At 38.7% G+C, this 144,179-nt stretch overlaps 2 protein-coding genes across 2 annotated transcripts; one reads left to right on the forward strand and one right to left on the reverse strand.

The window, feature by feature from the left end:
• Nucleotides 1–51,798: 51,798 nt before the first annotated feature.
• TTC14 (tetratricopeptide repeat domain 14) lies at nucleotides 51,799–70,096 on the forward strand. The gene is made up of 12 exons (XM_044670948.1): nucleotides 51,799–51,950; nucleotides 53,981–54,105; nucleotides 54,239–54,438; nucleotides 59,718–59,802; nucleotides 59,934–60,063; nucleotides 60,965–61,120; nucleotides 61,787–61,858; nucleotides 62,980–63,099; nucleotides 63,211–63,333; nucleotides 66,598–66,715; nucleotides 67,747–67,856; nucleotides 68,638–70,096. Exons 1-12 carry the CDS (start codon nucleotides 51,799–51,801, stop codon nucleotides 69,542–69,544), a joined length of 2,298 nt encoding a protein of 765 aa, XP_044526883.1. The 3' UTR covers nucleotides 69,545–70,096.
• A 1,763-nt stretch (nucleotides 70,097–71,859) lies between these two features.
• On the reverse strand, nucleotides 71,860–112,582 carry CCDC39 (coiled-coil domain containing 39). Its single transcript, XM_044667778.1, has 20 exons — nucleotides 112,493–112,582; nucleotides 110,320–110,439; nucleotides 108,344–108,490; nucleotides 106,490–106,648; nucleotides 104,590–104,682; nucleotides 104,066–104,194; nucleotides 96,846–97,037; nucleotides 95,340–95,443; nucleotides 94,711–94,843; nucleotides 90,870–91,064; nucleotides 89,353–89,517; nucleotides 86,259–86,396; nucleotides 85,662–85,870; nucleotides 82,981–83,104; nucleotides 81,447–81,606; nucleotides 80,109–80,215; nucleotides 79,604–79,744; nucleotides 79,253–79,432; nucleotides 78,861–78,943; nucleotides 71,860–72,024 (listed from the first exon to the last, which is right to left on the reverse strand). Exons 1-20 carry the CDS (start codon nucleotides 112,580–112,582, stop codon nucleotides 71,886–71,888), a joined length of 2,808 nt encoding a protein of 935 aa, XP_044523713.1. The 3' UTR covers nucleotides 71,860–71,885.
• Nucleotides 112,583–144,179: the final 31,597 nt, after the last annotated feature.

Raw genomic sequence — 144,179 nt, forward strand, 5'->3', positions numbered from 1 at the left:
ACTATAATATCTTAATAAATGCTTTTGCTAAAAGCTAATTAAGTCTACAGACTGTTAATGGGGAGTACACTGGTGGGAGCTCATGCGTTAAAACAGTAAGACTGGCTAGTTATTTCTAAAACTCAAAATAACAGATATCCTCCAGGAACACAACCTGCAAATACACTTCCTGTCAAGATTCAATATAAATAATTGCTAAGTTTTAACCTTATGCTCCACAAAATGCCAAATGTACTTGTAATAAAGTTTTTACACCTAAAGAACACTTGAAAATTTGTTTAAGTTGCCAAAGAGTCTGAAAGTTTAGTTTTCTGCCATGCTTCTGCTTTATCTTGTGTATGCTGAATGAGTCATTTGGTCTTCTTGAGATTCAGTTTCTTTATCTGTAAAATGACTTAAGTTGACTTAGATGATTGTGACATTGAAATTGCAGAGTAGAATTCCAGTTGCAAGAGAGTGGGTGGAGCCTCAGATGAGAATTGCAGGGGGCCCACCCAAGAACTCTAGGTGAGGGGGCATTTTTTTTTAAACCCTTGTATTTTCCGTGTATTGTCTCATAGGTGGAAGATTGGTAAGGGTGGGCAATGGGGGTCAAGTGACCTGCCCAGGGTCACACAGCTAGGAAGTGGCTGAGGCCAGGTTTGAACCCAGGACCTCCTGTCTCTAGGCCTGACTCTCACTCCACTGAGCTACCCAGCTGCCCTGTGAGGGGGCATTTTAAGGCAGTTAAGGGCAGTTGATTCTTGGGGGTTGAAGTGAGTAGTTCACTCTGTTTGCTGTGCCCAGATCTCGGTGCTCTTGAGAGCTGCCAACCTGCTTTAGCTTGACTAGACCTTCAATCAACATTCATAGTTACCTCTAATTATTTATTTAGACCATAGGAGAAGATTATCTATTAGGTTAGAGAGCTAATTAGCTCACCAAGATATCTTTCCCCTCTGGGGGGAGGGGCTGCTTGGACCTAGCATTTTAGGGCTTTCCAGACCTTTCCTATCCTTGTTAAAACTCCCTTCCTTCCCTTTCCCATATATCATTAAACCCTTCCTATTATTTAGGGAAATACTTACACCTCCTCAAGCTGAGCTCCTCTTGCCGTGTGATCACAAGCCTGACCCTTCCTCTGTCCCTGAAAGCTTCAAGACATCAAGCTTCTCCTATTTTCCCCTACTCAAACCTGTGGGAAATAGTTTAGAGAAAGTTAACATCTTGGGAGATCAGCCTTACCTAGTTTCCTGACTGAGATCAGAAGATAACAGATCAACCTCCATTTTGCAACTGATTCCTAACTGCTTGGTGGGAGGGGGGAAGTAAAGGAGTACTCCGGAGATTGTGCCCCTCCTTTTTCACTCAAGCCTGCTGAGAGCCTGTGTGTGTGCTCTCCATATATCAAGGGACAACTAATTCCTGATTGCTACAGACCACTAGCATTTTTACACCTTCTCATGAATATCACTGTTAAAACAAATATAACATGATCTCTAAGGTTCCTTCCAAGTATAAGACTTTGGCAGTTCTCTGCTTGCACTTTTCTTGTCAGTTTTAACAAATGCTGTTTTCCCTGCTTTGATTAGAGTAGTTACTGCCTATCAGCAAATTATAATGCATTTAAATGCCCACAAGCATGTTTCAATTTTGCACATGTTCTATTTTCAACAGGGATGCAGGATAAGTCAACATTTTTATATCTTGACAGCTGTGCTAAAGTAATGGTTTCTTCCTTTTGTAATAGAAGTCTAAATTAATTTCTGTTTCATTATTTTTTGAATTATTCTCTCTTCTGTGAAAGCCCTGTTTGAATCTTAACTACAATGCAGTCATAACAATGATGACAGATTTATAGGGCTGAAATTAACCTTAAGAGATGATCTGTTTGAACACAAACTTTAGGCAACTGAATGATGACACAACACAGGACAGAAGTTTTCTAGTCTTTTACCAAAGTCCTCCATGGATCATAACATAAAGGAAGGAGAGGTCAATGGGGATTCAGTCCTTAGAGAATGAGCAATATACCCAGGCTGGTTCCAACCCAAATGAAGACTTGATGGTTCTGCTTCTGGGCATTTATAATAGAGGAGAACATTCTCCTCATTTCATACTATGCACAGGTATCCTCTGACTGTGTCTTTAAAATCCTTTAGATGGCTGCTGAATAAGAACTGTATGTGCATACAAAATGTCTAAGCATATGATCTCTGCTTTTCCCTTGCAACACCAAAACAGATGTGCTATGAGCTGAAGGGGAGGGAATATCTTCCCCTTCCTGGTGGCTATGTGCCCATGAATACATGGGCTATCTACCACTTCTGTCTATTGCATTTATACTTTCTGGATCTTAAATGCATGAATATCTAGAAACAGAACAAATCAGGTTATGACCTTGTGAGCTTTCAAAGGATGGGAAAGCTACTAGACATCCAGCAACTGGAGCTGGTAACAGAGTCTGCCAGTCAGCAGCCAAGACCAGTGAGGAGTCAGCCTTTAAGAATTACCAGTTTGATCCCAGTTGAACCAGGAGAGGAAGGAACTCCTGTATCTGCTCTGCCATACCCAAGAGAACTTGGAGGTTCTACCAAGGAATAAAAAGACTCCTGTGGCCAGAGGAGGATTGTTTTGCTGCATTCATTCTAATTTTGGGTCATTTCTCCCCTTGGGACCAAGGGAGTTGCTAGAGAGGACAGTGAACTTTTCCTATTTGGGAAGACATGCTTCATTCACTCATACTTTCTCAGTAAAAATTCCTTTTTAAATACTAATTAGTGTATCACGTGAAATTAAAAAGCTTTTGCACAAATAAAGCTAAGTAACCAAAATTATTAAAGATAGAAAATTGGGGGGAAATTTTAATAAAGGCCTCATTTTTCAAGTATATAGGGAACTGAGTTAAATTTATAAAAATAAGAGTCATTTCCCAGTTGAGAAATGGTCAGAGGATATAAACAGATATTTTTCAAAAGAAGAAATCAAAGCTATCAATAGTGACATGAAAAATGTTCTAAATTACTACTAATTAGAAGAAATGCAAATGAAGAGAATTATGAGATACTACCTCAAATCTATTAGATTGACTAACATGACAAAAAGAAAATGACAGATGTTGGAAGGATATGGAAAAATTGGACACTAATACACTGTTGGTGGATGCATAAACTAGTCCAATCATTCTAGAGAATAATTTGGAACTGTACCCAAAGGGCTACAAAACTGTACATACCCTTTGATCTACCAATAACCACTACTTGGACTGTACTCTAAATCAATTAAAGAAAAGAGAAAGGGATTTTTTGTACAATAAACATTTAGAGCAGCTCTTTTTCTGATGGTAAAGAATTTGGAAATCAAGGGGAAGTGTATCAATTGGGGAATGACTGAACAAATTGTGATATATGATTGTGATGGAATACCGTTGTTCTCAAAGAAATCATGAGCAGGATGGATTTAGAAAAACCTGGAAAGACTTACATGAACTCATGGAAAGTTAATGAGTAGAACCAGGGGAAACTTGTACACAAGAAGAGCAGTATTGTAAGGATAATCAACTGTGAAACACATTACTCTGATCAAGACAAGAGCCCAAGACTATTCCAAAGGACTCATAATGAAAAATGCTCTCCATCTCAAGAGAGAGAATTGATGAACTCTAAGGATATATTGAAGCATATTTTTCTCTTTTTATTGTTTTTATTATGCTTGTGTTTTCTTTTGCAATGTGACAAGTATGGAAATATGGCTTCCATAACTTCATATGTATAATGGAAATCAAATTACTTGCTTTTTCAAAGAGAGTGGAGGGGATGGAGGGAGAAAATTTGAAACTCAAACTTTTTAAAATCATTGTTAAAAATTTTACTTGTAATTAAGAAGTATTTAATCAAATAAATAATTTCTAAAAGCTAATTGATGTTAATCGGTTAATTGACATTACTAAGGACTAACTTCTTAAATGACTTTGGGGAAAACACTAGAGAGAAGCTCATAATTAGAAACCCAAACCCCTAATAGGTAAAACAATGTTTAAGGGGAGTGATAGAAAATAGAAGGGAAGATAACCCAGAGAGCAGGCTGGGAAGTAATATGAAGACTGGAGCTCTGGCAAATATATGGCAAAGGCCTACATATCAGAACTGAGGGACCTAGGAATGGAGGCCAAGTTTCTGGTGGGGTGGAGATGCAAGGAACATGATGAGAAGATGGCTGGGAAATGTCATAGATCTAGAGCTATCTAGTAGTATGATGTCTGGGTCAAAGAGAGTGGACATTTTATTCCTTTGTTTTTCCAGATTCTAAAAATTTTTTCCATCATAACTGTACCTCTTTTCAAAAAACTGGAAAATGAGGGGATGTCCTTCAGTTGGGGAATGGCTGAACAAACTGTGGTATCTGGTGGTAGTGGAATACTATTGTGCTGAAAGGAATAATGAACCAGAGGAATTCCATGTGAACTGGAAAGACCTCCAGGAATTGATGCAGAGTGGAAGGAGCAGAGCCAGGAGAACCTTATACACAGAGACTGATACACTGTGGTAAAATCGAATGTAATGGACTTCTGTACTAGCAGCAATGCAATGACCCAGGACAATTCTGAGGGACTTATGAAAAAGAATATCCACAATCAGAGGAAGAACTGTGGGAGTAGAAACACAGAAAAAAAACAACTGCTTGATCACATGGGTTGATGGGGATATTATTGGGGATGCAGACTCTAAACAACCACCTCAGTGCAACTATCAATAATATGGAAATAGGTCTTGATCAATGATACATGTAAAAACCAGTGGAAATTCACATCAGCAATGGAGAGGGGCTGGAGGGGAGGGAAAGAACATGAATCATGGGACCATGGAAAAATATTCTAAAAAATTAAAAATTTGAAATTGAAAAAAATAACTGCACGACTCATCGAATCTTAAGAGTCTGAAGGGACTTTCAAAGACACTTAGTCATAGAATTATGGACTTAGAACAGGAAAGAATGTTAGAAGTCAGCTAGTTCATTTTACAGATGAAGAAACTGTGGTCCAGAGAAAGGATGTGAGTTGCCGAAGTTCACTTTGGTAGTGACAGATACAGCATTCAAAGCAATGTCTTCTGACTCCAAAGCCACTCCTTTGCATCAGTTTTCTGTAAGTTACATAATTTTGTAGAATCTAGTTTATTTCAAACACAGTTCCAGTGTTCCCTTCTAGAAGAGACCTTTCCTGATCCTCACCTACCCCCTAAAAAGTCATCAGTGTTCTTCCCCTTGATATTACTTTGTATTACTTGGTGATCTCCCTCTAACCCCACACATACATCATGTGATTGTGTTACTGTCTTTTTGAAATGACTTTGTATTTTGTGGCAATTACTTATCTGAGTTCATATTGTCCTGGTAATAAATATGCTCTTTGAAGACTTGGTCTATTCTGGGGATTTTGTTGACCCTCCAGTCTCTCCTTTGTCTGATAGTAGATGCTTAACCAGTGTTTATAGGGATGGTAGGACAGGATGGGAGAGGAGAGGAGGTGAGAGGGGAGGGGAGTATTGAAGAGGAGAGGAAAAGAGAGGAGAGGGGAGGGGAGGACAGGGGAGGGCAGGGGAGGGGAGGATTTCCTCAGTGACCTTTGATACAATAATACATGTTTGTATATAAATGGAGATTTTAGACCTTGGACTTCATCCCCCATAAGTCCTTAATTTTCCCAAAATTCCCTTTAATCTCTCCTGCACCTCCACGTTTGCATGGTCACATTATTGTTTTATAGTTGGCTGTAACTCTTCCCTCTTTCTTTTTTGCTCCTGGGAGTAGGCTGGGTGAGTTTAGCACCTTTTCCCTCTAGTTTTTTTATGTTAGTTTATTATTAATAAAACTTTATAAAATATAATGTTTAGTTATTGAATATTAATTTTAAAATTCACATATGTATAAGGGAAAGGAAGGCACAAATGAACTGATTGAAGGAGGTGGAATGATGTGTGATGATGGTAGAAGAAAGAGAATAAGGAAGAGGAAGCATGATCCTCTTTCCTCCCAAAAAAAACTGTAGGTGCTGCAAGTATTGAATCATCTTCCCTCCTCCCCCTTTACCCCTTACTCTGCTTAGGACAGACAGTTTGAAATTGGCTGCCTGTGAAATGACAAGCTAAACACCTCCTCCTTCAAGATATAGCTGGCCTCTCTCACCTTTCCTTGGCTTTGCCTCCTCCTCTTCTCTGGCTTTTTCCTCTTCCTTCCCCCCAAGATATGCCAAAAAGAAAATTTTTCTCTGACTCCTTTTGTCAGGGGGGTAAGCAAATTCTCTCATAGCTCAATTTTTTTTCCATCAGCTTATTTTTTTTCTTTTTAGAAGGTTTCTTTTCAAATAAGAATAAAACTTCTTCAAGTCCAGGAACTTTGCTTATAGTGTTCTAGATGTTCTTTTTTCCCTTCTCAAAAATATAGCTGCTCTGTGTAGGCCTGATGACTTATCTCATTAGCAAGAAATACTGACATAATTGCTACATTAAAATACTATGCCATGTGGTGATATATAAATTAAAACTGACCTCAGCCCCCACTTCTCAAATTCAGTGAGCTTTTTAGGGGGCAACGAGAACTATTTCTTTCAAATCAACAGTCACCTTCTCAAGAGTCCTTTATTTTCAAGGTATTGACTGTTCACTTGCAATTGCAAATGAGATGATGCCAACTCATATGGAAGTTATATAGTTCAAATATAAACTTTGGAAAAGTTGATTATTTATACTTTGTACACTTCATATACAAAATATGTAAAAGATGACCATTCTTTTTGTCAAGCTCTGACAATGTTCTTGAATAGATTATTCAAAATATAGTTTGTATATAGTTAGAAAAGGAGTCATGAGCATGGCAAACTAGTATGGATTTACAAAAAAAGTTATATCTGACCAACCTCATTTCCATTTTTTATAAGGTGACAAGATTGGATGAGAAGAATACTGTAGAAAAGTGAGGACATGAAAAAAGTTTAAAAAGGAGACACTAATACATGGAACTGTAAACTGATCCAACCATTTAGGAGAACAGTCTAGAATTATGCCCAAAGAGTTATAAAACTATATTTTGACCTAGCAATACCAGCATTAAGTGTATTTCCTAACAGGGAAAAAAGTAAAGAATCTATATGTTCTAAAATATTTATAGCAGCTCTCTTTGTGGTGACAAAGAACTGGAAATTGAATGGATGCTCATCAATTGGGAAATGGATAAACAAATTGTGGAATATGACTATGATGGGATACTACTGCTCTATAAGAAATGATGAACATGTTTATTTTGGAAAATATGGAAAGATGAAATTATGAAGAGCAAAGCAAGTACAACCAAGAAAACATTATATACAGCAATAGAAATATTATTTGAAGAATGACTTGTGTGTGTCCACCTCCAGAGAAAGAACTGGTATATAGAAATAAGGAAGACATAGTTTTATGTATACATACATATTTTCGTCAAATGATGTCTTTTCTAATGAGGGAAAGGAGAAGGAGAGGGAATTATGAGGGAATATTAATGTAACAAATAAGTAAAACTGTAAAAAACATGTTTTGACAAAATGTTCATAACATTATTGGAGACAACATGGATAAAGGTAGGCTGAATGATAAAACACTCCCCTCCCCAAAAGACATTAATTAGTGGATATATGTCCACCTAGAAGAAGGTCTCTAATATTCACTTATGAATTCTGCCTTTGCCTTATTTAGTTCAATTTTTGTTTTGTTTTGTTTTGTTTTGTTTTCCAATCAGAGAGGTGCATGAAAACAGAGATAGGCATATTTATAAAAATTTGTGATTGGAACAAAACTGAGACAAACAACTGAGATGCTAAATGATGAAATCAAGATACAAAAAAGATTTGGACAAGCTGAAAACAGGGCTTAAGTTAAACAAAATAAAATTTAATAGTGGCAAATTTTAGGACTATACTTGAGTTCAATGAATCATCTAGGCAAGTACAGGATAAGGGAAGCCTATCTAGATAACAAGTCTTGTAAAAAATAATTATTTTAGCTAACTACAAGTTTAAAACAAGCAAAAAGTATGATATGATCAATCAAATAATAGGGGGAAGGGAAAGGAATAAGCATTTATATAGCATCTATTATGTTTCAGGAACTGTGCTAAGTGTTTTACAAATATAGGTGAAATTAGTTGACATGTAATGTCTAAAACCATCTATAATAAAGAAACAAAGTGATTGAAAAATGTATAATGCTTAGATCACATCATACAGTTGAATGAGTTCCATCCAAAGGGTACCATCAGTAGATATATTTAAAGATAGATGATATAGGGGAGGAGGGGAGGAGACAGAAAGACAGACAAAGACAAACAGACAGAAAGACAGACAAACAGAAAGACAAAGAAAGACAGAAAAAAGAAAGAGAAAGAGTAGAGACAGACAGACAGAGACAGAGAGTCAGAGAGAGAGAGAGAGAGAAATTAAGTATATTAAGTGTGTCCTCTCCAAATATTTACTGAAAAACATTGATGAGTTGTCCAAAATGGAAAGGTATTAAAGGCTGGATTTCTGCATAGTGAAGGGAGGATCCATACCCCTGAGATCCCAGAAAATGAATAAAGAGTCCAAATCAAAGATAACAATGTATCAGTTTATTCTTGATATATTTTCTTCAACTCTTTACCCCACATTTTCAAGGGGGAACATGAACATTTTGTAATAGGGTTAGAATAAGCTGATCTATTCAGCCCTCTTCCTGGAACTCCCTACAAACTAGAAGTGTTTAGCTTGGAGAAGAGAAGACTTGGTGGCTATCGTCAAGTACTTTAAAAGTTATTATGTGGACGAGGGTGAGACTTATTCAGAACGGCTTCAGATGGCAGGACTGGGAACAAAGGTAGAAGTTTCAGGGAGTCAGATTTCACCTTCCCAGGAGGAAGATTTTCCTAATAACCAGAACTATACAAAAAGGAAATAGGCTTTCCCATGAATTCTTCATCACTGCTTGTGCTTTGTTACAATGTCATAAGAAGATTTCTGCATATTGTATAATAGATTAGGCTCTCAGTAAGAGACACTATGAAAGATGTAAAGATGGAAATAGGATTCTTGAAGATAGATCACAGAAGTATGAGACATGAGTATCAACAGATTAGAAAAGATAGCAGAAAGCCTTAATAAAGCAGTAGTTTCTGAAGAGTAAAATGGTATAAGCAGAACATCCCAGTCCTTTCAAAGATCCTCGTGAGACTTGGTTTTTAATTTCTAGGCCATTTTTGTGAGCATAGGAAAAAATTACTGCATCACATAGAATAGTAGCATAGGAATGGGCTTAAAGACCTTACAGTCTAACCTCTTTGTTTTACAAATGAATAAAGTAGCATTCAGGGGATTTAAAGATTTTGCTTAAGGTTACTCTGAGATTCCTTCCAATAATAAAATTTTGTGAAACTGTGAAACAGGGATAAACATGTTCTATTAATAGCATATGGAGGAGGGGTGAGAACAAGGTGGCTCAGTGGATTGAGGGCCAGACCTAAAGAAGAGAGGTCTTGGGTTCAAATGTGACCTCAGACACTTCTTAGCTGTGTTACTCTGGGCAAGTCATTTAATTCCAACTGCCTGGCCCTTACCACTTTTCTGCCTTGGAACCAATACACAGTTTTGATTCTAAAGGGGAAAGTAAGGATTTTTTAAAAATAAAATATGTGGGATGGAATATGAAGAAAAACAGAAATTTGTATATAATTAAGTAAATTGTGCATAAATTTAAACAATTGCATATCATTATTCTTTATGAAAATTATAATTAATTCTAAAATGAACAGCCCCACCCCGAAATCATTTTCCCCCAGTGAAATTTTTACTAACATTCTATCTTACTGTCTCCAAAGATCTAGCTCTATTATTCCACCTAGCCCTCTCCTTTCCAAAACTAAAAAGGCTGCCTGGTCCTTTAACATGCAGAGATAGAGAGGATATTTGAGGACCATCAGAACCCTCTTCTAATCATGCAACAACAGCAGGTACTTGGCATCCATCTGCATGTCCGTGGAAGAGATGATTATCAGCAGCTCACCATCAAGCAATTCAAAGAAAATGAAATGAATATTCTGTACCACTTTGACATACTTTCCCCTCAATATCTCACTGTAAGAACCAGTCTCTGACCTTCCAATGCATACACTATATCTGAAGTTATATTCTTTATGCTGCCTAATTTCTAGGTTCTGTTATTAAAATGAAATGCATTAGCAGCCCAATTTCTAAACAGAATGAAGGACAATGGTCTCTTTTTACTTGTTAACAAGGTCTTATGCATTGAATTCCCAAAGAACTGACTTTTCTGCCCTTCTGAAGAAATTAAATCATAAAAAATATATAAATTTTAAAACACGTACTAGAAGATGGATGACATTTCCTGTGACTCTGACAAGGAAATGAATAACCCGAGAAGATGGGCTCATCATTGATCTTACACCTTGAGAAATAAAATACCAGGTCATTCCTTTTAACTGCGATTGAATAGAATTAGTCCTGGATCTGGAGTCAGGACATGTGGGTGGAGGTCCCACTTCTGGCATTCAGTAATTCTGTGACTTTGGACTTTGGATTTCACCTCTGTGTCTTGGTTTTTTTGTGTGTAAAATAAAAGTACATTACATTCTCAGAAGATTGCATGAGGATTAAATGAAATAAAAATATAAAATGCTATTCAGATATTAAAGTATAGCATGTATAACCCTGGTCAAATTGCTTGCTAGCTCTGGGAAGAGGGAGGGAAGAAGAGGGAGGCAGTGTGGATCATATAACTGGGGAAATTTATGTAGAAATTTGTTATTACATGTAATTGTTAAAATAAAATTTTAAAAATTAAATATAACGTGAGAAGTAATGTTAAGTAATAGAAATAGGACTTTGGAGCAGGGAGACCTGGATTCAACTCCTGCCCTTTGACATAAAATTAACATGTTACTCTGAGTAAATCTCTTAATCTCAGTGCAATTCTATAAGATTAAAATTTGTATTATTATCTGTTCCCATCATCATTATTATAATTCCTTCAGAAAATGATCTCTTATAATCCTTGTTTTTTCTAACAAATCAAAAATTGGTTCAAATAATGCAAAGAATGTTAACTTTTCCCCAAAAACCAATACCTCCTCTTAATTTTTATATATGTATGTGTGTGTGTGTATTGAGGGCACTTCTATCCTTACAGTCAACAAGGACCCCAACCCAAATCTTGTCAAATGTGGCATCATTGAGAGGTAACTTTAGAGTACAAAAGACCGGAGTTCAAATCCTGCCTCTTATTTATACTCTAGCTATGTGACTCTATTTAACATCTCTTAAATTTGTCTCTTTCTCTCCATTGATATAGTCACCACCCATCTTCAGGTCCTCATTCCTTCTCACCTGGAATATTATAACAGCCTCCTGATTAGTTTCCCCTCTATAATTCTCTCTTTAATCCATCCTCCACAGTATATTGCCATACTAAAGATTGCAAGAAAGGGAGTAGAATTTAATAAACCTGGGAAGGCAAGCTAACATCTGAGTGTGAAGGACTTAAATGACATAAGAGTTTGTATTTAATCCTAGGAGTAGTAGGAAGTCACTTAAGTTTTTAAAGCTGGGGGAGTAACATGGACAGAATAGTCCTTTAAGAAAATCAGTTGGTTACTGAGTGGAGGATGATTTGAAGTGATTGGAGTCTGGAGAAAGAGAGATCAATTAGAAGACTTACAAAATTACAATCAAGAGAGAAGGACCTTGATTTTAGTTAAGACCAAAAGCCGTTGGACAAAACTCTTGTTTGTAATTTGAAACACATCATATAAGCTGATCTGCCTTAACAAATGTTTTCTCTTCTTACCATTTTTCTATATCAGAAAATTTTGTATTTTAAAGGATGTCTCTTGGGGGAAAGAAGTGAGAGAAATATAGATGAAATCTCTAAGATTTTTTTTAAAATCACAATAACAATTTTTACTTTGTTAATAAAATTTATCATAATGTGGCTCTAGATGCCCTTTCAGGGTAATTATATTTGACTCCTCTTTCGCAAACATAACATTATGACCATAATGTCCTAACTTTGTAACTTTTCTCCTTACTCTATGGCAATGCATTACTGTAACAATCTATCTAGTAACATCTAATATTTCCCTATAAACAGCAATTTATCTCATGGAATCATAGAGCTGGAAGGGAACTTGGAAGTCATCTAGACCAATTCCCCTCACTTTACAGATAAGGAAACTAAGACCCTGGAGTGGGGAGGGGACGAGGAGATAACGTTTCCAATAATATACATAAAGGAGCCAGTAGAGCCAGGATTTGACCCTCAGTCCTTGGACTTCACATATACCACTCTTTCCATTCTTGTTTCCACAACAGTTGCTTGCAGATCATCTCTCCCCAACATGTATGGAAGTCTCAAGTATTCAGTCTTTTATCAGTTGTGTCTAGCCCTTTGTGACCCAATTGGGTTTTGTGGGGTTTTTTTACAAAGATACTGATATAGTTTGTCATTTCCTTCTCCAGCTCATTTTATAGATGAGGAAACTGAAGTAAACAGGGTAAAGTTACTTACCAAGAGTCACACAGCTACTAAGTGTCTGAAGCCAGATTTGAACTCAGGAAAATGAATCTTTCTGCTGCCAAGCCCAGCACTCTATTCAGCGCACCACCTAGTTGCTCTCATCAAGAAGTCCTTCGTATTTATTTTCCCAAGTCTAGTGTAACTTCTATGCAAACATATTGTATTCTTGCCACTGCCAACAGAATATAAATTTCTTGAGAGCAGAAACTGTTTCACTTTGTCTTTGTTTCCTCAAGACCTAGTAGTGCTTGGCACATGATAGGCTCTTAATAAGCGCATATAGTTTTAATGATTAGCTGGTTGAATCATAATCAATTTAACTATAAGAAGATTCAGAGTAGGGGGAAGGCTGGAAGGGAATTCATGAAATTGATTTTGCTAACTATAACTTCTTCCATCAAACCTTATTCATTTGGATCAACTGGTCAAAACAAGCCTGAATTAGTTACAAATGTAGATTATAGAACACTGTAAAGTAAGAGAGTGTTATCACTTTCAAGTAAGAGTGGGAAAAGTCCTAAAACAATGGGCTCCTGTGGAACCATCTTCATTAAAGGCTCTTATGATTGGGCACAGTTTATTTGGGGAATATGCTAAAAGGTGCTTCCAGACTCTCAAAAGGATGTGATCTCAAAGGAGTCTAAACATTCTCCTTGTTTGCATTGTTCCTAGGGCATATATATAGAAAAGATATTAGAAGTTATCTAGTCCAGTTTCTTCACTTTACGAATGAGGAAACCGAGCCTTAAAGAGGAAAGGGACTTGCCCAAGATCACCCAGGTCATGAGTAGAGAATTTTAATTTGAACTTCATCCCAGCTCTTGTACAAATTATCATAAACTCTGAATTAATTCGTGAGGTTCTCTGGCATGAAATGGGTTGCTAGGCTCAGTCTCACTCTCAGGAAGGTATTTCAAATCACTAAATTGTCCCAAATTAATACAGTTTGAAACAGTCACAGCTGGAAGAGCTAGGTCTGAGTGGGTCACCTTTCTCAGAGATCTGGGACAGGCGATACTTTCATGGCAGATGACAAAGCTTGAACTAGAGTGACTCTGATGTAAGCATAGCACCAGGGGGAAATGGTGAAAGAGACAAGGTTTGTGCTTCCTCTCACCCATGACCCTTTCAAGTATTTTTCCCTCCCTTGTAGGCACTTAGTATTTACTTAGATATATGTTGGATCTCCCCAGTGGAATATGAGTTCCTGTAGGGAAGACATTGGCTCATCTTTATCTTTGCATCTTGACACACAATAGATGCTTAATATTATACTTAGTAAACTGATTTGGGATTGAACTCAGGATCACTCTCCTCTCTTCCCCACTGCTTTCCCAATGTTGTTACCCCAACTCTAGTCAATGACTTCCCCCAAACCTCAACTTCACTAAAAAGTACCTCTCCTGTATCCTATTTATAAGATCACTAACTTAAATACTCGGAAATTCCAATGAATCTATAATTTTATTAATCCAGTGCGTTCCTCCCCCATAATAATGCTGAAAGACATATAATAGAAAGACATGTCTATATAGTATATAGACATATAATAATCCAGACATCCTTGCCCCTATGTCTCACCATGAGTTTGCCTCAGGGCAAACAAAATCATATTTATTTGGTTGGTTTTTTTAGGTCCCAAAGTTCATTTACTGTATTGAGGTTGGTGAGTCACTTTGGGGATATGGATGGAAGAGTGGGGTCCTTGCCTTTCCCCCTAGGAACCAGTAGAGTCTTGGAAGTCTTTAGATTTTTCTAGAATGGCCCTCTGTTATTAGACAAGATGGAGGTTGGCATGTACATGCTCACACAGATATAAGCATTCCTGAACTCTATACCCCAGACCCAGAAGGATTTGGGAAAGAATGCGAGGCTGTTTCTGTCCTTCAAGATTAGTGCTTCTTGAAGGATACCACACCGGTTCCATTGCCTCAGAAGCAGTGACCATTAGCACTGACAATTTCCTATTGTCTAATGTAACTTCTTCCTTCTTTTTGTTGCTCTGTTGACTGGTCATTTTGGAAAGTGGCTGGCCTGATTACTGGAAGAGGAATAAAATTTGAGGGAAAATGTAGCATGACCACGAGGAGAAAGTTTTCTTTGCTCTTTGGTTTTGCTGGGCTCAAATCAATCAATGGAAGGCTCTTGGCTTTTGTGTGTCTTTCAGGGGCCTTGATGAGCCAGAGGAAATAGATTTTTAGTTTGATTTGGTGTTTTAGATCCCATACTTCATTTAGTGATTTCAGGTGGGTGAGTCAACAGCAAGTTTTGGGGATGGCTGGCAAAATAAGGTCCTCAACTTCCCTCCCAGGAACCAGCAAAGACATGAAAGCTCAATCAAAATGATGAAAACCTTTCTCTCTTCCTCTATACATGATAAAAATGCCAGTAGTGCCTATATGCTCTCCATTGCCTTTAGTTTACTCCCACCGTCTTCTTTTCTATCATTTCCACGATGATATCTTCTACTCTGATTCTTCTTTGAAATTCCATAATTGTTAAGTGTTGAAGACTGTTCACTCCCAACATGCACCTCTTTGTTGCCCTCTGGATGATACTTAGTTCCATTTTTTTAGAAACTAAAAATCATGAGGAGCAATGGGGTAGCTCAATTGATTGAGAGCCGGGCCTAGAGATGGGAGATCCTGGGTTCAAATCTTACCTCAGACACTTCCTAGCTGTGTGACCCTGGACAAGTCACTTAACCCCCATTGCCTAGCCCTTACTACTCTTCTGCCTTGGAACCAATACATAGTATTGATTCTAATGTGGAAGGTAAGGACTTAAAAAAAGAAACTAAAAATCATGGAAGACAGTTTTTAGTCTCAAAACTCTGTGATTCTGTAAATAGTGAGGCATCATGGTTGACCATCCTTTCTTTGCTCCTCAAAACTCAGCGACTGACTTGAGCTACCTAGGGTTAGTCCTGCCCATGTGTTGATCTCTGGTTCTCTAGTCAAATTGATGATTAGGTAGAATAAGAATATTGGGCTAAGAGCCCAAGGAGTTATCCCAGGATTTGATTTTGAAATTGGTTAGTTGTATGACCAATAATGTAATGAGAGCTCACATTTCTTTTGTATTTTACAATTTATGAAACATTTTACATATATTAGCTCATTTGAGACTCATGACAATTCTAGGAGTTAAGCACTATTATTATCCCCATTTCACAGATGAGAAAACTGAGGCTTAGAGAGATGAAATGACTTGCCTAGTGTTATATAACAAGTATCTTAAGAAGGATTTGAACATCCACCATCATGACTTCAAGTCTAACTCTCTATCCAATACATCATGCTACCATAGCTTCATCCATCCATATGTTTGTATGTAACCCTCTGGTCTCTGTTTTTTGCTATAGGCAATAATGATGATGATGATGATGATGATGATGATGATGATGATGATGACAATAACAATAATAAAGTGATTATCTCAAAAGATTAGAATGTTAGTCTCTGTTTTGTTTTACTTTTTCCAACTCTTAGAACAGTGTCTGGCTCTGAGTAGGAGTCTAATAAAAATTGGTTTGACTTGACCTTGTTTAATTTTTTATTCGGATATTTTATTTTCCCAATAACATGTAATAACAATTTTCACATACATTTTCCAAAATTATAAGATCCATATTGTCTCCCTCCCTCCCTTACCTCCCCACCTCAGAGATGGCAAGTATTTTGATTTGGGTTATACATGTATTCTCGTGCAAAACACATTTTCATGTTGTTGATCTTATTTAATTAAAGAAGTTGTCCTGGAGAAACAACACTGGCTCTGGTATCAGAGGACCTTGGTTTAAATTCTACATTTTTCACTTCCTACCTGTGTGACCTTGGACAAGTCACTTAACATCTCTAGTCCTAAGTTTCCTCATTTGTAAAATAAGACAGTTGGATTATATGGCTTCTGAAGTCCCTTCTAGCTCTAGCTCTATGACCCTCTAGGAGTTTGTGATTGAATCTAAAAAGTGATCAGAGACACATTATGAAGCATTAATCATCAATTTGGTACTGATTAAAAAATTAAAATTAAAAATTAAAAAATAGAAAACCATTTCCATCTCCAACTCATTTTGCAGATGAGGAAACTGAGGCAAACAGAGTTAACTGACTTGTCCAGGGTCACATAGCTAGTAAGTGTCTGAAGCCAGATTTGAACTCTGAAAGAGGAGTATTCCTGATTCCAGGCCTGGCCCTCTATCCACTGTGCCACCTAGCTACACAGCTAATATTACTATTATATAGTTTATTCCCTAAAATACAATAATCTCAAAATGAATGGAGAATACCCCAAATGATTAGAAGAGAATTGAGCCAGTTACCTTTCACAACTATGGAGAATTCTTTATCAAATGAAGGGTAGAATTCATTAAAGATAAAGAGACAATTTGGGTTATGAACAATGGAAAATTTTTTACAAAAAGTCAACACAACTAGAATAAGGGAACCCCAGAGAAAAAGTTGGCACCAAATATCTCTGAGGAGTGTCAGATATCCAAGATATCTAGAGAATTAACACAAATATATAAAAACAAACGCTCTTGTTGTCCAGTAGATAAGGGTTCAGAAGATCCGAATAAGTAGTTCTCAAAAGGAGAGCTGTAAACTATTAATAATCATAGTAAAGACTCTTATGCATCACTAGTAATAAAAGAAATGTACATCAAAGCAATTCTGAGGTTTTGCTTTACAACCAGGAATTAGATAACAATGACAAAAGAGGGGACTAGTCAGTGTTAAAGAGGCTTTGAAGAGTCAATTAAACTAGCCCACTGTTGGTAACCCTGAATTGTCCTCTCCATTCAGAAAAGCATTTGAGAATTATTCTAAGAAAAAAATTACTAAAATTCCCAAACCCTTTGACTAAGATTTCCCACTACTAAGCATGTAACCCAAGGAACCAAAAGACAGAAAAATCCCCAAAACAGCAAATTTTATAGCAATACTTTTGTGGTAACAAAGAATTGGAAACAAAGTAGATGTTCACCAGTTGGAGAATGTCAAGACAAATTGTGATTCATGAATATAACAAAATATATTGCTGCACCATAACAATTGACAAATCAGAAGAATTCATAAGAGAAATATTTTATTATGTACTGATCCATAGTGGAATGAGCAAAATCATAACCAAATAATATTTGTAACAACGGCAATGGAAATGGAAGGAAAAACAAAATAAAACTGAATACTGGGTAATTACAATGACCAATATTGGTCCCAAAGAAAAGATGAGAAAATAAAAGCATTGCAAAGGTGGGGGTCTATGAATGAATAATACTGCACGTACTATCAGAAGTAGCTAATGCGCTGATTGGTCTTACTGAATTCTTCCTTTCTCTTCTTTTTTTTTTAATTTTTATGCCAAGAGATGGCTAGCATGGGGAGCTCACATGGTAGAGGTAGTAAAAAAAGAAACATGATGTGATATTCTGAGATTGCTACTCACACCCAGCAAAGTGACAAAGTTGACAAAAAAAAGCAGCCTTCAAATTGTGTGGGGGAGGCTCTATGGGGAAAAGGGCACATGAGTGCACCATCCATTGGTGAACATATGAAAAATGGAAATAAAGACCTAAATAATTGAAAAAAATATTAATTATTCATGGATAGGCATAGCCAGTATAATTAAAATTACAATACTACCTAAGTTAATTTACTTATTCAGTACCATACCAATCAAACTCCCAATGGATTCTTTATAGAATTTTTTTAAGAATTAAACTCATCTCGAGGAACAAAATGTCATGAATCTCAAGGGAAAATAATGAAAAAAGAGGGAAGGAAGGGGGTCTAGAAATACCATATCTTACATTATATTGCAAAATATCAATTATCAAAACAATCTGGCTCTGTTTTGTTTTGTTTTGTTTTGTTTTGTTTTGTTTTGTTTTAAAGAGAGCTCCCATCATTGGTACAGATTAGATACAAAATAGAGAAGAAAATTGACCTAATAATCTAGTTTTCAATCAATTCAAAATCCTTAGAAAAAGGCACCAGGATTTGCTACTTGACAAAAACTGCTAGGAAAACTGAACACTAGTATGGATGAAATTAAGTTTAGAGCAATATCTCTCACTATATACTAAGATAAGTTTCAAATGGATATATGGCATAAATGTAAAAGAGGAGTTGTAAAATAATGAAGTCAGAAGCCAGAGAAAAATGATTTGAAGAGTTAGAGGAGAGGGAACAGAGGGAACAGACTATGGATGGTTTTTTCTAGGAATTTGCCTGTGAACAGGTGAGATATAGGGCAACTAGGTTAAAATGAGAACTTCCAGATATATACAACTATAGATTACAAAGGAAGTAGCCAAAAAGAAGTTGACTCTCCTGTCTGCCCCAGACAGCTCATCAGTTTCCCTTTCTTCTCCCTTCCCTTCTCAGGTCACTAAACTCTACTTATATACATTTATAGAATATCAGAGTTCCATGGAATGTCAGAGCCATATGGTCCAACCTGTTTCCCAAAGAACTATTGCTTTACAGCCTCTGTGACACTTGAAGGCTTCCATTGATGGACAGCTCCCAAGGCAGCCCCTTATACTTTGGCACAACTCTAGATCCTAGAAATTCTCACTTCTGACTTGGCTCACAGGCCACACAAAGCCCTACTTCTCTAGGTATCTGATAGAGAGTCTGCACCTTGTATTACCAGGTCTCTTAGGGAGAAAAGGGAAGGAATGATGTTCATTTCCCAGAAATTCTCCCAAAGTTTCTATCATTTTCTGATAATATGGTGTTTTCACTATATTTCAGTATTTTAGGTTGCCAAGTTTATTTGGCATTCTCACTCTGGCAAACAAAAATGGATATAATAGGTCCTGCTATATCTTTTTTGTTTGTTTTTACATCACCATTTCTAAATATATAGCCTTCCCTCTTCTCCTTTTCTTTTTTTTAAACCCTTGTACTTTCGGTGTATTGTCTCATAGGTAGAAGATTGGTAAGGGTAGGCAATGGGGGTCAAGTGACTTGCCCAGGGTCACACAGCTGGGAAGTGGCTGAGGCCGGGTTTGAACCTAGGACCTACTGTCTCTAGGCCTGACTCTCACTCCACTGAGCTACCCAGCTGCCCCTCTCTTCTCCTTTTCTGAAAGAACTATCCCTTATAAGAAAGGGGAGAAAACAGTTTAGCAAAACTAACATAATCTAATAATATTGTTCCCTTCTCATATTACTCCACTTCTTCAAAGAAGGGAAGAAAGTCATTTTTATCTCTTCTTTCTGACCAAGTTTACTCATTATAATTTCATAGCATTTAGTTTTGAGTTTTGTTCCTGTCCATCCCACTTCCTTAATTATTGCTACTTTGTATATTGTTATGTCTTACTTTATTTTGCATTCATTCGTAGAAGTCTTCTGGTGCTTCTCTTTATTCATTATATTCATCATTTCTTAAATTTCTGCAACATTCATATACTTGGTTAGTTATTCTCCAAGTGGTGAGCATCTACTTCATTTCTAATTTTTTTCTCTACAAAAAGTGCTGATATAAATATTTTGGAAAACGCCAACCTTTCTTTTCATCATTAACCTCCTTTTGATAAATACCTAGCACCAGGATCTCAAGGTCAAAGGGTATGAATATTTTATTCATATCCTTAGCATCATTCCAAATTGATTTTCATAATGGTAGGATCAATTTACAACTCCACTCCAGACATCTTAATATCTAACTGTATTATAAGAAAAGCTTCTAAAAAAAAACAGAAAACTCTTGGTTCACTGCTCAGTAGTCAAAAGCAGCTGAAAAATCTTTGTCTAATTAACCTCCACATTTCTAGCATTTTCTCTAGAGGAAAAAGCATTCCAATGAGTCTTGTTTTAGATTGTTTTACTAAGGATAGCTTTAAAGTAATTTTGGCAAAAAACAAAATTTAAGCAAAACAAGGAGATGGAATGGTAATTGCCTCAGGGAGATATATCTATTCCCCCCTCCACCGAATGTTCAGTAGTTGTTCAGTTCTAATTGCTCTTTAGTGACTATTTATTGAGTACATTACAAGAGCTGCGTTTTAGGACTGCTGACTCAAAGAGAAGCAAAAAACAACAAAACCACCAAGAAGGAAGTTCACCAGGCCAAGAGTACCCTGAAACCCTTAATTACTTTGAATGTATCTCTGAGAAGTTGGTAGCATGAATCTGGGTCCGGGTATGTTCCATTCCTCCTTGGACTTCAGAAATGTATTCAGGGGTCAAAAATATAAGGTCTTTTATATTCAATTCAATGACATTCATTAAGTGCCCACTATGTCACTAGCACCTAATATATTGCCTGGTACATAGGAGAATCTTAATATTTACTTGCTTGATTGCAAGGTGCTATGTTAAGGGATAAGTATGCAAAACAATAATAACATTAATTAATAATAGTCCCTAACATCAAGAAGCTTATGTCATATTAAAGGTATAGAAGAGGAGCAAATTTAAATTAATTTTGAAAGGGGGAGAACAGTAACAAAGTGGAGGTAGGGGAGCAGTCAAGAAAGACATTGTATAGAAAGTAGCCCCTGAACTGTTCCAGTTTAGGGCTTCCAGGAATCTTGGCTATCATTTAATTCAACCCTTTCATTTTACAGAGGAGGAAACTGGGACCCAGAAAAGGGAAGGAGTTTGCCCAGGTCAAAGAGATAGTAAGCAGCAAAGCTGAGGTTGCAGTTCAGACCTTCCCAACCCAAGTCTATTGTTTTCTTCCACTATAAAATGCTGGCTCCGCAAATTTGCAAAATTAGAATCAAAGGTAAGATTTTTTTTGAAAGATTGAAACAAATCCCTAAGAAAGTGATCTTATATTTTTGAGTACCTAACAGAGTCCTTTGCAACTTAAATCAAATCAGCAAGCATTTATTAGCACTATGCAAATTGCTGAGGATACAGAGAAAGGGGGAAAAACTCTTCATCTTCGAGGAGCTCAGAATCTAATGGGTGGATGTGCAATAATGCAAGCAAAAATAAACATGATAAATGAGAGATTATCTTGAGGGGAAGGAACTAACAACATTAAGGAGGAACACAAAGGGCTTATTGTAGAAGATACGATTTTAGCTGAGCCTGGAAGGAAGCTATATAGAATTATAGAAGGCAGGAGTGAGGAAGGAAAGAACCCAGCCATGGGAGAAAGTCAGCAAAAATACATGAAGTTGAGAGATGGCATTTCTTGTGTGAGAAACAACAAGGAGGCCAGTATCACTGAATCATAAATTACGTGTAATGTATAAGAAGTTTGCAAAGACTGGAAGGAGCCAGATGATAAAGGGCTTTAAAAGCCAATTGGAGGATTTTATATTTGATCCTGACAAACCTCTAGAGTTTATTGGAGGGGAGAGTGACATGACCAGACTGATGCTATGGATGAATACTTTGATAGTTGAATGGAGAATGGACTGGAATGGGGAAATAGTTGAGACAGGAAGACTAACCAGGAGGTTATTGCAACAACGCAGGGATGAAATGATGAGGACCTGTACCAGGGCAGATAGCAATATCAGAGAAGAGAAGGGGGCAAATAAAATATACAGAACATAGTTAATTTATTTTTGGTGAACTAAATTCACTGAAAAGTTTGATGCCTGTTGTCATAAAGAAAATATATGTCTGTATTTGTGTGTTTGCTTGCAGTTTGGAATGAGGAAGAGGGGAGAGAATATGAATTATAAGAGGAAAAAAAGTTAAAACTATAGATATAGATATATACATATATGTGTAATATGTATATATGGGATGTGCCAAAACTACATTTTTAATCTTTGTTTATGTATGTATTATGTATGTGTGTGTGTGTGTTCTCCTGACAAAGAAAAGCAGTTTGGTGCTTGAAAAACTTAACTAATTCTCTCCCAACTCTGGTACTCTGGCCAGCTCCTTCTCCAAGATATCATCTCTCAAAAAGCTGGCCTTGTCCCCTGACATCCAAAGAAGGCAATGAACAGGAAGTGATTCTCTTCTAACCTAGATTCATAGTAGGATATACCAGGGTAGTTAATTAACTATTCCTTGTCTTATTTCAATACGTAGAAAAGAAAACCAATTATTTATCCCCTCAACGGCTCATTGGGATAATCAAATACTCAAATCAGTCTGGCAATGAAGTGTTCAGAGAGGAAAAGCGGCCACAGTAGGCCAAGTGTATAGACAGGAAATGTGGGCTTAAAAGGACATAATTGAAAGGGTGCTGAGGTATCAATATACAAAGTTTTGGAAAGAAGGAAAGACATAAAAGATATGAAAAATGAAACCTTGCTGCAAAATAAAAAGCTGACCAAGGAAACATCAATATTTACTGACCTCAAGTGACTACAGATTCCTTACACAAGTCAGAGCTGTCTAGACACAATTGGCCAAGTCACCTTTCACAATCCATATTCAATCATGGACCACATTTTTACCATTTCACAATTCATCAAAAAATGTAGACAATAGAAAAATCTTTCTGTGCTTATTAGTTTTTGAAAAGGTATTTTAATTTGTGACACAAAATGCTAGTTTAAAGACTCTTCTCCAACATGTTAATGTTAAGATTTCTTTCTATGTACATGTTAAAAATACACAATAAATGGGTAGCTATGTAACTCAGGGTAATGAGAGCTATGCCTAGAGACAGGAAGTCCTGGGTTCAAATGCGGCCTTAGACACTTCCTGGGCAAATCCATTAATCTCTCCCTCACCCCCATTTTCTAGTTTACTCCTCTTCTGCCTTGGTATAGCCATTTACACAGGGGAAAAACAAATGGATGAAGAATGCCTTTAGATTAGTCTATGAAATATATATAGTTGGATAGTCCTTAGAGTTGATTCATCAGGATCTGTGAATTCAATGAATAGAGAACTCCCTATGAGGAAACCCATCTAATAGTGTAGAATATCTTCTACCCTGCAACTGATCATTAAAAAGAGTTCCCTTGGGCACTGAGAAATGGGGTACTTTGTCCAGGATCACACAGCCTAGATGTTTCAGAGCCTGGACTTGAACTCATGTCTTTCTGGCTCTAAAGCCAGATCTCTATCCAATATAGCATGCTTCCTTACTGAAGGGTTTCAGTTATAACAAATCATGAAGATTTTAAAGATGTATTCAAAAGTTTACTCTAATGAGCAAAGTGCTCATGGACCAGATTTGTGGATATATTTCCAATATTTCACATGATTGATTTCTGAATCCTTAAATTGATTAGGACTTAAATTCTGTGGAACTTAAAAATCAAGCCTCTACTATTATCTACAGTCTGGAAGGCTAGCAAGCAATTTCTACAGATTCTTTGTTATGTCAAAGACATACATTTAGCATCTGGATAGCTTGGTGCCAGTGTTCTGGAGGAAGAAGTTTTGATAAGTCAGCTTCTTTCTGGGGCACTCTGCTCTTGCTATCATTCCTTTATCTTGCAATTGGTTGTCAATATTATGTTAATATTTCTGTTGTTTCACTTGTTTGACATCCCATAAACCCCTCATCCTTGAAACTTATAATAAACAGTGCAGCTTGTTTAGCCTGCTCTCTGACTCCAGCGCTGACCTGCTGACACCACTCTAAAATCTTGTCCCTGTATTTCTTGTCTCTCTGCATTTTCTATGGCTCTCTCTCTCTAATTCTTCATCTTCGCTCCATAGGTGATTCAAACCCACAGAAGAAATCTATGTAGAGCTGGACTCTACAGTTACTTGGATACACATATTTTTTAAAAACAAAGCTTAAATATATTTGCATAAGATTTTTCATTAGTAGAGAATGATTACAGGATGTTCTGTGACTACATGAGAGAGATTGGAAAAAAGAGATCTTTGGTATTCTAGTTTCCAACTTCAAGAGAGGACACATGTGTTTCAGGTTCTTTTTAGGAAGATCCTTGGTGAAAGAGAAAGACTGAGAAGCCAAAATGTAAAGGAGTTGGTACCTCAATCATATCTCTTTCCCTAGCTTACCATGCTAGGAACTTCAGGAAATTTCTCCTTGGGTAAGAAATAGGGAATATCTCTCTTAGGTGAGGTGAAATATCTCACTCCCAGCTGTAGGACTCACTTCATTTTTTGTATGGTTAATTTATTCTAATTTATATAACTTCTATATCAGCTTGGATAGATAAATTTATTTGCTATTCACTATATTTGATGGTCTTTGTGTAAATGTTATTTAATGGGAAAGAATTCAGATACCTGCATGTATAGATAGATATAACATATACTTTCAGACATAATGGCATTCCTTCCTTATGAAAAGATAATGATCAAGATAGAGCTTTAAAAAAACATTTATTTGACCTAAAATAACAATAGTAAGTGGAGATAGACATGTTTCTTGGCCAGTGCCCCATCTCTAAGGAGAACAGAGTGATTATCCTCATGATGCCAGGCTTCTTCTTCCCTCCCTGCAGGAATCAAGTCTCCCTTGGAGAAAAGTAGGCAGAGAAGACCCTAAAGATACATATTTTTGCTTTCCAGTGAGCCACATCTATGCAGTCATGTTTATATTTTTCTCTCTCTCTTTCTGTCTGTCTCTGTCTCTGTCTCTATCTCTCTGCCTCCATCCATCCCTCCCTCTCCAATTCAAATCAATTAAAGTATTTGTGGTGCAGTTAGATGGCTTAGTGGACAGAGAAGCTGGAAATGGGAGGTCTTAGGTTCAAATCTGACCTCAGACACTTCCTAGCTGTGTAACCCTGGGCAAGTAATTTAAGCCCAATTGCCTAGCCCTTACCACTCTGCCTTGGAATCAATACTTAGGTTTTGATTCTAAGACAAAAGGTAAATTTTTTAAAAAATTGAAAATCCCTGGGCTAGACACTGGAAATATAAGGAGAAAAATGAAATCATTTGTTCCCTTAGGAAGTTCATTCTGTAGGAAAGATACATAGATACAGAAAAATAAATTCAGACCTAATGCAAAGTAATCCTAGGGGGATGGGGACAGGAAAGACCTTATATAGCATCTAGACTTCAAGCTGAGCCTTGAAGAGAGCTAGGGATTGATTCTGAGAGTTAGAATTGAAAGGGCAGAGTATTCCATGCATGGTTGGTGGTCTAATCTATTGAAAGGCATAGAGAAAAGATGAAATGGTGTATATAGGAAAAAGTAAGAAGGCCCTTAGGACTGTTATATAGTACATGAAGATGGATAAGGTGAAATGTCCAGAAAGGCATGCTGATGCTAGATTGAGATGGTCCAAGTAGAAACAATAGGGAGCAACTTAAGCTTCTTAAGTAAGAGAATACATCTTGACCAGACAATTCAGATAAACAATAAAAGGGGTCAAGAACTGAATAGAAGTAAAGTTTCTTTGTCAATACCTGTATATGTAGTGTTATCCACATGGCAAGAGCTCCTTAAATATTTGTGGAATGAATGAATAAATCTTTAGATATATAGAAAAGTTTTAGAGTGTTTTATTGTTGTTGTTCAGTCATTTCGATCATATCTGACTCTTCATGACCCCATTTGGGGCTTTCTTGGCAAAGATACTAGAGTATTTTCCTTCTCCAGATCATTTTACTGATGAGGAAACTGAGATAAATAGGCAAGTTGAGTGACTTGCCCAGGATCACACAACTAGTAAGCGTTGGAAGTCTGATTTGAACTCAGGAAAGTATAAGTCCTCCTGACTAGCTATCCACTGCACCACCTAGCTGCTCTTTCTGGAGAGTTTAGACTGCAACCTCAATATGAATCAGCAGTGTGAATGACTCAAAAAAGGCTAATGGAATAAGAGACTTCATTAAGGGAGTGGCATGAGAGTGCTGTAATAGAAGAGAGGTGATGGTCTCAGTTTACACTGCCTTCGTCAGACCATACCCAGATTACTGTATTCAGTTCTGGATCCCATGTTTAAGGAAGAATGATGACCAGTTAAAGGGGGTTCAGAAGAAGACAATCAGGATCAAAAGAGGACTAGAGGCCACTCTACATAATGTCAGTTAGAGGCTCATGGGCCTAGTTGTATTGTCTCACTTGGTGGTATTCTTTCTTCCCTCCTCAAATAATTTTTAATTTACTAATCTATAGAATGTAAACTCCTCAAAGGCAGAAACTTATTTTTGTCTATTGCTTAGCAGAGATTCTTACACATTATTAGTGTGGAATAAACTCTTATGGAATAGAATTGAGTCAATGAAGGAACAGGGAGTTTAGCCAGAAGAAGAAAAGACTTTGGTGGGAAGAGGGAGACCATCATAGATGTCTTCAAGTGTGTTAAAAGCTGTCACATTAAAGAGGAATTACCCTTGTTCTGTTCTGTCTCCCCGACAAAGGACCAAACTAGAAACTTCTTATGGATAGAAGTTTCAGAGAGGCAAATTTGGCTTGATGTAGAACAATTGGAGCTGTTCCCAGATATAATAGGCGGTCTTCATCATATCATCATTATCATCATTATCATCATCACCATCATCACTATCATCACCATTATCAACGTTACCATCATCATCACCATCAGCACTATCATCACTATCGGCATCAGCAGCAGCATCGTGAGATTCCTTCACATTACAGTCTTCAGGCCAAGGCCAGACAACCACTTGTCAGATATATCATAAGGGAATTTCTGTTCAGTTAAGATTTAGACTAGATGTGCTCTGAAGTCCTTCTAAATCTGATGCTGTGGATGAATGAAGTAATAGATGAGTCAATGAATGAATGAGAAAGATGAATGACTTACTAAAAGGTCATATGAGAAAAAAAGCTATAGTCCTCTACTTCCAAACCTCCGCACAGTTCAAAGTCTTCTTCTAATTATCTCAGGGCTTCTGGTTATTTGCACTTTCCTTTTGTTCCCATGTGACTCATGTCAAAAGTCCCCCTAAGCCCTTGTGAACAAACACTATCTCTACTGTTTTGAGTTACTTTAGTCCTTTCCTATCTTTTCCCTTCATAGAGGTGGAGAAAGCTGAGCTGAAAATCCTTCATCCTCAAAGCTTAATGAGATATTTGCTGTCTTTTTCTTTCTCTCTCATCCCTTTCTATTATGCATGCTGGTGTCCTATTGCATATGGATTGGTTCCAGGTCACTGGTTGTCAAGCCTGTACTCCTGGGTTCCAGAGTGATATTTCACTTGCAGACTTCACTGTCTGTTGAACAACTGCATTATTTGTGTGGGCACAGAAGAGGAATAAATATCAATTCCACAGAACTTTCACCTTGGAATTTTTATGTGCTGCAAGAAAACCATATCATTAGACCCGTTTTACAAGTAGATGACTGAGGACAGTAAACTTTATGTTTTCGAATTGTTGAAATGAAAAGGCAGCTGCAGTGGGAATAACCCAGCAACTATTATTCTCCAAATTAAAATCCAGGCTTCTTTAGCTCAAAGCCACATAGTTGTAGTATTAGTGCTAAAGCAGTTTTCCCCTACTCATCTCACCGGCCATGGCTGATGGCACCAAGAAGACAGAAAAACAGAGAAAATTAGCTTAGCCTGTTTTAGCTATGTGTACCTCTGGTCCAGCAATGGGGTCAAGGAGGGCAGTGAGGAGGAAGAGGAAATGCTAGGTCTAGTAGAGAGTGCTTCTTACAAGAAAATAAATATCCTTCAACAAAAGTTCCCAGATTTTGTCTAAATTCTCACTGCTTTATAAATATTTATAACCAATTTTTAAAAATAAATTTGTATTGATCACTCTTGTTTTTATGTCACCTAGGCAGCAATATTTATTAAATAAAGGGAAGAAAAGAAAACAGTTCAGCAAAACTAACCAACTTATCAAAAAAGTATGACATTATATGTGTGATCCAAATGTTTCAAATACTCAGAGAAATTCTCAATGGGAGTTGAAGTGCCCTAATTTGGAACAGAAGCTCTGCATTTTCGATCATGAGATTCTGTTTCAGAGATTCTGTTCTAAAATCCAGAAATTCTCATCATTCATTTTATCTTATTCCACTTGAGTTATATATGCAATGATTTGTACCCGCAATACCCAGACCCCTGCAAAGAGGTGGGGGGGAAGTGCCTTTTCACATCTTTTCTTGGGACTAAGATTGATGATCACAATTTCTTAATGTTTAGTTTCAATTGTTTATTATTATTTTCTCCATTTACATTATTATAGTTAAAATTGTAAATATAAATTTCTTGCTTCTGCATACTTCCTTTTGTATCAGTTCCTATATCTTCCCATGCTTCTCTTTATTCATCTCATTCATCAATTCTGGCAACATAGAAATATTCCATTACTTGAATGACCGCAATTTGTTTAACTGTGCTCCCATTAATGGACACCTGCTTTGTTTCCAGTTCTTTGCCTCCACAGGAAAAAGCCATTATAAATAATTTGGTTTATATGGGGCCTTTTTTTGTCATTTATCTTCTTGGTTAGATTCCTTTCAAGAGAATCTCTAATTCAAATGGTATGAACATTTTAGTCCAAGTAATTCCAATTTGCTTTCTTGAATGACTGGGACCAACTCATGTTACAGGTAATGCATTAGTGTTTCTGACTTTCCACAAAACCTCCAGCATTAACCATTCTTGATAATTTGTCAACCATACCAATTTCCTGAGTTTAAGATCCAATTTTATTAGTTGAGGTTTATACAGGATTCTAAGTTCACTGGAGGGAGAGGATAGAGTAGACATATTATTTTTATTAGTCAGTGTTGTTACAAGTGCTTTATATTTATTTTCTTTGGACTTTTCTCAGAAAATATTGTATTTCTCCCACATGACCAACTTTATTTGTAGATGGAGCTGGCTATAGCCCAAGTGAAGTTGTTTCTGGGGATCCAAGAAGGCAAAATGCCAGCCCTCATCCGCCAAACACATCCCTTTTTACATTGGGGACACAGATTCTATTTGACTATCAGAGATGAAGTATAAGATTAAGAGGCTATATAGTGTAGTGGTTAAAGTGCTGGATTTGGAATAAGAAGACTGAGTTTCAAATTTTGTCTCTGGCACTCATTAACTGTATGAGTGTTGGCAAGTCACTTGATTGTTTAAGTTTCCTTTCTTCCTCTGTAAAAAGGTGAGATAGCTCCTCCCATCCCTTTTAGCCATAAATCTATGATCCTATAATCCTTGAAAAAGGTGGCAGTCACTTAAATTCATACTAAGGAGTAAATGGCTCATGTCAGTATTTATTAGCTATAAAGAGGATGATCTAGAGGTCCCAGTGGGATGGAGGACAAGGGAAGCTGTAGACTACAGGAGGCTAAGGTTGACCTGAATAGGGAAGAGAGTATAGGGGAAGGTAGCAAGAGGAAAGAGTTTTGACTTAAGCAGAGACTAAGAATCATAGGATTGAGGAGTAGAATGTGGCATTTGGTGGCAGGACCAGTTGACTGGGGCTATAAGTGGAGACTTTGGTTCCTCATTGTAAATGTCAGCATCTTTAGGCTATCATTCCAAACACTGGAAAACTGGGAGTGGAATTGAAAGTGACTTCTGCTTCAGTATCCAGATCAGTAAATAGAGTCCCCAGGAGGTGGATAGAACACAAAGTGAGTGCTTCCACTGAAACCACCCCAAATGTCAGGGGTTGAAGTTACACTCCAACAATTCCTTACAGAAGGATTGAGTCCTTGGCTCCCAGACTCTCCTAGGCATTACTGGGAGCCTCTGACTCTGTTGCCTCGGACTACTTCTATTTTAATCAATCAACAATAAATATTGCTTAAGCTCCTACTATGTGTCAAATACTGCTGAGGAAATAAGTATAAAGAATGAAGCAATCCCTATCCATAATGAATTTATATTCATTGAGAGAAGAAATACTTAATATGTCTGTCAGGAAAATAGTAGACACCTAATGAATATTTGTTGTTGGACTGCTGGAACATGGTATTGCCTCCATTGCCTTAAGATCATGAGACCACTAGGTTTAATAAGATCTTGTGGTCTTAGAAGGAAATGTTCATCATGGAAGTTACTATAAATATGAGTTTATGGCAATCTCCCCTGGACAAATTAGTCATTCCCCAATCTCATCTATATTCTCCTGACTCTCCATTCATTAGCCCTAACTCCCATTCATGGAATGCATACTCTCCCCATCTCTCCCTACTTAAATCTCTTTCCTTCAAGTTTGATTCAGATACAATTGCATTTATCTATTTTTCTCCAGTCCTCCCAGCTTTGAAAGTATTCTATGTCTCAAATTCTCTTAGAGCTTTTGGAGTCTCTCCTTGCCCTATATCTTATTCTATTTTGTCAACAGGAATTTATTAATTCCACCATACCTCAGCTATTTTCTTACCTGGGAAGATCCCTTTGCCATTGAGATCCCCTTCTCCCACAGGTGAGTTCTTCCTTGAAGCAACTCATAAAACAAGCTTTTCAGCTCTTGTTTTATGTGTTGCTTCTTCCATTAGAAAATAAACTCCTTGAGGTCAAGGACTGTTTCTTTTTGCTTGTATTTGTACTTCCAGTCTCAGCACAGTGTCTAGCACTTGGAAACCACTTAAATCATGCCTGATGATTTGGTTATACTTTTCAGCTTATTTATTGTTCCTGCTTCCTGAGTATAAAATTCCAAAGGACTAACACAAAATATTGGCCACCAAAAGATGAATTGTTCAACCACAAAAGTTCATTAAATCAAACTAAAGAATGGAGAGGTTGCAATCTGCTCTATGGAGATAATTTACATACTGATAAAGTCAAAAACCTTCTAAAGACTGCTGGACTCTCCAAGAGGTCTTATATCTAAATTATATAAAGAGAACTTTGTAAAATTCATATATCTAAGAATAAGAGATACTCCCCAATGGATTAATGGAGAGACAATTTTTGGATGAAAAAATCAGTCATACATAGGTATATGAAAAAAATGCTCTAAATCACTATTGATTAGAGAAATGCAAACCAAACAATTCTGAGATCATCTCTCATCCATAAAATTGGTTAAAATGAAAGAAAGGCAAAATGACAAATGTTAGAGGGGATGTGGGAAAATGGGGACACTAACTGCTGGTGGAGCTGTAAACTGATCCAACTATTTTGGAGAACAATTTGGAATTACAACCATAGAGTTATAAAATTGTGCATTCCCTTGCTGAGTCTGTTTCCCAAGGAAATTAGGGGAAAAGGAAAATAACTTATATGTTCCAAAATATTTATAGCAGCTCTCTTTGTGGTAGCAAAAAACTAGAAATTGAGGAATGCCCATCAATTGGGGAATGGCTAAATAAACTGGTATATGATCATGATGGAATACTACTGTGCCATAAGAAATAACAAGCAGGCTAATTTTAATAAAACTTGGAAAAACTACATGGGATAATGGACAGTGAAATGAGTAGAAGCAAAAGAACATAATTCAAAGCTACAGATTTAATTCTTGATGAATAAATTGTGAATGTTACCTCCAGAGAGTAAACTTTAAGGTGAAAGCATGAAAGACTTAATTTGTATGAAGATGTTTGTCTCCTGAGATACAGGAAGAGTGGAGGGCCTGGGACATTTATAAATAAATTATATTAATAATAAAAGGGGGGAAAGAGTACTGGAGATCTGGACATACAATCAGGGATTCATCCTCCCATTCTTTAAAATCTGAATAAAGCCAAAGCTGGCAACAGGGTATAATAATAATAATAGGTTTATTACTGATGCTAGTTAACATTAATATAGTACCTGGGGTCTCCTCACACATGAATCCCCAGCAAGTTACCAGATTCCAGTCCCCAAAAACCATGGCTTACTAGCCCCCACCAACATGTTTACTTTTACTGGGTCTAGAGAACATTTTATTTTGAAGCATATCAATCAGTCATGTTCCAGTATGCATGTACCAGGCACTGTGCTAACAAAGACATTTAATCTAACAGCACAGCAAGAGAAGTGACAAGAAAACATTCGTGAGTACGCATTGGGTACATTGTAGAAAAGATTCTTGTTCAGATACTCTATCCAAATGAGATTCTCACTCCCAAAGATCGCCATTCCACTAGCTGGGGAGGAGGGAAGGCAGCACACATAGGAGGGCAAATACATATGGAACATGAGTAGCACAAAACAAATTTATATCCATATAACATACACAGGCAACCTGTGAAGCCAGGCGTCAGCTCAATGAGCCTCTGATAGAAGCAGAACCACTGTTGTCCTCTGGTGATGTCTATTCTTCCTTTTGGGTACCTCCTGGAAGCCTGGCAGCTACAATATAGTCTTTTCTCTTTAGGAGGTAGGATCCATCAGTTTGTTTGCTTGTTTGTTTGTTTTTTAATTATAGCCCAGAGCTATCTTTAGATCTATTGTGATCAAGACTCTAACCAACTACATCCCATCAGTAGGGTAGAGAACCACTTAAGTCTTTTCAATCTAGTATGTAGTTTGAATTCCTTTTCTTCTTAGTCAGAAAGACCAGAATTAAAATATTCCTCAGATTCTTACTATATGATCCTAGGCAAGTTAATTAACCTGTGTCTGCCTCATTTTCCTCCCCTAAAATGGGCATAATAATAATAGCACTATATAACCTAGCTTCCAGAGTTATTATGAAGATCAAATGAGATAATATTTGGAAAACACTTAGTACAGTGCCTGGCACACAGTGGCACTTTACAATGCTTGTTTTCACTTCCTAGCTGTGTGACCCTGGGCAAGTCACTTAACCCCAATTGCCTAGCCCTTACCACTCTTCTGCCTTGGAACCAATTCTTCATTGTTGCTGTTTTTTAATGTAATAATAATGCTTGTTTCCTTGTTTCCTTCCTTTATTCCTACTGATGCTTAAATAATTTCTTTTTTTAACCCTTACCTTCTGTCTTAGAATCAATATAGTTGTAGTGCAGAAGACTGATAAGAGCTTGGCAGCTGGGGTTAAGTGACTTTCCCAGGCACATACAATGAAGTGCTTGAGGCTAGATATGAACTGAGGGCCTCCCATCTCTAAGCCTAGCTCTTTATCTACTGAACCATCTAGCAGCCCCAAGGCTTAGAGAATTTCAGTCTAAATTTCAATAATACATGTAGTAATAGCTAGCATCTACATAGTGATTTTTAAATTTAATTTTAATTTTTGGGGGCTACACATGTATTATCATGCAAAACATTTCCATATTATTCATTTTTGTAAATGAATAATCTTATAAAACCAAAACCCTAAAACATATACCCAAATAAACAAGTGATAAATCAAATGTTTTCATCTGCATTCCTACTCCAACTGTACATAGTGTTTTAAGGTTTGCAAAAGGTTTTAGAAATACTTTCTAATTTCATCCTTACAAAAACCCTGAGTGGAAGATGTCATTATTATTATTCCCATTTTACAAATGAGGAAATTGAGGCAGATTGATGTTAAATGATTCCGTGTAATCACACAGCTATTAAATGTCTAAGGCTGGACCTATCTGCCTTTTATCCAAGTTATGATACAAAATTCCTTTTAATTATTATCATTTCCTTAGTTCTCTTCTCTTTCCCCTTCAAATCATGCCAGGCACTCTGTTTAGCAAGACTAAAACTCAGCTAGATGGAATAGGGGGTCTGGAGATTACTATATTCCACTACAAACACATTCATAATGCCACCTGGTTACCATGCAAATCAGCTTAGGACCAAGACTAAAGAGAGCCAAACAGAGCTTGGGAACGTTGCCCTATTTTCCCCTCACAAACAAAATTGTGTACTGCCTACTTAACAAGTCTGCTTAGTGATATTGATGTGGGGAAGTCATTTAAAGGCACTGAATCTGAAAGTTTTGTTAACATCATTTGTGTCCTGACTAAACTCAGGAAAACATCAATGCTTCATATAAGCTCACCTGACACACATCAACAGCAGAAGGATGAACAGGAAATTGGGTCCCTTGGCATCCTGGTACCTCAGTCAGTCTACCAGACAAGCTTGATATACAACTCTTGCTATTATATTGAACTCTGCAAAAATTCCTCTATCAAAAGCCACTTCATGGCCCTGGAAAATGGCTAGACATTTACTTAGTTCTTCATACCACTTGGATCACCTATAGATTTCTGTCTTTCGTCTTTCAAGAGGGAGAGAGAAGGAAAGAGGGAGAGAAAGAGGGGGAAGAGACTTGACTTTCTCATGAGATTTTGAGGTATTTTTCTCTGAAATGCGAAGTTCTATCTTGTTCAGGGCAAATTGATATGAATCCCAAGAAGATGGTAATCATCTTAGAGCTTTATACAGGCTTTAAAACTAATCAGGATGGAACTTATACAGTTCATATCCATAGGCTAGTCATTATGGTCTTAGAGGTACTGATGAGACAGAGTAAAGATGGCTGATATTTAATCATCCTATCTCCTCTAAGCTGAGAGAGTACACAATTTATTTTTAGCTGTTCTTTTCTACTTTCTCTCTCCATATCATACCTGTGTATTCAGTTGGAAAACTGCTTGCCTAAGCAAAGCACATTAACATTTCGCAGATCTTCTGGTTGCTTCTGTGTTTACTACTCTATAGAAATGAGCAGGTCTCCAAAATTAGCCAGTACCAAATCAGCCATAAGATAAGTTGACTGCTTTGGAGGAATGGCTAGAGGAAAGATTACTTTCTTCTCCTTTTCCATATCTATCCATGCTTGGAAATGAAGGACCCTTCTATTATGTGCAGGCAAATTCTATTATAACTAACACTTAGGTTTGGTGATCCTGCCATGGAGCTATATTGGACTGAACACTGGCTAGACCTGAGAAAATCTACTGGATAGCAAACAGGCATTGGGATTAAGATGACCTGGATCTAAATCCTGACTTTCACACTTGGGAACTTTTTGATGCTTGGCAAATCAGTTTACCTCGCTTTACCTAGTTCCCTCATATAAAATGGGAAACAGAGTCAGTGGCTTCTTAGGTTCCTTTCAACTATAACCCTTTGACTATTAACAAGTTATTTCAACTCTGAGCCTCAGTGTCCTATTGTGAATGAAGCTCAGATGAAATCATATATAGAAAACACTTTGCAAACATTAAAGTATTATGCAAGAATCAGTTACTACTATTTTCTGTAACATTATATGTTATGATATCAGTCTATAAGTACCAAGGGATGTGATTTTGCAGCAGTCACAAATTGTATCAAGCACACTCTCCCGTTGGATCTCTAATACTGAAAGAACAAATATAAAATGAATCCTGGGATCAAAGGACTGAGCCAGAGGAAGTTTCAGTCAATAGTCTTCTACTCCAATCTCACATTACAGAAGAGAAAACTGAGGTTCAGAGAGTTTAAGGGACTACCCAAGATCACAACACAATGAAAAACAAGCATAATTCAACCCTCGTCATCTTTCTGGCTCTAAATCAAACATTCTTCCCACTACTTCATATAACTTGGTGCTCATGTTGCTATGAGAATTTTCCTGTAACTAAGCTGTGAATTCTAAGAACTTAATGACTAATTATGTGTGCATGTATCTTCTATGACATATTGTTTGCGTATTTTCTTCTTTAGAATATAAGCTCCTTGAGGCCAGGGATTGTTTTTGTCTTTCTTTGCATGCTAATCACACTTAGTAGGCTCTTACATACATACATGTACACATGTGTTATGTGTACATATTGTAGGTGGGTGGTTAGATACATAAGATTTTTTCTAATGCTTACCAGCCAACTCATGAATGCTTCAGGAAAATATTTAGCATTGCAAGATTGCCAGAAAGACATCCAGCTCCTAGAAAATACCATTTTTATTCTCACCAAACTAAAGGAAAATAAGTGAAATGCCCATTTTGGAATAATAGGATCTCAATCTACAAACTAGTGACAGGCAAGAACTGAGTCATCTGCTGGGGGCTGGGAAGCAAGAGATCATTCACCCAGATGTCTGCATCAAAAACTCTCTTTTATGATGTCATCTCATGACTCAGTGTTGCCTCATTTAGCAGCCCTCCTGCTGGGGCTAGTCTGCAAGATTTCAGTAGAAATGATATATAGTCAATCAGCAAAGCTCAGCTTAAACTTGGTGTATAGCATAGTTTTCCCCCTTTGCCTTTCTTTCAAAAACAAAACAAAATATTACCTTCTGTCGTAGAATCAATACTTAGTATAAGTTCCAAGGTAGAAAAACAGACTAAGAAATTAGGTTGAGGCTAGTTTTGAACTCTGAACTTCCTATCTCCAGGCCAGACTGTCTCTAACCATTAAGAAATCTAGCTACCCCACTCTTTACCTCTCACAGAACTTAACACAGTGCCTGGAACATAGTAGAAGCTAATTGATTGAATGACTGACTATGGTGCAGTGCAAAAATTGTGGAAATTGGCTAGAGACAGAGTTGCCGTCATGGGGAGCAAGAGAAAAGTACTCCCTTTGGGTAAAGTAAATGAATTGATATTGTCCCTCCGTAAAATAATTACACATTCAGAGCCATTTATAGGTAAATTCAAATTAATGCTTCTTATCATATGCCATCCCCATCCACAATGTAATTCAGACCCATGTTTTCGTCAGTGTAAAGATTCGCTCCACTGAGGCAATTTTGCAATTCATTTGCGATTAATAATCCTGGAAAGCTGCCCTGAAAGATTATATCTTGGCAATAGTCACAGAGCTAGTATAAACCAAAGATAGGACTTCAACCTAGGCTTCCTTTCTCAAAAGCCAAATTTCTACCTTCTGATATATACCTATTCCATCTATCTATTTCAAGGTGTTTGTATGTGTATATATATATATGTATGTTTTATATATTTGTGTGTACATGTATATGTACATATGCATGTATATGAATTCCCATGTATATATGCAAATAAATTTATGTGCAGAGGAGTTCTGTGGGTATTACTTATTTAATATAAATATGGATAAATAAATTTATGGATAGCCCATAAATGGCATATATTGATATTTGATCTGGATATGGACAACCCTGTCTGCAAGGACAATTGCAATTTTTGCCTTTATGTGGAACAAGAGAAAAGCCATGATTGAATATTCACTCCTACACTCTCCTCTTCAAGAGGGGCTATAATTATAGTTATCTATAGCACATCAAATATTGGTAATCTAGGGTATGATTCTTTTGGAAAACCCATTTTATCTGAGCAAGTAGTAAAGAGAAATCAGAGAAGTCATACAGAATATACCTGAATGAATGGGTTCTTCAATTTAGGAATGAGATTGAATTTCAGCTTCATCAAGGAAAGAATAATCTCCTTTAGTAAATCTGTGCTTAGTAGTCTCTAAGGTTTAACTGAAACTCAGAAACAATACCTTATTGGCAGACCAGGAAAAAGAACATGCCTTTTAAAAGTAAAACATTTAATCTCTCATTCTTTGCATGGGTAAAGAGCTATGATATGGAATGTTACCTATTTTGTGAGATAGTTAATGTGGGGGTTGATTTTGCTGAATTGCTTTTCTTATCTTTCTAAATAAGGGATGGCTTGCTGAGTAGGGCAAAGTAAAATGTATTCAGAAATTAAGATGATGTAACTATAACCATTCCAGAATCTTTGCCAAGAAAACCCCAAATGAGCTCATAAAGAGTCAGACACAACTGAAATGACTAAACAACAATAAAAAGTACAGATGATAGCAAAGATTTTTTAAATAAAGCATTTAATTGAGATCAAAACAATTAGTTAAAAAATAGAAAAAAATTATTTCATATGCTACTCAAAAGATTAAAGTCCAAATTTCAAGCAAATAATAAAGAGTTTGAGGGGATTAATATCTCTTGAAAATTATGATCTAAGAGGAAGAAGATATTGAAAAGTTTTTGTCATGTGCCCAAGTCAAAGATGAGTAGGTTCATTGATTTCGTCATTGCCTGCTGGTTTTTCACTACCTCAGATATAGTATGTAAGTGTTAAATTAGGAGTTTTGATAAAATAAGAGAGCAACTTTTAATAATTTAAGTTTCAATGAGAATATAGTATAGTTGTAAATTAATTTTATCCCTTCAAGCCAGAGAAAAGAAAACTTCTAGTGGCTTGTAACAACAATTTAGTTTAATTAAAATAGAGATAGTAAAAGAATAGAGTAAAATGAATAGAGTAAAGGAGAGAAATATAGGAAAGAGGTAGAGCAAGAAAATTTCTTAATGTCTATACTAGTTATCCCATAACTACCTATAACTGCCTATAACTACTGCTAATAACAACCACTCCACAAAGTTCCAACCCAATCAGTGTTTAATCCAACCCCAATTAGGTCTAACAAAGACCAGCTAATTCCCAAAAAGCTCAAGAAAGAAAAAAAAAAACCTAACAGCCTGAACCAAAAGCCAAAAGCCCCAAAGCCAAAAAAAGCCTCCTAAAGGCTAAAGCCAAAAGCCCTCTCAGTAAGCTCAGGCCCACCTTTATATTCCAGCAACTAAACACCAACTACCAATTCATGCCCAAAAGCCAACTTCCCTGCAACTGCCAGCCCTAACTGTCAGCAACTGACCACCTAACCAGCTGATGCTGCCCCCCCCCTTTTATAGCCTTTTTCAACCTCACTTCCTGTCTCTATGTTTCCTCCTTCCTGTCTCTATGGCTTCTACTTCCTGTCACTGTGGACTGGTTAATCCCTACACCTCTATGGAAAGAGGACCTCTACATTCCCCATTAAATTAAAAAAGGAATAAAGAATCCCTTTTTACGAGTAAAAGTGTTCTCTTTCTCTCTGCTTCTGTATACCTAATCTTGCTGCCCAAAAAAGTTGTACTATAGAGCAGAATTCACTCCAGCACCACTTTTTTCCCTTCCAAATCTCCCTGGGTCCTTTCTGCTCTAACTCCTAAGAATAGAACACATTGAACATAGCCCACAATACAACCATCCCCACTCATTAGAACCAAATCCCATAAACTGCTATTCAATTCTATAACAAGCACCCTAGAAAAAAAAAATCAAGACTCCTTGAATACCCTTTAAGTCCATTTCCCATGCTTTTTCTCTTCTTCTATCTCCTATGCCAATGATAAAAGTTCCCTTCACCCAGGCATAAGGATTTCATTCCTAGAAGCTTCAAACAAATACAAAGCTCATAAGAAATGTCCTTTCAATCACATGGGCCTTCTATTATATCTATATTGAGACAAAATATACCACCCAGAATAAACTTCTCTTCCTTAGCTCTAGTTCTACTCTCTAGACTAGAGCAACATAAACTAAGTGTAGGTGAGTCTCAGAGAGAATTTATGGACACCAAAGAACAATTTCAAATGGCACGATATCTGCATTCTTCTGGAAAACAGCAACAGTAGGGCAGCATTGCATATAGCAATTATACTCAAAGGCATCCTTTGAAGGAAAGCTTGCAGACACAGTCAGATTTAAGTGGTGGCAGGAACTCTCCGTGGTGCTGTATCTTAAACTATATGTGCATAAGGAAATGACTTGATAACTGACTTTATTTTTCTTCCCTTTATTTTCCTTCATGGGTGCCATAATATCATCAATAGTGTTATCATCTTGGAAAACAAAGGACAATAATCAGGTAAATTATTTGTCAGAATATTAAAGGTATGGGGTTTTTTCCCCTGGGTAGAAGTGACTCAGATTTGTCCAGCCTTAATGGTCAGCCTTCTCTCTCTAGGACCATAAAATGACACTACTGTTCATCATACAAGGTTCATCATTGAGAACCCAAGAAGTCCATATCTTCACTCTTTTCTCATGAAGTCATAGATTCCCAGCTGGGAGGGACCTTTGAAGCCAGCTAATCCAAACCCTTCATTTTACAAATAAGAAAACGGAGACATCTAGTGACATTGCAACTTCCCAAAGTCACCCAACTGGTAAATTATAAAAACCAGAATTCAAACCATTTCCCCTGATTCCAAAGCTACTTTGATTGAGACTGAAGGGACTAGAGTACATAACTTGATAATATCCCAAAAGGTTTTAGAAGTAAATACTTTTCTTAAGGTATTTCAATCCAAAACTTTGGAGCAATTTAACATCTGGGAAAATTAATCTTAAAATTCTGGGACTTGGAAGCCTGACATCTACAGAGATATCAGCAAGAAAACCATGACACTGGCAAAAGTTGGGATGGAAATGAGGCATGGAAAACCCATTTTATAATATCTTGGCAAAACTAAGGAGAAAGTAAGTAAATACAATTATCATTTAGTTGATGTAATGAATAGAGTTCCAGACTTGTACTAGAAAAACCTGAGTTTAAATACTGATTTAGGTACTTACTACCTATTTAATCCTGAACAAGACATTTTACCTCTTTCTGAACCTCAGTTTCTTTATTTGCAAAATGGAAATAACAATCTTAACTGCTACATAGGTCAGTGTAAGGATTCAGTGTGAGAATCAAATAAAAGAATATATATAGAGGGGTTTAAAACCTCAAGATGCTCTAAATTTTAGTTAGGATCATTATTATTGTTTTGCCTCAGTCCTTGCTGCAATAAATATCGCTCTGCTATACCCAACAGGAGGAGCATCTCACAATGCATGAAGGAATAAAAGCCACTTTTAGAACATTCTGCAGAAGATTCCTGTTCCTTCCCAAAGTTTCTTACCTCTGCTTTAATTGTATTCCCCAAGCCACCCTGTGAATATTTAGACTTTTCTTTTCTCCTCTTGGTCCCTTTGTGCTCCTCCTAGGCTTTTTTTTTAGCAACTAGTTTGGGTTTCAGTAAGAAATGAGAATCTATCCAAAAAGGATGTCAGAAGCTTCAAGGAGCTTTGCTTTACAGTTTTAACTTTAACCCCTTCCAGCCTGAAAACTTCCACACTTCAGCTTAGATCTGGCCTATTGTCATGGCAAGGAACAAAAGTCATATCAGTAATGAATAAATCAGGAAAGAAGTGCTCTTATTTTTTAAAAATGCCATCTGTGGCAATTAAATGGTCTGTGGCCCAAATTTCCAGATATCTAAATGAAAATTCATTTCAACAAGCACTTATTAATGCCACTTTGTGCCAGATACTGTCCTAAGTACTAGGGATACAAAGCCAAAAATGAAATAATTGCTGCCCACCAGGAGTTTACATTCTATAGGTATAATGTATATGGATAAGTAAATGCAAAGTCATTTTAGGAGGAAGAGAGGATGGCAACTAAAAGAATGGGAAAAGGTTTTTTAGAAAAAGTGACACTTGAGGGGGCAGCTGGGTAGCTCAGTGGATTGAGAGCCAGGCCTAGAGACGGGAGGTCCTGGGTTCAAATCCAGTCTCAGGCACTTCTCAGCTGTGTGACCCTGGGCAAGTCACTTGACCCCCATTGCCCATCCTTACCACTCTTCCACCTAGGAGCCAATACACAGAAGTTAAGGGTTTAAAAAAAAAAGGTGGCACTTATGTGCGTTGGATATGGGGGGGTGTAGGGGGGTGAAGGGGAAAGTAAAAACGGGAATCATGTAACCATGGAAAATGTTTCTAAAAAAAGAAAATATTTTAAAAAAAGAAAAGGTGGCACTTGGACTGAGGTTATAATGAAAACAAAGAGTAGAAGACAGGAACAAATGCAATGCTGGGATAAGGAACTTTTTGTACAAAGGCATGGATTTGGGAGATAGCACAAGTTCTAAGAACTTAGTAGAAAAGTTTGGTTGAAATGTAGAATGCATGAGGAGGAGTCATAGTAAATAAATCTGGAAAGGTAAATAGTAGTCAAAATGGGGAGCACTTTAAATGCCACACACTGAGAAATGTGTACTTTATCCTAGAAATAATAGGGAGACACTGATGGGTTTCAAGGAGATGAGTGATATGGTCAGACCTTTATTTAGGAATCTCATCTTGGCATATGTGTAAAGGATAGATTAGAGAGGAGAAACATTCAAGGAAGGGAGATCAATTTAAAAATCTATTGTAAGCTAAATGGCTCAGCGGATAGCAAGCCAGGCCTTGAGGTGAAGAGTCTGAGTTCAAATGGAACTCAGACTCTTCTTAGCCTGGTGACCCTAGGCAAATCACTTAACTCCAGGTACCTAGTATTTACTGCTCTTTTGCCTTGGAACCAATATTTAGTATCAATTCTAAGATAGAAGGTAAGGATTTAATAGGAAAAAAATCTATTATAATAGTCCAGAGAAGAGGCAGTATCCAAGCAACTGTCAAGGTTCTCTCCCTTCTGAAAGTATTTGATATTTACTTATTTTTGTAAACATGATATCTGCTTAGTAGAATATAAGCTCCTAAAGGGTAGGAAATATTTTCATTTTTGTCTCGAAATCCCCAGCGTTTGGCACAAAATATTTATCAGATAAATATTTGTTGAATTGAATTCTCATTTGTATATCTTGTCATTTATGTATCAAAAAATTTTAAGGTCTTAGGTAGGATAATGATGTCATGATTAGAGAAGAAAACTAATGTACGAGACACCGACATCCACATATGTCTCAAATGTTCTATCTCTCTTTACAAACATCAGTGAAACTTCATGCTTTGCTTATAGCACAATATCCCTTGACTCCTAGTCTTTTTACATCTGCCAATATTGTATGTAATCTTCCCTTAGTAAGGACCTTATCTAAGTCACAACCATCAGGGGCCCCAGTTTACTCATTTGCAAAATGGGTGTTGGACTAGAGCAGTGGTTCCCAAACTTTTGGAGCCTTCTGCCCCCTTTCCGGAAAAAATATTACTTAGCCCCCTGGAAATTAATTTTTTTAAATTTTAATAGCAATTATAGGAAAGATTAATGCACCTATGGCCATCACTGCCCCCCTGGATCCTGCAGCACCCACCCGGGGGCGGTGGCACCCACCAGGGGGCGGTAGCACCCACTTTGGGAATCATTAGACTAGATCAATGGTATCAAACTCAAATAGAAACATAGCTCCATGAGCTGCATGTTGACTTAGAAAAACACAAATTAAGACTTTTCTATGTTTTATTCTGACTTTATTTATTTTGCAATTACATTTTAATCTGGTTCTGTCTATACAGCATGTAGCCCACAGGTCATGAGTTTGAAAGCTCTGGTCTAGATTGTGAACATATCCTTGATGAAATCTGATGGTGTCATTTCCTTCAGGACAATTTCCCCAAATCCTTTTCTTACTCTTACTGTAAACTCACTCAATCTATTGATTATATTGATTATAAATAATCTATTAATTATCTATCAATTGAAGTGAGGGGTGTCAAACACCTTATACTACCATTAACTCTTACTTCACATTCACACATGTGGGAAGCCAATAAGAGAATAGATAAAAATCTGAGACCCCTCTTTTGATACCTCTTATGATCCATACCTTTTCTTATTGGAAAAACATTATAGACTTGTTGAAAAGCTTTGAGTCCTTAGCAGACCAACAACTTCTGAGTTAAAAACTTATCTCCTTGATAATTAAGAAGCCTGAACCCTAACAAACATTACTTAGATAAGACTGCATACTTAGATAAGAATGGAGTCTTTAGTCTGGACTTTATTTGACCAGGTGTCTATAATCCAGGAGGACAGGACTCAATTAGTGAGCATCTCCATAAAATATTTCTGCTCCCAGAATTATCCCCTACTAATTGATGGTTGGAATTTGGCCATTGTCTTTGTACTTATACCTTTACTCTTTAGACTTTAATGGGTTATGTATGATTTGTTACCCCTTCACAGCTGTGACTCTTTCTTTGTGTTCTTTGTTTGAAATCAGTATATAATAAACTCCAAAGCCCACAGAGTTCAGGACAGCATGGGCTAACCACTAGTCTGGTTGTTCTTATTTTCTTTCTCCTGCCTTAACAATCCTATGCCACCATACGCCACTCAGGACCCCAAAACCATATAGAGGCTGCCTCTCTACACACACGCACACACACGCACACACACACACACACACACACACACACACACACACACACCTCTTCATTCTTCAAATAATCATTCCCATTAGGTATTTTTCAAGCCTCCACCAATTATCTTCCCCTTAATCTCTATGCTCCTTTTTAAATTTTCTCACATTTACCCCTCTTTTCTGGTCAGCTCAAGCTTTATGCTGACATCTGCATCCTTTCTCAGAATAGTCTCCCTTCTCCTGCCCACTATCCTACATAAAAAGTAATATCTTCTTGCCTTTTTTAAACCCTTACCTTCTGTCTTAGTATTACTTCAAAGATTCTACCTGCCCCATAAAGTAGCATCTTCTTTCTCAGCTGTCTCCCTTTGACAACAAAGTCAGAAAATCTCAAAGTCAAAGTTTCGGACAAGCGCTGATTAGGAAATTTTCCTTGTATTGACCTAAAATATGTCTCTGTGGAGCAGCTAGGTAGCACAGTGGATAGAGTGCCAGGTCTGGAGTCAAAAGGACCAGATTTCAAATTTGGTCTCAGACACCTAGCTATGGTGACCCGGGGCAAGCCATTAAACCTACTTACCTAGACTTTGCCTTTCCGTCTTAGAGTTGTCACTAAGAGAAAGTAAGGTTTAAAAAAAATAAAATCTGAGGTCTTATAATCATGCAATTTATAATAATAATAATAGAAGACAGAAATAGTAAAGTTTGGAGGGGCTGTTTGAAGATAGGCAGTTTGATATGCTGTTGAAAGAGCTCTGAATTGACCCAAACATTCTAGAAAAAAAGATGAGTTATTAAATATCACTAAACTGTTCATATATCTTGGCAAAGAAATCCTGCTATTGGACATACTACCCAGAGAAGTCCCCCGTATAACAAATTCATAGTAGCAATCTTTGCAGTAGTAAAAAAAAAATGGGAAAAAAGTGAATGCCCATCAATTGAAGCATGGTTAAACAGTGTCTGTGAACAGAATAGTATTTTTTTAATACAAACACAAATGAGGAATTCAAAGAAACCAGATGCCTTGGTGTCATTTTTCTGAGTCTTTGGTGATGATCAAGTTTCTCAACCTTTTCCTAATAAACTGAAACTTGTCTTGGATGGAAATGCACTAAGCCCAGTATTTCATTCACAGTGCCCAAAGTAGTTCATCTTTGGTTTCTCTACCTATGAAGTCAAAAACAATTATTCAAAGGCAATTGGGAGCTGTTCATAGTCATTTGAACAACAATGAATCCAGAATTGTTGGTAGAGATGGGAGACAACAAAGTATAGTGGAAGAATTTGGGCTCTGAAGTCAGAAAACCTGGAATGAAGTAGTACTCCTGGCACCTACTTCCTGTATGACTGAGCAAGTCACTTGCCCCAGTTTCTTCATCTGTAAAATGAGAGGGTTAAACTAGAATATCTTTTAAGTCCCTTTCAGTTCTAAATTGATGTTATGAATTTATTTGTATTTAGGTTAATCTGACCTATAATAATATCCCCTACCATATGCCTATCATATATATATATGTATATATACATGTATATACATATATATAAACTTGGTTTGAAGTTCTGAGTTATTATCAATAAACTGTTCATCTAAGAAATGTGGATGCATATGGTTGAATGTAACTTTATTGCTGTTCAGGACTTGTGATGTCATTGTATTGAACCCCCAGTAAAAAAACTATGTTAATAATACTAACAAGCAATTTTTAGTCTTAGAACTATATGAGTCACTGAAAGAAGTTAAACAATTTACCCAAAATCCACGTTTACTTTGTCAGAGACAGAATTTGAAACCGGGATTTCCTGACTAAGGCCAGATTTCTATCTCCTGCCTCTCTGTGTGTGATCATGATTTTTAAATATGAAAATGATGACATTGGTTCATTCTTTATCAGTAGGACATCTGCTTTCTATTGTTTTTCAAAGAATGATAATTAGGTTTGCTCTTAACCATTCCACATCCCCTTACTGAATCATCCTTGTAAACTAATGGCAACCACATGAAAGATGTCTGAAAATTGGAATGCTGTCTAATAATCATGGCTCATTGACCCATTCTAGTATTGGAGCTGGTAATCACAGAATCACAGAATCACAGGAATAGAAAAAAACCTCAGAGATCATCCAATTCAACCTATGTCTGGACAAAAATGTCTGACAAATCTCTGGTATCTAGTTTGTCTGAATTCCTCATTTATGTTTGTTCTGAAAAAATAGTATTCCATTGCCTTCATAATTCAATCTCTTTTAAAAGATCTTCCTAACAGGAAAATCATCACTCAAACTAGTTTATTCCATTTTTGGACAGTACTCTGTAAAGAAGCTTTTTTTCCCAAATTTCAAGTCTACATTTGTCTCTTTCTAATCTCTACCCATTTTTCCTTGTTCTGCTTTTTTATCAAGCAAAACAAGTCTAATCCCTCTTCTAGATGCTAGCTATTGCATATTATCACAGCCTTCTATCAGGGTATCCTGGAGCCAGCTCTTGCCAGTTTATAAGAGAGCCAGTTAAATTAAATTGTTAAATTATCAGTTTGAGCATTTATACCTTAGAAAAGGGGAAACACTACAAACTGGGGGCTGATTTATTATTTTGTTGATTGTCCAGATTTAAGAAAATAATAGAAAAAATGTTAATGATGTGGATTAAATTTAAAAGTATGTAAGGTATACATTTTTCCAGACCTATTTTATAAATATTTAACAGCACAACACAGACCCTAATCCACTGAACTAAACCTCCTAAATTAAAATATTGTGAAACTAAACATGTCATACTCACACACCCACAGGGAAAGAGAGAAGGCAGGATGTAAAAATAGTTATTTCTTTTCACTTATCAAAGTATTATATTACCACTGTTCTAGGTTGGTTAGCTAAAGAAATCAGAGCATTGTATTAATGATGCAATATCTAGTCTATATCTAGAGGGAATAAACTTGTTCTGCTTGGTCCCAGAGAGCAGAACTAAGAAGAATGAATAGAAATTTACAATAGGAAATACTTCCTAATAATTATAGTTGTCCAAAAGTGAAATGAGTTCTTTCAGGAGATAATGATTTCCCCATCACTAAAAGTCTTCAAGTAGAGATTAGATGACCATTTATCAAGAGAGGAATTTCTTTTAGATATGTCTAAGTGGGACAAATGACCTCTGAGTTCTCCTTTACCACTGAGATTCTGAGAGTCTGAAATTACTGGCTCTTGTCCTTGTGTGGCCCAATTAGCTTTGAATAAACAGTAGAACAGTTCTAAAAATATACATGCCCCCAGGATCTCTAGAATTAAAAGGTAAAGAAAGTTTTCAGAGACAAACCTTTTTTCTAAAAGGGCTCCACATTACACGTAAGTAAATTAACCACTATTAGCTATTCCCAACTTATTCCAAAAAACTGAAGAATTATTTTTTGTCTGCTTGATGGTAAAGAGAAAACTGTGGTTTACAATGATCTTAGAGCACCCTCTAATGGACTAAGAGTCTTCTGAAGGGAGCCAAGTAAACCTTTCGTTTTGAGGGAAGAGAAGGGTTTCATTTAATACTATAATTAAAACTGGCCTTCCAAGTCATCTAGTCTAATCTGCACCTGGGTCAGGAACCTTCTCTACAACATCCCTGACAAACGGAACAATGAAAGGTACTACAGATTAGGACGAAGACCTAGATTTCAATCCTAACTTTAACATTATAAACAGCTGAGACCTCAGGAAAGTCATTCTGAATAGACAGAAAGACCCTTTAGAGAACAAGAGGCCCCAGGAATTCCACCTTGGGTTAAAATGTAGAGAAGATCTCAGGGACAAACTTATGGGTCTCAATTTCATTCTGTAAAATGAGGTGGTTTGTTTAGATTATCTTCAGGTCTTACTCCAAATCCTAAGTGGCCATCCAGTCTCTATTTGAAGACCTCGAAAGAGAAGGAACAAACCATCTCTTAAGGCCATCCTTGTCCAATTGTTATGGAAACCAAACCCTTATGTGAAACCAAAATCTGCCTTCCTATAGATTTTATCCATCAGTTCTGGTTCTAACCTCTTGGGTTATAAAGAAAGCTAATTCCCTCTTTTACATGAAATCTTTACAAATTCTTAGAAAGATTATCTTATACTTCATAAGTCTTCTCAGGTTTAGTAAAATAGCCCTAGACCCTTTAATTGATCTTTATATGACATGAATTTAAATCTCCCCATCATCTTGGTTATCTATGCTAGAACTACTTAAGTGGAGTAGTGTACAGGGGTTAAGGATCTCTTAAAAGAAGGGTAAAAAGAAAGTCCCAGAGTACAAATAATAAAATACATTTTCTCCCTTTTGATGAAGGTGGGAAGGAGCTACTGATAAAGAATATTATATACGCATCAAGTAAAATATTTGTGTCCCTTACTTTTACTTGTTTATTTTTGTCATGAAAGAAGCTTTATTCTGGAAGGTGAAATGGAAATGTCCTGCCTAAAGATATAAATACATCGAGATCCCTTTTTGTTGTTGTTGTTAATATAAATGGATTTTGAGGAAACCAAGGCTTCTGCAGCTTTCTGACGTAGAAAAGTTGGAGAGATGGACAGACATATAGAGCCAGAGATGTAAAAAGACAGAGAGCTCAAGAAATGGAGACAGAGCCAGTTTTTGTATGATACTTTAAGACTAAGAATCTAGCATTGTGCGATGGGAATTTTTGTATTTCTTCATGTACTTGTTTTGTTCTCAAAAATTTTTTTTCTTTTTTTTTTTTCCTTTGGTCCCTTTCAGCAACCAAACTGCTCACAAAGGGGATAGAACCTTAGATTTATGAGAACCTATAAAGAGATTTTGTTCAAGTGGCTCAGTTCCTCAGATGGATGTAGGAAAAATCATTCTCTGGTCTCTCTGCAATCCAGAAAAAGTGTTTGTTTTCTGCCTCTCTTTCTCTGTATCAATATCACAAGCCAGTTACTAGCTTGCTCTGTTAGAGCTTAATTGTTTGCAGTTACATTCAAACTCAATTCACATAGAAATTATAAATGATAGTAGTTTTATATCAAGGATGATATATTATTAGATTTTTTTATATCTTTTTTTTTTAATTTTAAACCCTTAACTTCTGTGTATTGACTTATAGGTGGAAGATTGGTAAGGGTAGGCAATGGGGGTCAAGTGACTTGCCCAGGGTCACACAGCTGGGAAGTGTCTGAGGCCGGATTTGAACCTAGGACCTCCTGTCTAGGCCTGGCTCTCAATCCACTGAGCTACCCAGCTGCCCCTATATTATTAGATTTTAAAGTAACTACAAAAAATAAAAAATTAGAAACAACTTTTGGAAACAGAAAAAAAAAAAACAACAACCTTAGTAAATTCCAGCTATCCAAGCCCAGAGTGGGAAGAGGAGGAATTAAACATTCTATCCCTTCTAAGACCTTAACTCCAAGCTCTCTCAGTCACCTCACTATCTTTGGGGCTTGAATTAGGTAGAGGTGGTCATCTGGAATTTTCCCTCAGATTTAAATGTTGAAGAGAGACATAAATCATTCTGAGGACCAGATAAAGAATGTCCCTCAAATAAATATGCTGAGAGAATCCGTTTGAAGGCAGAACAATGACTGAGATGATGGCTATTGGGTATTGTGGTCCATCAGTTTGTTTACATGTGGCTGTTTTTAGAGATTCAAAGAATATTATAACTGGCAAAATCATAAATCAAATAACTTGTTTGAGGGCTGTGGGGAAATTACTTAGGGACTATTGAGTTTATCACTGGCAGAAAGGTAGATTTCTCAAATTTTACCTCACAGAATAAATGTCACTGACTACAAGTAGACTGATTTGAGATACTGGAAGAGATACAAAGCCAAAAAGAAACTATTTGAAGAAGAAAATAAAGAAAGATGGAGGAAAAAATAGAGGAAGAGATAGGGAGGGGAAAGTAATGTAAATTGAGCACAGATGAAGTCCCAAGCACAGGTGAGCTTGGGACATAAGACATACATAAACACAAAAAAATTGCCTGATTCTTCAGCTGGTGTTGGGATGCTTGCTGAATTGGAAAAGAAATACTGCTTTGTTCATTGGGTGGGACAGCTAATAGACCTCTTCAGGGAATTGGAGGAAAACTGAATCTGGCTGCTGAATACAGAGATGTTTGAGTTTATCCTCTCTAGTTCCATGGATAGCATTAGAGAAGGGGGAACTTTGCCCTTTACTACCTTCTATAGAGAAAGGGTAAAAAGAAGGGGAAAGGCAGGCTCTGCATTTGATATGAGCTATGCTTATTAGGGAAAATTTGTTTTTTGCTTTGATACAAGTTGTTTGGAGATTTAAGAATCCTATTGAGTAAAGAAAAGAATAAAACTTGTCATCATTGCCCAGAAAATCAAGCTCAGCTTTCAGTTCTCTGGCTTAAGGGAACTGCTTATCACTGGATAAGTAAAGTGTTAACATATTTTTGCTAAGAGAGCATAACATTTTCTTAGCACCATGTTAAGAGTAATTATGGACTAAAAGAGCCTATCACTGCTTCATCTACTCAAAAACCAAAGTGGTTTTTACCTGGTGAAAGAACAGTGAGGTCAATGTGAGTGTATGATATACATGTTCCTGAGGGGACCAAGAACACCAACATCTACAGTGAACAGCCCCTGGCATATTGTTGTCCCATCATATGTATCTACCCACTAGGCTTCTTTCTATAAATTTTCATTCACTCTTCTTCTCTGGAACCACATACTGCAGGTTTATGGACAGAGTGTGATTTTTAAATTATTCCTATTCTATTGATTATTCTTGCTTTTACCTTTTTCTGAAGTAAATGCTTTATATTTAAGTCACTGGCATTAAAAAATGGCATCAATGATGCCACTGTGGCTGATTTTGTGCAAATGGGAAGCACACCAGTGGGGGCTCAAGAGCTATAATAGTCAATGTCAAGAAGCAGTTATTAAACTTTTACTAAGTACATTTCTAATATTATCTCGTTTCATCCTCACAACCACTCTAGCAGATAGGTTCTATTATTAACCTGTTTTACAGTGAAGGAAACTGAGGCAGAAAGCGGCTAGGTAATTGGCACAGAGTCACAAAGCTAGGAAGTGTTTGAGGCTAGATTTAAATTGGATCTTCCTAACTCTCTCCTTTCTTTCTCCATTTCTCCTCATTCTTCCCTCTCCTTCTTTCTTCCTCCTTAATTTCCCTCTCCCCCTCCTCCCTTCTTCACTTCTATTTCCATTAACCTCTCTTCCTTTCCTCTCCTTTCTATTTCCCTCTTCTTCCTTCCCCCTCTTTTCTTCACCCCTCCCCATTAGAATTCTCCTCCCACCATCTTTTCTCCCCACCCCTGCCAAGACTCAAGACCTGCCCCGCCTCGCCCCACCTCACCCCAGGCCCCTCCCTCCTGAGCAGCCTCCGGAGCACTTCTGGAGGACCCTCGCGGGATTCCGTTGCTTCCCGTGAGACGTAAAGAAGGGGAGGGGAATGCTGCAAGGGGCGGAGTCTCCGCTCTCTCGGGAGGAAGCGAGGCGTCTCCTACACTTCCGGCGGGCTCCCGGCCACTTCCGCTGTTCGCGGGCCCTCGGGGCCGAGGCGACGAAGGAAGAGGAGGAGGAGGCGGAAGAGGTCGGTGGGCCGGGACCGGATCCGCAGCCTGAGCCCAGGACGCACCATGGACCGCGACCTGCTGCGGCAGTCCCTGAGTTGCCATGGGCCCACGCTCCTGTCCCTGCTCCGCAGCGAGCAGCAGGACAACCCGCACTTCCGGGGTCTCCTAGGCCCGGCTGCCGACTCGGCCCGCGGGGCGCCCCAGCTGCTGGCTAGGTAATGGCGGCGCCGGTGGGGGAGGGGGCCCCGCTACCCTCCGCCCCCACAGAGTAGGGATGGGAGACCCTGGACATCCGCACTGGTGGGGAAGGAAATCTCCTGTCTTCTCTGCTGTGGAAGGTCTCACTGAGGGAGGGTTCAGGAAACTAATCTCTTCCCCCACCCCCATCCCGACGGGATGGGCCCGGAGTGACCTTGGGCCAGTCATTGGACTCAGGCTCTAGTAAGAGCAAGGTCACTGCTGGACTTCCTCGTGCTGCTCTGTGGCTCACCGGACTCCAGTTCACATCCAGGAATCCCAGGAAAGGATAGCCTATGGCGGGTGGCAGCCGGTTCGTCTCTCACTTCCCGGGAGGAGACGCTCCGAGGAGAACTGGGCCCACGTGAACCACATTTTATTAACTTGCCCGGCTCAAACCCATCGACGGTACACACAGCAGTCCACGGCCTTAACTTAAGGGTTGGTTCATGTTAAGAGTGTGTTGTCAGGTTCAGTGGATGAAGAGCCAGGCTTGAGACAGGAGGTCTTGGGTTCGAATATGACCTCAGATATTTCTAGCTGTGTGACTCTGGGCAAGTCACTTAACCCCCATTATCTAGTCCTTACTTCTCTTCTGCCTTAGAACCAATAAACAGTATTAATTCTAAGACAGAAGGTAAGGGTTTGAAAATATTCTTACTGGCAGTTTTGAAAAACACTTCATATACATAATCTCATTTTCATTGTTGTTACTCCCATTTTACCAAGGCCTTTAAAGTAGATCTATTGACATTTAGGGGCTTTGGTTTCCTCATTTGTGAAGTAGGGAGGTAGGAATGGATAGCCTTTAAAGAGCCTTCAGTTCTAAAGCTAGCTTGAGTCAACTAGGTGGCACATTGGAAAGAACTCTGAACTTGGATTCAGGAAGATCTGAGTTCAAATAGTGCCTCAGACTCTTACTAGCCAAGTGGCCCTAGACAGGCCACTTAAATTGCTATTTGCTTCAGTATGCCTTTCTATAAAACAAGAATTATAAATTTTACCTATTTCCTTAGGGTTGTTGTGTTAATAAAATAATTTTTACAAATAATTGTAAAATGCTTTATAAACCTTAAATTCTCTATTAATGCTGTTTTTAAATCTATGGGCTACATCAATGATGGGCAAACTACAGGCCCATGGGCCATGGGGGAGGGGAGGGCCTGAAATGTTCTATCCAGCTGCACATTATTCCTAATCTGAAGAATACAATGAAACTTCTAAAGAGTTGCCTTAGAAACAGACTGACAGATGAGTATTTCCTTTCCTTTGGCCCCATCTTTAAAAAGTTTGCCCATCACTGGTCTACATAGATTCCATATTCCACAGATATTTCCATGCTTTCCCAGCTGCTTCTATTTGCTCATTTTGCCTAGAATGCTCTTTTCCCTCTTCAAAATACCACTTTCTCAAAGTAGCCTTCTCTTTCCCCTTTCTCCCATCTTTGGAACTCTTAGAACCCCTTACCCCTGGATCCCATGCACATACCCTAAGATGAGGTAAGAGACTAATACAGTGGAAGGAGTACCAAACTTAGAATTAAGAGTACTTGTACTACCTTCTTCCCTACAATGTTGTACTGTGTTTTGTAAGCATTGAAATGTTTGCAAAAATCATATTATATTCTGTGGCCAAGCTATTTACATCTTGTCGTTTCTACCAGATTATACATCCTTGATGTCAGCAACCGTCTTTACCTTTGTTTCAGCATAGGACTCTGCACATTGAATCAATGTTTGCTGTGTGTTGAATATGTTAATATTTATATAGTCTTTAAGGTTTGTAAAACTTTATGTAGATTAACTTACTAAAAACAACCCTTTTAAGGTAGGTTGTGCTTTCATTCCCATTTTTACAGGTGAAGACATTGAGGTTCAGAGTTTAAGTCCAGGGTCATACAGCTGTTAAATGTCCAGAGGCAGCGCATTCTGGCCTCTGTGCCAAAGGATGTAGGGATCATTGTAATAAAGATTTCAAGGAACTTGATTTGTTTTGTTTTTTCTCTTAGGAAGGAGAGGAGAGGTGACAACATTGAAATTCAAAAATTCATTTCCAGAAAAGCTGATCTTCTTTTTGCTCTTTCCTGGAAACAAAATGCACCCACAGTTTCTGAAATCAATGAAGAAAATGAAGGTAATTTCTCCAGCAGTATATATGCCCCATAAAGGCATACTGTTTTTACTACTTTGGGGGTGAGGGGAGTGGGAGATTGTCAGGAAGCAAAACTACTGCTAATCAGTTTTACTTCTTTAATTCTTGAATTTAGACTATTATGCTATTATGCCTCCTTTGGAGCAGTTCATGGATGTCCCTAGTGTTGACAGAAGAGAGCTCTTTTTCCGAGATGTTGAACGTGGTGATGTTGTAATTGGTCGAATAAGTTCCATACGTGAATTTGGATTTTTTATGGTGTTAATCTGCTTAGGCAGCGGCATCATTCGAGATATATCCCACTTAGAAATTACAGTAAGTCTTTTACTTCTTTCTAATTTCATCTCATTTTCCCTCCCAGGGCTTAAAATTAAAAGTTAGTGAAACTCAAGCAGTTTCTAGGTTACCTCCTTTAACCCAAAATTAGGGAATAGAATTTGAGTATAAACTTGAATTCCATTAATTGGAACACTTGTAACTTCTTAAAGTTTGTGAGTCATCTGAATGCTAAATTTGTGTCTTTGTTATATAGTCCTACCTTATGGTTGTAAGAAGGGAATTAGATATTTAAGGTATGGTTGCCAGGAATCAGATTAACTTGATTCCGTATTTTAAAATAGACCCAAGTCAGGATGGCTTTTATGGAAGTTTATTTACAATTAGGAAGGTTGAAGGTAGGGAAATAGAAAAACTCTGGCCCGGACCAGATGAGAGGAGCACAGAGGTTAATTAAACAAGGCCAAGAGAGGCAAAAGGAAGTCCGCGTAACTTACCCATGTGACAATTCAGAGGGAAGCAATCTGAGGTCTCAGCAGAGATCCTTCAACACCAAGTTCAAAGCGCCAACTGCCTCCACAGGAAGTTACCATCATATTTGAAAAATAGCATCTTCTATCACTTCCTGCATCCACTTCTAATTTCAAGCGGACAAATGGCAGCCTCAACACTGTTTTGGACTGCCCAAAGGGCAGTCCCTTGTTCTTGATTTGTTACTTATTGTCACGTGTGGGTAACTGATCTTCCCCTCCCCACTAAGTTGGGTGGGATGACATTATTTCTGATGGCTAGAGTCTAACAATGAATGAGGATGAGCTAATTCCATTTACACATGGTGCACAATGCACTGACAAACATCTTATGTTTAGTGCTAATTGGTTGCACAACTAAATAACTAGTTATCAGTGAATTAGTACTGTGTATGCTAGGGCCACTTGATAAAAGTTTATTAAATAAAAAAAAAAACCTAAAGTCCTTTTTTTGTCTACAAGAATCCTTGCCAAGATAACATTCCTTTATAATGATGTAAGAAATTGTCTTCAAAGTATATGTAGGATGAAAATATCAAAAACTGTTGTAAGTCTGTCCTTTGACTATGAGAAGGTAATATAGAATTTCAGGCTTGTGTTATAGCAGCCCTGCTTTGTGTGATGATATGAAACTTGGTGGCCAGTTTGATATGTCATAGATGTTAAAGAGAGTAGAACTCAAAGTATGATAATCATCTAGCATTTCGCAACCCAGATTATATTGTGGGGCCAGTATAACATCTAAATTATTCACCTTGAACCCCTCTGTCTTTTTTGGCCTCAGCAGAATAGCTTGTTTTGAGCACAGAGTTTTGGGTGTCTAGAAGCAAGAGGAACAGAATGCAAAGGAAAAGAAGTCAGGTTTTTTCTTTTGGGTTATAAGAAGTAAGAATTTCTAATAGTAAAAATTGAGTGAATCAAATGAAATATATGTAAAGCATTTTGAAACTTATGTGCTTTATCAATATCAGCTATTAATTTGTGCCCCCGTTGAACATTTACCATGGACCAGTGCTTAAGAAACACTGACCTACATGTAGAATAGATACATGATTTAGACATAAAGGATGGCATCACAAAATAAAGGAACATGCAAGAAATTGCTGATCAAAGCTATGGATAGGGGAAGTATTGAAAGAAAAAATGAGAGAGGTTCATTTTTGCTCGTACAAAACCAATGCAGCTAAAATTGAAAGTAGGAGGCTGGGTGGGAGAAATCTTTGCAGTTACTGCAAAGTTCTCCGATAAAGGTCTAATTTCTAAGATAGAGAATCAAGTCATTTCTAATAGGAGCCGTTCTCCAAAGAATATGAATAGGCTTGACAAGCCCTGACCCACAAAGTCTTCCTCCAACCTAGATGTTTCAGTATTCTTTGGGTGTAGTTCTTCCAACTACAATCTACCTATCTGAACTATCTCCTAGCCTGTATTTTCCCCTTTCTAAACACAGATTTTGTCATATACTTTGCTGAAATCTGGTTCCTTTGTGGCATTTCCTTGATCTACTGCTTAGTTGCAGTAGAAATGACTAATTTGGCATGGCTTAAACCCTAGTATCATTACTTCTTCAAATACTCACAGTCTTACCAATTAGGACTTTCCAAGTTAGGTGATCTGCATGGCAAAAAAGTTTTTTGTGGGAAATGAGTGTGATGTATTAGTTGAACAGTGAGTTTACAGAAGGATAAATTGGGGAGATTAGAATGAGACCAGCTTACAGAGAGCCTTAAATGTTAACATTGATCCTACAGGCAGGTTCTCTAGTATGGAGTGATATTGTAACAATGAATAATATGTATTAGCAGGCAAGAAAGTTAAGACAGACTAGTTATAAGAGGCTGTTCTGACAAACTGAGCTTGTGTTAAGGAGAACTGAGACTCTGAGGTATTAGCAGTTGAAATAAAAAGAAAGGGACTTCCAGGGGTGGAGCCAAGATGGTGGAGTAAGCTAGAGCAGCTCTGTGCCACCATGAGAATCCTCTCTGACCAAAATTTAAATAGCACCACAAAACGAATACAGGAGTGAAAGAACCAACAAGGAGACAGAGTGAAATGACTTTCAAGAAAAGAAAAACCCAAAAGTTAGACAAAGAACATCTGGAACATGGGGGTGAGAGTAGAGCTGAGCCAACAAGAAGCTGTGGCAAGGAAGAACAAGCAAGCCACATACTCCTACCCCACATCTGCTGACCAAGGTTTGGGAAACTGTTCAAGTCAACATCTAAACTCTTAATAGAGTCCTGTCTGAGCAAATAATGATACAAGCGAGCCCATGCCTCTTGAAATTCCAAGCCTGTGGAGAAGTCTGGAGCCCTAGCTCCAGGGAATTCTAGTCTGGGCTTGAGATAAGGACTTAGTTCACACTTTGGGGTGGTTGATAGTACTAAGTACTGATCTTTTTGCCCAAATCTCAGGGCAAAGCTCCAAGACAGGACAATCAAGGATGTGCCTGATTGGATCAAGATCAGAATGAGAACATAAGCTTACACCTAATCCTGAGGCAAGTCTTTGTTATTTTTAAAAATGATGAAGGCTGAATTTATGAGGGAAATTAGTATTTTAATTAAAGCCATGTTGCTAGAGATAAATGGACCACGGGCCTGTAAAAAAATCTATTCAGAATGCCCGCCAGTACCTATCTCCTTCCATCTTGTCTCGTATGCCAGTGAGCCCGCTCAGGTAGCCAAGAGGAAGTTCAAAGCCCCTTCCCAATATTTAAAGCCGTCCCTCACCTTGAAAAGTCATCTAAAACAGGAAACCCGTTGGACCACGGGAAATGTAGTTCCAAGATCCCCCACATGTCCACAGGAAGTTTGTCAAACACTACATATCTTGAGGCTCAATACTTCCAAATAGAACTCCAGTAATTTTAAATAACACATCTTTAAGCTATCAGCATCTCAAGGGTCAATTGAATCTGCAAGAAGAGGGAGTTCTCAGAGCTGTCAGCCCTCAGACCATCTAGTAAACTAGTAACAACCCAGAAAATAAGTTTAAAATAGGATCTAGGAATGACTGAAGTTTAAAAGGGTACCCCAACTTCCCAGAAAACAATTAGATAGGAAAAATGAGCAAACAACAAAAAAAGCACCTAACTAAAGAATTTTTATGGAGACAAAGAGCAAGGTACAGACACAGGGGGACAGTGAAAACAAAGGAAACACACACAAAGTCCAAAAGAAAAATATGGATTGGACACAGATTCTGGAAGAACTCAAAAAAAAAAAGACTTCAAAAACCAATTAAGAGAAGCAGAAGAGAAGAAAAGTGGGAAAGAGAAATGAGTGATGCAAGAAGTAGTGGGCCAGTTGAAAAGGGGGAACCAAAAACTGACAAAGGAAAATTAGATCTTAAAAATCAGAATTAACAATCTAAAAACTAATGATTATGTGAGAAATCAAGAATCAGTAAAGCAGAATCAAAAGAATGATAAAACAGAAAAACAGGAAATATCTTATTGATAAAAACAATTGACCTAGAAACTAGATCTAGGAGAGACAATTTGAGAATTATTGGACTACCTGAAAGCCATGATCAAGAAAGACCTTGGCTGTCATGTTACAAGAAATTACCAAAAATAACTGCCTAGAGATCCTTGAACAAGAAAATAAAATTGAAATTGAAAGAATTCACAGATCACTTCCAGAAAGAAATCCTCAATGACAACTTCCAGGAATATAATAGCTAAATTCAAGAACCACCAAGCCAACAAAAAAAAAATACTTCAAGCAGCCAGAAAGAAACCATTCAAATACCATAGAGCTATAATCTGATCATTTAGGATCTAGCAGCTTCTACATTAAAGTATCAAAAGACATGGAATATTATATTCAGGAAGGCAGAAGTTTTGGGTTTACAATCCAGAGTCACCTATCAAGCAAAGCTGAGTATACTTCTTTGGGGGGGGGGGGGTGTCAACATTCAATAATATAGATTTCCAAGCATTCCTAAGGAATAAACCAGACCTAAACAAAAAGATTTTAATTCCAAAAACAAGACACAAGAAAAGCCAAAAGGGTAAATAAGAGAAAATTTAAGGGACTCATTAAGGTCACAATTGAATGTAATAGACTTATACTAGCAGCAATGCAATAACCCAGGACAATCTAGAGGAACTTATGAGAAAGATGCTGTCCAAGTCCAGAGAAAGAACTTTGGGAGCAGAAACACAGAAACAAAACATGATCAGTCATGTCATTCCATGGGGATACGATTGGGGGTTTGAAGTTAAAAGATCACTGTTGCAAATATTAATAACATGGAAATAGGTTTTGAAAATAATGCATGTATAACCCAGTGGAATTGCTTGTCAACTGGGGGGTGTCATGAATCATGTAACCATAGAAAATATTCTAAATTTAAAAAAAAAAAAAAAGGAAGGGACAAATAATTTGAGTAGATCAGTAGGACTCAGAGTAAAATGTTGTTAAAAGATGTGTGGCAAGAGAAAGAAGAAAAACTGAAGGCATTCCCAGCCTGAATTGGCCTGAAGTTTGGGGACTTGCTGCTTTAATTTTTTTTTGCCTATTTTTAACAATTCTCTCTAAATTTTAATCATTACAAAGCATTTTCCTCATGACTATAAATACTTTATTGCTCTAGACAAATGGAAAACTGTTTTATGTTTGAATTTAATAATCATATTCTTTATTTTAAAATTAGAATTATTTACTTCTTAAGTGCTTTATCAACTTTTAGCAACTATATATTAAACAACTGGATAGAGAAATAATACTGATTTTTCAAGTGACCAAATTTGTCCAATTTTTTATATCTTTTACTATATAGGCTCTTTGTCCATTAAGAGATGTGCCTTCTCACAGTAACCATGGTGATCCTTTGTCTTATTATCAAACTGGTGACCTCATACGAGGTAATCATTTTTACTTAGTAGAGATGAAAGTAATTTTTAAAACAAATTTATGAAAAATTATATTTCTACATGATTTTTCACAGTTGCTTTTCCTCTGACATTTTCAGTTTCTATTTTCCATATTTATTTAGCTGGAATTAAAGATATTGATCGTTACCACGAGAAGCTTGTAGTGTCTTTGTACAGCTCTTCTCTTCCACCTCACCTATCTGAAATGAAATTAGGTGTAATTAGCTCTGAAGATCTTCCTTTACACTACAGGTAATAAATGCATTCTCTTTGTGCTAGAGATCATTCATTATCATTAACAATTTGTAATATATTACTATTGATTAATAGTTTTGGGGGGTGGAGAGGTTTAATCCATACTATGTGGTTCCAAGGCAGAAGAGTGGTAAAGGCTAGGCAATGGGAGTTAAGTGACTTACCCAGCATCACACAGCTAGGAAGTATCCGAGACCAGATTTGAACTAAGGACCTCCTTTCTCTAGACCTGGCTCTCAATCCACTGAGTCACTTAACTGCCCCTGACTAATAGTTTTCTTGAGTAATGTCAATAGATTTCCTCAAAAAAGCTGTCCAATATTTTAATAATTCATTTCACGTATTACACAGCATGGAAGTATTATCTTTTTGTAAATGTAGAAAAAAAATAAAGTTATTGTTATTTTATATATAAAGAACAGAATCTCACCTAAGACCTTCATCCTCATGTATATAGCAAGGAAGCTATTTTAAAGTTTAGGCTTCATATTTCACTTCTTTGGACAATAGGGAGAATTCTAAGTCTTCCTATGAACAGTAACTTGAATTATAAGGTTATGAAATATTTTCTGTTATCTCATTTTATCCATTCAGCAAACCTGTTGAATATAAAGGTTGTCACTCTCTCCTTATAAATGAGAAAACTGGGGCCCAGAAACATTCAGCCCCTAACCCCAGTCACACAGCCCGGGATCATCAGAGACAAGACTGCACCATGGGTCTTGACACTCAAATCCAGGGCCCTTGGCACATATTGTACTGTTTCTCTATATTTAAATTTTTATTTTAAACATATAGGAGATGCATACTAGACTTTGAGAAATACATATAAGATGAGCATATAATATTTAAAATGGTTATGTAAAGACTCATCTGTTCTTATTTTGCTTTCTTTAAGGAGGAGTGTCGAATTAAATAGTAATTCTTTGGAGTCTTATGAAAATGTTCTGCAGCATTCCATGGGATTTATGAATCCAGGAGGAGTTGAATTTCTTCTAGGAAAACTAGGAATAAGTGAATCCAATCCACCATCCCTAATGAGAGGCCTTCAGAGGTATTGGCGCAGCTACCTATTGTTGAGTAGGGAGGGGAGCAGGGCCAAAAAGGCTAACATATGAGAATATGTGTGATCACAGATTTGGAGGGTACCTGCATGTCACAGGGTCTTCAACTCCCACAGGTTTAGACAAGAATAAATAGGATTAGGAAAGGGGACCTGGATGGGTACTTAGTGTAAGAGGAATAAGGAATAAGAGAACCATTTAATGTAAATGTGAGACGAACTTCATATCATTTTTACTCTTGATTTCTTTTTTCCCTGATATTTTTTGCTGCTCTAAGGCAGGCAGCAGAAACAGTTCCATAAGGGAGGAGTTGAGATCATTCCCTAATCAGCTCCAGGCTATCCTTGTTTTTTGCCATGGAGAAATAGGGAGAGGGGAACTTCAACTCAGTGGGAGAAATAAGAGTTTCACTGGAAGATTTTAAAGAGGTTTGTAAAATAGAGAAGGTGGAAAAGGTTTTCTTTGGATGTGTGGTAGCATTTAGTAACATGATTATTTTTATATAATTAATGATCAGTTAGTGAATACAAAGTTTCCTTATCCAATTTTCAGTATTGGGGGCAGCAAACATATGTGTGCAATGTCTAAGGTGCAAATTTTATGCAAATGTAAAATGTTTAAGGTTCTAATGGTATATTTTGTTTCCTATTTTATAGGACAAATTTCTCCGAAGAAGATTTTGCTTTCACATTAAGGAAGAAACAATCTGCTTCCTGGGCTTTAAAATGGTATGGTAATTTGGCTTTTCTCAAAAGCCCCATAAAATATAAAGTAAAAAAGACTGAAATTTATAAGTTGGCAGGCTTTTTTCTAATAGCATTGAAACTGATTTGCCCATTCTGGGCTGTAAAATCTTTAACAGATATTTGTTTATAGATGGAACCCAAGGGTAAGGAATGATATATAGTAAAAATGTCACGATTTTTTTCTATCATATTAATCTAAATGTTTCTAAACAGAAAAAATTCTTAACAAGAATGCTACTTGCAAAAGAGCTGGATAAGAATTCTGAATTACTATGTTATTGTTGTGAATGTTTGGTGTTTTCAAGGCAACTGGGTTTGAAGGGATGATACATTCTGTATTTTTAGCTGTATAGCTTCATGAAGTTCACCGAGTTATGTGCCCTATCCTGTCCTATATAGGTCACACAACTGTCTCACCTTTATGTGCTTAAGGATAGTTTTATCAGTAGATGAGAAGAGTGAAGGAAAATGTGTTTTGATCGATCCACATTTGCCTGAGTCCCTGTTGTGATTAGTGGCATATATTGGCAAAACTTGAATTTGTAGCTCTGGGAACTTAACTTCATCCATGACCATAGGTTTGGTATTAACTATGCTCTGACCTAAGCTGACGTCTGCCACCTGTTTTTGTATAATTAGCAAGGTGAGAATGATTTTTACATTTTAAAGCCATATACCAACAGGCAATTGTGGTTTGCTAACCCCTGCTAAAACCAACAAAGTTCATGAGAAAGAACAGTTGTTATTTTATTACTCTTCACTGACACACCTCTGTTCAAGCCCATTCTCTGATGTTGCTGCCAAACTGGAAAGTCTTCAAATCAGGACCAAGTGGATTAAACTGTGGGTCAGTTGATCAAATTCATTGAAGGATCACCAGCTTGTCCACTGGCTAAAGAATTAAGTTTTGGGACATAGCAACTCTTAATGACCATCTCCTAAAATTGGAGACATTGCAGTTCAGAGTAACAACCATACCAGTGAGTCTCCAGAAGTACTGAAAAGTATTTGTTGATAATATACATATTTTTAATTTGAGAAATTATTTATTATAATAAATTTGGCTTTCTACTATGTATGGAAACTGGCCTGTCTTTTTTCAGTGTGAAGATTGGAGTTGATTATTTTAAAGTTGGCCGCCATGTGGATGCTATGAATGAATATAACAAGGCTCTGGAAATAGATAAACAGAATGTGGAAGCTTTGGTAGCTCGTGGAGCATTGTAAGTGACCTTACTATGGTCTGTAGTGTTTAAAAAACATTACAGCATAAATGGCATTTTGCTTGTAGTATGTGAACTATTTGGTATATTTTTGTATATTTGCATCTCTAGATATGCCACAAAGGGAAGTTTAAACAAAGCCATCGAAGATTTTGAAGTAGCATTGGAAACCTGTCCAACCCACAGAAATGCAAGGAAGTACCTCTGCCAGACCCTCGTAGAAAGAGGTGGCCAGTAAGTAGCCTACTCCTGTGTGTAGTTAGAAATCAAAGATGTACCCTTTGCAATGAAAGCTCAGTAACAAGAGTGAATCGGGAATAGTGTTCCAGTAAGCTCAGAGTTGGCCAACAAATCTTTTTAGTCTTCAACTTTTCAGAAAATATTTTTGAAGCTATTTTAGAATCCACCACCTTGCCATTAAAAAGACAGTGTACTGAGCATAATTAATATATAGTTGATGATTCGGGGCATCATAGTTCCGCAGGATTATCATTCTGAACATTATATACTGAGGAGTTGGACTTGATATTCTAAAAGTTGTGGGGTTTGTTTGGTTTTTAAAAATCTATCTTAGGGAGTGAGGGGGGCACAGCTGGGTGGCTCAGTGGATTGAGAGCCATGCCTAGAATTGGGTCCTGGGTTCAAATCTGGCCTCAGACACTTCCCAGCTATGTGACCCTGGGCAAGTCACTTGACCCCCATTGCCTAGCCCTTACCACTCACTTACACAGTATTGACTTCAAGACGGAAGGTAAGGGTTTTGTTGTGTTTTTTTTTTTTTAATCTATCCCTGATAAAAAAAAAAACTTCTTATGCTCCTGCCATTTTTCACCTTTCTCACAAAAATAATTGAACATTCTGGGTAAATTCTTAATTGAAGTTTACTGTAATCTTTTAACCTCCATGATATAGCTACACTATATAGTAAAAATTCACTAATTCAGACTAACTGGCAAAAAGGCCAGCTTAAGTTGGAAAGTGACCCAAGAGAAGAGAGACAAAGGAATAGAGGATAAAGAGCTGGCCTCAGGCTTAAACTCTGTGTTCTAGGACTGTCTCTGGCACATCCTGGCCATGTGACCCTGGACAAGTCATTTAACTTCTTTTAGGGATCTAGGCTACTCTTTTAGGACAATACATTGCAATCAAAGTACTCACCTCCAGTGGGGGAATGAGTGTCAGTGAAATTGTAAGGCCAGTCCCTATCGCCTATCGAAATACAAATAGAAATAGAATACACTTGACAAAGTCTCTCATACTCTTATGGGGTGGTAAAAGATAGACTGAATACAGCTATGTGAGTCTAGGAGGTCCCTAATGGAGTGCCCCAGTGGCTAGTTGGCCCTCCCCAAAGCCTGTTCCTTTGCCAAACCCAAATCCAGTATGGTTTGCACCATCTGCTTCCTCTACTGGTATTCATGAGTTGCTGGATAGAGCTGGAGTAAGTCCTCCAACCCTGTAGACTGTTTACATCATAAATTCACACAATCCCACCTAACCAGGCCTGCTCTGACCAGGCTGACCTTTTATCTCTTCCGAGAGAGTTCCCCATCTCTTTCCCAAGAAGCTATTCCAAATCTTCTCTCCTGAAGCTTCTCCCACCCCACCCCACCCCATCCCCAAACCCTGCCTCTTTGTTGAGAAATTGAAGTCATCCATCATGAACTCCCCATTTGATTTCTCCTTCACCTCAGACCCCACTGATGATGACGTGGCTTTTGTCCTTGCCAAAACTAGATGTGCCCTAATCCTTCCCCTCATCGAATGATTGCGCCTTCCATCGTCCTCTCTCTGACCTTCCATTTCTCTCTGTCATCTGGCTCCTTCCCTCTTAACTTCAGACGTACCCGAGTCTCCTTTCTCCTTAAAGGACTTTCTCTAGACCTCTTGGGCAGGCAGCAAACATTTAAGCACCTTGTGCTGGGCTCTGCATTAAGTGCTGGGGGTAGAGCAAAGAAACAGTCCCTGCTGCCAAAGACCTCACAAGTCTGAGGCAAGAGACAGCATGAAGACAACTACAAGCAAGCTAGAGACAGGATAAATCCAGGGTAACAGGCATCAGGGAGGCCCCATCACGGCCTCCAGGCATCTCTCCTTAGCCTTTGCACCCATCTTTCTGTGCCACTCAATACCCTTTTCAAAGAATCCTCATAGAGCTTCTCTCAGTCCTCTTTCTTGGCCTCTCCACTGGGCTTCCCTTCTTCGCAGGCACCCTTCTCTCTCCTTTTTTCTAACGCCACTCCCTTCAGGTTCCTCTGGTCGCCCCAGCTATTCCTGCTCAGTCTCCTTGGCTGGATCGTTTTCTTTAATGCCTCCTCACTGGGTTTGCCCCAAGACTGTCCCCATTCTTCTCTACTCTGCAGTTAAGGAGCTCGTAGGTCTCTACCACAGCCCAAGCTCTCTGTTAGACTTTTCAGTCTGTGTCCCAGACACAGCTCAAGTTCAGCATGTCCAGAACAAGCCATTCATTTCTTTCCATCAAAACCCCACCCACGTCCCACTTCTCTATTTCTGACCCTGCTGTGTGCTTCCAGGCTCCAAAGTTCAGAATCTCCACATTGTCCTTGATTCATGCTCACTCACCCTGTACACCCTTTCAGTTGCTGCCTCTTTCCATTTCCACCTTCACAGCTCAAATCTGACCTCTGTCCTTTGCTAGCCACTATCTTAAAGCCCAAACTGTTTCTGGCTTCAGCTATCAGAGTGGCTTCCTAAGTGGTCTCTCCCACTGCCAGCTCCAAAGGAATTTTGTTCCCTTAAGTGTGAATCTTACCATGCCTCTCCTCTATTCAACCATTTCCTCTGTCTGGTTTTTACAGACCTTCACAACCTTTACTTGGCCTATTTTCCCAGCCTCCTTCTATCTTCTTCCTCTTTCCACTTTCTGTAACAGTCACTGGCCACCTTTTTTCCTCACACTTCCCACTCTATATCTTGCCTGTGGGCCTTTGTACTAGTCAGGCCCTGTGTCTGCACTACACTCCCCTCCTGGCCTCCCCCTCTCTCTTCCATTAAAAGGCAGCTCAAGCACCATTTTCTACATGATGCCTTTCTTAAACACTCCCACTGCTACTGGCTTCCTTCCCTAACTACCTTCTTGAGTATTTGGTGTTGTCTTGGGGGAGGCACCTTCTTAATTGTTTACCAGATCCCATCACAGAAGCTTCAAGGGCTTTCTGTCACCAGGCAGTCTGAGTCCTTGATTCTGTAGAGCAATTCCCATATTCAGTGATGCCAGTACTGTCCATATTTGCATTGTAAGTATGGATGAATTGTCGCAGCATAATTTGAGTTCTTTTCAAATCTGCCTCCTCCCTGTGCCCCCCCCCCAAAAAAAAAATGAATAGGATTTCAGGGTCAGTTTTCTTTATTTGCTCCCGTTCTAAATACTAAGCAAGAGTTCACCCCACAAAAGATTTCTGGCAGAACCCTCCACAATTTCCATGCTTCTCTTTATAGGGGAAAATGTCCCTTTTTACAAACCTTTTTTAAACTTAGGCTAGAAGAAGAAGAAAAACTATTAAATGCTGAAAGTTACTACAAGAAAGCTTTGGCTTTGGATGAAACTTTTAAAGAAGCAGAGGATGCATTATCGAAACTTCACAAGCATATGCAGGTGATTCTTTATTTTCCCTTAAACAATTACTAACCATTATAAACTTTTAACAAAATATTCCTTTTAGGAAAAACAAATAAATTTAGATAATGAGACCATTCCCAAAACTTACTTCTTTCTTACAGATGTTATTTTAGGCCCTGACTCTTTTTATAGTTGAACTTAAATTGATATTGACTTGCGTTTGCCTAATCTTCAGTACCCAGAAACAGAAACTATTTTAAATAGGCATTTTCAGATTGAAATATCAGATTGCCTAAATGTACTGTAGAATTTTGAAAACTAGTGACTTGTTTACAAAATAAATTGACGAATAGCTGAGCCCTCCCTGTTCTAGTGGTGCTATTATTATTTTAATTACTTTAATGATTCTAAAATACTTATAAATCATAAATTTAAATAAGTAGTTGAGGCTGCATTTTCCTGTAATACTGATGATGATGTTTTCTCATATGCATTTTCTTCTGAATTGGACCGTTGCTGCTGTGTCTGTGACATCTGGTGCTGCTCATCCCCAACCACAAACTGGAAAATGATTTCTTATGTAAATCATGTGTCCAACTGGGCTGCGATATTTTAAAAAATGGTTTGTATCCAAACATGGCAAATCCACCTTATATTTTTAATGGAATCTCTTTATTTGGATTAATTATAAAATGCATGTGACCCAATTTAATCCACCCTCTTTTCTTTTTTTGATCATTTTTCTTGTCTTTTTTATCTATTTGGACTCCCTGTTTCACTGCCCTGGGTCATGGGTACCAATGCAATGGTTTCCCTTTTTTAATGGAATACCAACTGCAATATGGTCTTCAATCCTCTACTGGTCATTCTAATGATTAATGCCAAATACCTCTTTGATAAATTTTTCATATGTTTTAAAAAAAATACTTATTTGATGTTGGAAATATGGTGATGTTGGTATGTTACTTTTGGTAATGGTAATGGGGGGCTGATCTTGTGAAACACTGGGGTTCATATATTCTGCTATGTTTAATGTGTGGTTTTTTTTGATATCTGGGTTCTAAAAGAAATCTTTGGAATTAAGAGAAAAACAAGCTGAAAAAGAAGAAAAGCAGAAATCAAAGAAAATAGAAACAAGTGCAGAAAAATTGCGTAAGCTCTTAAAAGAGGAAAAAAGGTAACCCCATAATATTCCTTTTATTTTAATTAAAGTGTCTACTCAATTGAAGGCAAACACCATATAGAGATAAAGTAAGTAATCAAATGCTGCCTTCAGGAACTAATAGGAGTTATAGGGTTTTTTTTTTAAGGTTATTGAAGAAATATGTTGTGTTAATCCATTGCCTTTCCTCAAGTGTGGTGACATCATGCCCAAATTGTAGCATGAATAAAATAATAATCATAATTAATATTCACCTACCTCAATTTTACTAAGATAAATAAGTTACTTAATCATTAGGAATATGAATAAATTATATGTGTGTGTGTATGTATATATATATATATATATATATATGGTAAGCCTATATATATATATATATATAGGCTTACCATATGTAAGGTGCTTGCTTAAGAGCTCGTCTGATTGCACCTAGTAGTACACAATCATTTTAACAGATTGCCTGTTTGGTGGGGGTGGTGATAATAAAGTCTTAAGATTAAGCTAAATATACTTATATTTTTGTTCCAGAGTAGAATGCAGAACTGAAAGTTATTTGCAAAACTGAAGAAGAGTCCAGTTATATTAACTCTTAATTTATTTTAGGCAAAAAAAAAAATTCTAGTCTTACTATTTTCCAGAACATTCTCTTGAGTGCCCTGACAGCATGAAATGTCAAGGGTGGTTGAGTGTGCTTAGCTTTTGTGCATCTACCTGAAGGGACAGTTTTGTGCCAAGAGTTAAAATGTAGGTTCTCTGACCAAGAATGGGGCTTCATGAATTAACTATGTTTTTTTAGGTTAAAGAAGAAAAGAAAAAGATCTACTTCCTCCTCTTCAAGTGCTTCTTCAGCTGACCAGGTGGTTTCTTCTTCATCATCCTCTTCCTCTTCTGGTCACAAAAAGCACAAGAAAAGGAAGAGGAACCGTTCAGAGTCCTCTCGAAATTCCAAGAGGCATTCCTCCAAGGCTTCTTCACATCCTCCAGATCAGAATAGGAAAGAGGAGAGTTACCCACTTCCAGCTAATACCTCAGCATCCTTTCTTAACCAAAAACAGGAGATGGAAAAACTGCTAGAAAATCAGGGTAGAGTAAAAGAAAGAGAAAAAAGTAACATTCAGTCTTCATCTTCAGCTGAAATTCCGGATAATTTTGGAGGTAGGTCTGAAGATTCAAGGGATTTTTATAATAGTTCTAGAATTCAGGCAAGTAGTAGCAAAATTGAAAAGCCATTTAAACCAGACAGATACTTTTCCAGTAGACGAGATTTCTCTGGCTCATTCAGTAGAAATTCAGATGAAAAAATAAAAAATTTTAATAGAAAATTTGAAAAGGGAGTAGAGGGAAGAAAAGAACATTATAGAAAGTGGGAGCCAGGTTCAATGAGATATTCTACTTCTCCAGCAGGATTGGACTGTTCATGGAAGTCCGTTGAAAAAAGCAAAAAATATGCAAATACTGGATTACATGATTTTAATAGAAATGATGAAGAGCAAAGATCTCAATTAAATACAAATCAAAAGAAAGAATCTGAAAATAGGGAAGAAAATTATGGGGATGAGATAGAGGATCTTGAAGAAGATGCATTAAATGGTAAAGAGCAATCAGAAAGCAATGTTAAGAAAAATCTGCCTCAAAATTTGCTCACTATATTTAATCAGATTGCTGAATTTGAAAAAGAAAAAGGAAATAAGCAGAAAAACTGAGTAGGTGCCAAAGAAATAGGCTCATGGTACTAAAAGGCCATTAAGGTGTTTTTATCTCCACTGTCCTTTGGACATTTATGCAGACTTGAGAGAACAAACACTTGCATTTTTCTGTTTAAATTGTACTGACTTCTCTGTAGCACCCTTTTCCTAGCCAGGTTATTGATCATAAGCAGGATTTTCATCTGTAATAGATGTACAAACATCATTTTTAAAAAAAGAACAAGGGGATTCAGTTAAATTTGTTTACTTGAGGATGTTCCCGTATGATCAGAATTATCTTTTTGTATGACATTTTATCACATTTCTTTGCTAACCTTCTAACAGAAGTAGCCTTTTGGTTAGGTTGAGAGAAAATTAGATTTGCACTTTAAAGATTCAGGCCATGTTTACTAAAACTGATGATTCCATTGTCATTTTTCAATTGTTAAATGGAATTGAGCCTTGAGCTTCTGAAAGGGTTTACAGAATGGAATGTTCTGGATGTGCCATTTTGTATCTGTAAAGCATTGTTTTAAATATTAAATTTTATTAAAAACACAAATAACTTCATTTGTATTGGCATGGCTTTGGTTTCTTGTTTCTGTCTCCATTTGAGTACTTACTGGAAAAGGTTTCACCTTTATGAACAAAAGGCAAGTGAGTTTATGGGCTACACCAGAACATGATTCTTGTTACTTTTAGCCATCATATTTCAGAGCCTGATAATCAGCTTGTTCATCCAACTTATTGACCAGACTTGGCTCTGGGTGACTTGTCTAATTTACTCTTAAAGTACAAAGATTTTCTGCCTTTGAGTGGAAAAAAGATTATACATATTATACATAAAATATTTCCACATTTAGTGAAATAAAACTGCTCCTTCAAGGCCTCCTTTGAAAATTGGAAAGCCATCATTTCCTGCCTATTCATTGGAATGTGTTGTCATAATGGATTTTTAGGTTAAGAAGGGCTTTTTGTATTGTACCTCATTTGATTTTTAAAAAAAATTTTTTAACCCATAACCTTCCATCTTAGAATCAGTACAAGGCAGAAGAGCAGTAATGGCTAGACTTGCCCACTAGGAAGTAGCCGAGATCACATTTGAACCCAGGACCTGTCATCTCTAGGCCTGACTAAAATCAACTGAGCCACCTAGCTGCCTCACATCTTATACTCTTCCAAAAGTTCAGAGAGACAAAATTCTCACATATAATAAAGATAATATGCCATAGTAAGTCTTAACCAAGAAAAACTTTATTGATGCTAACATTCTTCTCCCATCACAAAATCCAAGGTCTTAAGTGTTTTTTCATCACAGCTTGCTTTAAAAGTATTTTACTCTTGAAAAATGTAAGACTTCACAAGTATAGAGCAAATTAAATTATGCATATTTGCCAGAATAGTCTGATATGTCATCACTAATACTACACTTTTTTTTTAGTGGAAGATACAGCTAATTCTTTTCATTGCGTGTTTTCTTCTCATCACAAAGCAATATGAATCCTCTTACTCATATATTAGGCAAATTCTTGTTTTGTCTCCTGTTAAGATTGCTAAAAATAGCAAAATTAAAGGCAACTTATTTGCACATAGATAAAATATCTATTAGGGTGCAAAGATTTGTCTATAAAATAAATTTTAAAATTAGGATTAATTTAAAACACTTTAGTTTGGATTCTCCAATTAATATCAATATTAAAAGTTGAATACTTTTAAGAGTTAAAAATAAATTTAAAATGGATGCCTCTGAAGATAGTAGTATGGTGTGCCAATTGCCTATGATTGAGAAGTTCCTATAACAAGAAGCATACATTACCACTTGCTACAGAATAGAAGAGAGAAATTCATGAATGGGGCGCCCCAGAAGTCTTAGCCCAGTTTTAAGCTACTGAGCCTTAGAAATTACACTAAGACTTGGGGACTCCTTTTGCACTATCCTCTTTTAGAGTTTGAGGAGTTTTTCAAATTCCTAATACATTGAATGACTAGTCTTAAAAATACATCATCTTCCTGGTGGTAGAATTTTTTTCATGGTTTGCATCATAAAGCACAATTATTTTACAATTCTTCTAATGCAACTCTTACAATATTTAGGTTTATATTTATGCTATACTATATATTCCTTAGGAAGTACAACCTTACTGAAAAAAAAGAGAAAATACTAATAGGAAAATGATCTGGTTTTTACTTTAGTGATTTTCATTTGTCATTTTTATATTTTTTTTCTTAAAGAAAACTTGGTCACTTCTAATTTCTAACAGTATCATAATATAATTTTTTCTTCCAAAAAATACCTAGATACTAATTTCATCTACATTTAACATCCAAAAAAACATTCATCTTGGAGCAAAAAAAAATATCACTTTGAGCTTTTTCCCCCTTTCTCACTACTGGAAGTACTTGGACTATCTGCAAGTGAACTCGTTGTTGGAGAAACTGGCAAATCTAACTTCACAACTTTGGGTGAAACTGTTGAACCATGTGCAGTCCTCGGTGACCTACAAAAATAAGTCAGAATTAGTGAAAAATAATTCATTTTTAGTACAAATTCCTTAAGATCTAAGAGCAGTCATCTGGATATAAAGTCTTCATTTATCTAGAAGTCATGCTCCTGACAACTTCAATCACAGAAACAGCTGGCCGTAATAAATAATCCTCTGGGAAATGAGGGAAATGATACATGCAGGATACTGTGGCCTAAAAATATACAAAAATGAGTGTAGAATGGATGGATTTGGGAAAGCAAGAGTGATCCCTGGTCAGTCAGAGCAGGGAATGTCTCAAGGAAGAAGCAGGGAGAATGGGTAGAAAATGCAAGTCAGCAGATTTGTAGGCCCATTCCAAAGTCAAATGGGCAAACTCGTAAGGCTGGGATGTTCTAATCCAAGAGGTAATGCCCAAGCGATGGGTCACGGTGACCCCTGTGATGTAGCGAAGTGAAGAGACCCGAGAGGGAGGCACTGTGATCAGGGAGGTCCACGTGGATAGAGGAGCCAGAGCAGAGGCGAGAGCAGAAGGAAAGACCTCAAATGGGTGACAAGCATCCAGACTGGGTGACAAAAGGAGATGAGCATGCTTCAAAGGAAGAAAAACTGCAAAGTGATCATGTTAGAGGAAGAGAGGACAAAGTCTCCAGAAGGAGGATGATTTTCCCTACAAAAATCCAACCCAACAACAAGATGGAGCCACAGGCCTCCTGCTGAACACAACTTGAAAGGTAGGTAGGCGAGAGAAAGCCGATTTCCACAGTAGGGACAGCCTGGAAATGAGCCTGGGCTGCCCCAACAGCTCCCCCCGCCTACTGCACAGAGGCCTGAGATTAGATGTGGGCTAACTAGAATTCCCAGGCGGGGGCTGCAACCTCTATGTTAGGGAGAGGTGAAGGCCTTGTGCCACGTGCCAGAGATAAGATTTTTAAACTAGTTAGTTGTTTCTCAGTGAACTTCTATCCTAATGGAAGAAATCAAAATATAGAGAAGAACTGGAACACGGGAAAGGGAAAGGGGAGGAGTCAAAGATATCGGGGAGTTGGGGGGCGTTCTTTGAGCTTTTTTAAAGCCAGAAGCTTTAAGCTTTAAAATAAAACAAATTTTTATAACATGATTACATTCTTCAAGTGGCAGTTTTGTTAAATAACAAATATGAACAAGGAATGAGAGTGCCTTAACACAGGAAACAGCTGGTTATGTGGAAAATGTTTCCAAATCCATTGTCTTATCTCTATGCAGTAAAACCAATGAAGAATCAGTCAAGTTGCAGTAGAATTCAAAGGGCAATTACAAGTCCCCACCTGACATTCAACTAAGCTCCTCGAAGGGTTAAATGTTGGGGGGCAGAAGTCTGATCAAAAGCCAGTGCGCAGTTTATTAAACGCAAAACAATTTATTATGAGGAAATATGGATGGAAATAGGAAGGAGGAAAGTGAAAGTGACCCTCTAATAGATTGTAACTCTACCGAACATCCCAATCCTAAGTACATCTACCTGCCTTGGAGGGCGTATCTTCTGCTGGGCCTCAGTCCTCGCCTGCTCTCACTACTGTCTGCTCATATAACCATCTCTAGCTACCTTATCGACCCAAGTTCCTCGATCGTCTTTACGGCCTTAATTCAGTTCTCTGTCTCCAACCAGAGAGACTGCCAGCAGCACAACCTCCCCCAACGCTCTGCAACACCCTTCTGACTGTCACCAACTGCCAAGCGGCACCGCAGGGGTCTCTCGCTGAAAAATATTATTGCTCCTTTTCCTCTTAAAATATAAAAAAAGGAAAAATTAATAAGAACTCTCTTAACACTACTAATTAATTTCTCCTTTTTTTTTTATATTAACTCTCTTAACACTACTAATATTCCGCCAAGGACGGTCCCAAGCCCGGCTGAAAAAGGAGGAGGGTTGGGCGTGAGGCTAGCAACCTCACCCCGTAAAAATCTCACTTGCTACAGAAACTGCAACCTCATTAAACCAACAAAACCGTCAATCGCCTAGTCTGGAAGATTGCTCTCCAACAGAGTCCATGACGCGTGCTGGCAAAAGCCAACAAACTCCAGGTCTTTGTTGACGGGTGCCTGCGTCACATCTTGGACATCGGATGGCATGAGGGGATCTCCAATGCCACACTCTGGGGGGGAACAGTTCGGTGTCCCATCAGTCAGAACGCTATGAAAATCTGAGGACAGCGTTGCCGGACAGGCACTGCCAAAGCAGACCTGGCGGAGATATGCCAAGAATGAGACAGGGACCGTCGGAGTGACATGGGCCCAGTTGGGGGAAGTTGCCCAGAACAGAGTCCGTTGGCATGAGATGGCTGCGGCCCTATGCTCCTCTGGGAGTCAATAGGAATAATAAAAAATAATAATAACACTACTAATGCTGAAAAGTGAAAAACTGATAAAGGTAAAGACCTTAATTCCCTGCCACCATTTCCTACTGAAATGTAGTCGATATACGGGATCACTGAGACAAGCCAAAGGAGCTCAGAAACTGCCTCAGAAAAGGCTCCTTTCCCAGACACACACTAATCGGAACGGGAAGGGGAGCAACATTTAAACCACATTCATTTACAGAAGAGTACAAGCCATGTTGTCTCAAAAATCAGGACATCTGCCAACAGCTGGGCATCAGACCCCCTAAGCTCGAGTGTCCCCTCCTGGAAGCACTGCTCGGTGAAAATGAAAGCTTCACCCAGAAACAGGAACCGGTACTCAGGTGTCTATCTGGAACTCGGCACAGATTCCCAGGAAACTAGCATTTGGACATGAACCCGAGAAGAAGGAAATGGCATTCAGGACATAAAAAGGGTAAAGTAGCCCATCCGTACCTCCCCTGCCCTGCAGAGAATCCACAGAGACCTGGAATTATTTCTAAAAGACAGACATTGACCAGTGCGGGTTCTACTGGTTCAAGAAGGGCCGTGATATTCATTTCAGAGAAAGCTGAATGAAAGGGATGGAAGCGTAGCATGTGGATCTCGGACATTTGTCTTTGGTATGAAATAGAGACACGAGTGGTTTTAAATTGAAAGTTATCATTAGAAATACAGGTATTGTTAGAAAAAGCACAGAGGAATTTCCAGAACCAAGATGGTGGACCAAGGAAAGAATCCATAGTGGTCTCCCAAATTCACCTCCAGACTATAAAAAACACCCCGAAATAAATTCTAGAGTAGCAGAACTGGAAAAAAAAAACAGGGTGAAACAATTCTGTAGCCCAAGACAATGTAGAGGGTCACCAGGAAGGATCCATCTCACTAGGGTAAAAGAACATAATCCAGTGTAGGTGATGTTCTGGCAAGCCAGTAACAGATCTCTCCCCAGCAAGCCATCAGTGAGGCTCCTACAATGCAGTCAAGCACCCCTCACTCAACCAGGCAATTGGGCATGTGCAGCCCCTGCACCCAGCACTCTTTTCAGGCAGCCAGACCTTCATGTCTGAATGCCTAGCAGAGAAGCACAGGACTACAGGCAGAAAAGCCATCCCCATGCCACGGTGCACAGATCCTCAAGGCAGCCAGGCTATCCCCCATAGCACAAGAAATTTAGAGCAGGATTGAAAGATTAGGAGAAGAGAAAAAAATCTTATCATGAAAAGATTTTATGGGGGCAACTGGGTGGCTCAGTGGATTGAGAGCCAGGCTCAGAGATGGGAGGTCCTGGGTTCAAATTTGACCTCAGACACTTCCTAGCTTGTGACCCTGGGCAAGTCACTTGACCCCCATATTGCCTAGCTCCTACCACTCTTCTGCCTTAGAACCAATTGGTTCTAAGATGAAAAGTAAGGGTTTTATGTATAAATCAATTTTTTAAAAAGTTTTTATGATGACAGTGAAGATCAAAACAAACCCAGAAGAGAAGAACAATGTCAAAATAAATACAACCTCACAGGAAAATATAAAATGGTGACAGGCCCAATAAGAACTTTTTCAGGAACTCAAAAAGGATTTTTCAAATCAGAGAGATAGAAGAAAAATTGTGAAAAGAAATGAGAATGATGAAATAGAATCATGAAAAAAAAAAAAGTGTCAACAACTTGCCAAAGGAAGCACCAAAAAATGGGAGAAAATAAAAATTTACTGAAGAAAACAACTCCCTAAAGAATAGAATTGCCAAATGGAAAGGGAGGGACAAAAATTCACAGAAGAAAACAACTTCAAAAATTAGAATTGGCCAAGTGGAAAAAGAGATACAAAAGCTCAAAAAAGAATAATTTCTAAAAAACAAATTGGACAATGGAAACTAATGATTCCATGAAACATCGAGAAATAATAAAACAAAATCAAAAGAATGAAAAAATAGAAGAAAATGTGAGCTATTTCATTGGAAAAACAATTGACCTATAAAATAGATCAAGGAATTATTGGACTACCTTGAAGTCTCATAATAAAAAAAAAAAAAAAGAAAAGAAACTAGACATCATATTACGAGAAATTATCAAGGAAAACTGCCTTGATATTCTTGAGCAACAGGGAAAAAAGAAATTGAAAGATTTCACCAAGCACCTCTTGAAAGAGACCCCAAAATAAAAACTCCCAGGAATATTATAGCCAAATTCTGGAGTTCTCAGACCAAGGGAAAAAATACTGTAAAGCATCCAGAAAGAAAAAATTCAAATATTATGAAACCACAATCAGGATTACACAGGACCTGTCAGGTTCTACATTAAGGATTGGGAGGCTTAGAATATAAAATTCTGGAAGGCAAAGGAACTAGGGCTACAATCAAGCATCACTTACCCAAAAAAACTGAGTATATTCCTTTGGGGGTGTGGGGGAATGTATATTTAATGAAATAGAAAACTTTCAAGCATTTCTGTTGAAAAGACTAGAGCTGAACAGAAAATAATGTCCAATTACAAGGCAAAAGAGAAACATAAAGCATACAGTAACCTATATTAGACTACCACCTTGAGAAAGGGGCAGGGGAAGGGAGAGGAGAAAATCTGAATCCTAAAATGTCAAAAAACAATTATTGAAAATTGTTTCTACATGTGACTGAAAAAATAAAATTTTAAAAACAACAACAGCCAAAAAAAAGCGTACAGTAAAGAAAAAAATGTAAGAGATTCAAGAAGATTAAACTATTTACATTCTTACATGGGAAGATGATACTTGTAAATTAAGAACTTTACCATTAATTAGGAGGAGTATACATAAACAGAGCATGGGAGTGAGTGGAATAAGATGGAAAGATATTAAAAAAAAAAACAAAATTAAGGGATGAGGAGAAAAGCACTGGGATAAAAAGAAAGGAGGGGTACAATAAATTATCTCATATGAGGAGTTATGAGAGAGTTATTACAGTTGAAGATGTGGGGAGAGCAATATTCAAAGACAGAATAACATCCATGCTCAACTGTGCATAGAAATCGATCTACAGGGGAGCTGATAGGAGGGTGAATTTGGGGAGGTGATGGTCAGATGGTCTCACATTTGTGAGAAGAGAAAGGGTAAAAGGAGAGAGAAAAGGATAAAAAGGCAAAATAGAATGGAGGGAAATATACAGTCATTATAACTATGAGAGTGAATGAGACAAACTCACCCATAAAATAGAAGCTGACAGCAAAGTGGTTAAGAACCAGAATTCTACAATATACTATTTACAAAAAACACATCTGAAGCAGGTAGGGAGACACACAGAATAAAGTAAGGGGCTAGAGCAGAATCTATTATGCTTCAGATGAAGTGAAAATAGCAAAAATAGCCATCATGATCTCAGACAAAGCAAAAGCTAAATTAGATTTAATTGAAAGAGGCCCTAACTGTGTGATCCTGGGAAGTCACTTAACCCCCATTACCTAGCCTTTCTTGCTTTCTGCCTTAGAACCAATACACAGTACTGAAATTCTAAGGTGTAAGGGAAGGGTTTAAAAAAGAAACAAACTCCACTGTGATAAAAAGTACCAAGAAAATGAAGAAATACCAACAGTAAACACACACGCACCAAACTCGTAAAGAAGTTAAATGAGTTCAATGGGGAACTAGAAAAACCACGGTACCGGCTGCAGGCCCCCCGCCCCGAGCACCGGCCCCTTTCTCTGCAGTGCTGTGCACGTGTTCACACGTACGTTGGTCCTCTGAGAGCATGTATGAGAATTGAGCAGCTAGAATTCAATCTGGGCTTTACTTTCATATCACGTGGGCTGTCCTACTTTCTGAAGTTGCGACAAACTTGGATAAAATAATTTTGGGGATCTCTTTCCCAACTCCTCCACCTCGGCATGGCCAGCAGCCATGCAGCTCCTCCCTCCCTTTGCCGGCTGCCCTTCGGGGTCTTCCTTCTCCTGTTAGAAGGTCCTCTTACTCGCCTGCTTCGTCTTCCAGTGCTAGTACCGCCTGGCATGCAATGCGTGCTGGAGAAATGCTTTTGCTGGCCTATATATGTGTCCGTAGATACATACACAGCCTGATTTTCATCATTTAAACCTTTTTGCTCTTCTGGCAGATTCTTTTTCCTGAGTCCGTGAGGCTGAGCCTCCATTGGCCATCAGAAGACCATCCATTGGGACCCAACCCTGCTGCCGTGCTTTCTAAAAGGTGATTTTAAAAGATGCCATCGTGGAGCCTTTCACAGAAAGAAAATAAAGCCCAGAAGCTGACGTGGCCATGCAGTGCTCGTGCCGTGGGATGTGCCTTTAGCATCCCGGCTTCTCCCATAGCCCTGGCTCCCTTCTGCAGGAAAGAACGGGACGGTCCCGGGCCTGGGACTTCTCGGCATCTCCCCCCTCACCAATGGGCTGCCCCAGGGACACGCAGGGAAGCCTCGCCTGGCCCCCGTCGAAGCACAGCTTCAGAGGCTTTGAGAACCTAATAAAGTGTCGGCTGTGGAGCGTCACCACTCACCTTGTGGAGACGGAACTCTGAGAAGACGACCTGGACGCACGGTGGCTGCTTAGAGTGCTCGTGGACGGGAGCTCCAAACCCACCTGGAAGAAGACGGCGCATCACTCAGGAGTGCCTGGGCTCATGGAGATGTCTGATGCTATGGGGCGCTCTGGCATTCGCTCACTATTCTTCCTATCCATTAGAGGTAGGACGGAACTCAGGATCATGTCCTCCAGCCCCATCACTTAACAGCTCCTGAGGTTAAGGCTCACTTGCTGCAGCCCTGAAATTAGAACTCAGGCCTCCCCACTCTAAAGCAAATGTTCTTTCCAACTCACCCATTAATGCACTTGTTGCGAATCTACTCATTAAAATTCCATATAAATGAAATGCATAACAGATGGCATTACCTGCTGAAAGTATGTTTGGAAGATGCCATATAAATCAGGATTATCTTCCATAACGTCAATTAACAATCTGTCAATGGATTTGTTATAGTCTTTGATTTCTCGAAGACTGATATCATACTCTTCTAAGATCGGTTCATCTGTATTCTTCGCAAGACGGAGTTCTTTGCTGAGTTTAAAATACTGTTTGGGGGAAAGACACCATTACTATTTGACATAAGTGGACAGATGAGATTTTTAAGATGTCATTTCAATTGTCAAATGCATTTTCCCAAAAAATAGTGATATGGTTACTCTTTGTAATTTCAGAAAATATAAATTATACTAAAGATAAGCTGTAAAAGATGCCAATACCTGTCTCTTAGCTCTCTCTATTTTGGGCTTCTGCTCTTCAGTTTCACTGTTTAATTCAATTGCATAAACTTGCTTCTCTGCAAATCTTTCTTTGGAATTATTTATTAGATTTTTCAAGACTTCTAAAGTGTTTTCCATGCTCTATAGGATACAAAGAATTAATTAATATGTCTTATAAATGCAGGTAAATCTGTTCAGTTCTGTAAATTGACCCTTGATAAGTATCGCTTGATTTCACTCATTTTAGGTGTTATTATGCACATTATGAGAAAAGTAAAGTTTCCCTGACTTCCTTCCAGACTCGGGTCAAATCCCACTTTCTGAAGGAGACCTTCCCTCTAAAATCACCTTATACTTATACCGTGTCTATCTTGCTTGTTTAAGCCTTGGTTTCCTCTTCTGTAAAACGGGATGAAAATGCTCAGAGTACATGGAAAATGGGAGCGCCGAATACTGGATTACCTTAAAGCACTCCGCATGTGAATCACCATTGGCCATCCTTTACCTGGATATCCTCCTGGAGCTCCCTGATTTGTCTTCTCTTGTATCTGTATTTTTCATCCACGTTTCTTTTTTGTTCTTCTAGCTTAATTTTTATTTCATATTCAGAACCTATAATTCAAAGGACGTTAGATAAGGTCACACCTTCCGCCACCTCACCTCAGACTCTTCTTTCTGTAAGGCGGAGCTCACGACTCCTCCGGAGAGGAACCTGCCCCGATGGCCAGGGATGGAGCTTTTCCCGCCTCTCCTTATCTGGCCTTTAGCCTATCTTATCCGCTTAGTCCTAGGATTAGAGGATCCTTGAGGGCCATCTGGGAACCGAAGGGAACTCCTAAAAGAGCCCTCGGCCCAGAGCCCAAGACTGCGAGATGCTGAATGAAGACCAGACCTAGGAAAGCGCCGACGCCGAGGCCGGAGTGCCGGATCTGGTCTCTGAAACACCAGCAGCCCCAGCGCGGCTCTAAAATAACGGGAGAATCTCACCCAGACAAATGGCAGCCGCTGCCTTTGTCCTTCCCAAGGGATGTGCCCAGGAGGGCGGCCAGCGAGGGTGGATGCTTTTTCGTGGGTCAATGCGATGGGAAACTACTTGGGAGCAGTAAGTCTCCCCCCCCCCCAAGCCAGCCCTACTCAGAATGGGCTCTAAAATGGCTCTCAGTCCGCAGGGAGGGAGAGGAGGATCCCGGCGAGCTCGGAATCCGCCATAACCTTTATGGCTTCGCTCGCCCTCAGCTTTTCCTGACTGGAACCTCCGTTCTGAAGGATTCAAACATGATCTTATTTTAAAATCCACCAGCAAGCCATGGCTTCCCGAGGCAGTTATCGGAAGTAGGGCAGTGTGGATCGGAACCAATAGAGGAATGGACCGCGGGAGGCCGCAGAAGGGCTGGGTCTTTACACAACAGTCTTACTAGAAATAAAGTCAGGGAGTAGCTAGATGGCCGAGTGGAGAGAGGGCCAAGCCAGGAGACGGCCGCAAAACAGTTCCTAGTTGTGTGACCCTGGGCAAGTCACTTAACCCCCAACGAGTAGCCCATACCATACTGCGCTTCCGTCTTAGAAGCGATGTAAGACTGACTCTAAGACAGAACAGAGGGAGGGAGGGAGGAAGAAAGAAAGGAAGGCTGGGAGAGAGGCAGGACACCTTCCATTCATTATTCCGGTCCCACCAAGTAGTGCCCGTGGATGAAATGACGCGGCCCGTTAATGAGGCCGTGCCTCGTCCCGGCGACCCTTTCTGCGGCGTGCCCGCAGCTCTCCCTCCTCGGCCTCCCCAGTGTGCCGCAGGCAGCCGCCCCCGCGGGTCCCGCCTCCCCGGACCAGAAGCCTTTGCACGTACTGGCCGGCGTGATCTTCTTGAAGGACTGCTTGTAGTTGGAGTTGCAGGTTTTGAGCACCCGCAGCGTGTTCTCGAGGGCGTAGATCTCCTTCTCGGCCTTGTGGATCTTCATGTCCAGACTATCGCCTTCCCGCTGCAGCTCCTCCTTGGTCTGGGCCGCCTGCGGGGTACAGAGAGCCCGCGTGAGCGAGCGAGGGGGAGGGGCAGAGCCCTCGGAAGGCGTCGCCACACCGACCCAAAGCGAGCCGAGGCTAAGCCTCACCCCTCTAAAGGCCGACCTTTTCCGGGGAGTCAGGTGCCCCCGCCGGCTTGGTTCCTAGCCGAACTCCATCCCTACCCCGGGAGCGGGCCGAGGGGCGCTCGGAGCGCGACAAGGCTAGCACCAGAGCCACGCCCGGGTCTGCTCGGAACGTGCCGGCTACCGGCTACCGCTTCCCCAGACCGTGGAGGCCGCGCACAAAGCAGCGGAAATCCAGCCAGCCCAGACCCGAGATGGAGCCGCGAGCCCAAGTCTAGGACTGCGACCCCGGACCGGGCTTAGAAACTGGGGATGAAATGAAATTGTGACGAGTGTTATAGCAGCGCCAACAGGCCCAGGAACTTCCAAATATAACCATTCACTAAAAGCAGTCCTTCTTCTGCGGGCAAGTCATCGTGGAACTGAGGCCTGACGACTGTGTTTTGTTTTTTTTAAAGACCAAGATGGGAAAAAGAAGGATAATGGCCAGAGTTTCTCGTCCTTATTTCCCCTTCCCCTTTGGGTCCTAAGAAATCCGTGTCCCGGCTCCCTTCCTAAACGAGCATTTAGACAGAAAAGGACAGTTGAGTAGCAAATATAAAGTTAAACATACTAAGAAGAAGAGATGGGATTGTGGGTTCTATTGTGTCTATATATTACTTTTATAGATTTTTTAAAAACCCTTAACCTTCTGCCTTAGAGTCAGTACTAAGAATTGGTTCTAAGCAGAAGAACTGTAAGAACTGGGTAATAGGGATTAAGTGACTTGCCCAGGATCACACAGCTGGGAAGTGTCTGAGGCCACTTTTGAACCCAGGACTTCCCGTCTCTAGGCCTGGCTCTCAATCCCCTGAGCCACCCAGCTGCCCTCTCACTTATCTGTTGATATATTGTTCCGCTCTCTACCCCAGCTGGGTCTGTTGAGAGCAGGGCCTGTTGCATTTTTGTCTTTGCGCACCCATGGCAAACTTGGAGAAGAAATGTTGGAGACCCGTTGGCTGGGCAGCATCCTACATGTTTAGAAGGGACAGCCCCATCATTGTAATGAGGAGTTTAATAAGTACTGAATAGTCCTCAGGATCCATTTCCTAAAGGAGCTACCTGGAGTACTTTGACAGAAGAAAGTAAGTCAAAAGAATTGGATTTGAAACCTGGTTCTGCCAGGACCCTGGGCAAATCTCTGGACCCCAATTTCCTCCTCTCTAAAAAGAGGGGTTTAGATGCATTGATTTCCAAGGCCCCTTCTAGAACTGGACATACTGCCAAATCACAATTGTAACCCATATAAAACAATACCCTTATCACGTAGTAGGCCTGTGTTTTTTCTTCTTCTCCTTCAGGAGGCATCATGACCACTGTAAGAAGTTCATATCTGTTCTTCAGTTTTTCTATCTGACTTAGTCGGTCGTGAAATTCAGCACTGATTTGAAGAGATAAAAAAAATGGTGGTGCTGAAAATGATCTTAAACATTTGTTTTATCTACAAAAGTACTGTGATTTACTAAGAAAAGCACAGAGGATCAGCATTTAATTGTGACAATCAATAGCTCTAATAAAATAGCAAGGTACAGAAGAGATACATTAAAATTTTCAATATTCTACATACATAATAAAATTCAAAAGGAAAGTGGTTAAAATGAATACAGAATGCTCAAAACATTTAAGAGTCAATCTATCAAGACACACTCAAAACTTTTTAACACAATTATAAAAATATTCTTTGAAGAAATAATGGCAAATCAATGAAGGAATATCCATTGCTCATGGTTGTGCTATACCAATATAATAAAAATGGTTTTATTACCTAAAATAATTACAGATTTATTGCTATACCAATCAAACTACCTCTAAGAGGGTCCTTTGTAGAGCTAGACAAAATTATAACAAAATTCATTTCAAGAGAAAAAGGCCTAGACTCTCAAGGAAAATATTTTTAAGGTAGGAATAAAAAAGGCATACTTTCAATCCTCAGATTATATTCCATAACTGTAATCATCAAAATTATTGATAAACAAGCTTTGGAAACAATCCATTTCAATAACTCATTTGATAAGTCAGATAAAATAAACCAATAATAATGCTAGTTAACATATTATAGCACTTTAAGGTTTGCAAAGTATTTATATATATATATATATATATATATATATATATATGCTTTGTTTCTTATAACAATCCTGTGAAAGAAGTACTATTATTGTCCCTGTTTTACAAATGAGGGAACAGGTTAAGACAGATAAAGTCCAAGGTGACACAGCTGGAGAGTATTACAGGAACTCCTGTCTTCTAAGTCTCCCTCTAGTACGATAGCCACCACTCTGCTTAGTTTCCTGGAAGAGAAGAACTTCCTATTTGACAAGAATTACTGAGAAAACTGCAAAGTAGTTTGGCAAAATTAAGTTTAGACAAGCATCTCACATTCTATGATAAATCTGCTCAAACTAGAGGTGCAAGCTGAATATTTGTGTACACACATGTGCATGTATCTGCACAGAACAAATTCAGAAGAGAACAAGATTAGGTACCTTTCACTACTATTGTTCAGAGAATTCTTAACCAATGACTGACAGCACGCAGATCAGAAAGGATTAAACAGATTGTTTCAGTTCCATGAAACTGAAGAGTTTGTATACAACTAGAACAAGAAAGGAAATTGTTGAATGGGAAAATATTTTTGCATCCAATATTGCTGATGAGATGTATGTTGTGCTTCAAAAGTGTTTACAAGAGAACTGAGAAACAGGAAGCTAGATAGAAAGCCAGTATATGTGGGGCTCCACCCGGTCAAAAAGAAATGGCATATGGCATCCACTTACCTGGGGGAACAGTTTTATCCCCCTGGAAGTTGCTGAAGTCTGAACCAGTGAAAAGTTAATTCCCCAACTTGGAAGAATGCTGAGACAAGTTCATTTGGTACCTGCTGAACATCTCAAACAGGATGTTGCCTTAACCTCAACATGCCCCAAAATGAACTCATTTTCTTCCTCCTAATCCTACCTCTCTTTCTATTTTCCCTATTATCATGAAGGGCATCATTCTCCTTAGATCCCCCAGGTTTGAGACCTAACTGTCGTCTTCATGTCCTTGCTCATTCTCAGCCCACCCCCATATCTGCATAGCCAGTGTGTGGCTAAGGACTGCTATTTCTGTATCTTTCCTCTAGATGCCCATGTCTCCTCTGATACTGCTATCCCACTAGCACAGGCTTTTGTCACCTGGACCATTGCAAGAGCTTCTTGTTCAGTCTTCTCATCTTCCCCTACCCTAGTCCATCATATATTCAGGTCTCAAAATGCTCTTCCTGGAGATGAGTCTGACCACTTCACCCCACTATTCAAAAAACTGAAGTGGTTTCCTATTGCCTCCAAAATCAAATAATAAAACCTCTGGTATTAAAAGCCTTTGGAATCTGTCACCTCCCTACTTTTTCAGTCTTCTTATACCTCCCTCCCTTTCACATATCCTGTGTCCCAGTAACACTGGGCTCCTGTTCCTCAGTCAAAAATTCCATCCCCCAATTCCTGACATTTTCACTGGCCATCACATATCCCTGGAATTCCCTCCCTCATCTCTGATTCTTAGTTTCCTGGTTACCTGCAAATCTCAGGTAAAATCTCACCTTCTGCAAAAAGATTTTCCTGACCCCCATTAATACAAGTGCCTTCTTCATTTAGCCCGAGGGTTGTAGTTGTCTATAAATAAGGGGTGCTTCTGTAAGCTGGGGCTTTTTGTCTTTGGGACTTTTTGTCTGGGGCTTTTTGGCTTTTTTACTTTGGGAACTTGTAACTTTGGGGCCCTGCTTTTTCCTTTCTCTCTGCCACTCAATAAGCATTTCATTTTGGAAATGGCTTCCCGGGTTTCTTGAATAGTGGCTAGAGAGGGTAAACCTTGAAATCCTCAAGGTCCTCTCAATTTCCACCCCATACAACACTGATATCTAACAAGCAGAATTATGATGCAGAGACATGAGTGATTACCTGATGCTCTGTCGTTCTTGGTCAACATATCTGATCTGTGATAAAAGCATCGCCTTGTGAACCTTGATTTCTTCAGTTCGCTCTTCCATCGCAGTATATAATTGCTGCTTTCGTTTCTCCAGGGAAAGGACTTCATCTGCTTTGGCGTGAAGCAGTTCTCGGATCCTTTTCACTTCTAGCTTCTGAAGATTGTCTTCAATCAACAAGTCCTACCCAAAGAGCAGTATTGAAAATTAAAGTCATTGAACATCAAAGACATTTTCCCCCCTTTGTCTTGCCCAGAAAAGTAGAACAAGGGATGATCTCTTCAAGAAAATGTTATTGCTACAATGAATATAAATTTCAGTCTTTCCTAATACACAAAAGTAGGAAAATAATCTTCCTAAAAACATTTTGTAGCTGTACCATTTTGCTAGTCTAACAAACACCTTATAGGAACTTCTACTTAACAAAAAATGATTAGTAAAAATCAGCCAAAAAGCGCAGAGAAGAGGACATAAGGAAGTTCAGGAAGAAACACAGACAAGCAAGACAGCTTTGAAAGTTATATGTTAAACAACCAAAACCTTACTTCTACTGTAGCATTTGGATTGTTACCCGTTTTGTGACTTTGGCTTTCTGTAATTCTTTTTCTGATCGTTCAATGAAAAGGTTGAGTTCACTTATTTTGTTCAAAAGATCATCTTTTTCTCCTCCAGTTTTATATGCTGACTTCTTGAGAAAATAGAGGTCATTCTAATAAGAGAAAGGAAAGAAAAAGAGATTCCAATGACTTCTCTGTTGTGGAAAAAAAATTAATCTCATATATATTACAAATTTCTAATTATCATTTTCTCAGATCTTATCAATAGTCTGTCTTCCCTTTATTGTTCCAAAGAGAAAAATGACTGCTACTGCTCTCATCTAGATTAACAAATGTTTACCCTTCCTACTCAATGATGATAGGGAAGTCTTAAATTTATTTTCAGCCTGGATTTCCTTATTAGTAAACGGAGAGAATTGGACTAGATGACTAAGATAAATCTCTTTGAGCTTTAAAAGTCTTTCATTAGAACTCTTATCCAGGGAGAAGCTAGGTGGCTCAGTGGTTTGAGTGCCAGGCCAAGAGAGAGGAGGTTCTGAATACAAATCTGGCCTCACACACTTCGTAGCTGTGTGATCCTGGGCAAATTACCTAACCTCTCCATTGCCTAGCCCTTACCACTCTTCTGCCTTGGAACCAATACACAGATTTGATTAAAAGATAGAAGGTAAATGTTTAAAAAAAAAAAAAAGAGCTCTCATCCATAAATTTGCCAACCAATTCTGGAACTAAATGAAATTACTGTTCAACTCAGAGAACATATTGACATTCAAGTTGAATGTAAGATCAATAGTTTGTTATGGTAGTGGTTTAATATCTAGGATCACCTCTAATTTAAACTGTTTAGTTGATTTAAAATCAAACACCACCCTCCTCCTAAAAATGGGCTTTAGGGGGAAGGGGGCAGGAACACAATTTATTCAGAATAATGCTTAGATTCATTTAATGAGAAAATAAGTATAATTTATTCCAACTTTTGGCTCTCTGAGTGGTTTACTTCAAGCTGCTCCTGTTGCAAGCCATCTGGCATTTAAGCTACTAACATATACACTGACCCTATGACTGGTGAGAAAAAAAAATACTAGGAAATGACCCTTTTTTCCAAGATTTCACAAAAAGTTCCTTCTTGCCCCATCTGTCCCATGTATTCTAATTTGGGCAATCCATCTCACTTGCTTCATTCCACACCTTTTTAGACTCAAGGCCCACTTCTGTGAGTTTTTTCCAGCTTCATCTTGTGCCCACTCTGACCACTGTTGGCTCCCATTCAACCCTCCATATCTGTTCTCCATTTTCTATTTAATTGGTTAGGATTCAGGGACTGTGACAATAAGTGATTCCAGCTCTGCCTTGCCTCCACTGTCTTCTTTCTGCCTTGAACTGATCTCCTGCATCTCTTTTATTGAGAATCTGCATCTCCCAGGGCTGATTCTCCAAGTCTGTGTTCTTCATTTCTTTCTTTTTCCTAGCAGCAGGACCAAAGGCTTCGGCACAAGACAGAGGGGACCATGACTTTTCTCCATAAGGGTCTGATTCTACGTGCGTCTCTACTAATTGAAGTTCTTTGACCTTCTTTGTTGGTCTGGTAAAACCTATGGCCCATTCTCAGAATAATGTTTTTAAATGCCTAAAATACATAGGTTTACAAAGGAAACCAATGATGCCAAAATACAATTATAAAAAAAAATTTAATATATTCACCATGGAGCAGCTAGATGACTCAGTAGATTGAGAGGTAGGCCTAGAGATGGGCAGTTTGGTGTTCAAATCTGGCCTCAGACACTTCCTAGCTGTGTGGCCTTAAGCAAATCACTTAACCCCTAATCCCTAGACCTTATTACTCTTCTGCCTTGGAACAAATACACAATATTGATTCTAAGATGGAAGATAAGGGTTTAAATTTTTAAAAAGATATTCATAGGGGCCACTGGTGGCTCAATGGATAGAAAGTCAGGTCTGGAGATGGGAGATCCTGGGTTTAAATCTGGTCTCAGACACTTCCTAGCTGTGTCACCCTGGGCAAGTCACTTGACCCATTTCCCTAGTCCTTACTACCCTTCTGCCTTGGAACCAATAGTTAGGATAGATTCTAAGGCAGAAGGTAAGGGTTTAAAAAGATTTTTAATATATTCACAGACTTTAGGTTAAAAATCTCTTCCTCTAATTTTTTTCCAGTTCAGAAAAAGAGATAATTCTCTACTCTAAGACATGAATTTTTAGTATGATGACAAATCTAAACATATCAATGAATATTTTTTATGAAATATTAGCTCCTCCTTAAGGATAAGACGTTTATCAGTGAGGAGAGAACTTAATTTTAGGTTAACTCACAATCTTTTTTTAAAGTGCTGGTTCTTTTCTTTGACTCTACTACATTTTGATTGGCAGGAGAAGGGATAGAACTACCACAAGTCCTGTGAGAGATGAAAATGTACAAGAAAGCCAAAGGGGCAAAAATGGTTTGGTCAGAACCAGTTTTGTTCCTTAGAAGGATCACCAGGAATGAGCAGCTGAGATCAGGATCAGAAACCCCTTATGTGTAAAAGAGTGCCATCTCATTTATTGTCCCCCAGGCTAGCTTCACCCACCCATTTGGGGTCACGCAAGTTATTTAGCAGCAAGATGTCCACAAAAAATGCTCCAAGATTTTGGAACCTTTAGGAAAAGATTTTTCATTTCTAAACTATTGTATCTTCAAAAACATCTAAAAGGGCAGCCCTATTCTGCCTTCTGCGATGATGCTCCGAAGGTTCTGTGGATCTTGCTGTTCAAGCCAACTGAATATCCCAATATCAATCCCTCACTCAACAGTATTCTTTCTAAGCAATTCTTGATTTCTCTGCCAGAGAAAGAGCTACAAGTAGATTTAAAGAAGGACAATCTCTAATATATATGTGAGTGAATCAGAAAATAGTTTTTATCATATTCTTCTAGCAGCAATAGAAGAGAATCATAAGTGCTAATCACTAAAAGTATTGTCAGTCACAACTGGCACTATATTTCACAAGTGAATGAGTCAGTTGCTTAATCTGAGGCTTAAAATAAACTAGTAATTCGCTACAATTTATCATAAACTTTTCATAACATAAAAGCAGTTTTGGTTATTACATCAAGTTTCTTGATTTGGCTTTCCAACAGCTCCGATGTTTCCTTTTTCTCATCAAAAATGATTTTAAGGTCAGCAAGTCTCGTTTCAAGGTCTAGCTTTTCTTCCACGTTAAGTTCTCCCTGGAGTCGTGACATTCGCCTCTCTATTTGTTGAATATAAAAATCCTGTTTGGAATAGTAAAAATCAATAAATAAACAATTACAACTACTTATTTGAAGTTTAGAAAAACTGTAAACATTCTGGGGGTTTGGGCTTCGGGGAGGTCATTTAATCCTGATATGCTAGTGTAAAAGCTGGTTCCATGATCTTTCTCTTGGGGCAAGTATTAATGAGCTGCCTTCAGGGATGAGGCTGTGTTCTAGGGAGTAATTGTCTCCCAGCAAGATGAAGCACTAAGCAGAGACTGGGACCGGCAGGAGACACTGATAAAAAGGGAGGACACTTACAAGGGGAAGGAGCCAAAGGATGCTCACAAAAGCCCCATGAGTAGTACAGGGATTGGTGCATGTCCTTTTCTAGCACTACCTGAGGGATCAAATACATCCAAAAGCTGAAGGAAAGGATGGGTATTCGATATTAACATAGAGCACATAAACATAATTAAGAAAAGTTACATACATAGAATATAAATGAAAAAATGATTATATTTAACCTCCAGCCCTAGAAAATATAGCTACCTCACCATAGTCTCATGATGAAAAAAGAAAACACACGAGACTTAAAGAAGTCTTTTGAACCTCTGACCCAGCATATATCATGCAAAGAAATATACATGTATATGTACATATATGTATGTGCACATACATATAAAATAAATCTCTAAATGGCAATAAGGTGAAAGGGACCCAGGAAGCCTTGGCCGAAGTAGGAAAGGGATAACTCTTGACTAGTTGCTTGACTAGGCCTCCTTTACTACCACTCTCTAGGCCCAGACTTAGTTTCTGGCTTATTTAGAGCCATGAACCCTGCTTTGGTTTTGGGGATAGACAGGTGATGTAGACAAGCTACCTATGATCATTTATTGCTCTCAAGAGGGTTCAGGGATAGACAAAGAAAAGGAGCTCACTGCGATTAAATGCAAGTATAAAGAGATTACTAGTTACTGTCACACTACAGAGAAGGCACTTGTTAATATACATTAATGTAAATAATGGATGCAAATGAGAGACATCTTGGCATACTTGACAGAGCCAGCCTTGAGGACAGAAAGACCTGGATTCAAGGTCTACCCCCGCTGCCTTTGAAAAAGAGATCTTACTCTTTGACTAGAAAAAGCTGAATCTCCTCTCTCCTCTTCTGTGAATAGTTGAGTTTGAGGGGAACTAGACTTCTTCAGAATCCTTGATCTTACCTGAAATTGTGCTTCCAGCATCTGTCTGCTCCACTGATGAGTGGGGACCTTCAGTGCCCTGAATCCACAATTGGTGCTTTCTTGATGTAAAGAATGTTCTGACTATCACCACTCTCATAAAAACTAGCATGGTTGATGTTTGCAGGGGTTGCATGGTACACGTACCTGATTATACATGATCTCTTGCTGCTTCAGGGTTTCTAAATCAAGTTTGTATAACCTGCGGTTGAGGTTCTTTATGGTGGAACGGGTTCCATCGATTTCTGATAAAACAGATCTCTCCTCTTGTGCGGCAATTTGTAATTTCTTAACAGTCTTGAAAAGCACTTCCTTTATTCGACTCAAATGATCTTCCACATCCTGGGGATCAAAATCAAGTTAATTCACTGAATAATAGCAGCCTGAAATTCTTTATTTATAGAGATTCAGAGTCTCAAAATGGAGGCCAACTTCAGAAGCCCTTCTTAAGTGACTCAGTGTGACCCAATCCTATGACCTGCCAAGGTGGTCTACAATGCCTAAATTCCTTGTGAGGCTGACTGTTTGAAATAGAGACGAAATGCTTCCTCTTGAATACAAAGGATCATAAGATTGGAGTCCAACTCCCTCCTTTTGCAATTTTAAAAAATGAGGCATCCTTATCAGATTTCCAAGTGTCACAAAGCTAGGAGGGATGGCTAACTTTGGATAACCAAGTTAGGAGCCAAAAAAGATCTTGATATATTACAGCGTTGGGCTCAAACTAGTACAGTAAAACTCAATGGAGTAAAATGTAAGTCTTACACTTGGGTCCAAAAAAATAACTTCTCAAGAACAAGGAGGAAGATATAGGCTAGAAAGCAGTTTATATGAAAAAGATCTAGTGGTTTGAGTACATTGCAAGCAGATGAATCGTGAATGTGATCCAATCACCAAAAAAGAGATTAAAAAATTCAATTATGATAAAAGGATGGTCCAGCACAGTGTTCAGCACAGGGCCTGGTACACAGCAGTGTTAGTGCTGATGGTTAATGCTTATGGGTTGGTTGGTTGACTAGGAAAGTGCGAGTTGGTCCTTCCCAGACTGGGCCACACCTGAAGTATCGGATTCAGCCATGAATACCACATTTTCAGAAGGATACCGAAAAATCAGATAGTTTTCAGTGGAGGGCAGCTAGGGCAGTAAAGAGCCTTGAGTTTATGTACTAATTGTTGGTCAAAGGAATTGGAAATATTTAGCCTGGAGAAGAGATAATGTAGGAAGGACATGATGATCCCGTTTAACTTCATGAAGGGTTGTCACAGAAGGGCTAGATCTGTGCTGTTTGGGCCTGGAACAAAGAATTAGAAGCAATGTCTAGAAGCTGCAAAAATAAAATAAAAAATTAGAGCTGATGTAAGAAAGAACTTCCCAATGAAACCATCACCTCTCCAGAAGTGGGATGGCTCTTCCTTTGGGTAGTGGAGTCCCTCACTTTAGCTCTTAAGCAAAGGCTATACCATTATTTGTAGGATCTGCTGGAGTAGGGGTGTGGAGTGTCTTGGATGATGAAGCCAACAGCTTAGATGGACAGGAGAGTAAAAGGCGGGACCAAGGGAAGATGGCCAGAGAAATGCCAGTGTGACGCACATAGTCTACAGCTCCCTAAAGAGGTCACCTTGGGAACCACTTGAGAAGCATGAGGTCTCAGAGATAACAACAGGGCAAAGCCATAGTCAAGTGACACAGGGATGAATTCTGGCCCAGAGAAGGAGCTCCTGGACTCCCCTGGAGTTGAATTCTAGGTTCTGTAACTAAGAATTAATTAGACCTCAAAGACCTAATTCAACTGTCTCAGTTCAAAGACAAAGAGACACTAAGTCTAGATGCTTTCCGGCTCACTCTCATAATGCCCTCACTTCCCAATCCTATGCAGTCTGGCTTCTGACCTAGCCATAAGCCTGAAACTTTTTCTCAAAGGTAAGATCTCTTCCCTGCTAAACAAAATTACAAAATCAATATAATTCCTTTTTGCCATCCTAGTCTCCTTGAAATATCTACAGTTTCTGACCCCTCCTGACCATTTTCCTCCCACTTCTTCCTTGTGGAGAGTCTCTCCTTTGCCTTCCATAAAACTACCCTCCTATGGTGATTCTCTTCCCTGTGTCTGGTCACTCCTCAGTGTCTGTCATTCATCTTCCACTCCCTAAATGGGTGTCCACCACCGCTCATTCCTGATAAGTCATCAAAGGATATGAACAAATTTTTCTCAAAGAAAAATTTCAGACTATTAGCTCTATGAAAGATGCTCCAGATCACTGAGAAAATTTTATCAAGACCATCTTGCAGCCTACACATAAAATGAAACAAAAGTAAACATTGCAAGATTTCAAAGAACCAGCATGGCTGTGCTCTGATGAGAAGACCTCCGGCCCATCCTCTGCAGAAGTATTATAAACAATTGCACATATTTTCAGGCTTCTTAATGCTGATCTTTTTATCTTCATTTTTCTTTTCTTTGTCTTTAAAAATAATATGTATTGGGACAACTATGTGGTTCAGTGGATAGAGAGCCAGGTCTGGAGATGGGAAGTCCTGGGTACAAATCTGACCTCAGACATTTCCTAGCTGTGTGACCCAAGCAAGTCACTTAACCCTAATTACTCAGGCCTTGTCACTCTACTGCCTTAGAACCAATAAAGAAGATAAGGGTTTAAAGGAAAAAAAAGTAGCATTTGTTGTATGATATGGCTTTCTGGGAAGGATAATGGAGGGGACACTGGGAGAAACTATAGCAGGTATTTAAAAAAAAAAAAGGTTAAAAAAAGATGCTAGGCTAGAAAACTGTCTAAAGGGGTTTCCTAGGAATCGAGAAGAAAACCTAGCACACAGCTAAACAGTTTGACTCAATTAGGAAGCACAGTCCTTTCTCTGAGACTGAAGGAAAGTCAAGAGCATAATTTAAGACAAAACAAAGACCCAGAACAGTCAAAGTGGAGGATGATTAGGACCCAGCATCAAGCCCAGGAGGGCTCAAGGAAGGACTCTTTGTCACATGATTTTTGCAAAACAAATGAACATATTCTGGATGCCAGAGAATTCTGTTTTCCATGGTATAGAGGTCTGTATTTCGTGTTAAGTCAAGTCACATGATTAAAGTCAGTGGTTTGCTGGTAAATATATACCGACTGCCTCTAAAAAACAATTAATAATAAATGCATATGCAATACACTTTCAAGATTAATCAACAATGTTAACATTCCCCATCACCAAACAATCAATTAAACCCTCATTTCTACAATTTGCTGATTTCTGAGATCCAGAAACTCACATTGAAAATCTCAAAGTTGGCTTGAGCTCACCCTGTTGGGAAGATCCAAAGTATCCAAGTAGAAATACCACACTAAGAGTTGGTTCCATTTTCCAACCCAGGAGGATGCCATTTTCTGCCTTTGCTGAAGGTTCGCAAATGCCTTGTCCCATGATGAAGAGACAGGGTTAGGGGAAGTGTTCATCAAAGATTATCTGCCAAGAAGCATGGGCAGGCACAGTCAGCCCCACTGGATGCACAAATGGGCTGAGAAGGAGGGCCAGGCAGGGTCCTGGGAGTAGACTGCAAGGGAGGCTTTGAAATGCCTTCCTGGGATGGCCTGAATTCTGGGCAATGCCCCCTACCCCAAGAAACCATCCAGCGGAGCAGCTAGGTGGCTCAGTGGATTGATAGCCAGGCCAAGAGACGAGAGGTCCTGGGTTCAAATTTGACCTCAGACACTTCCTAGCTGTGGGACCCTGGGCAAGTCACTTAACCCCCATTGCTTAGTCCTTACTGCTTTTCTGCCTTAGAACCAATAAACAGAAGTGATTCTAAGACAGAAGGGATTAAAAAAAAAAAAAAAAGAAACCATCCAGGTACCATTTTGCCTAAGCATAGCAGGGTGGGTGTGCTAAGTACCTTCTGAATGTTCTACTTAATTCTGATTCTGATACTATGATTTATTCCCTACTGCTTTTTTTAAAATAAAAAGTAAAACCTCCAGTAAACTTTACCTTGACAGCCTTTTCCTCATCTCTTAGCATCGTTTCCATTTTGATAGCTTTATCTTCTGAACTCATAGTTTTGTCAGTGAGATCCTTTAGTTTTTCAGTGAGCATCCGATTATGTTCTTGAGTGGAATGTAGCCTAAACACATCATTCAAAGAAAGATCATCAGAAAAACTAAGAAACAAATTGTTCAGAAGAGCCACTGAGGGCGGCTTCTTCCGACTAGAGAACCGCTGTGCTCTGAAATGGATTCAAATAGCATTAACCCAATTAATTTTTCTATCAACTAATAACAGATTAGGTGGGAAAAGTTTATGAACTTTTAAAATAATTTGGCATCTGACACTTAGGAATTGTAAAAAATATCATAGTTATGGAGAAATTAAATACTGCCATTTGCTAGATGTCATCTCTAATTCTTTTTGTTTGTTTTTCAAAAAGGCGTTTCTGGTTATTACTAAAAGGAATACTATAGAAATAGGAATTGAGTGATAATACATGTATAACCAAGTAGAATTGCTTGTTGGCTCCAAGGGTGGGGGGGGGGGGGAGAAAAGGGGAGGGAAAGTACATGAATCACGTAACCATGAAAAAATACTAAAATAAAAATTTCTTTTAAAAAGGCTTTCCTTACGTATCAGTCTTTTCTTGAATTCTTTTCTTCAGACTCGTCACCTCCCTCCTAATGGCTTCCAGGTCATGTGAAGTTCTAGTCACTGTGGCTTTGAGAGTGTCCAGCTGAGGGTTAGGTAGCAAAGGAAAGAGACATTTTAACTCAAGAGCTTACACGGAAATGTTTCCCACCATTTCTGGGAGGTTCCATTGCTCTTCATGATGATGATTTATCTTGAGGCCACCCCAGAAGTACGATATATTGTATACTATAATTGATCAATATAATGATATAGTGTTTGCTATTGTATCAGTTGAAGAAAAGTCCACAAATTTAGACCATTATCCTGTGACCACTCACATGATACACATTCCAATATTCTCTCTCATGAAAAAGAAAATACAAATAAATAATAAATGAAGAAATGAAAGATGCTTGCTTGTGCCTATCAAAATCACAAGGATAATGATGCCAAATGCATTGATTGAACTATAAGAACATGAAGGCTTTTATAAACTGATAGTAGCTTTGCAAATTGCTTCAATCTTTTTATAAAACAGTCCTCCAAGATATGAATCACTCTATAATTCCATTATTTGGAATAGATCTCAAGGAAATCATTCAAAAAAATACTCGAAAAATATTTATAGCTGTATTACTTGGAGAAGAAAAACGGAAAGAATCTCAATGCCTAATAGGTAACAATTGAACAACCTATACCATATCAAAGAAACAAAGTTAATTTCATTAAAAATGGCAAAGGTGAAGAATATAAAGAAATGTGTTAAATATGAAATGATAGAAGTTTAAAACCAGAACTAGAAAAACATCGTTACCTACAACTAAAACATAGTCTTTTACACATATGGCTAAGTATCATAGAAGAATTTAGGAGTTACTAAGTTGTTACTGTTATTTATGTTTAAACATTTTTTGGTTCTAAAAATTTTTGACTATACTTTTCAATTGGTTTTTGTTTTATGCTAAGTATCTAGAGTATATTATAAAATACAAGACAAACCCCAAATCATATTTGGGAAAAGGTCAATCAATTATATGTTCTTTTCCCTAACAGACTAGCATTTTCAACACTGTCTTTCATATTTTATTAAATCCTGACTAAAAATGTGGGGAGTTTATCCAAAATTGGAAGCAATGTGGTATTTTTAAGTGGTCTCTGAGAACACCGTTTAGAAATTACTTATAAATAAAGATCTTCTTAATGAAAGTCCAAAATTGTGAAGCCTCCTGACACTCAAGTCATTTTGGCCTCTGTATCCACTAGTTTTGCACAGGACAGAGGTGGCTCCTAGCCAGGCTAAGGCATCTGACCCAGGCAGGAACTTTGATTCCATTAAGAAAGAAAGAAGAGAGGTAGGAAGCCCTTGAATCAAGGGCTCACTGGTTTTTTTGACCATATCTTGTACCCCCAACACACACACACACACACACACACACACACACACACATACATACATACACACACACACACATACACACACAAAACACACATATATCTCCAAGTACCTCATCCTGGAGCTGTGCTCGACTGGCATCACAACTTTGATACTCTAGTCGAAGTTTCAAAGCTTTACGATCAGCGAGTGTGATTTTCTTCTCATACTCTGCATTGTTTTCAACCTCATTCTCCAAGAATTTGATCTTTTCCTTAATTATGTTTTCTTTGGCTCTTAAGTCCTGCTTTACTGTTGCCAATGTCTGGCAAATAAAAATGCATAATTTTAGTAAGAGATATTGAAAAATAAATCATATTTTCATCTTTTGCTGAGTTGTTTGGGTTTTTTCTGAAATTTCCTTTAAGAAAAAATTCTGCCAAAAAAGTCCTTAAAGGGGGCAAAGCTGGATATCTCAGTGGATTGAGAGACAGGCCTAGATACAGGAGGTCCGAGGTTCAAAATATGGCCTCAGATATTTCCTGGCTGTGTGATCCTGAGCAAGTCACTTAATCCCCATTGCCTAGCCCTTACCATTCTTCTGCCTTGGAAGCAATACATAGTACTGATTCTAAGGTGGGAGGTAAGGGTTTAAAAAAATCCTCAAAGTATCAAAGAAAAATTATTTTTAAAATGCAAAAATGTTATTCTCCCATTAATAAAATACAAAATCTGAATCTCAGGTTTGAAGAACTCTTTTAAGCTTACCCCAAAGTTGGACATCACACTTTTTGTTTGAAGATTTCCCATGAGAAGAAACCTCTTCCCCCAATCTCTTCCAGTCTCCACTCCTGTGGCAACCTTTTCCACTTCTTAACAGTTCTCATTCATAGAAGTCTTTCCTTCCCTCAAGGGGAAGGCAATGAATTAATTAATTTTAAAGCATTTATTATTGACTATATTCCAAATACTAAATTCTAGGGGGAAAATACAAGCAAGAAAAACCAATCAATGTCCTCAAGCAGCTTCCATTCTAATAGGGGAAGACAATACATACACAGAAAGGAATGGCCAGAGAGGAGTCTTATGGAAAGTGAAGTCAGAGAGATGGTGATTGATCTCATAGGGCCATTTTAGGAATAGTAGTATTGGTTTGATAACTGTTTCTAGAGGTAAAGTTAGAAAGTATGTTATGTGAAGGGGAAAGGCAAATAGGAAAGGAAGAAGGCATGGCATTGGATGGTCTGGAAGTGGTGTCAGTGGCCTGACACTAGCCAAGATAAGGTGAGTGCTCTTGAATCCTAGATCTGTTTCTTGGCAATTTTCACAATGGTCCAGGCTCTGCCTTCTGGGGCCAATAAAAACAAATCTTTCCCCTCTTTCCTATGACAGCTTTTCAAATCCTTAAAGGTGACCTTCATGTCTCCTTGTAGGTCTTCTCCTTTCCAGGCTAAACATTCCCATTTCCTTCCACTGCTCCAAGTGCCATCTTCTCAACCACTCCTTTACCAGCCTGCTCACCCTCCCACTGGTCGCCAGGCTATCATTCATATCATTCTCAAATGTTATGTCCAGAAGTGAATACAAGCTTCATGATGTGATCTGACCAGAGAGAAAATATTAAAACTCTCACCTTCCCAGGTAGGGTACCATGATTCTTCTTGCTGCCCAAGTCTTAATTAGCCCTCCTGGTGGCCCCACCATACTGCAGACTTGACATCGACTAAATTGCACCTCCCATTATAGGAAGTGAATTGTGAGGAATAACTTAGAATTCTGTGCTTTATATCATATGACTGGCATTAAAGAAGGATCTTTAGAGGGCAGCTAGGTGGCTCAGTGGATAGAGAGCCAGGCCTGGAGAAAAGAGGTCCTGGGTTCAAATCTAGCCTTCAATACTTTCTGTATCCTGTGTGACCCTGGGCAAGTCACCTAACCCCCATTGTCTAGCCCTTACGGCTCTTCTGCCTTAGAACCAATATATAGTATTGATTATAAGATGAAAATTAAGGGTTGAAAAAAAAAGGACCTTTATTTAATTTTTTATTATGCCCTTTCCAGTCCAAAGATCATACCCATTGGCAGAGAAAATAGAATCTACAGAAGGGCTAAGGTACTCTGACTTCTTGCTCAGTCTCTGGTGATTCATGCTCTTCTCCTTTTCCACCATCATTGAAGAAGTAGATAAAGGCCACACAGTACTGTGGGCTATTGTAGGCTGGTCTTTGCTTGTGAAGTGCCATGCCAAAGAATCCATCCCCAGGTGGCCAGCTCCCCGTTACATTGTGAGGACACACTGGAGTAGTACTTCGTGGAAGTTATCCCCACATACAGATTAGAACAAAATAAAACAAAGCCATCTGGTTGTCCTTGGCTTATCCAGTCTATCTCAGGTCATTCTGAGCTTTAGCCCTCCTGACACTTTTCTTTCAGATTCACCCCATGGTTTTGAACTCATCCTCTGTTAGGGCCTTTGGCTTCCATCCTTCAAATAGGTATTTTTAAAAATTGAAATTGGCTGGTGAGTTCCCAGTGCATCCACACTGGTTTCTTTATTCAGTCCTCTATTTCTCAACTTCTACCTCTGGGCTATTGCCTAAGCAGTGTCCTACTCTATGCTAGGATGAACTTTTTTCTTACCTGTGCCTCATAATCCTTAATTTCCTTCAAAATTCAATTCAAGCTCATCTCCTACCCAACACCTTTCCTGATCCCCACACCCCTTCCCAGCTGGTAGCACCTTCCTACCAAAATTATTCTGATTTTATTTCATACCGAAGTACCTATATGTATCTCTTCTCTCTAGCGACAGAACGCAAGCTTACTCTTTTAAGGTAGGGTTGTTTCATTTTTGTCTTTGAATCTCCTGATGCAGTGGCTAATATTAGGGAAGGTGAGGAAACAAGCATTTCTATAGCATCCATTACAAGCTAGGCACTGGGCTAATTATTTTACACCTATTATTTCATTTGTCCTCGCAACAGCTCTCCAACACAGTTGATGTTATTATCCCCATTTAAAAGGAGAGGAAACTGAGGCAGACAAAGATTAAATGATTTGCCCAGGGTCATACAGCTAGTCTCTGGGACTGTATTCAAACCGGTACTTCTCTAATAGGCAATTAATATATTCCTGCTTATTGGTCAATTTCTCTTTATAGGAATTATTTCTCTCTGTGCTTTCAGGATTCCAACCTCACAATGTTTGTGGTACTCTTAAAAACTTCTTTTTTAGATTTTTAGCCCTTGGAACTTCATGCTCTTTCTAGACCTCCCAAAATGCTCACCATCCCACAGCCCAGTGTTGGCCATAGAGTAAGCAAGCACTTAATGATTGCTCTTCAATTCGCTGTTTCCCCAAATCCAAGATGAATGTCAGACTGGTCTTGGCTTGCCCCTACTTCTCTATCACAAATTCAAAACTTAAGTGGTTCCTTTGCCTCTGGCTCCCATCATCTCCACCCCAACAATCAGTCTTCTCTCTCACTGGCAAGAATCAGATCCTTAATTCCCCAGTGGTTCTTCCAACCACTGAAGGATGAAATAATTATTGAGGCAAGTCGAGCAATAGTTGGCCTCTGCTTTGGGCTGAGAAAGTGAGGGTAAGTGACTAGGTAATTCTCCATACTGCTTTGTCTGGTGCTAGGCTTGTGACTTATTTCCTAAAGTCATTTATTTCCTTCTTCTGGGAGGTCTACTGGATGCTCCAGTATCACTTCTATTCTTAATTACATTGATCTTCAACCCAGTGGTCTCCACCAGCTCACCCAACCACCTTCCTTGCTCCTAGATTTCTTCCCACCAATATATTTTCTTAATATGCAAAATTCTATTCTGAGTTCCCCTTCTCTGTATCCTATTCTTTTTCGATCAGCTATGTTCTAGGCAAGAGTCTCACCTCTCCAACTTTCAGATTTCTAACTAGATATGTCATAGGCAAACAACAGATCCAAAACAATTTGTTATCTTTTCCCCTAAACCCACTCCTCTTCTGAAATCCCGCATTACTACTGATGATGCCACCAGTCACCCTGGCTTGAAATCTTCATATCACCCTTTTCTTCACTCTCGAACACCGTTTATGTCCAATCCTATACCATCTCTAAGCCAGTCCTCACATATGTCCCTTTTCTCCATTCGCAAAGCCACTACCCTAATTCAGATCCTCCTTACCGCACACCCAGACTATTGCAATAGCCTCCTACTTGGTCTCCCTTTCTTATGTCTTTCCCCTCTCCAATCTATCCTCCAAGTAATAAAGCAACAATCTGGCCGTGTTAGTACCCTATTCAATAAATTTCAGGAGTGCCCTCTTATCTGTTAGTCTTTTAAAGCTCTTCACAATCTGGCCCTTTCCTACCTCTCTAGACCTCCAAGTACTCCACCATTCTGCCATACTGGCCTACTTGCTAGATTTCACACAGGATGCTTCCTCTCTCACCTCAATGGCCTTACACTGGTTATCCCTCATGACTTTTTTTTTATTTATTTAAAAAAATTTAATTTTTTACCAATTACATGTAATAACAAATTTCTACTCGTTTTCCTAAGTTATATGAACAAAATGATCTCCCTCCCTCACTTCCCCCTCCCAGTGCTGGCAGGCATTTTGACTTGGGTTATATCATGCCCCTTTTTATCACAATGTCAGAATCCACGGCTTCCTTCCAACTCAGCTCAGCTACCATTATTGTCCATGAAGCCTTTCTTAATCTGCTTCCTCCTCCCACCCACCCCAGCTACTAGTGCCCTTCCTCCCACATGGCATTTATTTTGTGTATATTCTGTATCTACTTGGATATGTCCATGTCACTCGGCTACAAAGTAAGCTCCTAAAACAGAGGCATGGTTTCACTTTGTCTTTACATCTCCAGCATTTAGCACAATGCCCAATAAGCATTCCTCCTTTTATTAGCTGCTAGCTTCCCTTCATCTGCTCCATGCTCCCTGGGAGCCCATTTGGGGCTGCCATAAGAGTAGAGCAATGTGACTGCTCAGAGTGCTTCAATGGGCTGGGGGCCACCCACTGCCACCCCTCTGGGAAGATGGGAGAGCATAAGGCCTTACCTGCTCCTCCATCTTCCAGAACCCTGGCATTGCCCTATGACCTGCCAATGCACTTTTTAGGGTCCCAGGCCTTGCCACTCCCCCATATCAGTGAGCCCATAGTATTTCTAGGCTTTTCCCAATTAGAACATGCTCTTGAACATAGGAATGGTCTTGGTTTTTCTACTAGTATCCATAGCACTTGACACAGTGCTGGGTACACAGTAAGCACTGCTTTTCCCTTATTCATTCCTATTTGTAGCTTATATTACTTAACCCTTCTTTGGGCATTTCTGCATGGATATCTGAAGGGAGGCGTGGCTTTTATTGCTGGCTCTCCTCTTGGATTTTATCTCCTATGAATTTCAGAGTCTCCCTACTGTCATTCTACTGCCTTTGTTAGCCATTGAACCTAAGGTAGTTTATCTACCTTGATGCAAATACCTTGGCAGTTCCAGTACCAGGACCTCTATCACCCCCACCCCAGCTATGGCTTCTTTGAAATTTGTAAGATTGATTAGACAAATTCAATATGCTTCATTCCTTGTTAGGAGTCTCATTCCCATATTTTACTGAGGTCCCCAAATCCAAATCTCAGTATTAAGCACCATCTTCTAAACCAGTTATTTACTTCTCAAATCTTCCTCTTTCGAAGCATTTGCCTTCAATTGGCTGTAATGACAAAAATACTACCTATGCCCCTAAAGCCTTCAGTTTCTTGCCCAAGATTTCACAGTCACAAGCATTGAACACGGTTTGTAAATATCTTCTGGCATTATTATTTGTGCCCATGTGAATCACCAGAAATAAATATTAGTCATCCAGTCTGACAAGCCTTTGAAGGTTCTCCATCCAGTACTGGATACATGCTACAAGACAGACAGATCTCTATTGTTATCAGCATGACAAATGGCTGCCTTGGTTCCCAACCAACACCACTCAAATCTTCTCCTATTCTGCAGCACCTAAAGCTCCATATCCCCCTTCCTGGGAGCAAAAGCATCACTTCTTCCTGAGAGAGTACAGCTCCCTCCCCTTCTGGAGGTCTCTGACTTATTTCTTTTAATGTTCCTTTGCCCTTTGTCTCCAGGGAACATTTTTCCATCCTCCAGTTTCCTGACACAGGGCAGAACTCCACTCTAGCCTCTTTAGATCTGTTTTCTTCTTTGTTTTCCTGTTAAAGCTCTTTTGCTTTTTAAAGGAACATTTGAGTCTCTCTCATAACTGGCAGAGTGCAAAGGTGTTTCTTCAATCCCTCCACCTTCTCCTCTATGAAGGAGCCCAGCATGCACTTTGAAAAGAGAGACCAGTCAATTGGCCATGCACAAATAGAAACATTTTTATTCATCCTATAAAACCTCCCGGGGGTTTCCCTACTTAAAGGAAATTAAATCCTCAGTCCTTTGTTGTTCTTTTAAAATAAAATAAAGCAAAGAAAGGACAACTTTGACCAGTTTTATTAAAGAATACTTTTGTAAAGTTTACTTTTCCTTGGTCTGGTGGCATGTGCCTAAAGGATATCAGTAACCTGGATCAATGATAAAAATTTTGTGTACATATTCTATGATACTTTCCATATGTAGGATCTAATTCAATGTTATTGTTACTCTATTTGTTTTGGCCAATGGAGTGTAAGATTCGGTTCCTGATTTCCTTAAACCCATTTAGTTATTGGCTAGGAGGCCAATTTGTCTTTCTCTTAATTTTCTGGTCATTTTAAAGGTCTCCTTGTCATCCAATTTACATTTTCCACCTTTCAATCCCAGTTGAACTCTCAAGTTGATAGATTCTACTCCAGCATCATCTCTTCTGTGGCCACCATATTTTAGGCTTTTGTATAGAAGGACCCATCACCAGAAACATGTCACCTCACTAGCCAGGGAGCAAAGTTTCTATTGTCCTGTGTAATGGCTCCCCTGTAGAATAGCTGCAAGTCAATTGCTTGGGGGAATCTCTAGCTCCAGTCATCACTCTCCTGTCTTCTTAGCTGGTTTCTTCTTGTTAGCATGATCAATACCACACACAACTTCTTAAAGCCAGGCTCTGAATTGACCTGTTTCCCTTTGTATCCCTGCAGCAAATGTAAGCCCCACTGAGGGGAAGGCCTAGACCATTTTTGCCTTTATACATCAGAACCTAAGATAGTACTTAGCACAAAGGCCAGACTTTAGAAATTCACTGACCTGAAACTGAATCAACCAAAATAACTGAATCCATCTTAGAGATAATTTTCTAAATATTTCTTTTTGCAGTTTGAAGTAAATGAGTCAAATATTAGTAAAAGTGCAGGACTGAGCAAGTGATTTACCAAAGCACAGTGGTCGATGTCTCTATCTCGTTTTTGCATCTGCTCAATTGTGTTCTCCCACTGTTTAATGAGGTCCTTCCTCTCACCATGAACCCTTCGAAAATCTTGGGCTGCTTTATCCAGCTCAATCTGCAAAATATTACAACAAAAGCATACTTCTGAGGTCTAAGTCTTGTGATAAACAGTAGGCTCAAGTCAATGACGGTCAAGTCTACAAGTATTTGTGAAATGATAACTACAGGCCAGAAACTTGGCTGAGTGATACAAAAAAAAAAAAAAAGGGAAAAGGGCTCTGCCCTCAAGGAGAGGAGGAAGAGGAGAAGTAGGAACAGCAGCAGCAGCAGCACTCAAAGAGTACCCTCAAGTTTCCACACTCTCCAAAGAACTTTACAAATATTATTTCATCTGCCCCACCAGCCCCGGCAGCCCCCTTGGGGGCAGGAGTTCTCATGATGTGCACATTCCCACAGGGGAGACAGCTAGCAGGGCAGGTTATGGAGGGCTGCATCTCTAGCTTTACCAACCTGGGCAGACAGTGTCTCCGTCAATTCATCATCAAGTGCCTTCCGTTTTTCATTGCAATCGATCGTTAGTCTTTCTATCTGAAGCATTAGTCTCTGCACACACAAATATCAACAGTTAATTACTCACTGCCTAATAAACTGTTAGACCCTGAGTCCTATGACATTTATTCAGTATACAGAAAACTAAAAGATAGGTGGATAGCCTCACTCTAATGACTAAAATAATGATTAATCTGACTGTACACAGACTGCTGACTAAAGGAAATGATGTCCACATCAGTCATAATTCGTTTTCTATTCAAATAAAATGAGTTTCATTTTTGTTCATATTATTTGATGCTCACCTATTCTTTTCTCAAGAAAAAGCATTCAGGATCTATAGGTGAGAGTATTCTCTAGTCCAGTGATTCCCAAAGTGGGTGCCACCGCCCCCTGGTGGGTGCTACAGCTATCCAGGAGAGCGGTGATGGCCACAGGTGCATTTGGGGGCGGTGAATAACTGTAAAGGGGCGGTGATAGTATTTGACAGGGGCTGCTAAGTCATATTTTTTCTGGAAAGGGGGCGGTAGGCCAAAAAAGTTTGGGAACCACTGATCTAGTCTAAAGGCTTTGGACTCCTACATTTCTTACCGATAAACCAGATTTTCTTCTATTTTCACCATCTTCCCCAATATCCATCTATGCATTGATTTCCCCAAGTATTAGAATATATACTGTCTTAATTTGGACATCATGGAATTTCTCTACCTCCTCATATTCTGCAATGGTCCTTCTCAGAATCAGAATTTCTGGGTAGAAGGGACCTCAGCAACCATCTAGTCCAATATACTCTCAATAAAAAAAAAAAATAGGAGACAGCTGGATAGCTCAGTGGATTGAGATCCAGGTCTAGAGACAGAAGGTCCTGGGTTCAAATCTGGTCTCAGACACCTCCCAGCTGTGTGACCCTGGGTAAGTCACTTAACCCCCATTGCCTAGCCCTTACCACTCTTCTATCTTGAATCAATACATAGTATTGATTCTAAGGCAGAATGTAAGGGTTTAAAATAATAATAATAATAATCCACATTCTGAGATACCTAGCCAGACTTTGCTCCAAGACCTCCAAAGAAGGGGAATCCTAAAATCAACTCCATTGACACGTCTTCATTTGCTTCACCAAGGACAGCTTTGGAGTCTTCTCACTATTCATTCAGTTATTGGACAACAATCTCATACTTAGGGAACCAACACCTAAATTAATGCTCATGGACAAGCTAAAAACTATCCTATACCCTTAGTACTCTCAGCCTCCCTTCCCAACTTTACCACTATAGTGGCTCAAGACTGAGGTAATTTTTTATTTTTCTTTATTTCATAGCTTGTCATGGCCAAAGAATTCATCCTCAAGCAACTACCTTACTAGAGAAGGGTCACTGAGCTTAGGTTCGTAGGCTGGGCCTTGGAAAATAAACTTAGTCATGATTGTTAAATAAAGGGATTTAACCACAAAAGGGTTGTTTTGGTTGTTTCCACTATTATGTCCTTAATTTCCAATGTTGTTAATTTCCATTTTGGAGATTTTTTTAAAACAATTATTGCAGCTTCTTCAAGCTATTGTATTCTCAATTAAACCACCTATACAGTTAGACCAAGTTGGACAGTACTAATTTGCTTAAATTTTGAAAACAGTAAAATTGATAATACCTGAAAAACTGGTGGCAGTTGTGACTTCAAAACAGCAATGTTATATTTAAACAGATTGTAAACAAATATTGTGTTCATCAGGTGTTCACCAGTGAGAGAATCATTGATCATAAATTTATTATTAATTGATTCATCAATAAATTGACTTTTCATACCCAGAACTCTCAGAATTCATTTCTCCATCACAAGCTTAACAATGCCTTTTTATAATCACCCTGATTTTGCTGTCATCTTGTTGGGTGTACTTCTGGAGGGCAAACGCATCACTGTCTTTATGAGCAGACTCCTCTAGCCATGCCTCCAGAGCTTGTTGGTCCCAGTTCATCTGACATCTCAAACACTCCAGTTTTTGAGAAGATTGAAATATAGCGTTCTAATTCCAAAAAAAAACATGAAATGTGTTGATCATGTAAAGAAACTAAATGAAAAAGCTTTCAAAACAGCTTTACTTGGCTGTATGTATGTGCAAACATGGATTTACATATATCTAATATTGTATACTCTATATAGATATCTATATGATTTTTTAAAAACCTCTGGGAAAATTGGAAAGCAGTTTGGCAGAAAATCAGGCTCAGACTAACAACTTATAGTGCATTCCACAATGTAGAAATGGATACATGATAATAATATTAAAAATTATACTACTAAAAATAAGAAGAGACAGCTAATCATGGAAACTGAATTCTTAAACTAAACAAAGGATAAAAGCAATTACAAAAAATAACATGAATAATTTTCATTGCATGAAACTGAAAAGCTTGTGTACAGACAAAAAATTAATATACCTAGGATAATAAGGAATAGAAGTGGTAGAAGGAGAAAACATTTTTATATCAAATTTCTCTGATAAAAGTTTGGTATCCAAGACATATAAACAGTCATATGACTAATAGTCATGCCCCAAATTGTCAAAGGATATGAACAAACAGTTCTCAAAAGAATTGCAAAAAATTCACAATGATAAGAAAAAGGTCCAAATCACTAATAGTAAATCAGAATAATTCTGTGGCTTTATCTCAGACCCTAAAAATGATGGTAAAAACAGGAACGTTGAAGGGGTTGTGTAAAGATAAGCACACTAATACATTCTTGATAAAGCTATGAGATGGTACAACTATTTTGGAAAACAATTTGGAATTATGCAAATAAAGTGACAAATGTCCATATCTTTTGAACAAAAAACTCCATTACAAGGTTTGTGCCCCAAGGAATCTATCGATAAGAAAAAAGTCCCCCAATACTCTAAATATTTGTAGCATATTTTTTTTGTGATAGCTAAGAACTGGAAACAAAGTAGATATCCATCAGTTAGGGAATGGCTAAACAAATATTGTTACATGAATATAATGGAATAAGAAAAAAATAAGGGTAATAAATACAGAGAAGCCTGGAAAGATCTATATGAATTGATGCAGAGTGAAGTAAGCAGAGTCAAGAAAATAAAATATCCAAATAACTGCAACAATGTAAATGGGAAGAACAAACATACACCAACAAACAAAAGTAAATGTAAAAAAATGATAAATATCATGTGATACTTGAATGAAGAGCTTTGAGAAGACAGTCCCAATCTACCCCCTTTGTAGAAGTGGGAGGTCCCCACATTTGTACATATGTTAGGACTTTTTCATTGTATTGATCAGATTTGCTGATTTTTTTTCCTTTTCTGAAAATGCTATTTGTCATCTGAGATGGCTCTCAGAGAAGGAGAGGGGAAGAATACTTGGTTAACCTATGGTGCTGTAAGAAACAGAAAATATCAATAAAAACTTATTTTTAAAAAAGATAAAAGTTCAATAGAAAAAAGAAAAGAGATAAACAGCAGAGAGAGAGAAGATCCCTGCCTTCCTTCAGTGTATAATCTTCTACACTAATCTGTATAAATTTCAAAGAATGGTTTTTTGTCTTTGTGCCTACAAAAACAACTCACGAATACCACAAAACTGTCAACTCTTCTCCTTCCACTGTGAAAATGAGTCAATGCATTTTATTTGCAAAGATTAGAAAAGATTTTATCAGAAAGTTATCAGTAGCATAAAATATTAAATAAGATCAGGCCACATACTTCTATTTCAGATTTTCTTTCTCTGAATGCATTCATTTCATGTTCCATTCGGCGAATCTCATCCTTCACTCGTCCAATTTCTCTCAAGGCAATGGCCTTTAAGTGGTTTTCTGTCTCAATCTCATTCTTTTTGGCTCTGCAAAGAGACTGCAGAATAATATTTACAAGAGAGAAAAAACATTCCATTTTAATATCAAAATATCTCCCACAAAAAGGGAGCCTAAGAGACTTAAAAAAAAAAAAAAAAAAAAAAAAAAAAAGGTCTAAGCATTGCTAAACTATTTCTCATCCTTTTGAAATTGGTGCCAGGTCAGACTTGGTCATGATAGGATTCACTTAAACATGACCTAGTCAGGGATATGGTCATGGAATATTTTATCTTGGGGCAAAACCCAAAGAAAATATTGATGGCAATAGTTTCCCATTGCTATCTTGGTCAAGGAGCAGCATGCCCTAGTAGAGAAGGGATCAGCCTCAGAGTCAAGAGTTGGGTTCAAATCGCACCATTAACACATACTTGCTGGATGAACCAGATAAAGTCACCACCCTTCTCAGTGCCCCACACAGCTCCCTAGGGCAACAAGTTGCAGACTGGGTGACTATCTGCCTTGGGCTAGGGAGTTTCAGAAACTCCCTACATTAATGAAATCACAGGTCCAGACCAAAAACATTGGTCAAGAGCAAGCCAAAAGAATTTACCATAAAAATCAGGCTTTGAAATTCTGAGCCATATCTGATTGATTTAAATTGAGTTTCCCAGATCAGTATTTCCCATAACTCACTACTGAAAGATTCTCCTCAAAACAAAATAAAAAAGGAGTCTGACCAGATGCAATCATCTGGAAAAGAGGATAATGCTAATGGTGGAATTTTCCTGAATTCTGAGTTAATGACTCACAGACTCTAACCTGTAACACTTCCAAGTCAGTTATACCATCTCCACACCTAGCGTTTTAAATGCCCGTCCATCTGTAGCAACAGCTCAGACCTCTCTGGGCTTTCTGACCACTCCCCAAAGGCCTTGGGCACTAAACACAATTTTTATGATATTGGTTTGGTAAAGATTCTCAGGTTTCCTGATGATTCTCCTAAAACCTGACACCAGAACAAATCCCTGTGTTCTCTCACCTTCCATCTTGACCCTGGTATAGCCAGGAGCTGGGCTAAGGAATGTTCTTTCCTTGGGACCTCTCTTATCATCATGCCTACCCTGAAAACCCTGGGCTGTTCCAGGAGGTCTGGGTTCTGCTTCTCCCAGAATGGAAGGAGACACCCTCTATTTGGAAATAAAGGCCATACAAAAACAAACAACAAAGGAGTTATATGACTTACCCAGAGTCACCATAGCCAAGAAGTGTCTGAGGCAGGATCTGAACCTAGAACTTTCTAAACCCAAAGTTATCACTGCTAGGTACTATGTCATATTGCTGCTTTCCCTCTTCTACTGAGAATATTATAATAACAAGGGTAAGGAAAGAGAGAGAACTGGAGGCACCAGAGCATACTATCTCTTATTTGGTAGCACAGGACAGTGCCTGGGTTCAGATCTTCTGCTACTATCTGCAGAACCTTGTGCACATCACTGCCTCAGTGTGGGCTTCCATTCCTCATCTATAAAATGAGAAATTTGAACTAGATGACCTCGAAGGTCCTTTCCAGCTCCAAAGCCATGATCCAAACCCATCTATCAGTGCAGGCAGTTAGTCACTGATGCCCAGAGATGAAAAGGATAATGGGGGTGATGTAGTACAACTTTCTAACGAATGGGTTTGATTCCTGCCAAGTGGTAAAGATGGCCCCACCTCTGCTAAAGCAGAAGGCCCACAGGTCTGCCACGCTGACCTTTCTTGCCTCTAGTAAAATCCAGGGGCCTTCAGAACTAGTAGGATGTTACCATCTGTCTTCTTCACCATTAGGTTAAGGATTATTCAGCACTGTAAGATTGGATCACTGCTCTGCCAGCTCCATGTTCTTACCTGGGTGAACGAAAACTCCTGATTGACATTTTTTAAATGACTTTTCATAGCTTGAATTCTCTCCTCGTAGTCAGAGATCTGGTCCTGCAGGGTTGTTCTCTCATTGTGCATTCTCAGCAACTGTAAACAAAGGCCATGATCAGCAGGAACCCTATTTGCTCCATACAAGTACTCAAGGATTCCAATCTTAGTAAAAATCAAAAGTTCTTTTCTGCATATGCACCTGGACTTTGAAAATCCATTTTTTTTAAATTATAAAACACAATTTTGTCACTTTATGATAATGAGGGAGGAAATCAACATAGCAGAAAGTAGGATGGAAATCAATTTTAATATATTCACAGGAGTCAGAAGGTATATTTCAAAAATGTATTTTTCCCACTGAAAAACTGCACTCTCAAGACAAAATGATTCCCAAAAGAAACCAAACCAGGTCTTTAAATGATCAGAGTAAATCTAAGGGTGCCTCCAGCCACAGAGCAAACCCAGTCAATTCAAGTCCAAGTTTCCCCTTCCTGGTACTTCAAAACTAAGATTATTATTTGGTGGCAGTTGAAATAAAGCAGAAGAGGACAACCAAGCCTCCCCACCACAGTCCCCCACCCCCACTGCCCATAGCACACTAAAAATGTGGCTCTGAACCTATTCTGCATAGTTTTATAATCATGAATAACAAGTGATGAGGAAAGTATTTAAGGAGGGAAAGAGTTTGCATCATGTGATTTGTTTTTACAATTCTAGGTATATAACTGTACTTTTTAAAAAGTCCTCTCAACATCTCACCAAGTTTCCATTCAATCCTGGAGGAGCACTAAAAGAAAACTCTCTAGGACTCCAAGTTAGTGAAAAGTTACCAACTTGCCTTGGTAAATAAAGGGAATTTCCTCACTTAGTTCTCTATCAATAAAATGCCAAGTCCAGCCCATATCCTAAGCACATACAAATGTCTGCTGTCATGAGAGAGAATATAAACTTCTCCAGAGAATACTTTGTAGATCCTCAGAGTTTAATTCATTTTGTTTAGTTGTTTTCAGTCTTGTCTGACTTTCTGTGCCACTTTTTGGGGTTTTCTTGGCAGGGATACTGAAGTGGTTTGCCATTTTCTTTTCTACCTCACTTTACAGATGAGAAAACTGAGGCATAAGTGATTTGCCTAGGGTCACACAGCTAATAAGTGTCAGAGGCTGATTTGAACTCCCATACCCCCAATTCCAAGCCCAGCACTCCATCCACTACGCCACCTAGCTGCGCTAAATAAACAATACAAATTGCTACAAAACAATTTGCATAGCACTTTACATAGATTACTTCAATTGACTTGATCCTCACAACAACTCTTATAAATAGATGTTACTATTATCCCCACTTTATAGATGAGGAAACTGAGTCAAAGAGGTTAATAGAACTGACCAGGGGTACATAGCTGGGAATGTCTTAGACAGGATTTGAACCCCAAACTTCCTAAACCCAAGACCGTCTGTATGCTACTGATCCAATATTTAAAACACCAAAATAATGTGGGCAGAGGAAAAGGGAGAGCGTGGAGTGAAATGCATAGCACAGGCTTCAAGGCCAGGAAATATGGACACAGCTGCCACCCCATGCTGGCTATCCTGACCCTCAACTTCCTCCCTCCACTCTGACTCCTACCTCAGTCCCCCATCCCAGGAACCTGACCCTTCAAACCAGGATCTCCAACATTAACCCCCAATCCCCAAACCCAGGAGGTAGAACTTTGGTCCCCAGAATCCCTATCTCGAGCCCCTGACCCTTCAGTCCCAGGATCCCCAACCCTGTCTCTAGACCCATGACCCTAGCTCCACGGTCTCTGACCATGATTCTGGTCCCCTGACCACCATTCCAGATCTCACATCTCAGACCTTGACCCCAGACCCCTAACCTCAGCACTTCGACCCTTCAGCTCCACGACCTTCAGACCCCGGACTCCGGACCCTGACCCCCCCTCCTCCCCCCCGGTGCTAGATTTCAGACCCTAGCCCCAGGCCCCCTGATCCCCGACCCACTCAACCCAGCCCCTTGACCCCCAATCCCAGGATCCCAACCTAGACCCTTGGCCCCAGAACTCTTATGTCTAGCCTCCTGACCCTGAACCCAAGCCCCTTGGGTCCGGCCTCCGCCTGCTCTACGCCCCTGGCCCCAAGTCCCGGCTCACCTTATTTTCGAGCGCCTTGTTGTGGTCATTGGCCACTGGGATGGCAAAGCCATCCTCCCAGTGCAGCTCGGCCAAGAAATCCTGGCTCATGGTGGCAGCGGCAGCGGCGGCGACAAGTCCTAAAACTAGCTGATCAGACTCCTCAAGCTGGAGTCTGGCTCTCCCCAGCAGCCCTAGCAACCTCTCAGCGTCCTTGGTTACCAAACAGGAAGGGCCCGAGCCGGGAGGAAGGACTTCTGGCACGTTTGAGTCGTTTCCTCGGGCCGGAGGCCTGCGAGCGTCGAGCCTGATTGGCTAATCTGCTTACCGGCTCCGCCTCCCCACGTACTGGCGTCCGGCCCGCCCGCCCCCAAAGGATCCAAAACACCGATGTACCGGGCAGGGAGGGGCGGAGACGGACTCTCTGATTGGTACATCAGGGCAGCACGTGCAGCGTGGTGCACCAATGGCTGGCCCTATTAAGCGGCCAGAGCCTATTTTTAGAAACTGACTGTCCGTTGCCCTGGGAGTTGTCTCTCCCTTTGAGCCCCTGGAACCCTAAACTAGTGCGGGTCTCTTTGCAGCTGCCAACCTCCTTCCTATCCTTCTAACCTTCTCGCCCGCAGCCGACCTCCTCCTTCAGCCGAAACTGCCCCTTCCGAAACTTCTCGGGATCGTCTGGACGCCCAGTCTCAGCCCCCTCCCTTTGAACAGCCCGTTTGGGGCTGACCTTCCCCCCGACTCTGCTCAGCATGGGACGCCCGGCTTTTTCTCGACTTTCTGGGCTAATCACCCGCCTCCCCACAGGCTAGGGTCCTGCACACTGGCCTACCAGAAACTCATCTTCTTTCTCCATACCTTTGCCCTGCCCGTGCCCCATGCCTAAAATGCCGTTGTATTAACCCGGCTTCTTTTAAGACTCAGCTCCAGCGCCACATGCTGCAGGTACCCTTTGCCTGCCTCTTCCCCCCACTACTGCTTTCTCCTATAAGGTGCTTGTTGTATATATTTATATGATTGCATATTATCTCTGGCATGTAGTAAGCATTTATTCAATTTTTTTCATATTTAATTTTTTTTGCTAAAATCTTAATTGATTTATTGTGAATGCATTGATTCATTTGTATGTTTTATGGATGTGTGTAAATGCATATTGCTATAGGCGTTTATGTGTACATTGGACATCAGGCAATAAATATTAAGTACTGTTAACCCTTAAAAATCAGGTATCCGGTTCCCCTGAAAAACCAGAGAGCCATAGCATGCATGCTCAGCAACTTTGCTTATTGACTTTGAGGGAGAGAAAACAACACGAGTCGGGATTCAGGACAGAACTCAGCCCAGGAAGGAGAAGGTGACAGGTTTTATAATATTCTAAGAAAGAAAGGAGAAGGTCTCTGGAATTGGGCAACAAGGAAGAGACTTCTGCCTAGCAATAAGAAATATTCCTCAACAGCTTAATGTATACACCAGGACACATGGAAGAAGACAGAGTTGGAGTGATCCATAAGAACTCAGCGACTTTGGGGGGCTGGACTAAACCGTTGAACATTTTCAGGGCATTTACTGTCAGGGCACATACATAGTTTTATCATATTCTTCATCAAGATGGAGAAGTCAACTCAGCTACTTCCTAGCTGTGTGACCCTGGGCAAGTCACTTAACCTCCATTGCGACTTTTCTGCCTTGAAACTGATATACAGTATTGATTCTAAGGCGGAAGGTAAGGGTTTAAAAGAAAAAGTAGAAAAGAAAACCCAAAAATGGGGTCATGAAGAGTTGGACAAGACTGAATGACAATAACAATATTTTTATGTGTATGCATACTTGTATTTTGTACATTTATATAGTGTATATAACCAAACCACAGATAAAGGCAATCTCAAAAGATAAAACAGATTGTTTTTATAACATTAATTTTTGAATTTGAATTAACACACCAAGACAACTAGGACAAGAAGAGAAATCAGTGTTTGGGGGGAAAATATTTTTTCATCAAAGATTTTATCTAAGGATCTTATCTAAGATTCACAAATACCTAAGGAGTGCCATTCCTCCAAAAATAAGTGTTTAATGTATATGAACTAATGGTTCTCAAAAAAAAAAAAAAAACCCTGCAAATTCTTAACCACTTAAATTGCTCCAAATGTCTAATAATAAAAGAAATGCAAATCAAAACAACACTAAGATTTCCCCTTGCAGTGCAGAAAATTGGCAAAGATGAAAAAGAAATAATGCTGGAGAGACTGCTGAAAGTCTGAGAGTGCTAATACAATGTCAATGGGGCTATAAATTTGCTTAACCATTATGGAAAATAATTTAGATTTTTTTTAAAAACTAAAATGACAAACATCTCACTGCTAGGGATTTTCCTGAGGGAAGTCAAAGACAAAGATATAGCCACTCAAATATTGAGGACAGCACTTTACATGGTAATAAGGAACTGGAAATAAAGTCAGAGTTCACCCAGTGGAGAAGAGCTAAACAAATTCTGGCACATGACTTGTGGAATGTTATACAGACTAAGAAATGGCAAATCTGAAGAAATGAGCATGGGAAGGCCTGAACCAACGCAAAGTGAAGCAAGAAGAAACAGAAGAACTAATTACAATGACTACAAAAATATAAATAAAAAGAACAATAAAAAATTCTGAATGCTATATAATTATAATGACCCAGCTTGACTTTAGAAGAAAATTCAGAAAATGCACCTCCTCTTTTTTAAAAAAGTGGGAGACTCTGGGCATGGAATATTATATACACTGATAGACACACATGTAGTGGTTGATTTTGCTGAACTGTTTTCTCTCTTCCTCTTTAAATCTTTGTTATAAGGAATGGCTCTGGGCATAGGGGAAGGGGAAGGAATAGATTTGGAAATGATTTAAAAAACAAAAGGAATCAATAAAAATAAGATTACAGAGGAGAGAAGAGAGTATTGGAGGAATAGGAAACTACATAAACAGAAGGTATGGAAGAGTCAAAGGAAAAAGTATGACTAGAATATGACAAATAGCTAAGTGACACAGTGGATAAAGTGCCAAGATTGGAGACAGGAAGAAAGTATGGGGCAAGTCAAACTCTCTCAGCCTCGATTTTCTCATCTGTAAAATGAGAGGATTGGACTCCAGGGATTCTAAGAATCTTTTCAGCTCTAAATCTATGATTTCATGAATGGTTTTGGTTGACTAGGGCATCTTGAGATGAAGAGGAAGATGAGATAAAAATGAAAAAATAAAGTGGCATCAGATTGTGTAGAGAATGAATGCTAAAATAAGGAGTTTCCAATTTAATCAGGAAGCATTAGACTTCACACACACGCACACACACACACACACACACACACACACACACACACACACACACACCATAATCTCATAGAATTAGAGATTTGAAGTGAGAAGCAACCATAGAAATCATAGAATCAAACCCTCTCATTTTACAGCTAAGAAAACTGAGACCAATGGACGTTTTAGTGACCTGCCCAAGGTAATACAGCCAATAAGTCTCTGAGATCGAGATCACCTCCTGGGTCGAATCTATTTCATTGTTATATTTGTATCTCTAGCCTCAGACTGAGTTCCTAGTATCTAATAAGTGCTTAATAAATATTATTGAATTATATAAAGAGTTCTGAGCAGAGTAGGAATGGATCCAAATTTAGGCATAAGGGCAGGTTGGAAGGATGAGAGAAAAGTAAGAAGACAGGGGAAAGCTATTGTAATAGACCAGGACATTGGTAATGAACACCTATTATAACATTATATCATAGAGAAAGAAGGGTTCAGATAGGATTTCCAAAAGATAAAGGAATGACTCACATCCCAGAATAACTTTTTAAATCTGAACATATAAGTGGGGGGGGGGGGGGGAGATGGATCTTAAATGGAACTGAGTACTTTTTAGCATCCAAATTTTAACCAATAAAAAATGAGACCATTTCCCCCCAAATGACATTAATGGAAGTACACAATCCCATTAACAAAAAAATGGATATTTTCCCTAGCCTCCTTCTATGAAAAGGCCCTATGTGTGTCCTGCCTCATGCTTATAAACGTCCTCTTTCTAATTTGTCTGACAGTTCAATCTTTGGACCTCCCTTGACAGACTCCATTGGTACATATTTCAAAAGAGGAGGTGGGCTTAGAGATCTCAACTCTCCCTCCTTACTTCATCATAAGGAAAGTGGGTCTTGCCTAGACCAAGAATTAGCTGGTACCCCAGACACATGGCCAGCCTAGCATACTTTCAAATGGGTCAGATTTCTTTGGCTCACCAGTCATGCCTTGAATACTTTTAAGATTTTATCAAAAGACAAAAGGTTCTAACCCAGTTTGATAGCCTGGGGGAGGAAGAGTGGAAATAGCCTTAACTTTGAAGCAGGTGATTTTAACCTGACCTTGGGAGGATGAAGGGAAAAGGATTTCACATAGAAATATTATTACTAATAATATAATTCGATATTAATTTTCCTCATTCCCCGCCTCTCATTCCTTGGAAGACGCAGTCTCCCCAACAATATCTATACATTTCAGGACTGACTCACCAGGATACATAAGAACCTGAAGATACTATACATTTCATGGAAGGTCTAACTCTGATGCTTGAGTTTTTCTTAATATGATGTTAAAAATAATTGATAGATGCACTGACAGGGAGCTGTCCAGAGAGCATTCCTCTTCTGGCACATAGGAAAGACATGAAAGGGGTAGGTGACCCAACACCAACTATTCAGTCCATTATACCCAAGGACTCAGAGCCACATGATTCAGCTGCTTGATTTCTGGAGACATTTTCTACTGCTGTCATCTTAAGCCTCCTGGGATCATTCTGGCTCTCAGAGCAATTTCTGGTAGATCTGTTTTTTCCAGTCCAGGTCATTGGTAACATCCTTCCCTAAAATTACTTGAAAAATAAATCTTAATAGAATTTAGTATCGTCACTAAAATTTTACATTGCCAATGGTTAGGTCATGTAATAAGAGTTAATTCAAACTGTATGATATTTATCTTATTAATATAAAAGTTATCCAAAGAATCTGCATTTCCCACACTTCTTGTTGCCCTCTGAATCTATCTGAACCAGGTACTTGCTATGGAAAATTGCCAATAACAGACTGAAAGGAAATTCAAAAGGACTTATGAGAACCTAAATTTTAGAGTTAACTTCTCTAGTTAAAAAATTTGATATAAGCCTGATTTTTACAACTTAGTATATTAGAGCATGTTCAATGCCTTAGAAATAATTATATTTGACATATATAGTCATCTAATCTATATTCGCTTCAATTATTCATTATTATTTATTATTCGTTATCATTTAGGCATTAGTATATATTATATATTCAATTTATTCTCTTCAAACTTTAATCTTCTCAACTTTCAACCATTTATGATGAAAAGACAAGAACCAAATAGTCACATTAAAATGAAAACACAAAAATCAAGAGAAACGTACATTTATTTGAGCAACTAGAAAGTGCTATAAGAGGGGAAAGAAACCAGTGTCCCTTCAGAATTGAGTGAGATGGAATTAAGCGTGTAATTCTCAGGATAGAGCATTTGATTTGCGTCCCAGTTGAGAGGGGGATGTGGAGGGGTAGTTCGTAACCTTTTGGTTCTTTATCTAAATGGTCCCAGGACAAGTCTGGGAGGAAGTGATGGATAGGAGGACAAGCCTGAGAAAGTACAGAGGCTTCTGATTTAAGGGCACAATTGGCAGTTCAGTTACTTTTTTATCTTGTGAGAGTGGTGGAAGATGTAACTTCTTGCATATTTTGGTATTTTTCTTCATTGTACTTTGAACCTAGCTTACATGAGTAGTTTGTAAGTCTTGGCCCCCAAACAAAGGGGCTAAACAGAAGTAGGAGGGGAAGTCTCGCATTAGGAATACTATAAAAAAGATGGTTCTTGCACCCAAGCATTTGCCTTTGCCATTAGGGCATCTTCCACTTTTCATGAAAGGAATAGAGACTGTGCTCCTTCACTCATGCTTTCTGACTCTGGTCTGTTTTTGTAAGTGGGGAATTTGGGGGCCATTTTTATCTTATCCCACTCAGAACTTTAACCAGTTCAAAAAATATTAAGAGAATTAAAGAAAAAAAACCTAGAGAATCTAGGGATAGATTAGTTCTTTTAAAGAGGGTAAAGAGAAAGGAGGGCAAAAGGGATACACTGATGTAGAAAGCAGGAAAAAGGGAATAGAACTTTCTAGTTCTCATAATTAGGTACCAACAGGAAGAAGAATATACAAAGTGGAGGAAGAAATGAATGGAGTGGGCATCAGAGGAATCGCACTCTTTCTAAAGCAGGTAAAGGAGGGTTAATCACACAAACATATACACACAGAGAGTTTGGTATAGAAAGAAATCAAACTCAACAAGGAAACCAATTGGTGATGGGCAGGTTTGGGGTTAAAAGGGAAGATAACATAGGAGAGGGAACAGCACAACAAATCAAACATCCTTTGTTTTGGGAAGGGGAGTAGAGGGGTGGAAAAGAGAAAGGAAGAACTGGAAATTTTTTAATGATATTTTATTTCCCCCCCCCAATTACATGTAAAAACAATTTTTAACATTTGTTGTTTTTTTTTATTTTGAGTTCCAAATTCTTTCCTTTCCCTCCTTCCTACCTGAGACTGTAAGCAATCTGATGTGCCATCATGCAAAACACTTTTCCACATTTGTCATTTTATGAAAGAGATCTCAACAACAACAAATTAAAGTGAAATATAGTATGTTTTGATATGCATTCAGACGCCATCAATTCTTTTTCTGGATGTAGATAAGTATTTTTCAACATGAGGCTTGGGGATTGTCTCAGATCACTGTACTGCTAAGAATAGCTAAGCCATCCTCAGTGATTCATCATAAATACAATATTGCTCTTATTCTGTACAATGTTGGAAGAACTAGAATTTAAGGAGGTATCTTATATTGCCTCTTAGCCATTTGTGGAACAGCTGGTCACACCGTGGCATAGGAACGTTTTGGACTACTATTGTGCTGTGAGAAATTTTAGAAGACAACTAAAACAAGGACAATACCACTGTAAAGAAAACCAACTCTGAAAGACTTGAGAACTTTGGCCAATGCAACAGCCAACCTTATCTTGAGAGGACCTAGAATGAGACCTGATAGAAAGGTGAAGGACTCATTTCTGGTCATGGATACAGTGTGGATTAATTTTACTTAACTATGCTTATTCATTTCAAGATCAGCTTTTCTTTTCATTTCTCAAATTTTCAATTGGGAAGTTGGAGGATTTTTTTTTTATTTCAAAAACAAAAGATTATGAAACTTTTAAAAATATATACAAAAGGGGGCAGCTGGGTAGCTCAGTGGATTGAGAGCCAGGCCTAGAGACAGGAGGTCCTAGGTTCAAATCTGGCCTCAGACACTTCCCAGCTGTGTGACCCTGGGCAAGTCACTTGACCCCCATTGCCTACCCTTACCAATCTTCCACCTATAAAATCAATACACAGAAGTTAAGGGTTTAAAATTTAAAAATATATATATATATATATATGTATATGTACATATATATATATATACAAAAGGAAACAAAAGCACAAACAAGAAAGATAGTTTTGAAAATCATATGGTATTATTATATACTTTTTATGAAAATAAATGGTGGGGCAGCGAGGTGGCTCAGAGCCAGGCCTAGGGATGGGAGGATCTGGGTTCAAATTTGGCCACAGACACTTCCTAATTCTGTAACCATGGGCGAGTATTTAAATCCCAGTTACCTAGCCCTTACTACTCTTTTGCCTTTGAGCTATTTTAAGACAGAAGGCAAGAGTTTGAAAAAAGAAAAGAAAAAAAGAAAATAGTATGAGATGGAAATTAGCCATTTTATATACTACAACTTTCTTTTTGTGTTCTGCTACATATATAGAAATGTTCTTTTTAGATGTTTAAGTTCAGAATAAAAATAAAGTTAAAAATTAATTAATGACCCCCCCTCTTCTACTTCATCAACCACCATACAGAAGGAGGAGAAGGAGGAAGTTGGGGATTTGAGGAGGTAGAAGTGAGAAAGAGAGCACACCCGACCTAGAGAACCATCTTGTGTTCTGCTACATATATATTTTGTGTTCTGCTACATATACAGAATGGTCTTTTTTGGTGTTTAAATTCAGAATAAAAAATAAAGTTAAAAAATAAATTAATGACTCCCCCTCCACCCCATCTACCACCGTACAGAAGGAGGAGAAGGAGGAAGTAGGGGATTTGAGAAAGGGAGCACCTCAGACCTAGAGAACCATCTTGCAAAGACATGGAAGCAGGAAGATAGAGGGCTTAAAGAAGAAGAAAAAAACCTTTACATCCCTATCCAAGATTTACTACAATCATGCCCCATCTGAATAATCTCAGATGCAGCTGGATTCCTTCAGGTTTAGTTTTCTAGAAATAGTGTCAAAACTTTCCCTGTGACCAAGTCACAAATAACTATGGCACACATGACCCATTGGTTTACTGTCTTCCTCTCAAGCCAATGAGCTGTTAGGAAGTAAACTTAACTTTAGCCGGCTCAGCTGTCACCCAGCTGAAACTGAGGCGCATCGAAGTGTCACGGAAATGACTCGCTGAACTCTAAATAAAGCAATGCATGATTAGAGTCATGGTGTCATTGATCATTAAGCCTAGGAGGGAACTATAATAAGCACAGATGCTGATGGCTTCATGCCTCCTCTGGAGCAAATGTATTTCTCCCTGAAAGAGTCTAAGTACTCGTTTGAGTCCATATAAGTTGGACAGACCCCGCAAATGGACAGTGAACTGGGAGTATAATTGAACGAGAAAAGGCATTGCTTTGGGGAAAGAGGTCAGTGTTTTTAATGGCCCTGAGTTAACCTCAATTCCATTCAATCCAACAAGCTTTTATTAGTTCTGGCACTGTCCAGGATTCAGACAAAAACAAGATAATCCTTGCCCTCAAAGAGCTTCTCTTCTGCTGGGAAGCTATTGTCATCGTCCATGTGATTGGTGACAAGGGTTGGGTAGACCAAGTATGAGTGGAGAAAAGTAGACAAATGCAAAAAATAGTGTGGAGGCAGAATTGATAATATAACAAGGGATCAAAACCCAATAGAGGATGGCAACATTTGTACTTAGCCCACTATAGATCTGAACACTCAGAGGTGTTAGCTGAGTGCAAGTTCAGTGAGCTAAGAGTGGGACACCACCGTCCCAAAAAGCAAAGGCCATCTTGGGCCACATTAAGAGAAGTCAGTGTCCAGATGGAAGGTCTAGTCACACTCTATACTTATTTATACTATACTAGTCCATACTGTTTTCTGGAGTGTTTGTTTGGTTTGGGGCTTCACACTCCAAAGGTAACAATGGAAGAGCATCAGGAGAGAAACTATGGCAAGTACCTCAAAATTGTTATTAAGTGGAATGTGAAAAAATAATTGGCTTTATTTGGCATGGAGAAGAGGAGACCAGATGAGTGTGTGGGTGGGAAAGAGAGCCAGGAGCTGGGTTCATCTATTTAGGTCTATCAAATAGAGATTCCTCCAGATCACTCCAAGGGAAGAACTCAAACTCGTGGGTGGAAGTCAGATTGATTTTGTTATTATTGAGCCTAAATTATATTGAGCCTAAATCTTACAAAGGAATTATATTGAGCCTAAATCTTACAAAGGAATTATATTGAGCCTAAATCTTATAAAGGCAAAGGAAATAAAACGAGAGCCCAGGTCTTATGACTTGAAATCCAATGTTTTCCCCATTATACAATGGTATCCTTACCCTACCAAAGGAAGAGCTATCATTTGGGAAAGATGTTTAGGGAGTCTGTCTAATTATTGGATGTTTCCATGTTCTACCAGTATCTTGCATCATTTTCATTACTGGTTTAAGATTCTGGGAATCTGAGCCAGAATTTGTAGATATTTGTTCTTAGATGGTCTTGCAGAAAGTTTTTCCTCCTAAAACCTTTACCTTCTATCTTAGTATCCAGGCAATCAGAGCTTAATAACTTGCCCAGGATCGCACAGCTAGGAAGGGTCTGCGGTCACATTTGCACCCAGGTCCTCCTGACTCCAGATCTGGCCCTCTACCCACCTGCTCCCTAGGTGCCTCCTTACAGAAGACTTCTGACACTGACTTCTTCTTCCTTCTTTAAGTCCATGGCCGGAGCTCACCAAAGAGATCAAATAGATCCTGACTCTAATCCCTTCAAGCCTCTAATTCATATGGCATATATTCCATGCCAGTGGAATATGGAAACGTGTGACAATTAGCCTCTCTGAATGTCTTCCAGAACTGACAGTTTTTCTACTGTCAGGGTGAGGAAAGGATAACACAATGGAGAAAATCCTGGATTAAGAGTCAGCAGATCCCGACTCAAAACTCATCTCCTTTGTTTCAATAATACTGGTTCTTTTCCTAAGAGTTTCTTACTTCCAACTGCGGGAGGAGAAACACAGAGTAAAAACAACTGCTTGAACACATGGGCTGATGGGGATATGATTGGGGATGAAGACACTAAACAATAATGCTAGTCCAACTATCAATAATATGGAATTGGGTCTTGATCAATGATACATGTAAAACCCAGGGGAATTGTGTGTCCGCTAAGACCGGTTAGGGGGGTTGGGGAGAGGGAAAGAACATGAAATATGTAACTAGGGGAAATATTCAAAATAAAAATTAAAATATATTAAAATAAAAAAAAGAAAAGAGAAAAATAATTTTGACAACGAAGAGTCCTACATGGGTGATAATAAACCATAATTTATTCATGGAAAAAAAAAGAGTTTCTTACTTCCATCTACAGGACCAAAAAGGAGGGGAAAAGTATGGGTTAATAATGGGTCAGACCTATGCCCAGAAAAGACATCCTTCTATGGGGGCAACAACACAAATTCACATAAATAAGACGCTGTTATCTTTCTATCTGAGAGAGGCAGGATATCATAGGAAGACCGACGTTCTCTCATCGGCTCTGACTGTCTAACATGGGGCTTTGATAACCCCTTCCCGTAAACAAAAAGAATCCATCAGATGGATGGCAAATAAGAAAATAAGAATATTTTGCTGCCTAAGAAGAAAAGCCTGCCGGAGGAGTAAGCTCTCATTTCTACAAGCCTTGGAAATCGGAGGTTTAAAAGAGAGCTGAGAATCTTCTGGGAGAAAACCCTAGACCTCCGCACATCGGCCCAAGAGCTCGCTTGGCCAACTATCGACTCTCCTTGGAACCCTACAGAACGGACTGGAGCCCTCCCCAAAGCACACTCCTTTGGCCCCATCACTTCGGCCTCTAAAGATGGCGGGTTTCTTTGACGGTGAGGATCCATCCTCCACGATCGTCCAGCAGATGGCGCTGTGTGTCTGTCTAGAACAGACGCGACAAACGGAAGCTTTTACCCCCTGCGCCCTCATCAAGGTCTCCCGTTATAATGAAGATCATTATTCCCATCTTCCACGCCAGATCTCCGGATGAGGCATTAGAGACATACTTGAGGAGAAAACACCCAGAAATAATTGTGGAGTAAATAAGAGCATAACAACCTATTGACGCTAATGTGGCTCGGCTCATTCTCCCTCTCCGACGGCTCCGTCTCTCCCGTCCCTCGCGCAGACCTCGGAGTTAGCTCCATTACCAATTCACAGATGCGAAATTACAGTTGCGTTTGTTTTTCTAAAGCCTGTTAGTTGCTATTGTTATGGAGCAGCGAAATAATGATAATAATTAACAATGAGAGCGTGAGCGTAGGATTCTCCTGAGTTTGATCAACATTTAAGTGATTCATGCACTTGAGAATCCCTAGATGCGTTTTGGGAAAAAAAAAAAAAAAAATGAAAACACTTGGGTGAATGTAGACGGGCGAACAGAAAGTTGTTGCTGTTGTTGTTTTCAAAAGAAAGTGATTTATTGGTCCGGAGATTATTTTCTTTCTATTTTGGATTTACTTACTTGGGAATGTGGTGAGTCGTCCCGGTATGTAAGCCCCCTCCACCCCGGCCCCCCAGGGCAGAGACCACAACAGAGGAGGGGGAGACAGATGGAAAGAGGATTGGGGTCTGGGGTCAGAATTCCTGGATTTTCGTTTTTCTTCTGTTGCTTACTGTTTGTGTGACTTTGGGCAATCGTACATAATCATCTTAACCAGCATTTATATGGCGGTGTAAGGTTTTGCCAACCACTTTTTACACATATCTCATTTATTCTTACCACAGCCCTGGGACGTGGGTGCTATTTGGGCCATAATGAATAATAATAAAGGGCTCCTAGGTGGTTCAGTAGATAGAGTGATGGGTCTGGAAGCAGGAAGATCTGAGATCACATCCAGTCTCAGACACTTGTTTTCGGTATGATGGTGAGAAAGTCACTTAATAATTTTGTCTGCCTCAGTTTCTCCATCTGTAAAATGAGTTGGCCATGGAAATGGCAAACTGCTTCAGTATTTTTGTCAAAAAAAAAAAAATCCGGGGCAGCTGGGTAGCTCAGTGGATTGAGAGTCAGGCCTAGAGACAGGAAGTCCTGTGTTCAAAGCCGGCCTCAGACACTTCCTAGCTGTGTGACTCTGGGCAAGTCACTTGACCCCCATTGCCTACTTACCACTCTTCTGCCTTGGAGCCAATATATAGTATTAACTCCAAGATGGAAGGTAAGGGTTTAAAAAAAAAAATCCCAACTGGGGTCATGAAGAGTGGGTCAATTGAAAAAAAAAAAAAACAACTGAAGCTAAACTAGCTAGCTAGAATAATAATAACTAGGGGGCAGCTAGGTGGCCCAGTGGAAGGAGAGCCAGGCCTAAAGATGAGAGGTCTTGGGTTCAAGTCTGACCTCAGACACTTCTTAGCTGTGTGACCCTGGGCAAGTCACTTAACCCCCTTACCACTCATCTGCCTTGGAACCAAACCCTAGTATAGATTCTAAGACAGAAGGTAAAGGTTTAAAAAAAAAAAAAAGAATTGCTACAAATTTGGCCTCAGACACTTTCTAGATATATCGCTTATCCCCCACTGCCTAGCCCTTACCTCTCTTCTGCCTTGGAACCAATTACACATTCTAGATTTTAAGATGGAAGGTGTGGATTAAAAAAAAAGAAGAAGAACTAGCATTTATATAGCACTTTAATACTTGCTTTTACAAATATTAACTCATTTATTTTCACAACAACCCTAGGAGCTAAGTACTATTATTATCTCCATTTTACAGATAAGGCAAACTGAGGTCAAATGATTTGCCCATATCACATAGCTAGTAAGGTTTTGAGATGAAATTTGAATTCAATCCAACTCCAAGTCCAGAGCTGTAATTATTGGACCACCTAGCTGCCTCTCCCAGCTTACTCAGTTCTCTGGGCCTCAGTGTCCAAGTCTACATAAAATGAGGGACTTGGAGGAGATGGCCATCCTTGAGGCTTCCAGCTCTGTCTGTTATGGATTTTATCTCTGTTTCCCTAAACTCTGCCACAGGCTTTAAGCAGAAAGGTACTTAATAGGAGCTAGAAGCCAGGAGATTAGGACTTTAGAGGTCATCTAATCCAGCCCCTTCATTTTACAAATAAGGAAACTGAGGCTGTGAATTAAACACACATTAACAAATCCCTTCCTGAATTGTATTAAATAAAGAAAGGTTTAGGAGATTAGGGACTGGGTCTAGGTTTTGTTTTATTGTCTTGGCAGTGGAGGTAGGGGGACAGAAGGGAAGGGAAGCCACCTGTGGTTTCACTGGTATAGGAAATTCCTGCAAAAGAAACGTCCAGATCCTTCAGCCCAAAGCATCCCCCCTGCTAATTATCTCCGATTTATCCTGTCTAGTTTGTTTGTACAAAGCATATCGTCTCCCCCCATTAGACTATGAGCTCCTTAAGAACAGGAGCTATTTTTTTGCTTTTTTTTTTTTATTTTGTATTCCCAGCCTTAAGCACAGGGCATGGTATAGAGTAGGCAATTAATAAATGCTTATGAGTTCTACCACTGGAGATGGATACTTGCTCTACTACTTAAAATCTTAGACAGTTGCTTGGACTAATAAAGATTAAGTTGACTAGCCCAAGATTAGAGAGCCAGGAGGTTCCAGAGGCAGAATTTGAACCCTTATCTCCTGACTCAAGACCAGCCCCATAACACATTTTGTCTCCTAGATATTTATATTCAATTCAAGTACTCAAATAATCCATGGTTTCATTGAGAAGAGCTTTCTTTCCAGTAATGAAGACTGGCCCATCCATGCTTGTATTTTCATGAAGTCCAGATTATAGACTTCTAGTAGGAAGTAATTTTAGAGGAAGGCTCTGGCATCTAGGGTCTATGTGTGCATTTTTTTTTTAAACACAGGGCAGATGTTCCAAAAGTCTTAGTGTAGCTTGAAGCTTGAATAGCTATTTTTAAATTTTTATTTTAAGTTCCAAATTCTCTTCTCTTTCCATCCTCTCTCCCATACAGTAAATGGCTATTTATTAAAGCTTTAAATTGCACTAAGATTTTGGGGACAACCTCTACTTTAATAACTGTATTTCAATAGAATTGCTTTCCTGTGTTATCCTATGCATTTTATTTTAAAACATTATTCTGAGTAGGGATCTGTAGGCTTCAGCAGTTGATCAAAGGAGTTCACGACACAGAGAAAGATTAAAAATCCCTGGTTTAGGGGCTATCTAGTCCAACTCTAGCTTTACAGCAAAGAAACTGAGGTCCACAGAGATTGAGTTATCCAAAGTCACATAGGTTAATAGTGTCTGGTGGGATTTGAATCCAGGTCCTTTGGTAATCTAGAACATTTTTCAATCAATCAATCAGTCTATCTATCTATCTATCTATCTATCTATCTATCTACCTACATTTATTTATTTATTTATTTATTTGTTTGTTTGTTTGTTTGTTTATTTATTTGGTTGTTTGGTTGTTAAGTGCCTTCTATACTCCAGGCATTATGGTGGGGATACAAGGACAAAGAATGTACCAATTCCTCCTTAGAAGGAGCTTCTATCCTAATGGGAGAGACAAGAGCAAAAGAGAAAGCACAAATATAAAGGTTTTATATATGTGTGTGTATATATACATATATATAAACTATAAGTAAAAAGTAGTTAAATATAAAGGAATTTGGGAGAGAGGACAGTAGCCTTTGGGGGCACCAGGAAGGTTTCCTTTAGAAGAGAGCACACTGAATTGCTTCTGAAAGAGAAGAAAAGAACTGTGGGAGCAGAAACACAGAAGAAAAACAACTGCTTGATCCCATGGGTCGATGGGGATATGATTGGGGATACAGACTCTAAGTCAGGGGTCGGCAACCTTTTTGGCTGTGAGAGCCATAAATGCCACATTTTTTAAAATGTAATTTCGTGAAAGCTGTGCAGTGCTCACAGTGCCGCTCCTGTAACAGCACCTGAAAAAAAATGGACTTTATGGCTCTTGCAGAAAGAACCATACATTGCTGACCCTGCTCTAAGTGATCGCCCTAATGCAAATATTAATGATATGGAAATAGGTCTTGATCAATAACACATGTAAAACCCAGTGGAATTGTGCATTGGCTATGGGAGTGGGTGGAGGAAGGGAGGGAGGGAAAGAACATGAATCATGTAAACATTGAAAAAAATTCTAAATAAATAAATAAATAAACAGAATGAAATAAAATGAAAGAGAAGAAATGCTATGGGTCAGAGGCAGGGGGGTGCGGATGGGGGGTGGCTTCTAGACAGGAGGGAGAGCCAATGCAAAGGCCCAGGGGCAGAAAATAGAGTGTGATATGTGAGGAACACTCCAGAGAAGCCAGTTTGGCTGAATTTCAGAGAATGGAAGGGAAAATAATGTCCAACAAGGCTAGAAAGGCAGTTTGGGAGGGCCAGATTATATAAGATTTTAATAGCTAAACAGAATTTATATCTAATCCTAGGGGCAGTTAGGTGGCACCGTAATGTATGTAGCACATGGTACCTAAAGTCAAGAAGACTCATCTTCTTGAGTTCAAATCCTGCCTTAGACACTTCCTAGCTGTGTGACCCTGGGCAAGTCACTTAAGCCTGTTTGTTTCCATTTCTTCATCTGTAAAATGAGTTGAAGAAGGAAATGGCAAACCATTCCAGTGTCTCTGCCAAGAAAATCCCAAATGGGGTGACAACGAATTGGATGCAACTGAAAAATGACTGAACAACAAAAGGAGCATCAAGCCATTTCTATGTAATTTTTGTCCTTCTCTGCCAATACATTCTTCTTCTTCTATTTTTAACCCTTACCTTCTCTCTTAGAATCAATACTATATATTGGTTCCAAGGCAAAAGAGCAGTGAAGTCTTTGGTGTATCATTGTTACCCTTTCCAGAATGGTCCTTTTTTTTTTTTTTTAAACCTTTACCTTTTATCTTAGAATTAATACTATGTATTGGTTCTAGGGCAGAAGAGCCATAAGTGCTAGGCAATTGGGGTTAAGAGACTTGCCCAGGATCACACAGCTAGGAAAGATCTGAGGTCAGATTTGAACCCAAGACCTCCCAACTCCAGGCCTGGCTCTCAATCCACTGAGCCCCCTAGCTGCCACCTAGCTACCCCCTCTGCCAATACATTCTTAAGCAGTCGCCAAAGACTTAGTGATCCTGAAGTTGTTCATTTATTCATTCAGCAACCATTTTATTCACTGACTATTATTTGCAAAGAACTAGACTATAAGTGGGGGGTGGAGGAGGGAAGATGATTCATATGCATTCATAATAATTAAAACTAGAATATTATCTAGAGAAGTCTTTAACACTGAGCTGAAATAAGCACTCTTGCCTCCTCTAGACTGGCAGAATTGGAAAGCATTCTGTTAGTTGCCAGCACAAAGAGTTGGAAAACGGAAGAGTGCCGCTAATTGGGAGAGCTATTGACTTCAAACAGTAACCTACAAATCGGGGCATGTTATTTACAGGATTCATTTACCATATGAAATCTGGATTGAGTTAAATGGGATGCGGCAATCTCTTTAATGCCTTTTCATGGTCTTTGAAAATTCTTCTGCCGTTTCAATCTCTCAAAGGAAAGAGCTTTAATAATCCTTGCATAATGCTGTGTACATCACAGGTACTCATCAATAAATACTTGTTGAATTCATTCACTAATTGATTGGTGATTGGCACCCCTTGTTAGGATCAGTTTCTCACTTTCCAAACACGTCTCCATCTAACGAGCCTAAAAAGGTTATTAAAGGCATATTTATTAGTGTTTTGAAGGGCTTTCTGCTTATGTCTGACTGATCCCATGTGGAAAAAGTAGACTGAACTCAAAGGACAGTGGGTTCAAATCTCAACTCTAAAGGGCAGCTAAGTAGTGCAATAAATAAAGCCACTAAGCCTAGAGACAGGAGGTCCTAGGTTCACTTTTTACCTCAGACATTTCCTAGCTATGTGACCCTGGGCAAGTCACTTATCTCCAGTTGCCTACCCCTTATAGCTCTTCCACCTTGACCTATTGATTCTAAGACAGAATGTAAAGGTTAAAAAAAAAAAAACACTCTATCTGTGTAATCCTGGGTAAATCAGTTCTCTTGTTTGTAAAATGAGTCGGTGGGTCTAGATAATCTCTAAGCATCCTTCCAGGTCTAAATTTGAGACTGAGACCTTCTCTGACCTCATGTCAGCCAGAGGGAACAAGGGTCTATCTCGAATCTGCCAGTGACTACTCATTCTTCTTACTAATCATCTGGAATAATTGTGCCTTGTATACCACACAGTGGGAGCACCTGGGTGGCTCAGTGGATTGAGAGCCAAGCCTAAAGATGGGAGATCCTGGGTTCAAATCTGGTCTCGGATACTTCATAGCTATGTGACCCTAGGCAAGTCACTTAACTCCAATTAACTAGGCTATACAGTTTGTTTATTTTTTCTGCCTTGGAACCAATATGCAGTATTGATTCTAAGATGGAAGGTAAGGGTTTAAAAAAACAAACTACCCTGCATCAGAAAACAGAAAGACTCCAAGAGAAAGAAGTAGACAACCATAGTTTTAGAACTCAATGGGGTCTCGGAGGCAACCCAGCAAGTTCTTTAAATTTACAGATGAAAATATTTGAGGTCCAAATAGTGATTATGATTTGTCAACAAAGGTAGTAAATGTCATGTTCAGGATTTGAACTCAAAACCTCCAGAATTTCTATCCAATGGTTTTTCCACCTCCTCAAAGGGAGAACAATTGTAGACCCAGCCCAGTGAAAAGGAAACACTGGGAAAGATAGTGTCCTGGAGAGGACTAGGGCTTATTTCATTACTTCAGGGAAGTGGAGTGAGCAGCAATAGTTACTGTAGTCAGCAATGAGTTCCTTCTTTGATAATCCCCCCAATCCTTGATCCCATACTACTCTCAGAAGTGAGAGTTTCCCATGATGCAGTTCTCCAGGCCAGGTAACCTCATTGGAGGGGACATTGGGACAGGAATGGGAAGAGTTACAGACAGTTTTCCCTGTTCCAAGGCACAAATAAATATGTTGGTAAATATTTAACAGGTGGAACATAATGGATGCAGAAAGAAGAGTAAGTAGCTCACTATATGGACACTTTGGGCACTGCCCCAACCCCCCCCCCCCCAGCTAGTTCTGATTCTACAACCCAATCTAATCCAAAAATCCCTTCTCAAGTATCTCCATGCCAGAAGTTGATCAAGTTAGGTTCTGGGAATCCAGAGACAAATTAATCAATAAGCATTTATTAATCACCTACTGTGTGTCATCATCTGTGTTAGCCAACTAGGAATTTAAGTCAAAAATGAAACAATCTCTACCCACAAGGAGTTTACATTTGAATGGGGGAAACAAATATATGCATATATGAAAGGTTTTGCTTATTGGGTGTGGGAAGGGAAGAGGAAGGAAAGAAAGGGGAACCTAGGATGTATTCCCTGCTTCCTTATTTTCATAATCCAAGCTTCCAATTTTACTTTTAATTCCAATCCATACTAATTCTAAAGTCAACCCTGGGAACAATCCAAATTTTGACTTGATTTGGAGGTGCAAATTAGGAGGTAAACAGGCTCTTTTGCCAACATCCTGCTACAAAATGGAAAATAAAAAAAAAATGGTCCCGATGGCTCTGGGAAAGACTCTGACTCATGTTAATGACTCACTGGGCAGTTTATGTTCTTTATGCACTCATTGACTCACCTACAAAAATGGAATCCAATAATATGAACTCAAAATCAATTAATGAGATAATTTATACTACTGCCTATAAATGTTCCCTCTTGGTTGTATAAATCTAGTTATCTCTCTGACGGGAGTCTAGACAAGGCTACTAGGATGAGAAAGAGCCTTGAGATCGTGTCATGTGAGAATTGGTTGCAGAAACTGAGTATTTTTAGTTTAAAGAAGGGAAGACTTAGGAGGAGACATGATAGCTGTTTTCAAGTATTTGAAGGGCTGTCGTATGGAGGAGGGGTTAGATTCTGCTTAGCTCCAGGGAGATGAACAAGGAGCAACTGACAGAAGTTACAAAGAGGCAGATGTAGGCTTGATATCAGGCAGAACTCCCTAACAAATAGCACCATTTATAATGCAATGGCTATCTTGGGAGGTAGTGAGTTGATCCTCACTGAAGGTCTTGAAGCAGGGAGTTAAAGTGAATGATTGGCAACTTGTCAGATTGAAGATTCCTCAGTTTAGTTGGACCAGAGAGCCAATGAAATACCTTAAAACTCTCAAGTTCTATGATTTTCTAATTCTGTGATCTTGAAAATGTGCCACATTAGGCTAGTTTGTTCAATGCCTAGTATGCGTCAGGTACCATGGATTATTCTTACAAATACTCTATTTTATTAATTGTGCAGCCTTTAATATGTACCTGACACATAATTGGCATATAATAAATGTTTATAGATGGTCTCTCCCATTAGAATGTAAGCTCCAGCAGGATGCTTTCAGAAAAATCTGGGAAGACTAACATGAACTGATGCAAAGTAAAGACAGCAAAATCAGGAGAACAGCACACACAGCAACAGTAATATTGTACAATGAGACATAGTGAATGACTTAGATATTCTTGGCAATATAAAGATCCAAGACAATACTGAAGAACTTCTGATGAAAAATTCATTCCACTTTTAGAGAAAGAACTGATGGAATCTGAATGCAAATTGAAGCTTACTTTTTTTTTTACTTTGTTTTTTAGGAGAGGATTGTCTGATTTCTTTCGAAAAATGACAAATATGAAAATATGTTTTGCATGATTGCACATGTATAACCTTTTTAAATTGCTGGCCTTCTTAAGTAGGAGAGAGAAGGAAAGTGGAAAAGAATTAGAACTCAAAATTGTAAAAAAGTGAAAGTTAAAATTTGTTTTTACCTGTAATTGGAAAAGAATAAAATATTAAAAATTTTAAAGAATGTAAGCTCCTTGAGATTAGGGTCTATCACTTTTATCTTTATATCTTCAAAATTTAGTATAATACCTGGTACAGTAGGCACTCATTCATTCATTCAAATAATCCTATTGAAGGAGGTACCTGGTCATGATGTGGTACACTTTTTATCAGTATACAGAGGAGAACCAACTGGCAGCTGGAGAAAACAGATGAAACAAGAATCCCTCCTCGCCTCTGAGAAGCTTGTCTCACTGAGAAGTGCCATCTCCTAGCTGGCACTTTAGAAATCTGAGGAGCCACTGAGGAAGAATAGTTTGCCTTCCCTTGAAAGCTACATCCCTGCGAGTAATATATGGATAAGTTTACTCAAAGCCCTCTTTAACATCTGTCAATTTGTTTCCCAGCCTGCATTTGGCTGCATTTCAGGTGGAAGAGCAGGAGGTCCAGATTATTCCTCCCAGCCTCAGCCCCAGAGAAACTAATTGTTACCTATTCCTTTAGTGAACTGTGCAAGGAAATAATTGCTGCTTTGGATCTGCTTAGCAGAGTTATCCAACTCAGCCACCAAAGCCAAATGAAAAACAGGTCAACACAGATTCAGACTGCTGACCTCACTGAAAGAACTGATGATGTTACTGGTACATTTGGGTAGCTGGTATTTCCAAAGCTCTAACAGTACTTCCTTTAGAATCAAGGAAACCCAGGTTGAGGCTCATTTCTGTTGTATACTTACTGGGAGACCCTGGGCAGCTCATTGTCCTTCTCAATGTCCTAGGCATCACTTTATAGCTCTAACTTAGAGAGGAGCCTTGCAGCTATGTTAATTAGAGGGATTTGCCACACTGGGAGTTCCCTAGACTATTATGATAATAGCTCACATTTCTATAGCAAAGTGTCAGAAAGATAAATTAAGATAAAGTGCTTTTAAAAGTATCAATCACTTCATAAAGGTCAACCATTATTATTATATTAATATCCTTCTTTCCAGTGCTACTCCAATTACCTTGAATTAATAACTCACATTTAAAAAGAGATTAAAGGTTTGCAAAAATGCTTTACATTTAGTATATCATTCTATCTTCAAAACAAGCTGGTGAGGGGGAAGCTGGGTGGCTCAGTGGATTGAGATGGGAGGTCCTAGGTTCAAATCTGGCCTCAGGCACTTCCTAGGTGTGTGACCTTGAGCAAGTCACTTGACCCCCATTGCCTACCCTTACCACTCTTCTACTTAGGAGCCAATACACTGTATTGACTCCAAGAGGAAGGTAAGGGTTTAAAAAACAAACAAACAAAAACAAGCTGGTGAGAGAGATGTTATCATTATCCTAATTTTATATAAATGAGGAAGCTGAGTGATAAATTCCTGACCCCTGGAACACACACCTAATAAGTGTCTGAAGTAGAATCTGAACTCATATTGTCCTGACATCCCAAGTTCATCCCGTCATCCCCTTTGAAAGCCGTCCTTTATATTTTGTATCAATTTATATAAATTTATATAAATAAACTATATAGTTACATCTTTCCTGATAGAATGTACCCTACCAAAGCACACTTTTGTCCTTGTATCCCCAGAGTTTAACAAAGTACCTTGTGGAGATCTCTTTATCATCTCTGATAATCTGATAAGGACAGTTTAGTTGATAAGAAAATGAGGACAGAACAAGGGAGTTGTCTTTTAGCTCATGCTTCCAGCTCTGGCTCCAGGAGCATGGAGTTTATTATATATATTTCAAGACTCATTTCACACAAAAGAAACCCCCTGAAACTGCAGATGCGCAGAAGTTACAAATTATGTCACATCAAAACACAAAACATTGGCTTCAGAATAGACCAAGGCCAAGGCTGAATTTTGACTAGGTTATCAGAAAGCCAAGTTGGGGAGTATCTTGGCCTTGGCTATAACAGGCTGCAGCATTCCTTGCAGTGTTAACAGTGTTAACCCTTTAAATTCAGGTTTGATAGGAACTTAAAGCTTTTCAATAAGGTCACAGTACTTTTCAACAAGAAATCACAAGGATCACAAAAAGGGTCAAAAGAGGAGTCTCAGATTTTTATCTATTCTCTTATTGGCTTCCCACAGTACCTGGCACATAGTAGGTGTTTAAAAAATGCTTGTTGATTAACTAGTTCCTCCTTAAGTTGGCCCCAAGCATCCATCATTTTCCTCTGGAGGAAGAGAAGCCTGTGCTTCCAGTTACTTCCCTTCCCTGCCAGCTCCATGCTGATTTCTTGTTACTCCCTCATCATTGCCTTCTCTAGAGTACTTTTTGTTGTTATTTAAGCTTCCTAAGCCTCAGTGGCAGCTGAGAACAAAATATCTGATCCTCTTCCTCCCATGTTTCATTTGGTCTCTACCTGGCCTTCTTGAAGACTTGCTAGTTCTAATCATTGATAGAAACACACACACACACACACACACACACACACACACACACACACACACACACCCCAGTAACTTTCCTTGATAAAGAAGAAAACTGCTTCCTTCTAGCATATGAGAAGCCCAAGAACCTCCATCCCTTGTTGTCAAGGCAACAACTTTTCCCTGGCTAGAGCAACAGAAAAGGATACAGAAGCCCTCTCTGTGGGATCGAGTCTTTCATTATAAAATCAGAAAATCAGAGAAAGGGGCCTTGAGAGTCCATCTAGCCCATTCTCTTCCCTTTGGAAGGAGTCCCCTCCCTGTTTTCCTCTTTTTTCCCTCTCTCTTCTTCCTCCTCCTCTATTAGGAACTTAGCTTCCCCCAAAAAAGGTGTTTTGTAAGAGATGGAATGAAGGACTTGGAGTCAGGAAGACCTGGGTTGGAATTCATTTCAGATACTCCCATAGCATGTGATCTTTGAGAAGTTCCTTAATCTCTTTGAGACTCAGTTTCCTCATCTGTAAAATGGGGTGAAGCTAATTCGGTTTTATGGTCTCTACAGTTTCTTTTAGCTCTTTATCATCTATAATTCTGTGAAAGTTTATCCTTATCTTCAAAGGTTTCAAGGGAGGCCATCCACTGAGTGTTGAACAATTCTCTTTGTCAATAGTCTTTCTCACAGATGATGTAATCCTCTTTTCTTATAGCAGCACCAAGGTGATTTACTACATCTGTGACCTCAGTCTCATCAATGCATGTTAAGAGTCCTTTGTGAACTTAAAGAGAGTTCTAAAATTATCTATTATTCTTCATTTCCTTGGACTTAGGAACCTGAATTTCAGCCTTTCATCGCTCTCCTGGTTTTCTTCTGAATTCTCTCTGACTCCTCCATATCCTTTGTCTTTGCAGAATTCAGAACAGAACACTAGTTTGATATGATTCATTTTTGTCTTTGTATCATTAGCACCTGGTGCTCTACATCTAATAGATGTTTATTAACAACTAATAATGGGTAACATTTATTTAAGACGGTATGTCATATACTAGTTCATAAATGATTTTTGAACAGAATTGAATTAAACCAACTTAGGCAATAAGAGTCCTCACAAGAAAAATATCACTACTCCTACTGGTACCTTCTTTCATTCATATGTCAGATTTCCTTTCCCTTACTAGCCATAGTACTCTGATTGCTGATTCAGGATCAATTTATTGTCTGCTATGACCGCCAGATCTTTCTCTGCCCTACTAAAACATGTCTTCGCTCATTTCTCCTTCTAAGGTTTTGGAATTTCTCTCTCTGTCTGTGTGTCCCTCTGGATCTCTTTCTGTTTCTGTCTTTCTGTTTCTTTCTCAAAAGCTATGCCCTTATTCTGAGACAACTTCATTCTCCCTATTCAGCCGTCCAAAGTGGTATCTGCTTCCCCACTCCAGACTATAGGATTAATCATTAGGGCTATTTCATCTTCCCAGTCACTAACAAATGCACAAGGCATTAGAATGCCCCCTAGAAATCCTTTCTTATACTAGCATTTTTCAATGTTTTTGGTCTCAGGACCCTTTTACACTTTTTTCAAACTATTACTTTCTGTCTTCAAATTAATAATGTGTATCAGTTTCAAGGCAGAAGAGCAGTAAGGACTAGGCAATGGAGGTTAAGGGATTTGTCCAGAGTCACACAGCTAAGAGGTATCTGAGGTCAAATTTGAACCCAGAACCTCCCATCCTAGGCTTGGCTCTCAATCCACTGAGTCATCTAGTTTCCCTGCCTTAATACTCTTAAAAATTATTGAGTACCTACCCCCAAAGTACTTTTTGCTTTATGGGTAATATCTGTCGATACTTATATCAGAAATTAAAACATCTTGGCCTTATTATGAAAATAGTTTGGTCTGGAAAATATAATAAATATTTATTGAATTCACCTTTGAGAAGTGATAGTTTAATAGAAAAAGTATTCGATTTGGAGTCAATTAAAAGCCATGTTTGAATTCTGTCCCTGGCCTTTAATAGCTGTAAGACCCTGTGGAAGTCACTTAACTTAGTGAGATTATTTTCTAAACTGTAAAATGAGAATGCTAATTGCTATAATGACTACTTCCTGAGGTCATTTTGAAATTCAAAACAGACAGTCTATAAAGTGCTTTGCAAACCCTAATGGATTATATAAAGATGGCTATTAATATTTGGGAACTAAATATTTCCCTATGTCAGTGATATGCAAACTACAGCCCAAGGGCCAGATGTGGCCCCCTGAAATGTTCTATTTGGCCACAGGACATTATTCCTAATCTAACGAATACAATGAGTAGGATACAATACAATGAAACTTCGAAAGAGTTGCTTTAGAAACAGACTGACAGATGAGCATTCCCTTTCCTTTGGACCCCTCTTTAAAAAGTTTGCCCATCACTGCCCTGTGTAGGTTGAGACCTCTTTGGACAGAACAGAAATTTCTGCAGAAAAAAATGTCCTCAGAGCTATCTACTATCACTTTATAACTGAATAATAGATGGATTATACATCTTCATTTTTTTTTTTAACCTTGAGTGGATCTGTTTGGTCTGGGGATGAAAGAGCCTGTGGAGGAATGAGCAAGTCTGTGCCACTGGCAATATGACAAGTAACTTATCAAAGGGTCCTTTCTATTAATCAATCACAAGCTTGTTTTAAGCACTAGCTATGTGCCAGGTGCGGATGATACAAAGAATGCAATGATAAGGAACCTGCCCACGGGAGGCTTTAATTCTGCTAAAAGAAAATGATTTGCACAAAATAAATAAAGGAAAGGCAATTTTGAAAGGAAGACCACAAGTAATTGGAAAGGAGATGGTTAGCAAGAAGATGGTACTTGAGAGCAGCCAAGTGACTTAGTGGATTGAGCACTGAGCCTGGAGTCAAGAAGACCTGAGTGTGAATGTGACCTCAGACACACACTAGCTGTGTGACTGTGGATAAGGCGCTTAACCCTCTTTGCCTCAGTTTCCCCATCTATAAAATGAGCTGTAGAAGGAAATGGCAAACCACTTCAGGATCTTTGCCAGGAAAACCCCAAATAGAGTCACCAAGAGTCTGACCTGACTGAACAAAAACTTGAACTTACTTGTTTTAAAATGTTGTGGCTGGGGGAACTACATCCCCCAGCATGCCTCAGTGGTTCCCCCCAACCCCTGCTAAGGACTAGTCCCGCCTAGAAAGGAACTTTGAATTGGAGGAGATTCAGAGTATGGGGAGTTAGTTAATTTCAGCTGGGAGAAACTCTGGTTTTTCTTACTTTAATCAAGTTAATAATATAAAGAGTTTTTCTTATTTTAATCATTTCAAACTGAATCTTGAAAGAAAGTAGGAAGTGGAAGTAAAGAAGGAGAGCATTTTTGGCAAGGGGTACAGTCCAGTACAAAGACATGACAATAGGAGATGGAAAAACATTTCTGAGGAATAGCAAGGAGAACAGTAAGGGTGGATCAGAGCACATGAAGGAGTGCAATGTAAAAAAAAATCCTGAAAATATAATTTGGGACCAGGATATGAACTGCTTTAGTGCCAAACAGAGGAATCTTTCTTTGATTCTAGGAATAATATGGAGCCCTTGGACCCTATTGAGTAAGGGAGTGGCACAGTCAGACATGATTTAGGAAAATCACTTCAGTAACTAAACAGAGGATGGATTGAAGTGGAACAGAAGCTCTCGGCAGGGGACCAACTCGAAGGCTATTTGAATAGTCCAAGTGAAAGGCAATGAGAAACTGAACTAGGGTGATGTATGTGTGAATAGAGAAGGAGATGGATGAGATGAATGGATAAGAGAGATGTTGCAGGAGAAAAACTTAGTATGATTTGGCAAGTCCTGGTGCTTAAGACAAAAAGAAAGGAATTCCTATTCCTTTCTGGAATCAGGACAACCTGAGTTCAAATCTGATCTCAAACACTTGCTTTGACCCTGAGCAAATCACTTAATCCTGTTTTCCTCAGTTTCCACATCTGTAAAATGAGCTGGAGAAGGAAATGACAAGCCATTCTAGTATCTTTGCCAAGAAAACCCCAAATGGGGTCATGGAGAGTAGGACACAACTGAAGAACAATGGAACAACTAGCACCAAGCATGTGGCTAGGTATAAGGTAGTTGTCTAATAAATTTTTGTTGATTGGACTCTGTACCTTATTGGTAGAATGAAATATCATAGGATAATGAATTAGTTCAGTGGCAGTATTACCTTGGCTCCCAGGCAATCACTTTTCTATTACCTACTGGATTGGCTTCGATATAAACAAAATTATTTCAATCCACTTGAATTTTTTTTAATCTCATCAGGTCCCAGAAAGACCTCCAAAGGCAATTTCTTTAAAAAAAAAACACCTTCCCTTCTGTGTTAGAATTATTACTAATTATTGGTTCTAAAACAGAAGATCAATAAGGGCTAGGCAATTAAGGTTAAGTGACTTTCCCAGAGTCACACCACTAGGAAATATCTGAGGCCAGATTTTAACATAGGACCTCACATCTCCAAACCTAGCTTTCTATCCAGGAAGCCATCTAGCTATACCTTAACAGGCAATTTCCATGCCAGTGTAGTTTTTTGGCCCAAAAGTAACCTTTCTTTAAAATAAAAGACAGAGAACAGCAGAAAGAAGTATAAAGAGCTCCCCTACCAACTTCCTACCCTGTCCTATCCATGACACCTCCAAAAAGATGAAGAAAATACACCTGACCAAATCCTCATTGGCCAATACCACATTGTTTTGATGACCTCTGCTTTATAGTACAGTTTAGGATCTGGTACTGCTAGGCTTCCATCCTTCACATTTTCTTTTCAGTATTTTTCTTAATATTCTTGATCTTTTGTTTTTCCAGATGAACTTTGTTATAATTTTTTCTAATTCTATAAAAAAGTTTCTTGGTAGTTTGATAGGTATGGTACTGAATAAGTAAATTAATTTGGGTAGGATTGTCATTTTTATTATATTAACTCATCCTACCCATGAGCAATTAATGTTTTTTCCAATTATTTAGATCTAGTTTTAATTGCATGAAAAGTGTTTTGCAGTTACGTTCATATAATTCCTGTGTTTGTCTTGGCAGATAAATTCCTAAATATTCTATATTGTCTAGAGTGATTTTGAATGGAGTTTCTCTTTCTAACTCTTGCTGCTGAGTTTTATTGGAAATATATAGAAATGCTGATGATTTATGTGGGTCCAAATCCTCATTGAAAAAGCCAAAAAACCATTATAGTGAGTCATTTTTTAAGCCCAGGTCTTCATAATGGGTAGACAGGGCTGGAGACCCTGGGGAAGAGGTCTGACCAGGAGTTAATGTACAAAGTATTCCAGTGCAGGCAGAGGCTATGCATCAGGGCAAGCAGAAGTCCTAGGTCCAGCAAGAAGGGACCTAAACTTGAGCAGTCTTCAGGAATGGATGCGAACTGAAGCTCACTACCCAATTCCAGTCACAGATCCAAGGGAGAACAAGTCTAGAGTTGGTATTCCAGGGTTAGGCATGGTCATGGGTCCTTGATGGTAAACCAAAAAAGGAACAAGTTCAGCAGAAAGCAGCAGCTGGACTCTGACCCTAAAATCATAGGGGAGTCTCAGTTCCAGCCTCCAGCCTCTGAAGCCTACAGAGGAATAACCAGGATAGGAATCCTAAACCAAAGGGAGTCTACAGTCTACAGTTCAGTCTGAGCCAGCAGAGCATTTCAGCTGGCTAAGAAAGGTCGAACAGCTGTCTACTGAAATATCAAATAGGATAAATCTACAGGTCTGTCACTTAGAGCCAAACTCAAGTCAAGGTCTTGTGGAACTCAGTACAGATAGTGAATAAGTGTTAACAAGATTTTGAACTGGTTTAGACCACTCTGGAGACACTGAAAACTTGTAGGTCACTAGCTGTTCCTGAGACCTTGGAATACAACCAAACTAAATACCCTTAAGAAAGCAATGGTAGGATCAACCCAGGCATTCCCTTTTGAAGTGTGCACAGGGAGTGGCTAAGTAGTTCAGTAAATCGATAACCAAGCCTAGAAAGGAGGTCTGAGGTCAAATATGGCCTCAAACACTTCCTAGCTATGTCACCCTGTGTCATTTAACCCCCCATTGCCTAGCCCTTAGTACTCTTCTGCCTTGGAACCCTTACATAATATTGATTATAAGATGGAAGGTAAGGGTTTAAAAAAGAAAAAAGAGATGTGCATAGCCTGGCCCTAACATGAAGTCCAAAGTAAAGAAATAGACTGAAATAATGAGCAAACAGATAAAAAGAATCACTATAGTGGGGCCTGAGTGGATCCCTCAAGGTGCAGGGCCAGAAGAAGAAAATGATTCCAAAACATACATAAGTAAAGCCTCAAATAAAAACACAGCAGGGGCACAAAGTCGCTAGAATTATTGGAAGAAATTAGGAAAGATTGAATTGATATTTTCATAAATGAAATTAGAATTTAGAAGAAAAATGCAAGAGAAACAGGAGCTTTGGAAGAAAGATTGGAAAAGAGAATAAATATCTTGGCATGAGATATAAAACTTTGACCAAGGAACAAACTCCCTAAAAATTAGAATGAACCAAATAGAAGCCAATGACTCCATGAGACAAGAAATATTTAAAATAAATTCAAGAATAAAAAAATAGAAAAAAAATAAGGCATCTCATAGCAAAAACAACTGACTGAAAACCAGATTGAAGTGAGAGAATTTAAGAATCATTGAATTACATAAAATCCACAAGAAAAAAAAAGCCTAGACATTATATTTTTTTAAATCATAAAAGAAAATATCCCAGATCTCCTAAAACCAGAGAAAAAGTAGAGTTTTTAAAAAACTCCACTAATCTTCTCCTAAAAAAGAACCCCAAATGAAATTTATATTGAACGTTATAGCCTAAATCCAAAGCTCATGTGTCAAAGGAAAAGTACTGTAAACATCTGGAAAGAAAAAATTCAAGTTCTGAGGAACCACATAAGAATCATACATAATTTACCAGCCATCAATATAAAAGAAATAGAGAACTTAGAATATGACACTTCAGAAATCAAAGGATATAGGCTTATAACCAAGAACAATTTACCCAACAAGATTGAGCATAATCCTATGTAGAGGAGGGGAAAAAGACCTTTAATGAAATAGTGAACTTCCAAGCATTCCTGATGAAAAGACCAGAGCTGCATAGAAACTCTGAAGTGCAAACACACCAGTCAAGAGAAATATTAAATAATAGCCCCTTTATCAGTGTCAGAAAACTGAAAACTGATGGGCACCCACTGATAAATTAGGGAATGACTGAACAAGTTATAATATACAAATATGATTGAATTATTTTTGTGATAGAAAAAATGATGGAGATGGGTTTAGAGAAAACTAGAAAGATTTATATGAATTGATGAAGTATGAAATGAACAGAACCAGACAACAATATTATAAGGACAAATAACTTTGAAACCCTTAGGAACTCTGGTCAGCATAATAGTTAACCACCATTTCAGAAAGAGCTCTTCATGAAATCTACCTATCTACCTCCTAAAAGTGGGTAACTTCTGCACTCAGCACAAAATGAGACATTTTTTGGACAAAACCAATGCAGAATTTTTTTTTGTCAGACCATACATGTTTGTAATAGAGATTTTTTTCTTTCTTTTTCAAATGGGTAGAGGAAGAGCAAAAAGGTAGATTTTGCCAATTAACAGATAATAAAATTCAATTTTAAAAATAAAATACAAGGCAAGCATGTATTACCAAAATACCTGTAGCAGAACTATTTCTTGTAGCAAAATGGATGCCCAATACTTTAAGAATAACTCAATATAATATACTATTATTACACTGTAAAAAATGAATATAATAATTCAGGAAAAAATGAAAAAATTTGAATGAACTGATACAGAATTAAACAGAGCAGAGAGGATGCAAGGACCATAGCAATGTAAATAGAAGCAGTACTGAAAGCCAGCTGAACTCAAATTAACTACAGCGACCAATTGTGGTCCCAGAGAAAAAAATAAACACTAAACCTTTATAAGCCTTAGTTTCCTCATCTGATACCTAAGAGAGTTGAGCAAAATAATGAATGAGGCCTCAGAGGCAATTAATAAATGCTTATTGAAATAGAAAAAAGAAAGACTTCTTTTCATGAGAAGTAGCATGGTTCAGATGGAGAAAGGCTAGATTTGAAATCAAAGAACACGATTTCCTATTATAATGTATGACTTTGTACAAGACACTAAAAGCACTCTGGGCTTTGGTTTCCTAATCTATAAAATGAAGATGTTGGCTTTTAAGGATCTTTCAACTCTAAGACCAGATCCTTTAATCTTGCTAGGAAAGAATCTTGAATACATAATTTTTTTGTCAATTGTTTTCATTTAGTTCTTTATCTTTTTTATGAGGGAAGGTTCAGTGGAGAGAAGACATATTTGAATATGACTCGTTTAAAAACAAAAAGCAACAGTAGAGCTTAAGCTAAAATAAAAGGCAAAAAAATAAAGATTTTTGGAAATTCCAAGCCAGAAATATTTGCATATAAGATCATCTTCCATTTGGACTCCTCTGAATCCTAAACTCTCTTGTTGTCCTGATCCAACAGAGTTCTTTAACTTTAAGCAGAAGCTACCAGATGGAGTTGGGGATATAAGGAGAGGAGGGGCTGTCATCAGCCCGCTTACCCCGACTTCCCTCTGCCCACATTAGTTGAGCCTCAGTGCCCCTCCCTGTAATCCTTCCCAGCCTACTCCAACACTGGTCGGGCCTCACTGCTTCCACAACTAATACACTCCCAACACAATGAGGGGACGGCAGGGGCAGGCGGGACAAGCATCAGATAAAGCTGACGCTAACTTGACAGACTTGCTTCTTTTCCAGTGGCACATTATGAACTGGCCAAGTGAAAAAGAAAGGTCATTATTCCTTCTTATCTAGGGACTGAATGGGGTGCAGCCTCTGTCATGGGAAGGCTCTTGGCTTGTTTCCAGGGGACTCTCACTTTTGCAGTATCCTATATTCATCCCAAGCCTGCCTCCCACCATCTTCAGAAGTTAATTTGGTTCTACAATGGGTCTGGAGCCAGCC

Source organism: Gracilinanus agilis, chromosome 3 (genome assembly GCF_016433145.1).
Source record: "Gracilinanus agilis isolate LMUSP501 chromosome 3, AgileGrace, whole genome shotgun sequence".
Taxonomy (NCBI): domain Eukaryota; kingdom Metazoa; phylum Chordata; class Mammalia; order Didelphimorphia; family Didelphidae; genus Gracilinanus; species Gracilinanus agilis.

Coding starts and splice junctions, on each gene's coding strand:
- TTC14 (XM_044670948.1), top strand. CDS start 51,799: ATGGACCGCGACCTGCTGCGGCAGTCCCTGAGTTGCCATGGGCCCACG. Junction 54,439..59,717: donor TATCCCACTTAGAAATTACA/GTAAGTCTTTTA, acceptor TTTACTATATAG/GCTCTTTGTCCATTAAGAGA. Junction 63,100..63,210: donor TTGGTAGCTCGTGGAGCATT/GTAAGTGACCTT, acceptor TTGCATCTCTAG/ATATGCCACAAAGGGAAGTT.
- CCDC39 (XM_044667778.1), bottom strand. CDS start 112,582: ATGAGCCAGGATTTCTTGGCCGAGCTGCACTGGGAGGATGGCTTTGCC. Junction 81,607..82,980: donor AGGCCTACTACGTGATAAGG/GTATTGTTTTAT, acceptor TGTACCCCGCAG/GCGGCCCAGACCAAGGAGGA. Junction 80,216..81,446: donor CAAGAAGATCACGCCGGCCA/GTACGTGCAAAG, acceptor TTTGAATTATAG/GTTCTGAATATGAAATAAAA.